Source organism: Acinonyx jubatus, chromosome B4 (genome assembly GCF_027475565.1).
Source record: "Acinonyx jubatus isolate Ajub_Pintada_27869175 chromosome B4, VMU_Ajub_asm_v1.0, whole genome shotgun sequence".
NCBI classification, from domain to species: domain Eukaryota; kingdom Metazoa; phylum Chordata; class Mammalia; order Carnivora; family Felidae; genus Acinonyx; species Acinonyx jubatus.
This window is the reverse complement of record NC_069387.1, coordinates 121,576,016-121,719,571: the sequence shown is the minus strand read 5'-3', so window position 1 is coordinate 121,719,571 and position 143,556 is coordinate 121,576,016. Positions and strand designations below refer to the sequence as shown.

At 42.6% G+C, this 143,556-nt stretch overlaps 5 protein-coding genes and 1 non-coding gene across 8 annotated transcripts in view; 4 read left to right on the top strand and 2 right to left on the bottom strand.

The window, feature by feature from the left end:
• GLT8D2 (glycosyltransferase 8 domain containing 2) overlaps positions 1-12,778 on the top strand; it is a 44,695-nt gene extending 31,917 nt beyond the window's left edge. For all 3 annotated transcript variants that reach the window (XM_027070970.2, XM_053226671.1, XM_015068807.3), the window contains 6 exons: positions 3,216-3,333; positions 4,556-4,640; positions 5,274-5,386; positions 7,508-7,674; positions 8,723-8,835; positions 12,172-12,778. In XM_027070970.2, the coding sequence (XP_026926771.1) occupies positions 3,216-3,333; positions 4,556-4,640; positions 5,274-5,386; positions 7,508-7,674; positions 8,723-8,835; positions 12,172-12,344 (769 nt within the window). In that variant the 3' untranslated portion in view covers positions 12,345-12,778. The remainder of the gene's footprint in view (positions 1-3,215; positions 3,334-4,555; positions 4,641-5,273; positions 5,387-7,507; positions 7,675-8,722; positions 8,836-12,171) is intronic.
• Positions 12,779-12,890: 112 nt separating this feature from the next.
• Positions 12,891-32,678, bottom strand: TDG (thymine DNA glycosylase). The gene is made up of 10 exons (XM_027070969.2): positions 32,415-32,678; positions 23,858-24,000; positions 21,211-21,452; positions 20,018-20,087; positions 18,321-18,456; positions 18,044-18,126; positions 17,870-17,964; positions 15,964-16,135; positions 15,407-15,532; positions 12,891-14,818 (listed from the first exon to the last, which is right to left on the bottom strand). Exons 1-10 carry the CDS (start codon positions 32,435-32,437, stop codon positions 14,688-14,690), a joined length of 1,221 nt encoding a protein of 406 aa, XP_026926770.1. The 5' UTR covers positions 32,438-32,678; the 3' UTR covers positions 12,891-14,687.
• Positions 32,679-36,728: 4,050 nt separating this feature from the next.
• Positions 36,729-46,271, top strand: LOC106971911 (protein BRAWNIN). The gene is made up of 4 exons (XM_015068806.3): positions 36,729-38,808; positions 39,135-39,252; positions 45,347-45,487; positions 45,918-46,271. Exons 2-3 carry the CDS (start codon positions 39,145-39,147, stop codon positions 45,440-45,442), a joined length of 204 nt encoding a protein of 67 aa, XP_014924292.1. The 5' UTR covers positions 36,729-38,808; positions 39,135-39,144; the 3' UTR covers positions 45,443-45,487; positions 45,918-46,271.
• Positions 46,272-48,912: 2,641 nt separating this feature from the next.
• Positions 48,913-66,874, bottom strand: HSP90B1 (heat shock protein 90 beta family member 1). The gene is made up of 18 exons (XM_027070971.2): positions 66,687-66,874; positions 65,566-65,668; positions 64,621-64,762; positions 63,989-64,105; positions 62,616-62,947; positions 58,062-58,173; positions 57,732-57,851; positions 56,838-56,954; positions 54,736-54,873; positions 54,575-54,652; positions 54,188-54,253; positions 53,320-53,589; positions 52,825-53,070; positions 51,843-51,979; positions 50,412-50,490; positions 50,165-50,320; positions 49,773-49,895; positions 48,913-49,211 (listed from the first exon to the last, which is right to left on the bottom strand). Exons 1-18 carry the CDS (start codon positions 66,733-66,735, stop codon positions 49,182-49,184), a joined length of 2,415 nt encoding a protein of 804 aa, XP_026926772.1. The 5' UTR covers positions 66,736-66,874; the 3' UTR covers positions 48,913-49,181.
• A 9,562-nt stretch (positions 66,875-76,436) lies between these two features.
• On the top strand, positions 76,437-76,521 carry TRNAR-UCG (transfer RNA arginine (anticodon UCG)). The gene has a single exon. It is a non-coding gene; the product is annotated as a tRNA-Arg (tRNA).
• Positions 76,522-82,740: 6,219 nt separating this feature from the next.
• Positions 82,741-143,235, top strand: LOC106971877 (putative tetratricopeptide repeat protein 41). Its single transcript, XM_053199637.1, is given in 19 exon segments — positions 82,741-83,671; positions 87,547-87,603; positions 87,606-87,723; positions 91,359-91,573; positions 100,137-100,295; positions 103,134-103,577; positions 106,030-106,061; positions 106,063-106,270; positions 112,591-112,760; positions 112,762-112,790; positions 113,635-113,813; positions 123,047-123,186; positions 127,580-127,643; positions 128,443-128,590; positions 129,348-129,500; positions 134,285-134,418; positions 142,337-142,466; positions 142,558-143,195; positions 143,198-143,235. Coding segments are annotated over 19 exon segments (3,858 nt in total). The 5' UTR covers positions 82,741-82,869.
• The last annotated feature ends 321 nt before the right edge of the window (positions 143,236-143,556 follow it).

Sequence of the window (143,556 nt, the reverse complement as noted above, 5' to 3'; positions counted from 1 at the left end):
AATCACCTTCTGAAGGCCACACCTCCAAATGCCATCACACTGGGGATTAGGTTTCAACAAATGAATTTGGGGGGAGGGGGCCATAAACATTCACCTTGTAGCTTTAAACAATAAAAAAACTGGGGGTGCCTGGGTGCCTCAGTCGATTGAGCACCCGACTTCGGCTCAGGTCATGATCTCACAGTTTGTGGGTTCAAGCCCTGCATCAGGCTGGCTGCTGTCAGCACAGAGCCCACTTCAGGTCTTCTGTTCGCCTCTATCTGTCCCTTTCCTGCTCATGCTCTCTCTCTGTCTCAAAAATAAATAAATAAATAGATGGATAAATAAATAAAATATTTTTAAAGAATCAAAAAACCAAGGGCACCAGGCTAGCTCAGTCAGTAGAGCACGTGACTCTTGATCTCGGGGTTGTGATTTTGAGCCCCATGTTGGGTGTAGAGATTACTTAAAAACAAAATTAAAAAAAAAAAAAAACCAAACCATAAATGTGTACATGTACATATATGTGTTTCTGCAAAGAAAAAGACTCGAAAGATCTCCATCTGCCAGCAGTGACTGTCTCTGGGGAGGATGGATGGATTGGGGAGAGCAGTGATGACGGGAAGTTCAAGGTATTTCTAGTGTTATTTCCATTATTCAGAAGGAGAATGTATTTATTTTTTAAGTTTATTTATTTTTAGTAACCTCTTCACCCAACATGGGGCTTGAACTCATGACCCCAAGATCAAGAGTCACATGCTCTTCCGACCGTGCCAGGCAGGCCCCTGAAGATGTTATTTATGCATGACTTTTACAATGCGATTTTTAGGTCTTGGCACCATTAGGAGATACTGAGATGTGGCTGACACTCACTCCTAATCTAAATGGTCTTTGGCTCCTGTGGGTTTTGAGGGCTTATGTACACGTTCTAGATTTTCTGTCTCATTTCTCACTCTTCTTCTCATTTATTTTGCAGATTGTTCACTTAGCCTGCTGTTAACAGCTCTGTAGTTATCTATGGGTATGAAAAGCAGATAACCAAGCCCCAAAGGGTGGCTTGTGTCATATGGTCTGAGCAAGGGTTTGTACTCGAACAGAAGGGCATTGGTTCCAGGGCTTGATGACATCTGAGCAGGGACTGTTTCCCAGCTCTTGGTTGTCTAGTCCACTAGACCGTTTTAAATTATTCAAAACAAAACAAAACAAAACAAAACAAAACAAAACAAAACAAAACTTTCTTTTCGGTGAAGTATAATACAAAAACAGAAAATTGCATAAATTCTGCGTGCAGTTTAGTGAGTCATCACAAAGTAAACATACCCATGTAACAACCACCACCCAATGTGGTATGGTCAGGTTTTTTTTTTTTTTTTTAATGTTTATTTCTTTTCTTTGAGAGAAAGAGAGAGATTTTGAGCAGGGGAGGGGCAGAGAGAGAGGGAGACACAGATTCCCAAGCAGGCTCCCTACTGTCAGCCCACATCATGACCTGAGCCGAAATCAAGAATCAGACACTTGAGGTGCCTGGGTGGCTCAGTCAGTTAAGCGTCTGACCTCACCTGAGTTTACGATCTCACGGCTTGTGAGTTCGAGCCCTGCGTTGGACTCTGTGCGGACAGCTCAGAGCCCGGAGCCTGCTTCGGGTTCTGTGTCTCCCTCTCTTTCTGCACCCTGCCCCTGCCCCATGCCTCGTGCTCTCTCAAAAATAAATAAGCATTAAAAAAAAAAAGAGTTGGGGCACCTGGGTGGCTCAGTCAGTTGAGTGTCCGACTTCAGCTCAGGTTATGATCTCATGGTCTGTGAGTTCGAGCCCTGCGTCGGGCTCTGTGCTGACAGCTCAGAGGCCGGAGCCTGCTTCGGATTCTGTGTCTCCCTTTGTCTCTGCCCCTCCCCCGCTCACATTCTATCTCTCTTTCTCTCAAAAATAAATAAACATTAAAAAAAAAAAAGAGTTGGACGGTTAACCCACCAAGCCACACAGCCGCCCCAGTATGGTCAGTCTTTTTAACTTTGCCATCCTGATAGGTGTCCAGGGCTATCTCATCATGGTTTAACTTGAGATTCCTTCATTTTAAATGAGATTGAGCACTTTTTAAAAAAAATTTTAAATGTTCTTTTTTAAATGTTTATTTTTGACAGAGAGAGAGAGAGAGAGAGAGAGAGCACAAGCAGGGGAGGGGCAGAGAGAGAGACACAGAATCTGAAGCAGATTCCAGGCTCTCAGCTGTCAGCACAGAGCCTGACAGGAGGCTTGAACCCACAAACTGCGTGATCATTACCTGAGCCTAATCAGATGCTTCACTGACTTAGCCACCCAGGGTCCCCCCACCGCCCAGCACTTTTTTTCACACATTTCTTGGCTACTTAGATTTGCGCGTTCAAGTCTCTTGCCAGTTTTTCAGTAGGGTTGTCTATCTTTTTCTTATTGACGTGACTTCTCCCCATCTCCGGATTTGAAATATAATTGACATATAACATTGTGTAAATGGCTGCTTTTTATGGTTCAAATTTTGCAGATCTAAATTTTGTTCCAAGGATTGATTTGTCAACTTTTGAGCAACAACAGATGCTACCATGTGTGGCTTTGGTCATTAACAATTGTTTTGAGATAATTTCTGCCAAGAATTGTATCATGAATTGGATAAAAGATAGTCGCAGACTGTGGGCGACTGAGCAGACATGGGGGGAGAGGGTCGGGGGGAGGGAGGAGGGGAAGGCAGGAAGCGAGGAAAGGTCAGGAACATGGAGAGACAGAGACAAAGAGGCCAGGATCACTTCAAATCGTCCTTGGAGTGGAAATAGCAGAGGAAGAAGGCAGGTAGGAGATCCAGGATGTCCTGCTTCATCCGTTGACAAAATCTGGTAACCCCGTGGCAAACAGGGACCAGGACCCGCAGATGCTTTGTAAGGAAGAAGGAACACATTTTGTTCTCCCGGTTTCCTGTGGAGATTATGTGGATCTGGGGAGCTATTTGGTTATTACTGTTTTGCTTCATTTCCTTTGCAGAGTTACGTGAATTAAAGAAAAAAGAGAGGAAAGATCGGAAGCCAGACCAGATGGGGGGAAAAAAATCAGAAGGTTTTATAGACTAAACTCTACTAAGGTTATACACATTTTATTTGTAACTTTCAAAAGAGGCCACAGATCAACTCTGAGGCAATAGGGAAATTGAGGCAAAAGGTTGGAGGTGTATATGCTAGAGGTGTTTTTTGTTTGTTTGTTGTCATCTCTTTAGAAAATGGATTGAACATTCTAAACTAAGAGAAATAAACTTTAAAATCGTGGAATTCAACCCGATAGTCCTCAAGGGGAAGGTCAGACCGGACTCATCAAGGCCAGAATTGCTCCAGCCTGTGAGTAGGCATCGCGCACGTGCTGGGGACAGTCTTCGGTGAGACCCTTGCTCAGTGGGGAGCACTGGCCACTGGGACGCAGACAGAATATTTTGGAAGCAGTGTCAGATCTCCACCAAGGTCTGCTTATTTATAATTTATAAGTCACCTGCTCCGGAAGGATTTAAGATGGCTCACATAAACAAAATGAAGCTATTCAAGCAGAAATGAAGCATGAGAAAACGCAGGATGCATTTCTGTGTGTGAATATGCCTGTAGAGGTTGGGGGTAGGGGCCAAATAGTGAGGCCAGGAAAAGTATTCCCAACCGACAGCGTGTTATGTGTGCTGTAATTGGACGTTGAATTTAGCCCAAGTATCCCGGCAGCTAAGGAAAACCAGTAGCGTGATAGATGATATACCTCATAGTATCAGCTAAGGTAATATTTTCAGGAGACACCGCTTTTTTTCCCTGGAATTGGGAATCTTAAGGTATTTTACTGCAAGAGTTCTTACTAAAGGGACTCTCTTGCATGAAGAGTAGTATTGACGGCAGGTTCACAGAAAGTGCAGCTGCTTTCTGCATATGCTTGTTACATCCGTCCTTGAAAATGTACTGAATTCTATGCCCTCTAATGACGTTATCTTTCCCCAGTTCCTTATATTTATTATCAGAGTGTGAGCTGAGCTAGAACTTTGGGTTCGATAGTGTTATGGCTAATGAAACCATATGACTCTCACCCTCAGCTCATGCTTGTCTGACTTTTTTCTGGTCCAGGGAGCTAAGAGGTTGAGCTCGTGGTTGGGATGATGCCCCTGTGCCCCTGTGTCCTGTGTGTGTGTGTGTGTGTGTGTGTGTGTGTGTGTGTAAGGCTGATTTAGTTGACGGTAATCAAATTACTAGTATAGAGGAGGGCAGGCACTTCGTGTCCTAAAAGATTGACCAGGAAGCCTCCGTGACTCCCAGTACAGTGGCTCACGGAGACCCAAGTCATGTCACAGTCTCGGCAGATGAGGGTTTGGGTCTAGAAGGGCACTGATGGGCCAGCATCAGCTGCAGCCCGGGGCCCGGATAACTTGGAATCAGGAAGCTGCAGCGAGGCATCTTTATGGACTGTTTTATTTTGCTCCACACCTGGAGTGGAACTAAGGCCATGGTCAAAGCCACCCCCATAAGAGCACTAGAAGACACTGAGCCATATGCCTCTTCCCCACCATCACTTTTTTTTCTGTTGTTTTAACAGCTGAACTTTGTCCGCTTTTATCTCCCTCTGCTTATCCATCAACATGAGAAAGTCATCTATTTGGACGATGACGTAATCGTACAAGGTATACACGCCGACTGCCAAGAACACTCGGAAAAGGAGCAGCCGATAAGTAGAATAACTGTCTATCTCCTTCAGTTTCCAAGTAGCTAGATGCCCAGCGACTGTGGCTGCGTATTCAAGATGGGAGAACAGTATTGTTATAAATTTGGGGATGTTTTGAAAACGGGGGTTGATAACTCACTTCCCTGGACAGTCCAGTTGACTGAGAGCCACTCTCTCACTGTTGAGGTCGGTAATAAATAGCTCAGTAGCCTCTCCTTTCTCTGCATCCCTAAAATGTAGAGGAATAAAGTCTCCCTCACGACATTCTTAAAAGTGAGCTACGTTTTGGTGTCTAAGTGTTGCTCTCTCTCTCTCTCTCTCTCTCTCATATGCAAATAAGCTAAGCACTGGTGTGGTCTCTACATGGCAACGCAAGTAAAGACATTTAGCCAGTGCCGATCTGAGCTTATCATCAAGTGGCCTTCTGAATTGAGACAAACTATGTTATTAAGTAAATCGCCAGGCCACTCGAAATTGAGATCACATACTTTTCCTCCATAGCAAAATCAGGGACTGTTGGACAATCTAAGGCTCTATCTAGCTCAAAACCAAATGCTATAATATTTAAGCCACTGGTGTTTTCTGAATTCAGGTGACATCCAGGAACTCTATGACACCACTTTGGCCCTGGGCCACGCGGCAGCTTTTTCGGATGACTGCGATTTGCCCTCCGCTCAGGACATGAACAGATTTGTGGGGCTGCAGGTGGGCTCGCTGGCCTGGAGGTCCTGGCTTCGCTCTGCTGTTCCCTTCCCTTCCCTTCCCCACAGCGCACAAACATCTAACCTTGGAGCGCAGCACAGGGCCCAGGCTGTCCATTCGGCCCCAGCTCCGTGTGTACCGACTCTGGGGCAAGTTAGCCCTGCAAGTCCTTCTCTGCTTGTCTGACACATGGCAACAACGGTACCTGTTTCATTTGGTTTTTGTGAGCTGTGATGAAATCACACGATGCCAGAGCTCCAGCCTGCAGTAATGCTCCAGAAGTGACAGGTGTTACCTAAGTGGCTGCAACCACCCCTGTCCGAGATGAGGTTTCCTGTAAGACAGTCCCTGGACTTTTGGTTCTGTTGTCAGAGTTTTGATCATTGCTTTTTTTGTGTTTTCCTTTCAACAGAGGAAAATACTGATTTTGCTCAAGGGTAAAGAGCAACTTACCCTGGTGGAAATGAGGGAAGTCGAACCTGTCTGTAATACTGAAACTAAAAGGATGGCTTTAAAATACAAGGTGTTATTAAGAATCACATGCTGTTCTTTAAACAAAGTTCCAGGACATCACTTTAGACATGTTGACCGTAGAGGTGTGACATACTTTGAGGCCTAGGACCTTAGTCAACAGGTTGGCTCCACCCCTTAGTAGGTTTGCAGCCCTGGGCAAGTGCGTGGCTGTGCGGGTCTCCCTCGGCTGTCAGAGGTAATAACAGTACTTCCCTTGTAGAGTTATGGTGAGAATTAAATTAGTTAATACGTGTAAAGTGACTGTGCGATTAACGAGGTAATGTGTGCAAAGTTCCTAGAACAGAGGCTGGCACATGGAAACTGCTCGAGCGTGTCCATGATTTCCGTGTTGCACTTGGGCATCGCACTGAGCTTGAGGTGGATTGTGACAGCCTGTGTGGGTGGAACAGTAATGTCCCGCCTCATATCACAGCCACTCCACAACCACCCATGTGCTTACCATGGTGCTGGCACTCTTTTAGGTACCAGCAGTACAGTAAACAAAACTGAAATGCCTGCCTTTGTGAAGTTTACGTGTTAGCGGGAAAAGACAGTAAACAAAATGTTTAACAGAGGATCAGGATGCAGGTTGGGTTGTATTTTAAATTGGGTGATCAGGGAAGGCTCCCCTGACATGGTGTCGCTGAGCCTGCACGTAAAAGAAGTCAGGGGATTAGCTCAGCAGATATTTAGGGGGAAAGCATTCCAAGAAGAGGTAACAGCAAGTGCAAAGGTCCTGAAGCAGGAGTGTGTCTTTCTTTTATTGCAGGAGCAAGGAGGTCAGGGTGGCAGAGGGAACCGGTGTGAGAATAGGGGAGAAAGGTCATGGCGCTGGGGGCAGATGGCCTAGGGCACGGCAACACATCTTAGGAACTCTGGCTTTTACTGAGACGGAAAGCCACAGGAGAGGCTTTGAGCAGATGAATAACATAGAGACAGAGTGAAGTTGACAAGGGTGGAAGCAGGAACAGTTTAGGAGGGGCTCGCGGACGTCCTGTGAGTGGGGATTACAGCCCAGACCGGGAAGGCTGCAGCATAGGCAGTGGTTGGCTTATGGATGTATTTTGGGAGATGAGACAAACAGGACTTGCTGACAGATTTGGATGCAAAGTGAGTGTGAAGGAGCCACGGAGGACGTAATGGCCCTGGGTTTTTTGCCCAAGTAACTGGAAGAATAGTGTTGCCGGTAACTGAGGTAGGCGGGTTGTGGGGAAGCGAGTTCCGGCCAGGATCAGGATCAGTTTTTGGATGTAAGTAGAGCTGCCTTGTTAAGCATCCAGAAGGAGACGCAGTATCTGCCAACAGATGTAGCAGGCTTTGGGAATCCAGAGGAGAGGTCAAGGCTGGCTGCACAGATAGTATTTTGGGCCACGAGACCGGATGAGGCTGTCTGGGGAGCTCGTACTAGAGACAGGAACAGGTGCAGGCAAGGAGACTAGGGGGCACTCAGCCTTTCGAGGTTGGGGAAACACGAAAAACAGCAAAGGATACTAGGAAATGGCTTGTGACACAGGAGGAAACCCAGAAACGCTGCCCAATGGTTTCAAGAAAATGATCGTTTTCCAGAAACAAAAGATGTGTTGGTCAAAGGCATATCCTGTTCCTTTACAGAATACATACATGGGCTATCTGGACTATAGGAAGAAGACCATAAAAGACCTTGGCATAAGCCCCAGCACGTGCTCTTTCAATCCCGGCGTGATTGTCGCCAACATGACGGAATGGAAGCATCAACGTATCACCAAACAACTGGAGAAATGGATGCAAAAAAATGTGGAGTAGGTGTAAACCCTTCTACCATTTTCCTTGCTTGGGGACAAAATTGCATAATTAATTTTCTATGCATATCTCAGGGGTTAGAAATATTTCATAGACATCTTAGGTCAGATTTGCTTACAGAGGCATGGGTGAGAAAGAATGGGGACAGCAGATGGAAATCTGTCCCCAAACGGTATGTCAGTGGAACCGAGATCCTGCACAATCTCATTATACAAACATTTTTTTCTAATGAATTAGTAATGTGACTTTAAGTCTTCTCCCAGAATCCTAGTGAACCTTTTCCACTGAAAACCATTTCTCAGTTGAGTTTCTTCCTACCTAATTTGTTTTGAAGAATTATTTTTTATAAACTCTGGGGTGCCTCGGTGGCTCACTCGGTTGGGCATCCAACTCTTGATTTCAGCTCAGGTCATGATCTCACAGTTTTGTGAGTTCGAGCCCCACATCAGGCTCTGTGCTGACAGAGTGGACCTGCTTGAGATTCCCCCTCTCTCTCTGCCCCTCCCCCACTCGCACTCTCTGTCTCTCAAAATAAATAAACTTAAAAAGAATTATTTTATAAACTCAACTTTGGTTTTGGAAGTTGAGTTTTTAAAAATGTATCATTTTTCATCATCCAAGTTTTAAAATATGGGGGGAAAAACCCCTGTAACACAACCGCAATTATCATCTCACTGTATTTCCTGTTCGTCTTTTCTATCTGGATATTTTCAATACCACCATAACTTTGAATTTGTGAGTAAAGTTATTCTAAATAATGTAGGGTCAGAATTTGATCTTCAGTATTTGCCATTAAAAAAGGATAAAAACGAAAATGGTAAGATGCTACGCTGTAAATCTAGGTGGATGGTATGGGGTTCATGGTATCCTTCTTACAATTCTGTGTTGTCTGACAATTTTCAAAATAAAAAGTTGGGGGCAAGTGAAAAACCATAGTCTTATTATACAGCGAGAGATGGTCTCACATCTTTCAAAATTAGTAGATTCTACTTTATAGGAGTCTGTGGGGCTCCAGGCCAAATGGTGCGTTTCTGTTCCATTTCTTAGGGAAAATCTCTACAGCAGCTCCCTGGGAGGAGGGGTGGCCACCTCCCCGATGCTGATCGTGTTTCATGGGAAATACTCCACCATCAACCCCCTGTGGCACATACGGCACCTGGGTAAGTATTTTAGGAAGACAACACAAATGTGCATGTTCTAGACCTGCGAGCACAAGGCGAGGAGAGTGTGCTATATATAACACCAGCTTCCTGAGATCCAGTCCTCCGGGTGATGTTGGAGGTGATCTTGGACACGTTATTTAACCTCCGCTGCTCAGTCTACAAATGCAGCTGACAAAACTGGCCTTCCTGAGAGGTGTGTTTCTAGGAATGTGTTTCTAGAAAAGCAATTAGACTCACGCTTAGCATATGGTAGGTGCTCGATAAACATTAGCTATTCTTACAACAAGCCTTTACTGTCAAAACTTTTCCACTTCGCCTTTATTGCCCTCTTGCAGTAGCCTGCAGTGGGCAAAACTGAACAAATTAACACCGTGTTTTGTGAGGAGTTTAGATAGGTGGAGGCTTATCTTTTAAAAAGAAGTTGTTTCCTGATTGTGTAGCATGTCTTGCATTCACTCTTCACCACAAGCATGCAGACTCTTGGGTATGGACTGGAATCCCAGTTCTGCTATTACCCATGTTGGGCAAATTGTTCAACCCTTCTATGCCTTAGTGTCCCCATTTGTAAACTGAAGCTAATTACCTAATACATGTGAATTGCTTAGAACACAGCTTGGCCCAGAAGACAGTCACATACATTCAAACACACGGCCACAATCCCTTAGCCAAAAGCACTGGGCCAGACCTGTTTAGAAATTGGAAAGGTTTTGAATTTCAAAAATGTAATGTAATGCATATATTTATGTTATGCAATACCCTGAGTGGGATCTAGGTTTTGCTACGAAAAAAGTTAAAAATCCTTTTGTTTTCAGACACTTGAAGATTATTTTAGAATTGGAGACAATAGACTATGGATGTGTATTTACTAAGTACCCTCTACATTGTCAAGAAATGGGCTAGGTTCTGGTGATAAAGGTGAATAGTATTTCTAATTCTCAGAACAATCTGCAAGGTGGTATATATGTCCCTTACTCTCCCTTTTAAAAGAAAGGACACATAAAGCCATTGAAGCTGGGCTCCAGTCTCCTTTTAAGGATTCTGTATAGATTTGCTTCTGCCTTACTACCAGAATCCTCCTCGATTTTCTGTATGCACACAGGAGCAACACAGGCAAGTTACGGATTCTAGTGTCCCATCTGATTTATAATGTTAGGTTCCCTATTAGGTCAAATATCAACATTTCCCTGTAATCAATGTGCAGAAAAGCTCATCAAAGTTGTAGGTCTACAAAAAATGTGTAGGAACAGCTATGCGGAGCTTAAACGGATAAGGTTAGAGCATTCTATGATCTTGGAACAGAGACTCACTCACATTTCATGAAATATCTAGCTGGTAAGTAGGGAGGGGCAGAATCTTCCCAAGAGAAAGAAGTCATTTCTCTTTGTAGAACAGAGACTACATCTGTGCGGAAGGTTTTGGAATCTGGGAAGTCTGCAAAGTAAATCTACACAGAACTCATTTGAAAAATGATTTGGCTTTAGAGTGTTTTGGAAGCAGGAAGCAATGTAACACTAATGGGTATTAAGTCTGGGTCTAAGCTGGTAGGCTTAAGACATAAAAAATTTATGAAACGTATTTAGCTAAAGCAAACTGCAAGCCCATATAGAATCCTCCAATCATGGAGCAGAGAGATGATGTCTCACTCAGTGAAGACTCTAAGTTGCTTCCTCCTGGGGTGCCTGGGCGGCTCAGTCAGTTAAGCATCCAGCTTATCACCTCAGGTCATGATCTCATGGTTCACGGGATTGAGCCCTTGTGTGGGGCTCGTGCTGAAAGCAGAGTCTGCTTGAGATTCCCCCTCTCCCTCTCTCTCTGCCCCTCCCCTGCTTGTGTTCTCTCTTACAACAAATAAACATTAAAAAAAATAGAGGCGCCTGGGTGGCTCGGTCGGTTAAGCGTCCGACTTTGGCTCAGGTCATGATCTCCCAGTTTGTGAGTTCGAGGTCCGTGTTGGACTCTGTGCTGACAGCTCGGGGCCTGGATCCTGCTTCAGATTCAGTGTCTCCTTCTCTCTGCCCCTCCCCCACTTGTGTTTTTTCTCTCTCAAAAATAAACATTAAAGAAAAAAATTAAGGTGCTTCTTCCCAAATGAACATTTCCTTTGTATAGATTCTCTGAAAGTTGATAATTATTCCAGTTACATAACCACAGCCCGAAACACCCAGCTTCTCTTCTGTAACTGCCTTCACAGCTACGTTTATGAATAACGGAAGATGGATTTTTATTTTTATTTTTCTTGTATCATATGTTAAGCTAGAATAACACAACTCCAGCTATTCACCACCTTCTCTTCCCTTAATGGATTTTTAAAAAACATGTCAAATTCCTTTCATAGGAAGAAAACTTAACATCATAGAGGATATTAAAAAAATTATGTTCTCAAGATCTTAAAGCACTTCTGGAAGAGAGGTTCTAAAAATACTCTGGCAATTTTGGGATAAACACACCCTAAGTGACTCCTTATGAGTGGAATAATATTCAAATGGAGATAGTTTTGTGTTAAAAAGTGAATATTATTCTTTGTCACGCTTCATAAGGTAAAAACACGACTGTTACAGGAAAATGTCGTACACACTAAGGAGGGAAAATGCAGAGAAACAAGAACTCCTATAAACTCTATGTGGGAGGGAAACTGATCCAACTTCTTTTGGGAACAGTCTGGCAACCTCTTATCAAAATGTAAAGGCACATGCGCCCTTCAGTCTAGCAAGTCCATCTGCAAAGGCTTTACCCCACAAATGTATCTGTAGACACGCACAAACCTGCACAGGAGCCTGTTCACTGTGCCACTGCTTATGTTAGTGAGGGGACAGGAACAACCTAAATGTCCTTAATAAGGAACTCACTAAATAAATGATTATATATGCATTCCATGTAGCCATTAAAAATAATTCAGTAACTTTGGGGCGACTGGGTGGCTCAGTCGGTTAAACATCTGACTCTTGATTTTGGCTCAGGTCATGCTCTCACAGTCCGTGGGTTCGAGTTCCGCATTAGGTTCTGCGCTGACAGCACGGAGCCTGCTTTGGATTCTGTCTCCCTCCCTCTCTCTCAAAAATGAACATTTAAAAACAATTCAGTAACTCCACATGTGCTATATTACACACACACACACACACACACACACACACACAGGCATACAGGTAGAATATTTGTAGGAGGATTTCATGAGAAACTCTAACAGTGGTTATTTTGGAGATTTAGGGGAGGTGGTAAATTCTTCCATGTATACTCTTTGATTCGCTTAATTTTTTAAATAATGAACTTGTACTCATTCAATATAAAAAGTTTGCTTTCTAACAAGCCTATTATTTTCTTCTGAACACAATGAAGGCTGGAATCCAGATACCAGATATTCGGAGCATTTTCTGCAGGAAGCAAAATTACTCCACTGGAATGGAAGACATAAACCCTGGGACTTCCCTAGTGTTCACAACGACTTATGGGAAAGCTGGTTTGTTCCTGACCCCGCAGGGATATTTAAACTCAATCACCACAGCAGCTGATGTAACGACTTTTTATATATTCCCTGTATAAAAATGTGGAATTGTCCATTTATAGCCCTCCTATATCATTGTTCTTTATGAACAGTACCTTTGGTACAAATGATCCACAATGTAAAACACAAAGACTACTGTGGGCAAATAGTACCCTGGATTACGTAGGTACTGATTCCTTAAGTGTAAGTGGTAATTATGGAAATCAAGATGATGTGAGTGAGATATATTGTTGGAAGGAAATAAACCCACCTAGGTTTCAGCAATCAATTTGCTTAACTCTCAATGACAACCTGTACCCACAAGTTTTTAAAATTTCTCAATGTGTTTTTCACACATAGGTATTTTTTCACAGGTTGCCAGTCTTGTCTTTTGTAAAACAACAAACTACATTTAAACCATGAATGTATGTAAAAATAAAAGATATGCAGATTTTTAAATGATTTGCAGTACATATATTATTCAATACCTTAAACATAACACAAGGTAGACGGATCTGAGGCGTAAAGGGGGAAAGAATACCAGTCACTTTTGCGGCAGAAAAACCTGCAACTTAGGATAATCGTTCTTGGTATTTTTATTGTAAAAACCATCAGACTTCCAAATGAATTTAAAAACCTTTCCAATATTATTTAATGAAAAAGTCTCATATTGTCACATAGGGGATATATCAACGTTTACTACTCATCTGTCAAATGTAATGAAAAACACCATTGTTGTATGCTTGGAAAATCCTCAAACCCATTCTCTAATGAGGGTCCATTATAATTTTAAGGGTATTTTCTCCAGTCAGATTAAAAAAAAAATCTATTGTAAAGCTACAATCATTATATATACCAAAGCAATTCCTACTTCCATGCTTTACATAGTCCCATGAAAAAATAATTCAATTGTTCCTAATCCCTGATGCAAGGCACTTCAAAGCACCCGCATGAAACATCCATGTAAACAGCAGTACAGTACATGAGTTAAATAACATGAATGACTTTTACACAGCTTGACCTAGACTAAAAGAAATATAAAATCCATCATAGCCACAGCTAAAAAGTATGTTAAGATTCACAAGAATTTGTTTCTCTTATCATATAGAGAAGAACAAGCCATATAATCTCTTAGGAAAAAAAAACACCTCATAAATATTTTCATATTGAAAAACAGCATGCTTCCTGGGTATGTATGAAATCAGGATATTCAGAAGTGACCAGGAGTTAATTGCAAATGGCATTTCTGAATACCCAGCTTTACTATCCACCAGGCCTAGTAGTCTGGACTATCTGTAGCACCATGGAAAAGGCATTAGAAAATCACACAAGTACGTTACTTCAAACTAACCCTGCCACGAGGCTCACTTAAGTCCACAGTAACAGACAGCAATGACGCAGAGAAAATTTTTTAAGTGACAGCTTATTAGATTCACATAGCAAGAAAAATTCTGTTATTTTAATACATCTCACGTACATAAAGCACCAGCTTAAATAAGATTATCAAACACCCCAGCTTCTTGTTGCTCAGCCTGAGTTCATTTCTCACCACTTTCCATGTTACGCCCTTAAAGCCAAGGAGGTGCCAGATACCGTAAGAAAAATTCAGTTCCTTCCCTATCAAATGTATGTCTCTCAAGTAAAACACAGAAGAAATAACAAACTTTAAAAGGTCTACTGCATTCTCTGGAATTTACCATTCCAGCAGGGCAGTTTCTGCCTATACTAGAGGATTAACACGCAGGGGTGAGGAGGCCAAAGGCAGGGCTCAGCGCCCTGTCAGAGAAGGCTGGGTGAGGCCACACTTGACACTTCTACGGCTGAGCAACTCTCCCAAACCCTCCCTGCTGGTGAGGCCAAGGGGTCTGAGGGTGAGTACGCCTCAGGGAGCCCGTCAAACACCGCTAGACAGCACCACATGGGACTCCCCTGGGGGTTAGCTTCACATATAGAATTCAACACATCTGCCTCTTGACCGGTGCTAATTATTATTAGCATGCCCTTCTTAGGCATAAAAGGAATAATGGTATATCTGGGTTTATGCACAGTTCATAATCAAGTATAAATATTCGGACAGTTACATTTTAAAATTACAGATTAAAAGTGACTCCCAAAAGAAAATCAATTTCTTCATAATGAAATATACTTTATAAAAAGCTGGAATGGTGGTTAATTCAAATACAAAAACTCATACACAAAAAACCGTGCTTTTTTCTTCCAAGCTTACTCAGGTTCATACAGTTGATTCTACCACACAACCATACTATGATTATATCACCAGAATAAAATACTAATAAACTGCTTCAGTTAGCCCCTTCTTGACTACTGCATTAAAACTGCAGCATTTAGGTAGAGCTGAGAAACACCAGTCTTAAGCATGGTTTCCTTCTTCCTGTTCTTGAGTCCCGCAGTGATTATTAAAGGAAGGAATCTGGTCTGTAAACGACTGGGTCATCCACTGCCCATTTGGAATGTCACTGAAAGTTGATTCTCCACTGTCAGCTGCCAGGGTGGGGAGAAGAAGGTTAGTTCATTCTATCTAAAAAGCTTTACACGATTCATCAAGAGATGTTAGCAGTCCAGCCGTTAAAACAGCAAGCTTCTTCAATACAATAATAAATTTCTGTTCTCTTGGCAGATACAGGACTAAGAAACCCTTAATGGTCATTCAGGGAGGGAATGTGATTAGAATGACGTAATGACTTAATGAAAATGAGCTGGTGAAACCTCAGATAACCATCACATTTCACTGTCACTAAAAAGATTTTCATAGTACCATTCCCACACTTCAATAATTCATTCTCTTTTAAAAAAATAAAGTGCATTTCCCGAGTCCTGACAAAACCAAGTGTTTGAAAGAAACAAACAGGGGTTCCTGGGTGGCTCAGTTGGTTGAGCATTCGACTCTTGATTTCAGCTCAGGTCAGGACCCCAGGGCCGTGAGATCGAGTCCTGGTGTAGGCTCTGCACTGGGTACGGAACCTGCTTGAGATTCGTTCTCCTTCTCCTTCTGCCCCTCCCCTGCTAGTGCGCGTGAGCAAGAAAGAAGGAGAGGAAGAGAGAAAGACAGACACGTACGGAGGAACATACTTAGCCCATTGGAAGAGAAGCTGCAAGGGTCACTATTGCACGGATTTTCAGTATAAGCACCGCCATACGCTGCTTCATAACCTGGATCGTATTTTTCTTCCTTAACAGCCATCTTCTTTGCATCCTCTGTGGAGAGGGTAAAAGGGATTTACAGCTGTTTTTGTACAACGGTTCTGAAAACAGCTTTATTCAGAAATCCTCATGAACAAATCTTTTTCCTGAATGTTCAAGTGTGCTGAGACCTATCTTTTGTTGCCATCTTTTAAACTCTTTATAACATTTATTAAATTAACTCATCGGAACTGTAAAAGCCTATCAGATTTAATTTCTGGTAGGCTATGTTGCTTCTTCTATCTTCGACATCTGTAGGAGCACCCACGACAGATGGGTAACTTTGGTAAAAGGAGATTTTAACAGTGACTAACATCCGTTGTCAGAACACTCTGGCTGACGATGTAACTGTTCCCCTTTCTCTTGCTTTTAAACTCACAATGTGCGTGCGTTCAGTAGTGTATATATCCATGACACCCAAAAACAGGGCGAAAATGGAAACATACCTTGGGCCAGCTGTAGATCAAATGTATACTGCACCTCTTGAACGTCTGTATTTCGTTCAATGCCTTTCAATTGATCTCGTAAGTCTTTCAGCTTAATGTAGTAATGAACTTTGTCCTGGGCTCGAGGAAACTGAGCACATCTCGCACTGGATGATGGCATAACATAGCAGAGCTAAAATCGTAAAATTTTACAGTTACATAAATGTTACAAATCTATTGAGTCCACTCACATTGAGATTTAAAAATTTATCTTTGGGGGGATTAATTATGATGCCTATCACATATTAATATATGTAAAATCAGTAACAGTAGTTTTGTCTCGAGTTAAAATTTGTAAAATTTACTTATTGCAAAGTCAATAAATCAAAATAATGAGGCTTTCCCCCCATGTTCATTTACCAATTAACAGTAAGACCAGGGCTACCACCTACTCTGTCAATGACATATTTGTAACAAGTTAAAGACAGAAGAAATTTAAAAAGGAAAAGTGCAAATGTACGGCGGTGGCAGAAACTGTATTCTGAGGTCTCCACAAAAACCTGTTGACACACTGGCTCCTCCATCATTTAAAATGTCATCAGGGTGCCTGAGTGGCTCAGTTGGTTGAGCAGCTGCCTTCGGCTCAGGTCATGATCTCACGGTTTGTGGGTTCGAGCCCTGCATCAGGTTCTCTGCTGTCTGCAGGGAGGCCGCTTCAGATCCTCTATCTTCCTTCCCCTCTGCACCTCCCCCACTTGTTCCCTCTCTCTCTCAAAAATAAATAAATAAAAACTTATTAAAACAAAAAACAAAAAAAGGGGCGGCTGGTGGTTCAGTCGGTTAAGCATCTGACTTCGGCTCCGCTTGTGGGTTCCAGCCCCTCCTTGGGCTCTGTGCTGACAGATCAGAGCCCGGAGCCTGCTTTGGATTCTGTGTCTCCCTCTCTCTCTGCCCGTCCCCCGGCTGCCCTCTGGCTCTCTCTCTCTCTCAAAAATAAATAAACATAAAAGAAAAGAATAAAAAGAAAAAACAAAAATAAATAAAATGTTGTCTATAACATATGTGCCTGTGTTTGTACGTTGTTTTTCAAAAAGTTGTAAACAAGGGGAGCCTGGGTGGCTCAGTTGGTTGGGCGTCCGACTTCAGCTCAGGTCATGGTCTCGCGGCTTGTGAGTTCAAGCCCCACGTTGGGCTCTGTGCTGACAGCTCAGAGCCTGGAGCCTGTTTCTGATTCTGTCTCCTTATCTCTCTGCTCCTCCCCTGTTCATTCTCTCTCTCAAAAATTAAGAAACATTAAAAAAAAAAATTTTTTTAAGTTGTAAACAAAACTTAAAACTAGATTTAAGAAGCAAAATCTGAACTAAGTGTCTGCAGAAGCGATACAGAAATAACAGAGTTTGAAAACCACTGTTACTTCGTGATGCCTTTATGTATAAGACAGTAAATACACCAAGGGCCAAGCAGGTTGTCTGGATGTCTGTCTGCAACCGGGCTGCACACTATTTAGATGGCTCCACAATGACACTGGGCTAAGATACACAAACAGGGGGCACTGAGCAGTGTTACTAATTGGGAACATGTCTGTATTTATATGTTTGTTTCATACTGAGTAAGGGCTAATCTACTTGAATTTGGTAAGAATATGCCATTAAATATATTTTGAATGTAGTATGTTAGCCAGCTCCTCTCAATATTTTAGCCAAATAACATAAGACATTTTATCTGACAAATGTTTCTTTCTTTAATAACAGTATCTGAATTAATCTGCAACTATTAGTTTGAGTTGATAGATAACTATTACTCAACAAAATCCAGTGCTTTGTTTTCATGGCACAAGTTACAATGGAAAGGACAAATAAAAAAGGAAAACTAGCTAGAAAAAAAATTCATATTTAGCTGATATACAAATATAATTTTAAGGACTTACAGTTTCTGTGTCTGGGATCTTATGGGGTTGAAGTCCAAATTCTAAGTTTTTAACCTTAACTCCAAAAACTTCTTTACTAAAAATTTCATAAATACCTAAAATGAAATACAAACATATTTACGTTGTCCATAATGTTAGCAAAGAAAAAAGACAAAATTTAAAAGTAAATCTTACATTTTCCATTAAACACTGCTATTCGTGGCTGATATTTCTGTAATTTCTGCACTAGAATACGTCCTCCTTCACGGAATTCTTTACTAAAATTGAATTAAAAAGTAGTCAAAATATAAGTGCGGTAATATTTATAATATGCTGAATTCAGAGAGCTTTCAATACAACATCAATTCATATACTTGTTAAGCTCAGCTCGCACTAGATACATACAGCGTTCCTAGAGTATATGAGACACCAGCATGGTCAGGTTCCAACCTATAAAAATGAATGAAATTACCTGGATAGATCTTTGCTGCCTGGTGTTGTCCTTTCCACCATATTGGTAAATCCAATACCATACTTTCCTGGTAAAGTGTGATCATCCATATGGTTCAGTTGGACCTCACTCAGGCCTGACATAAACAGACACTTCCCTGTGAAAGAGAGTTCAGTTTATTTGCATGTAGGTCAAAGGTTTTTGCCCCATGAATCACTATGGTAGTCTACATTTATCCTGAAATTAAAAAAAAAAAATAAAACATTTAGGATATTTAGGAAATTATAGGTCAAATACCGTATCAAGCAATCACTATGTGTTAATAAACCCTTTGCATGGATTATCTCATTTAATCACAATGATCTTATGAAATATTAATTACTATTTTTATCTCCTTTTCCCAGGGCAGTTAAGGTAAATGGCTGTTGAGAATACACAGCTAGTCAGTGCAGAAGACTTCAAAACTGGTTTTCTTTCTAGGAACTAGTCATACCACTGCTTGCCCCTGGAATACCTCAAAGAGACAAACATACACCAACAGACCCAGAACATTCCAACACTTTGACAATGGAAAAATTAAAAATTCAAACGTCTCTTAGACATTGTTTTAAATAATGGAGACAATATGTCCTTAGTTCCAAAACACATTATTGTATCTTCTGCCCTAAATGTTTTTAATGTAACTCTTAGATAACCAACTAGTATTTTCTGAGGGCCTACTGCATGCCTTTTTCTATCAGGTGGTGTTAGGTAAGTCGACTTACACATTAAGACAATACAATAGTAGTTACAATTGGGTTTAAAATTCACTCTACAAGTATGAGGGTCTTTAATACAGATACGAAGTAAGGGCACCTAAAACGGGGCTCAGGCGGTTGAGTGTCTGACTTTGGCTCAGGTCATGATCTAGCGGTTTGTGGGTTCGAGTCCCGCATCGGGCTCTGTGCTTGATAGCTCAGAGGCTGGAGCCTGCTTCAGATTCCGTGTCTCCCTCTCTCTCTGCCCCCACCGCCACTCACACTCTGTCTCTCTCTCCTTCAAAAATAAATAAACATTAAAAAAAAATTAGAAAAACAGAATGTCTCTAATCACAGAATTTCTTAACTGTTACAGCTTGATTCCCAATGATCAATGCATTTCATCTCTCCTAGGAAATAAGATCAGCAGAAATCTGGAAAGGTCAGTGTTCTGTCTATACTGGCACAATGATGTACTATTGTTACTATGACTGTAGGTAACAACTAAAAAAGAAAATTCATTTTAAAAAGTAGTAAAACTCATTTAAAACAATTAGCAAAACAAAAGAGAAAGTGCTACTATTCTTGCCCTTCTGTTCTCTTACACCAAAACATGAACAGTGACATATCTTTTTCAAGCCTTTTATTTTTGTGCACGCATGCACAGAAAACACGTTTGTATCTGGGGGGTCTGGGTGGCTCAGCTGGTTGAGCGTCCTCTAGATTTCCACTCAGGTCACGATCTCACAGTTTGTGGGGTCGAGCCCTTGGTTAGGGGCTCAATGCTCAGCACAGAGCCTGCTTAGGATTCTGTCTCTCTCTGCCCCTCCCCCGCTTGTGCTCTTCCCCCTCCCCTCAAAATAAATAAACTTAAAAACAAAAAAACCCACACAGTTTGGCTAAAAAGGAAAAAAAACACCCCAAACTATTAACAAAGATATCTAGTTTAAAAGTAAAAAAATAAAGGCAAGAACTACTTACAAAAATGGTTTCCAGGTCCAGGGTAATGATGCCCTTTGTAAGCTGCCATTAGTCCCGGGTTTATGCCAATCTGCAAAAAATGTTTATACACTTAAGTCTTGAAAAGTAGGGTTTACGCCTGAGGGCTTCTGTGGAATAGTGATGGACAAAACTAAATTTATTAAAATAAAAATTTAATCCAGCATCATCGGCAATCCCGTTTATCAAGTACCTATTTTTGATCTGAATAAAGTATTTCATTTTGAGGGAAAAAAAAAATCCCTTTATATCAAAAGTGTTGCTGCTGTTTTGAAAAACCAGTTAAAAAAAAAAAAAAGGCAGAAACAGACCATCAATACAGAGAACTGGTGGTGGCCAGAGGCAGGGGAGACCGGCAAAACGGGTGAAGGAGAGTGGGAGGCACAGCACGGGGACCAGGGTCAATGGCATGGCAACGGCGTATGGTGAGGGATGGCGGCTACACTTGCCGTCAGCACAGCATAATGAATAAACTTGTTAAATCACCATGTTGTACACCTGAAACTAATGGAAGTGTGTCAACTATACTTCAATGCCAAAAAAAAAAAAGTAAAACAAAAATAAGTTTTAAAAATAAAAAACAGCGTGACTCCCTCATGTCCCCAAGCCCCCACCTCCACCCAACCGGACTGGAAAGAGAGAGGTCCTAGAGCAACCGATCAACTGAGCCCAGGTCCAGCCACAGCCTGTTTCTCCACTCCCACCAAGCCGCTCACTCCATGTCATTTACAGTTGTTTGCATGCTGAGGTTTCTTACAGTTACTGACAAAAATCAGAGCTCAAAATCAGTACTATCACTTATGGAGAACTCACACGTAATGTGCAATCTAAGTGATTCATGTGGATTATTTTACCTAACTGCAATCCTATGAGGAAGGTACTATTATCACCCCTGCTTCACCAATAAGGAAACTTGGTGATTAGGAAGGTTAAGGCTTGTTCAAGGTCATACCCACATGGCAAGACCTGAAACCAGACAGCCATACTCTGGAGCCCATCCTCTTAAACACATCCATATGTGTCCACAACCTTATGAAGGTGACAAAATGACACCATTTACTACCAAAAGGATTCTTAGAAATGGTTCAACAAAATGCTATTTGCAAGAACAGAGGTTATGTAAATTTAATTCACCAATACTATTTATAAAACCAAATGAGGACAAAAATTCTTACAATCACAATGTCCAGATTGAAAGTCAAAATGTCCGGGAGGGTCTTGGTTAGAAGTTCAGCTTCTGAGACACCATTAAAACGGTCTACCTTTCTTTTCACTTTAAATGTGTCCGTAATTTTTTCTTGCTTTTCTTTTGATTTTGTGGACTTGCCAGATTTTTTGGCCTCAACAGGCTTTTTGGGTTCTACCGGTTTTTTTGGTGCCGTTGCTCTGGGCTTTCTTTTCCTTCCTTTTGGAGTCTCTAAAACACAGTAATTTCAATGAAGTAGATGCAGAAAAACATAACTTAAGAACATCAGGCAGCTTTCCCAGTAGAGTCACCCCATCGACGCCCTTGCTACCTTCTCCTATCTCCCAGCCTCACCATCCTCTGCAGTACCCTCCCCCTCCCTCTTCCTTCATCTTAGGACAGGGTTCTCGAGGCCCTATACCCTGCCCTCCTTCCTCTGCTAGCTGTTCTCGGGATGAAACGTACATAATGATCATAGATTGATTTCCCATGGACTCTTCCCTGTCATCTTGATCTCCCCAGGGATTTAAAGCATTCAGGTCCTATTTTATAGAAATTCTAAATGTAAATACATAAACAGCGCAATAAACGAGAAAATAAATAGAGCAAAAAATAGGGAGGAAGGGAACCTTTTAACTCGATTTTCCCATAATTTCCAGCAATAGAAAACCTCAAATGGCTTGTGGGCTTGTTTTAGAGATGAGTGTATTCTGTTCCACACACAGCCAAAGAGGTGAATTTAGAGATGCTGAAGATGAAACCTCTGGGCGGGAAAGTAGTCTTCAAAAGGCAAGACCAGGGGGGCACCTGGGTGTCTCAGTTGATTAAGCATCTGACTTTGGCTCAGGTCATGATCTCACAGTTCGTGGGTTCAAGCCCCATATGGAGCTTTGTGCTAACAGCTCAAGGCCTGGAGCCTGCTTTGGATTCTGTGTTTCCCTCTCTCTGCCCCCCTTTGGCTTGTGCTCTCTCTCAAAAATAAATAAATGTTAAAAAATTAATTAATTAATTAATTAAAAAAAAAAAAAAAAAGGCAACACCAGGGGGGCACGTGGGTGGCTCAGTCAATTAAGTGTCCGGACTCTTGGTTTCGGCTCAGGTCATGATCTCACAGTTCGTGAGAGTTTGAGGCCCAAGTTGGGCTCTGTGCTGACAGTGTGGAGCCTGCTTGGAATTCTCTCACCCTCTCTCTGCCCCTCCCTCGCTCTCTCTTGCACGTTCAAAATAAATGAATAAACTTCAAAAAACAGAAAAGAAAAAAGAAAAAATATGCAAGACCAGGGATGTCTTAGGACCTAAACCAGAGCTTCTCAATCTCAGCACTACTAACATTTTAGGTTGAATGATTTTGGTAGAATGCTACTCTGTTTAAGTAATATACAGGGTTGTCCTGTATATTACTGAATGTTTAACAGCAACCTTGACCTCTACTCAATAGATGCCAGTAGCACCCTGCCAATCATGACAATCAAAGTTGTCTCCAGATATTGCCCAATGTCCCTTGGGGGGGGTGGGGGTGGGAAACACGCCCAGTCAAGAACAACTGACCTAGAGTTACCCAATAGGAAGGTGTGCTTTTCTTACCCTTGTTTAACATCTCTCTTAATCTCTTAGGCCCCTCCTCCATTCTACTACCATTAGGCAGTTCCCTAACCCAGCATCTTGTCCTTCCTCTCTTCTACCCCACACTGATTTAGCCACTCTCTACGCGAAGGGATCCACCTCCACTGGCCTGTAGCTGGGAAGTCCCAGTGCTGCCAGCCCAGAAAAATAGGAGAGTCATCGGCAGGGGTATCTCCAATGCAGTGGAGTCAGATGTGTTTCTGGAATCATAAGATGAAACTCTTGAACACATTTCTCATACAATACTGCTACACTGGAGAAAACCATTACCTTCTTCTCTCCATCCCCTCAGGTCTCCCTCATTTCACCCTCAGATTATTCAGTCTCAAATCCACTTTTTGCCTCCAAATTCTGCCTTACTCCCTACCATCCATTCTATCCTCTATAATTTTTCCCAGGCTGACTTTCAGAATGTGACTCTGTTTAAGTCACCCTCTGCTTCCATTCTCTCAAAAGCTCCCTACCACCTTCAGGAGAGAACATACATTCTTCGAGTTACAAGGCACTTTCCAGCCTCATTGATCACTATTTTTTTGCTGTACACCAGACTCCCAAAGACACAGAATAACTACTTTTTAACTGTCATGATTCTTCACATCTGTCTTTTGCCCATGCTATTCCCTAGGCCAGGAATGTTCCCCACCCCATTCTTCATGGGGATATAGTCTCCTCACCCTTGACTTCCAGAGCTCTGGGAAGCTGCTTCTGAACCTCGGTCCAAGTTAGTGTCAACCCTATGAGCTTTCACAGCACCCTGTGCCCCTCTTCACCACTGTGTGCTTAAAGCATACTATGTGTTTACTTACTATTTTCTCCTACTAGATTATGAGCTATTTGAGGGCAGGATCCATGTTCTTTTATTCCCCCAAATGTACCACAGTGCCTGGCACATACTTAAAAAGTGGTTAACGTTTTAAATACTAAAATAAAATAAAAATTCTTCATTAAACCCTTTCTTACATAAGCTGGCCAATCCAATAGCTACTTTTCTCAACTATCCTGATGAAAACTACCTTGTACAGGTTCCTGAGCAGGCACTGGTTCTGGAACTTCCGCTGGCATTTGCTGTTCGTCCATAACATTCATATCAGGAGCTTCAGCCATCATTTGTTGAAATGGGAATGTATAAAAAGCTTGAGCTTGCTGAAGGGAGTAGCTGAAAGAACAATTAAGTACAAGACATGTCAATAAAATTACCCGACTAGAAGTTTAACATTTATTTATTTTTGAGACAGAGAGAGACACAGCATGAATGGGGGAGGGGCAGAGAGAGAGGGAGACACAGAATCGGAAACAGGCTCCAGGCTCTGAGCCATCAGCCCAGAGCCCGACGCGGGGCTCGAACTCGCGGACTGCGAGATCGTGACCTGAGCTGAAGTCGGACGCTCAACCGACTGAGCCACCCAGGCGCCCGATACCCGACTAGAAGTTTAAACGATGAGCTTTAAAAACCTTTAGGATCCAAACACTGCGTGGTCAGACTGTAATATATAGAGTTGATAATAGGGGCAAAGGGAGGAGGAAGGTCTATTCCTAAATGTGTGTATTCACCCAATTTTTACTTTGTGCCTATTAACCAATATTAAGGAACTCTCCCACTGATTAATGACAAGATGTGTCAGCAATAAAACTTACCAGTCCTGTCAAGTCAGCCTGTGCTTTCTCTGAAATGAGATCATGGGAATTTGCTAACAGACTTAAAAGGCACAGCAGCTCATACAGGGTTAAAGTGTCCATACAAACAGTTTGTCTCTATCTTCACATTTAATTCTTTGGTCATAAGATCTTCTCCAACCTAACCCCACCCAGCTTTACTGAGATACAATGGACATGAAGTTAAAGTTAAAAGTGTAAGTTAAAGTATATGTAAGTTAAAAGTATATGATGTTTTGATTTGATACATATTTTGCAAAATGACTACTAAGTCTTGGCTAATACCTCCATCACGTCACATAATTACCATTTCTTTTTTGTAATGAGCACATTTAAAATCTACTCTCTTATCAACTTTCAAGTACATAGCAAGGTATTATTAGCTCTAATCACCACCATGTACATTAGATCCCTAAAACGTGGTCATCTTATAACTGGAAGTTTTTCTCCTTCGACCAACAACTCCCCATTCCTGCCTTCCCTCCAATCTACTTAAGGTGCTCTTTTGGTTTATTTGCCTATTTAATGATTTATGCATTGGATCTGGTTTTAAATTGTTGCTGGGTTTTTACCACTAGATGAGGGCTAGAAATGGACATTTTGCACATATCTGTGAATTTATGGGGAAAAAAACACTTTAAATCTCTTCTCTGAACATCTTTCAGACTTTGTTACAAGTACTCAGTTCAATATAAGGAACACAAAAAACAATGAACAAAAACCAATTTCTCATGACTACCCATCACTGTCTCACACTGCTGCCTACAGCACAAAAGCTACGGAGGCAAACATGTATTTTCTGAAACTCAAGTTACATCTAATGCCAAACGATGCCATTACATACACAACGGGAAGGAAAACACTAGGAAACAAAATGGGTCAGTGTCATTTACCATTTGGAGAGAAAAGTCGTTTTCTGTGGCAAGCTACTCACTTATTAGTTATGGAGAAAGAAAAGGGGAAGCTCAGAAAGTAGAGATTAAAAAGAAAAGCTAGGGACGCCTAGGGGTGCAGTTGGTTATGTGTCCAACTTTGGCTCAGGTCTTGATCTAGAGGCTTGTGAGTTTGAGCCCCAAGTTGGGGTCTGTGCTGGCAGCTCAGAGCCTGGAGCCTGCTTCAGATTCTGTGTCTCCCTCTTTCTTTGCCCCTCTCCCGCTTGCTCGTTCAAATGAATAAATAAATAAACAAATAAGATAAACGAGTACATTTTATTTGAATGAATCTTATTATGCATAAATCATATCTTAATAAAATGGTTGGGATGGCGGGGGAGGCAAACTAAAGCAGAAGCTTAAATGGCCAAAGCAGACACAGGGTAAGAGACTATCTGTGGGTGCCCAGGCTGAAATCCCGGACGCTCAAAGACAGGGGCCAAATCCTAATGGACAAACCACTGGAGAGGAATTTTAGCTTCAAGCTATCTTCAAGGGTAAGCTGTTAAAGAAAAGGTTAAGAATTAGAAAGGTATTACACTATATCTTAAGACTTTTACTTCTTTAAATATATTGTTTCCAGTTACATAAAAAATAGGTACGACAATCCAGTAAACTTTAGTCTAGTAACATGAAAAGACTATGCAGCAAAATTAATGTACTGATATTTTTTAAAGCAGCAAAATTAATGTACTGATATTTTTTAAAGCACAGAAAATGTTTAAAGTAGAAAGGAACACGAAACAGTATTGTAACCTAAGGCTGCATGTTGGGAAAATATGTAGACAAGTCCTAGAATCTCAAATGTAAAAGTTGAAGAAAAGCGCTTAAATCATGCTTGGCACAAAGTAAAATGTCCTCTTTTTCCACCACACTTTTCTTTAATAATAATCATAGCTCCTTTTGATGAACTGTAAAATCATTGGTTGTTCAGTGTTTATTACTCAAATACTCTAAGGAGGGGTCAGATATTGCTAGGTTACATTGAGAGATCTTGCATTGTTACCCTTCGGATATTCCAGCACAATGAACTCTAACCTTTGATTGAGGCCAGCCGCAGTTAAGTCACAATAAGCGAGCGGCCAAAGAATGCAGGACATCTCTTAGTCTAGTCACACTGTCAAGAAGACAACCTTCCACCCTCACCCATGTTTCTGGCCACCACTCTCAAGAGTTTCACAGATGTGTCCCATTTCAAGCACTTCACAAAGTCCAAACTTAAAGTATTTAATTTAGGAAGATTTTACATGGCAAAAGGATTCTGAACTTTAAAAAACAAATTTCCAAAATGTGGCTTTCGCATATTTCAGGGTCATACTTAGATGTGAAGTGCAGAACCTGAAAATTAAGTTTAGAAATCAGTTGGCTGAGGAAAAAAATGAAAAGGAAGAAAAAAACCCAGAAGTGTTATTTTAGAGATATATATCAATTTTGAAAGAAATTGAGAAACTTATCTATAATATCAGCATGTCCCTAATGTTTCTAAAAATGACCTCTGGTACTTTACAGGAAGTTAAAATAGAACAGAAATAGAAAAATAAAGAAATGAGAAATACGATGTGTAAGTTCTAAGGTAATATACTATCTTGAGTATTAAATTCAGTCTTATCATCTCAATGGCTTCCTAACAGAACAAAAGGAAAGAGAGTGCGACACAACATTCTTATTATTTGGCAGAAGCAAGCAAAAAACCTTCAAGGACTTCAAAGCTAGGAAACTAGAGTTCTAGATAACTCAATTTCCTATTATCCAGCGATAATTACAACTGTAAGCAGCATAAACCTGTTCAACCTTAATTAGAAGATATTTAATACATTTGTTGTATTTATATACACTTGCCCCTTTGTAATTCAGAATCACGCCAACTTTACAAGGCTTGTTTTCTCTGTGCGAGGGACAGCGACACAAGAGCACTTGGTCATCACTCCTCCTCTCGGACTCCTTCTCTCACCATGAAAATGATTTTTACATATGTGGACGATGTACAGGAAATGGGACCAAATCTGTCCAGATCCCAGAGTTTTTATTTTCTGTAACTCAAATTTAGTATCAAATTTCCAAGCATGAGGGATGACCTTATTTCCCCTTGCTCACTTTTCTTCCCTATCATTGGTTTGTCCCCACACTGTTCTGTGCCTCTCCTTTGCCTGAAGCTCACCCCTTCCTCTCTCCTAGGCTCCATTCACACCCCCCTTTTTGGAGGGCGGGAGGACATCTACTCATTTTTCACTCCTCTAAAAAGCATCACAGGCCAACCACACCCTTGACTAGCCCTCCATGGTTACCCACCCCGATGAATACAGGTCTCTTCATTATCCAGAAATGTGTGAAACTCAGCTAAGGTAGTAAGATTGTCTCTTCCGCTCGGGTTCTTTGGTGCCTGTTCTGCTTCTGGCAAAGGCAGTGCCAGGACCTAGCACACATTTCCTTGAATTCTGGCCTTGGTGGGTCTTTCAGTCTGGAAGTATGATGTAGTCACACCCCAGGGCAGCCAGCAATTAGTTCCCTAGCGAGTCTTAGTCTTTCTGCTTGGATGCTACTAGAGACAGAAGCCTCACTAGCAACCTTATGCCTCCCATCAAGTCATAACTTAAGAGACAACCGCCCCCAAAATTAGATATGACATCCATGTCGATATACAACGATATAAACACAATCAGTATTACCCAACAGAGACACAGGCAAACAAAACTGGGTCTTGCTTTCTCAGATATGATCTCTGGCATGATCCCCAGTGGCATGAGGGTAGAGGGCATCTGAGCAGGGAAGCACATGGCAGAGATATCAGACAAGACCAAATCAGAGATGCACACCCTTTCCCTTGAACATCAGTGCCCAAAGCACTGGTTTTTACAGCCGTCTGAAATTGATATACTGTGTATTTTCCTAATGAATTGTGTATTTCCTAACAGTCTTACTTAAAACACACACACACACACACACAGCTGACTGAGGAGTCCAATTAATTCAGATTTTGCTGTACTTCAAAAACTAACTCTTTAAGGTTTTCTCTAAAATGAACACCTCCAGCTTCTTTAATACTCAGGTATTTTCCACTATTTTAAAGATTTAAGTTGCTCTTTTCTATATACATTTGTCTTAGTCCTCTTGGGCTGCTACAACAAAACACCATTTAGTGTCCGCTGAGAGCCTACTTCCTGGTTCATAGGGGTGGCCTTCTTGCTGTATCTTCACAAAATGGAAGAGGTGAGGGACCTCTTCTAGGACCTCTTTTAAAAGGGCGCTAATCCCATTCATGAGGGCCCCACCTCCAAATACCATTACATTGGGGATTAGGTTTCAACACAGGCATTTTAGAAGAACACAATTCATAGCAATATTTTATTATTTTCACTTAATATTAATATTATTAATAATATTCATATTATTATTCACTTAATATTCCTATTAATATGATTATACAACACTGAATAATTACAAAATAATAATCAATGGGGTGCCTGGGTGGCTCAGTCGGTTGAGCATCTGACTCTTGATTTCAGCTCAGGTCATGACCAGAGGGTTGCGGATCAAGCTCTGCCTCAAGTTCCGTGCTGAGTGTGGAGCCTGCCTAAGATTCATTCTCTCTCTCTCTCTCTCTCTCTCTCTCTCCCTCCCTCCCTCCCTCCCTCCCTCTCTCTCTCCCCCCCCAACAAAACAAAACACTCACACACACACAAAATCAGTGCTAAATAATCTAAATTCTCAACTAAAGAGAATTAGGTATATAAACTACAATGGAATACCGTCATAACTATTTAAAGACTACATTTAATACTGCAAAGTGGAGCTGTGTGTATTCACCACACATTACTGGGTATTTACTGTACATAGTCTACTAGGAACTATAAATACAAAGATTTAGAACAAGCCAGAGTCCCCAATTCATTCAACTCTTCTTCATATAGTATGACTTCAAGTTTCTACACTACTTTGTCATTTTTCGGTGCTTAAAAGAAAACAAAATAAAAATTCTCCAGATACAGCTTCATCATCCTGAAACCGAGCAGGGCTCAGCTTCCTCATCCTGGAGTCCTACTGCAGAATCCATTACATTAACTTTACTAGAACCCACATTATACTGTTGATTCAAACTGAGTTTAACGTCAATGAAAACTGCCCTTTTATTACCTCTCCCTCATATCACTGATACTTCTGCACCTCAGCACAGAACTGTGCCTCTTTTGGTAAAAGATGATTCAACACTCCAGCTGTTAGGATATGGATTCTGATTTAAACTACCAATTCCACAAACTTCTTCCAGAGTTGGGTCATTCACAAATCTTATCAGCATTCCAACAGCACCCGGAAGTTGTTAAATTGCTGAAAAGAACAAGTTGGGGTAGAACGACAAGGCACATCAATATAGACCTCTCTTCAGCCTGCCCTCGATTCTTTCGGCAGTAAACCAGCTTTGATTCCACCTAACTGGACTGCCATCAGTCCGTCTTTGTCTTGCCCACAGAGAAGTGATATGTGGCACAGTTGTCAGGGAGGCAGACTTTGGGCCACATTGCCTGCGTTCAAATTTCAGCTCTGCTCAAGTTCCTAACTCTGTGTCCCAGTTTCCACATCTGCAAAATGGAAATAGTTGTACCTAATTTGTTGGTTATGAGGATGAAATTAGTCAACATATGTAAAACACTTAAAACTGCCTGGTATATAATAATTTTGCTATAATAATAATAATAATAATAAGGACAGCAGGACAGGATTAAATTTTTAGATACCTCCTGTCAACATCATCCTGATGCTGTCTAGTCCAGTATCATTATCCGAAAGGGAATGAACCTAGCTTGATACATCTTGCTTTTTTCCCAAATTATACTGTAACCTAGTGGCCACTGGTTCCTTTTAAATATGCTCAATAACCACTGAAAAGTAAAAATTTTGTTTAGGATCAAAGTCAATAAATTAGAAGACAGACTCCACCTAGGAAGAAACAGGAACTCATGTGTTTATTTTCAGGCTTCAGGTCTCTCTCCTGTTATCTGCAAGTTCTTAAAGATTGCTGTAATCTAGCTTCTCATTTGACATATAATTTATCCAGGCCAGGAAACTGGATTTCTCTTAGAGCAGCTGTAAGTTCTCTTAAATGCCCTCATTGATCTTGTCTCTTAAAGACATTCATTCTGCCATTTCTTGTCTCTAATCATTTTTCTTAACATAGAGATAAGAAAAATTAGAACCAAACGTTTGTTTCCTGTTATCTACTAACACCATGCCGGTGGACTAGGCAGAAAATCCAACCCTTTCTTGCCCTCGATGTCAACACCTAACTAAAAAAGTTCTTTTTGGTCCCTAACATTTCCAGAAAGGCTGATTTCATTTAAGGGTTAACCTTTCCAGTCTGTATTTTCAGTAGCCCATGTCACACTTTTACAAAGTCATTTTTGATTTGGCATCCTACTTTCCATTTTTGATAAATGTCCTTTCCATGCCAAAGCTCATTAGATACATACTGATCCTCTCCTTCCTTTTTTCCTCTCTGGGTAGACATTATTTGTTATGATACTTGAACTATCTTCTCTTTTAAAAAAAGAGTCCATATTAATGGAATTTTTTCCTTTGAATTTTTTGAAACTACTCTTCCAAAATAAAAAGTAAATTCATTATATCCGGCATTCCATTCTACTCCTTGATTAGCATGAAGTCAAGAGTGACAGAGAACCACTTTCTCAGGATTATCTGGGGCCTCAGTCATCTCAGAATCCCCAAGGATAAAGCCCTTACTCTACTAACACAAAATTCTCTATTTCCTGAGGTTAAAACTTTGTGAGTCAAATTAAAAATGATCTATAACCCTGTGGACGGGTTAAGACAGCATATAAGCCAAATTTTAGGTAAACATCGTACAGAGACCTATTACTTTGCTCTGAAGCACTGAGCAAGGTCTTCTAATGTGTAATTCATTTGATGGTAGACTTCACCCAGGTTTCAGTACTGATCTGAAGTAAGATCGCAAAGGTGGGAGTGAATTTCATAAGTTCTGGTGAATTCTTTTAAATGTAAAGTTCTTTTGGGAAGGAAGTGCAGTACTTTATTTCAGGACTTGACCAGAAAAGCCAGGATAAAGACCACACTTTATATACCTCCTTTCCTAACCCCTAAAGACTGTTTTGGTGATCTAATCCCTTCCACATAACACAGATTCACAGCATGTCAGAACTGGATTCCAGAGATGTCCTATTTTACAGACATGAACAGGCCCAGAGAAGTGAAGTGTCTTGCCTAAGTTCAGGGCCCCGGAGAGTCCGGAAAATTATTAGATCTTACAGAATTTTATTCCAATGTAAATCATTAGTTTTTCTTAAGGATCCTGCTACCCTATCTAATGATTTTTTTCATTTAGTTTTCTGCGAGGAGTTCGAATCTCGCAATCTCTGCGTTTGCCAAACGTTCTCTCCACGAATCTAACACTCCTCAAAGGACATACTGAAAAGTTGATTAAATTCACCCCCCAAGATCACCAGAAAGCATTTTTAGATGACTACTTGGGAGTATTAGTCATAATACAGAATTCAAGAGACTTTGTACGGCAATGTTATCCACCTTGTGGCCCCTGACGTTGATCTTCCTAAACCTACGGGAAAGGAAACCACAATAAAACTAATTTTAAAATTAGAGCTCCAGAAGTGATACGCGTGATATTCCATCTTTACAGCTCTTCGCATAATAACGGAGGGTGAAGGCAAACGTAGCCAAGAATGACAACCGGAAGGAGATATTAACCGGACCCTGTGGGTCGCTTATTAACGCCTGTTAAAGCCGGCTGGATGCCGGGAAGGCCGGAAGAAGGGCACAGGTACAGGTGGCGCCGCTTCCGAGCGGCCCGAGGAGGGTGGCAGTGCGCACGCGCAGGCTAGGTCTTTGTACTCCGGCCGCGGCCTTTAAAGACCCCTGCGTGCGTGCGTGCGCGCGCCCGCCGGCCAACCCCGCCGCGAGGGGCGCTGGGGGGAAGGGCGGCGCTCCGCCCCGGGCTTACCTGCCCGCGTTCTCCGCTTCCATTCCCCGCTGCCGCTCTAGTCAGCGGCTACTCCTGCTGGGCAGGCGAACGAGTGGTCTCCGTAGTACCGCGGCGTACCAACGGCGGTACAACAATAATCAGAGACTGGACACGATTGCTGGCAGAACTGGGACAGCGGCGGACGCTCAAGGCTCCTCCCCGGAGCTTCCAGTTCCCCCCTCCCAGTCTTGACCCCCCCCCCCCCCGATGCGCGGCGCTTCCGTCTGCTCCGTGCCAAATCCTACGCCCCGTGGTCGTCACGTGACGCAGGCAGCCCAATCACGTTCGCTCCCCTCTCGTTGGTTCTTCTGCTCGCCGCTTGGCCTTTCGGGAAGGGTGGAGGACAAAAACGGTGGGATGAGGAGTGCTGTGCTGACGTAAGCTTTTTGTCCGATCAGATTCGTCGCTGGTGGGCGGTTGGGGGTGACGAGTGGGAGATGCCCTTTGGGGACGATGTGTAGGTGAGATGGTTATGCTTATTAGGGTTATCCAGGCCTTTCCACCCCAAGTTTTATACCGATTAAAAAAACAGTGTTTTGCATTATCAAGTATCAATTATCAAGTGTGATGTGGGGCAAATAAGAGACTTTGGAGACAGCAAACCTGGGAGTTGAGGTCACCATACCATCAGTTTACTATTGCGCATCAGTTCACTAGTCTGTAAAATGAGTGTAACTCTAATAAAACTGTTTCGTAAATTGTAAAGTTTTACGGGAACGATGTCTGCTTTAATTTGCATATGCAAAAATATTGACGTTTTAAGTGTACGATAGATGTCATTTAAGCACCATGCCCCTTTATTACGTTACAGACTAGCCCTTCTGCTTTGTTTCTCAATGGCTCTTCCAGCTCATTTTTGTTTCATTAGTATTCAAATTGTCACCGGTGTTTGTATGAGGACTTCACTAAATAACTCTTAACGGGGAGAGGCTTTTCTGTGTCTCTAGTTTGCGTGATGAAAAACATGGCTGCTGTATTAGTTAGCTTTACATAGACTGTGGTAACAAATGACTCCAAAATCTTGTAATCTGGGCCCTACGGTGCGAGAGCACCCAGCTCCAGGGTCCCAAACGGTCTAGATTTGTCCACTTACCGCTGACAAAATCCAAAGGTAGAGATAGGAATGGTGGTGAAACAAGAATTTACTTCCCCGAGGCCCACACCGGGAAGACAGTGGGCTAGCGTCTCAAAGGGCTGAAAATACTTCCAGGTTTATATAAGGGGTGGGAAAGGGACAGGCTGATCATTGTCCTCAGGTCAATCACACAAGGTCTTGTTGGCATCAGGGCAGTCCTTATTTCTTGAGGGGTAGTTTTGGTTCTCAGCATGGGATGCATTGCCTTGTGAGTATTTTGCTGAGTTTAGAGATAAACTGGAAAGAAACACTTAGAGAATACCGACTGTGGTCAAAATGGAGGTAGTTGAAGTCCTCTTTGAATCTCAGCAACCAAAGTTTATTTCTCACTAATGTAACATGGACTGGGAAGGGACTATGATCTGTGCTTCATGTATCCTCATCACTCTGGGATCCACCAAGGGGCTTTCATGAGTAAATACAGAATTTATTTATGATTAATATGTATCATAGCAATTGCTTCAAGGAAACTTTTAATATTTTTAAATTTTTCGGATCTTTTACAGATGCTCTGTCCATTAGTAGGTACTACTCAGAACCTGACTTACAGTAGATATCCAGTGAAGACTTGTTGAATGAACAACAGCCCATTCTCTCTCTCTCTCTCTTTTTCTCTCTCTTTCTGGTTTTTCTAACCACTCAGGACCACAGTCCAGAAAAGTTTTAAAGCAGATAGTTTACCTCAGTTATTTCAGAGACAGAATTCTAGTGACTAAAAATGTGTGTAAAGGGGTGGCTGGGTGGCTCAGTCAGTTGAGTGTTCGACCCTTGATTTCAGCTCAGGCCATGATCCCGGGGTCCTGGGATTGAGCCCATGTTGGGCTCCACGCTGAACATGGAGCCTGCTTCAGATTCTCTCTCCCTCTGCCCCTCTCCCACGGTCTCTGTCTCTCAAATTAAAAATAAATAAAAATGTGTATAAAGAGCTGCAACCTTTACTCAACGTTTCACTCATGTAGAGTTTCTGTGGAGTGCTGTGCGTCCTCGGTCTGCCAGCTCCAGTCATGACCTCCGCAGACCAGGGGCCTCTGCTCAGTTCTGCCTTGCAAAAGGAAGAGTTTCCTGGTAGAGATGCTGGGGAGCAGGACATCAAACCAGGAAATGGTGAAGCAACTGCAACAAAGTGGTTCCTGTCCTGTCTTTCTCTAACCCTCTGAATCTGGAAGACAAACTTGTGCTTGTGAGCCTTGCCCACCAGAGTTTGTGGAAGCCTAGGAGAAAGGTCCTTCTCCAATCTTTCTCAAATACGTCTCTACTTCAAAGAAACCTTGTATGATGGGACAACAGCAAAAGAAGAGCCAATTGCTTCACTTTGTTTCCACCTTCCTCCCAATGCCTCCTCTCCCTGTGAGGAACCTGGTAAACTTGCTTCCTTCTTAGCTGTTGTTCTGTCAGTCAGTTGCATCTTACTGTCAACAGGGTTTACTATGGGGGAGGGTTTTCCAAACTGCAGATTTTCAAGTGGGTCCTGAGACTAATTAAGCATTAGGAGAAATGCAACAGAATAACAAGTGTTAAAGGGTTTATAATAAACGTAAGTATTTTGTTTACACATAGAAACATACATACATACCATGATCCTATAAATGTATTTCTTACTGTGAATCACAATCAAAAAAAAGCTTGAAAAGCCATTATAATGGAGTTTATTCTACCAAGTGAGAGGGAGCAAACGAGGAGACCTGTGGTTCACACACTCTGTTGTATCTACTCAGCCTTTTATTACAGCTCTTTAATACTTAAGCTTTATTTTGTAAAATGGGGTATTGGTGGTGTTGCCCTGGGGGAATCGCTACATGTTCCAAGCAAATGATTTAGAAAAAAATCTGTGTGTCAGGGGGCTTTAACGAACATTCATTTTAGGGGAGAATACAAGATTTTCTAGGCTTCAAAAGAGTTGACTTTTTTTTTTAAACGTTTTATTTATTTTTGAGACAGGGAGAGACAGAGCATGAATAGGGGAGGGTCAGAGAGAGGGAGACACAGAATCCGAAACAGGCTCCAGGCTCTGAGCTGTCAGCACAGAGCCCGACGCAGGGCTCGAACTCCCGGACCACGAAATCATGATCTGAGCTGAAGTCGGCCACCTAACCAGCTGAGCCACCCAGGCGCCCCTGACTTTTCTTCTTCTTAAAATTTATGAGCCTTTGAACATTTTTTTCCAGTTAATGTTTAAACTTTCACTTATGTATTTAAGTTTTTGAGTAGGTGATAGGAGCTTGTGCTGAATTGAATACTGTCTCCCTCACATTTGTGTGCTTGGTATCTGTGAATGTGGGCTTATTTAGCAGATGTAATCAAGTCAAGATAAAGTCATACTGGATTAAGGTGGGCCCTAAATCTAATGACTGGTGTCCTTCTAAGAGGAGAGACACAAGATACACATACATAGGACTTGTTACTGATAGACTACAATATGAATGGGAATTGGGCACTGCATAAAATGATTTTGGATTCATGGCAGAAAACTCAAAAGATAGAGGAACTTGGGTTGCTCAGTTGGTTAAGCGTTCAACTTTTGACTTCAGCCCAGGTCATGATCTCAGTGTTGTGAGTTAAAGCCAAGTTGGCCCCCAATGTGGGGCTAGAACTCATGAACCAGGAGGTCGTAACCTGAGCCGAAGTCGGACGCTCAACGGACTGAGCCACCCAGGTGCCCCCCAAATCAGTTTTAGCAGTGCTAAGCCGGTATTTATCTTGCCTTAAAGATCTTGTCCTGAAACTTCTTATTACATGTTCTATCTCAAGAATTTTTAAAGTATATACTTTCTTAGTTTATAAGAATGTATAATTTAAAATTTTTAAACATTTTACTTATTTTTTTATAGAGACAGAGCACAAGTGGGGGAGGGGCAGAGAGAGAAGGAGACACAGAGTCCGAAGCAGGCTCCGGGCTCCAAGCTGTCCGCACAGAGCCCGACGCGGGGCTCAAACTCATAGACTGTGAGATCGTGACCCGAGCTGAAGTTGTACGCTCAACCAACTGAGCCACCCAGGCGCCTCCAGAATGTATACTTTAAAAAAATTTTTTTAGAAAGAGTGTAATTATCCTAATAGAAGTTAACTTATTTTCTGCACTGTTTTTAGAAAATAACCTCTGACCTTTAATATGGAATTTAATCAGTATCCGCCATTTTCAACAGGTATGTCAGGAATTTGATTAATGTTTGAAATCTGATGTAGCTTTCACTTCTCAGAGACAGGAATGTGAGATACAGAGCAAGATCCCAAATAAACAAAAATTACTTGTCGTTTTCTGAGGCATCTATTTAAATCAGTTAACCTGAGAGTTCCTTTCTAACATGAAACCCATGTTAACTAAGTAACATGAATAAATGTGTAGCCCCTATGTACTTTTAAGTGAATGAATTAGGGGAGAATATTGCAGAAATTAAGGCGAAGTGAAGGTTTCTGAGTGGTGAGCTCAAGAAGTAAGAAGCTAGGCTCCTGGATAGGAAATCATTGCTGCTGCTGGTAGGCAGGGCCAGTCTCCTGGGTGTTTGCCCTGTGCACACAAGAAGCATGATCCATAAAAGAGAAAATTGAAAATTGGACTTCATTAAAGTCAGAAGCTTCTGCTCTTCAAAAGATTATTAAGGAAAAGTAAAGACAAGCTATAGACGGGGAGAAAATATTTACAGGTCAAATCTATCTGATACAAGATTTATATCCATAATAAAGATGACTAAACTCATAATAAAAAACCAAACACAATAAAAAAGGGATAAAAGATTTGAACAGATATGTCACCAAAGAAAATATAAGCATACAACAGGATTCTTAGCATCATTAGTCATGAGACACCATTACCAACTTATTAGAGTCCCTAAAAATTAAAAAGGTTAACCAGAGCAGGTGTTGGAAGAGGATGGAGAAGAACTGGAGCTGTCAACACGGCTGGTGAGAGTGTGAAACTGGATACCTACTTTGGAAAACAGCTTGACAATTTCTTAAAAAGTTGACTATACTCCTACCTGCTATATGCTGCAGCCATTCTACTACGAAAGTATTCAACAGAAATGGAGCATGTGTTCACAGGCCTGTATATTAGTCTTTCTGATATATTTTACTGTTCATAAAAGCTTTATTCCTATAAGCCCCAAACTGGAAACAACCAAAATGTCCACCAAAGGTGAATGGATAAACCAATTGTGGTAGAATTATACTCAGCAGTAAAACGAAGTGAACTAGTGATGATACATGCAGCAATGTGGATGAATCTCAAAATAATGGTGCTGCATGAAATAAGCTAGACCAAGACCGTATGTCAGGATTCCATTTACACAGCATTCTAGAAAATGCATTTATCTGTTGTGACAGGAAGCAGATCAGTGGTTGATCCAGAGGAGACTGTGGGAGGAATTAGAGGCACGGAGAAACTTTGCGTGTGATGGATATGTTAATTATTTTGATTGTGGTAATGGTCACACAGGTGTACAAATGCCAGACCTCACAATTTGCATATTTAAAATACGTGGTTTATGTCAAATATACCTCCATAAGTGTTTAAAAGCTGAGTGTATCATGATTCATGTTATATATACAACCAAAAGCCTTCAGAATATAGTCTTGAGTTACCTTTTTCTCAACAAAAATCAATTCATAGTCATAGCACAATCTAAATATGAACAGATTAAACTATGTCGACTTCAGTTTTCTTTTTTTCCAGTAGCACCGCAGCCTAAGGAAACAGTGTGAGTGTGCCTTTGCTTCAGGTCAAAGGACGCCGGGCACAAGAACAGAGAGAGCTTTTAACTTCACTCACTAGAGGGTGACCTCATCTGAGCACGTCCTGGTCAGCATGCCAACCTCCACCCCCTCCTAAAAAGGTGGTAAACGCAAGCAACTTTCTTGGGCGTGTGAAAGGACAAACCGGGGACAATAATCCTGCCAGCTCCGAGCCCGAAATTCGACAGCCGACTATACGGCAGATCTTACTGTAGGGAGGGTCATGAGCCCGAATTAAGTTGAAAGAAAAGAAAAAGGAAGGGAAAGGAAGAAAAGAAAAGGAAAGAGAAGAGAAGAGAAAACAGAAAAAAAAAAAAAAAGACAAAGAATAGGCAACGGCTCCGGCCCAGAGTCCCAACTCTGCCTGGTCACGTGCCCGCGCCCCCAACTTTCTGGTCCGATGCGGCTCCCAGGCCCTGTACTTTTGGTTCCGCCCGCTGGCTGTCGGCTACTACCCCGGCGCATTTCCGGCCGTGGTGGGACAGTCTGCGGAAAGTAGGGCGCTTCGCGGTAAGGTCTCCCCGGGCGCGCCGTTAGGGCCAGTAGGGAGTGCGGTGTGCAGTTTCCCTTCTGTTAGGGTTGATAGGGTCGCGGGGAAGCCACCAGGTGTCGGCCTTCCGCTTGATGTGCAAGATCTGCCTTTAAGTTCCAAAGGCCCAGCCCCCACACTAAGAGCCCCTGGGAGGCTGCTCTCGGGCGTGGAGGGGTCGTTCGGACCCTCAGCGCGCTCGTTTCGTAACTGGGGACACGGGGCGCGGGGTGGGAGAGAACGCGGTGGCCTGTTTCGTCTTGAGCTGGGAGCGTTCTAACACCTTCCGCCTTTCCTCCCCGTCTAGCCCACCGACCATGCCCGCGGGCGTGTCCTGGGCCACCTACTTGAAAATGTTCACCGCCAGCCTCCTGGCCATGTGCGCCGGGGCCGAAGTGGTGCACAGGTACTACCTGCCGGACCTGGTGAGTGCAGGAGGGGCTGTGGTCCTGGCTCCTGGACCACTCCATTCTCCTCCCAGCAACGCAGACCATCTTAAAACGAAATTAGAAGCACCTCTGCTTTGGACCTGAAGCCTTATGATGGCATTCCCTTGCATTAAGAGCAATGCATGACCCGTTCTTGTGTCTTAACAAGGCCTTACAGGGGTCAGCCTGTCACGTGCCTACCACTGGCCTTAATCTGCCATTTACCTCTTGTTCCCACTGTTGCAGCCACACTGGCTTCTTTGCGGTTTCTCAAACTCATAAAGCCTGTCGCCATCTCGAGGCCATGCTTTTTCTCATCCCGGAATGCTTTCCTCCCAGATCTTGGGGTTGGTTTCCTACTTCAAAACGTCAGGTCTCTGCTCAAATATCTCCTCCAGCAATGAAGGTCCTTTGGACAGCTCCTAAAGGATTGCTTCTGTGCTATTATGTCTCTGTTCTTTGTTTCCAGAAAGGACTTGTCACAGTCTGCAAGTATTTTATTCCTTTGTCTATTGACTTGTTCTTTGTTTCCTCCACCAGAATGTAACCTCCATGAAGGGACTGGACCTGCGTCGTTCACCCTTGTATCTCAGTCACCTAGGAAAGAGCTTAGAATGTAGTAAATGTTCAATAAATATTGATGATTGAAGAATGAGGGAATATAGGCATTCAAAAGAGGGAGAAACTTACATTAATTTTAATAAGCCTTCATTGAGTTAGAACTGGGAATTACAGGTGCTTTTGAAGACTTCTGGTCTGGTGGAGGTGGAGGCAAGGAAGCACAGCGAAAGAATGACAAATGTGTGCTAGGTATTATGCTACAGGTGTGAATAGAGTGGTTTGGAGCACCGCATAGGGAACGGTCATTTCTGCCCGGACTCTGGACAGGTAACACAGAGAACCAACCGTTTGTGTTTCTAGTTTTAGTGAATTGACAACGACGGTTTTGGAGGTATTCTTGTTTTCAGAGGAGGAAACAGGTTCAGAAGAGTGAACATGATTTCCCAAGATCACATAGCTTACTGAGGATTTGAAGCCCAAGCTTTCTGTTTAGTGTTTCTCTTTTTGGATCCTGTTAATAAAGTAGTATAACACCCACGTACAACATTCAGCTTGAATTCAGGCAGGTAGATGAGAATGTGCAAATCCCTCCTTCCCATTTACTAAAACCCCCTTTCCCCAGTCTGCTCCCCACATGTCTACCATTTTTTGATTAGTGTCTACTTGCAGACTTTTACTGTTGTTGAAATAAGCACACACACAGAGTTTATATGTAAACAGGCATTCATATACACAATTCTCTGTAACTTGCTTGTTTCGGTTAAAATCTATATGAATAGACACATGTTTATATCAATAGCCTTTTTTCTTTCTGACCATAGAATAGCATTTCCTTATATGGTTGTTCCATATATTATTTAATCAATCCCCTAGTGACATTTTGGTGGTACCTAGTTTTTGTACAAACAATGCTGACGTAGCTCTTTCTTACCACCATAGACTTCTCCTTTGAGTTCTGGGGATGCATCAAGGATACTTAGTGGAGACCAAAAGGTGTAAGAACCTTCCACAGAAATGCAATTGAGTCATTAATTCATGAGGAATTGACATGAGGCAGGCATCACAGAGGAAGGATTGCCTGTTATTTGACCCTGGGGAATTGACCAAAAAATTGCCCTTTGATTCACTCTTCTCGTTATAAGTGGGAGTATGCAAGGTTGCTGCTCAGACCTTGAGAAGAGGCAGCATGAAACCAGAATCTGTAGAAGGACCATACTGAAGCGTCTCAGGCCACTTCATCCTGATTGGGTGATGACATCAGCAGTAGGGTACCTCTCTAGGGACTTGACAACGGCTAGGGCTGGCCAGCTATGTGTAGGATGCTGGATGCTTTACTAACATTTAAAGGATTTGTGTTCTTTACCTGCGTCTGTTGGTGCTGTTCTGGCAATGACTCACTGTTGTAATAACCTCTGGCCTTTGTAGGGGTCTTTCAGTCTTTACAGCTGGAAGGTCTGGGTGGAGCCCAGAGCAGAAGACACCTTGATGGCTGCCTAGAGCGGGTGCTCAGTACTGTCTTAAGCGAGCAGCATCAAGGATGCTTTTTCGAGTTGTGCAGCTCAGCTCCTCAGAATAGGAATGGAGGCAAGGATGCAAGGCGGACACTCTGTCCTGGGATACAAAGTGTGCTTTTGCTTGAGCTTTTCTTTGCAGTTTCATTTACTTTTGCATTACTTTTACTGGTTCTGTTTTCCTTAATTTATAATCTATTTTTTATCAAAACAATGGGTGGTCAAAAAAATGCAGTCTCAGGACTCATGTTAAAGTGTTCATTTTTGGTTGTCTCCAGACACAACCATATACACACAAACTGCTATTTAGAACCTCTGCTGACATTGTTTTTTTTTAATTAAAAAAGAAATTTTTTTTAACGTTTATTCATTTTTTGAGAGAGAGAGAGAGAGCGAGCGAGCATGAGTAGGGAAGGGGCAGAGAGAGGGAGACACAGAATCCTAAGCAGGCTCCAGGCTCTGAGCTATCAGCACAGAGCCCGACGCAGGGCTCGAACCCATGAACTGCGAGATCATGACCTGAGCGGAAGTTGGATGCTCAACCAACTGAGCCACCCAGGCGCCCCAACATTGTTAAATTTTGATGTCAGTAAACTTTTTAGTCTTTTAAAAGTTATATACTATGTATATATATAAATATATAATATATAAAACTCTATATTATATATATTACATATTTTGTAAAGAAAAGTGCTTTCTTTTAATAAAAGTTGAATTGTCATTTTAGTTTTGTAATGTATTGGCAACTGAAATTACTCCACATGTGTGCCTGTGTGTGTAAGTGGGTGGTTGTATATACTTTGTAGAAATTTGAAACCTGCTGTTACTGTACTTCATTATTTTTTAAGGTTTTTCTTTTAATTCCAGTTAACATGCAGTGTTATATTAGTTTCAGATATACAGTATAGTATATTATATTTTGTAGGGCTTTGTGATTTCATATAATTTCCTTTTTGTCCTTTTTTTTTGGTTTTTTTATTTTAGAGAGAGAAAGCATGTGTGAGCGGGGGAGAGGAGCAGTGGGAATGAGAGGGAGGGAGAGAGGGAGAGAGAGAGAGAGAGAGAGAGAGGAAGAATCCCAGGCAAGCTCCATGATCAGTGTGGAGCTGGATACTGGGCTCGATCCCACAACCCTGGGATCATTACCTGAGCCAAAATCAAGAGTCGGACACTCAGCTGACTGAGCCACCCAGGGGCCCCCATATAATTTCCTTTTGTGACCTGGGGGAAAAAAGAGCCCTTCTAAATTAATTCTTTTTCACAGTTTAATGAACAGGAAACAAACTATATTCTTTGCTTGTATTAAAGGGATTAGAATGTCAACATCCTAGGACTAGTTTAAGATAGGAAATTGTCAGACAAGTTACTCTAGCTTTTATTCCAGTTCTCATCACTGATTTTTGTGGAAAGTCATTTTCACTTCAAAATGAGAATTTTGCCGTGAAGCACGTCTCTTAGGTCCCTACGTCTCCTCTGACTATGACCCCGACCCCAAACCCCAAACCCCATATTCTTTCCTAAACTATTTTATTTCGTTAGGATTAATTAGTTGTTAGGAGACAAAGAGTAAAATTAACCAGATCACGGTGTTTGGACTTCAGGCATTGAAAGGCTATTGAGATTTTTGATGTGATTTAAATTATACCAGAATAATCTTGCAGTTTTGTATAAAATAATTAGAGTAAAGATTTTATTTCTCTATAATCTTATGAGCTTATAAGGGTCCTGAGCAATGATTTATTCATGGAGCACAGTTTTTGCCTGCTTTTTATAACCTCATAGGGTTGTAAGAAATGAGATTACGATGTGGTCCCTTTCCTCAGGACCTTACAGTGGAAGTTGATAGCTGATAGAAAGAGACATGCCTCTGAATCATTCTGGACAGTTCCACTTGGATGTGCAGTGAGCATGTTCAAAACTGAGCTCCTGGCCTTCCTCCAACAGACCTGCCCTTGAAGTCTTGCCTATCACAGTGGATGGTGACTCCATTGTTCTCGTTGTTCAGGCCCAAACCTAGCAGTCCTCTTTAACGCCTGTCTCATACTGTGCATGACCTCAAATCCCATTGGCTTTACCTGAAGAATATATCCAGAATCTCACTGCTTTTCACCACCTCCTTTGCTGCCACTTAGTTCGAGCCACTGTCAGTCACCTCCCACCTCAGGGACTGTGTTAGCTCCCTGGTCTGGCTTCTGCCTTCCACCCCTGCTCCCCTCCAGTCTTTCCTCAGTAAAAGCCATTGTCCTCTTTTTACGCTTGGCTTGAGTCAGGTCATGTCACTCCTCTGCTCAGAACTCTCCACTGGTTTTGCATCTCTGCACCCACTTTTCCCCTCTGTCCTCGTCTCTTCCTAACTTCTAGTCGAATACTTTATGCCAGCTGTGCTGACCACCTGGATTTTCCTTGTGCGTAAAGGTACGTTCCTGCCATAGATCCTCTGCATTTGTGGTTCCTTCTGCCCGAAACACTCCTAGATATCTGCATGGCCGCTTTCCTCACCCTCCTTCATGTCTTTGTTCGGAAGTCACCTTTTCAGACAAAATAAGCCCATGGAAAGATGCTCGGCATCTTTAGCCATCAGGGAAATGCAGATGACAACCATAGTAAGATACCACTTCATGTGGTAAGAGCCACTAGCATGGCTATAATTAAAAAAACCAGACTGGGGGCGCCTGGGTGGCTCAGTCGGTTGGGCGACCGACTTCGGCTCGGGTCATGATCTCGCAGTCTGTGAGTTCGAGCCCCATACTGGGCTCTGTGCTGACAGCTCAGGGCCTGGAGCCTGTTTCAGATTGTGTCTCTCTCTCTGACCTTCCCCCATTCATGCTCTGTCTCTCTGTCTCTAAAATGAATAAACGTTAAAAAAAAATTTTTTAATAAAAAAAAAACAAAACCAGACTGCTCATGAGAAGTGTTGGTGAGCATGTAGAGTAAAGGGAACCCCCTTACAGTGCTGATAGGAATGTAAAATGGTGCAGCTGCTTTGGAAAAGTCTGGCAATTCCTGACCCAGTTCAACATAGAGTCATAGGACTTAGCAATTCCACATCTAGGTTTATACCCAAGAGAAATGAAAACATACGTTCACACAAAAACTTGTACACACAGACAGATGTTCACAGAAGTATTATTCATAAGAGTAAAAAAGTGGGAACAATCCAAATGTCCATCATCTGGTGAATGGATAAGTAAAACGTGGTCTATCCTTTTAATGGAATATTATTCTGTCCTCAAAGGAAATGAAGTACAGATATATTTGACAGCACGGATCAGACCTTGAAAACATGCCAAGTGAAAGAAACTACTCACAAAAGACCACGTTATATGATTCCATTTATGTGAAATGTCCAGAATAGGCAAATCTGTGGAGACAAAAAGATTAATGGTTGCCCAGGGCAGTGGCTTGGTGTGGGGCAGGATTGTGCGGAAATAGTAGTGACAGCTGATGGGCACAGGGTTTCTTTTTGGAGTGATGAAAAAGTTCTAGAATTTATTGTAGTGAGGGATGCACACCTTTGTGAATATACCAAAAGCCACCGAATTGGAATCGTATACTTTAAACAGGTGAATGGTATAGTATATGAATTATATCTCACTGTGTCACTAAAGCTGTCACGTCAAGCTTTTCCTGACCACTTTTCTTGAAGTCGGTTCTGTTTTTTTTTTTTCTCTTTATAATTTGCACATAATAGGCACTTACTGTTTTTGAATAAATCAGTTGATTTCTAATACCTGTTTTCTGTGCCAGGCACATGGTGGAGAGTGAGTAAGTGGTGTGGGAATGAGTTTCAAAATGTGGAAAGCTTTATTAAAATTGTGATCTGTCATTTAATGTTGATGGAAACTCTCCCTCTGTGAGTCCTGTAATACTGAAGACACAGGTTCTTATAATTAGGATTTATGACTGAGTGCACAGGGACTTTTTGTTCTACTTTTTACGTTCTTTGATGCCTTTCAGGTCACAGTTAATTACAGTCTAAGAAAGCACCGGCATCTGTGTTTTTTTGTTTTGTTTGATAGACAATACCTGAAATTCCACCAAAGCCTGGAGAACTCAAAACGGAGCTCTTGGGACTGAAAAAGAGACAACATGAACCTCAAGTTTCTCAGCAATAGAAACTTCAAAATACAACTCTGTCAAGAACTCCGTGAATATTTTAAGTATTAAACACATCTTTTTAAAGTCTGTTGAGTCAACTGCTTGTCTTTAAACACCTAATGCAGTGCTAACTGCAAGAGGAGGTGCTCAGGTATTAGCTGATGCGTTGAGATTTTATTATAGATTGACCACTATTTCTTGAAAACTGCCAAAATATGTATCATCAGCTTTTTGAATGTGAATAGATACTTAGTCTTGAATATTATGTGAGAAAGAATGTCTGCAGTGTTCCCTGCCCTTATAATTCTGGGTTATTTCTCTGAATAAGCTTGACTATCATGGCATAATCGGAATTCTGAATTAACTATAATAAAAGTGCCATTGACACTGAAAGCTTATGGTATGAAGTTAATATTTCTCCAAAACTGGAAATTGCTACTAAACTGAATTAAGTTGAAATATTTAAAGTTTGAAGTTCTTTTTTTTTTTTAATTTATTTTTCAGAGAGAGAACGTGTGCACATGCAATCGTGCAATCGGGGTCCTCGAGGGGCAGAAGGAGAGAGAGAATCCCAAGGCTCCGTGCTGTCAGCACAGACCCCAATGCAGGACTCGATTCCCCAAACCAAGAGCTCATGACCTGAGCATAAATCAAAAGTCAGATGCTTAAGTGACTCAGCCACCCAGGCGCTCCAAAGTTTGAAGTTCTTTAATTGTGTACTTGACAAAATTATGAAAGATGTCACTTGGACTGTCGCAAGTTCTTTACCCCCAAATTTGAGAAACCATGTTACTATGTAATCATTCTTACAAAATAAATTTTAAAATAACTGAAAAGCTTAAATGAGCTTTGTAATTGGGTGAATTGTGTCCTCTTTCAAAAGATGTTGAAGTCTTAACCCCCAGTACCTGTGAAGGTGACCTTATTTGGAAATAGGGTCTTTGCAAATGTAACCAAGATAAGATGGGGTCATCAGGGTGGGTCCTAATCCAACATGACTGGTGTCTTTACAAGAAGAGGAGAACACAGACACACTAGGAGAATGCTAGGTGACAACAGAGACCGGAGGGATGCAACTACGATCCCAGGAGCACCAAGGATGGCGGACCACCACCAGAAGCCAGGAAGAAGCAAGGAGGGATTCTAGCCAGAGTCTCAGCGCGTGGCCTGGCTGACACCTGGAGTTTAAGACCTCTGGCCTCCGGAACTGTGAGGGAATCCATTTCCGTTGGTTTAAGCCACCCAGTTGGTGGTACTTTGTTATGGCAGCCCTAGGAAAGCAATATACAGATTTCAAATCTTCCTCTGAGTTTATAAAGGACAAAAGTAATTGATAGAGCAGTTGGCTCTCTATTTAGGGCTATTTTTCCAAGAAAGATTTTCAGAATTTTTTTTTCTTCATGTTTGTTTATTTTTGAGAGATTAAGCAAGTGGAGGAGGGGCAGAGAGAATCCCAAGCAGGCTCTGCCGGGTCAGCACAGAGCCCAATGCAGGGCTTGAACTCACAAACTTGAGATCATGACCTGAGGTGAAACCAAGAGTCAGATGCTTAACTGACTGAGCACCCCAGTAAAGTGCTAATTCTAAGGATTCTAAGTGACTTTCACCAAAGTATGTATGTATTCCTGTTCTGAAGTTAACCCGTTATGAAAAATATACATTATGGTGGCCATAGAAATGCGGGAATAGACTCCCTGAGGAAAGACAGTAAATAAGGCCGTAAATGCCGATCACGGAGCAGCGTTCGGTTGTCTTGGCCTCTGCAGGGATTTGACCAGCTAGAGTGGCCTTGCTCAGAGCCACATGCCTCCTGCCATTCGGCACAACTCTGAGGGGCCCCTTGTGGCTCAGTTCCCTGTGGGCTGGCTGGGGCCATCTTTGGACACGCGTTGCTTCTCCCCTTCTCCCTCTGCTCCATCCCATTTCCTTTCCTTCCACAGGTGCTGATTTAAGCGCACTCCTTAACGAACATCCTGTATACTAAAAACTCCATTCTAGTGCTTCCTGGAGAACCAAATCGGTGACCTACAAACCAAAAATCAAAAGTAGTACTAGATTCTTCCTTAATAAAGCTGTGGGAGAAAACAACTCAAGATGGACCAGTTGCAAGTTATTTGGTAATTAAATTAGGTCAAACAGTTGTGCAAGGTGTCTTGGACGTAGCTGCTCGCTTTTCCAAAAACTGAGGGAGTACGATGCTTTCTAAGCTTCCTGCTGGAAACAATGGAAACTCAGAATTTGCAATTGGAAGACTCTGAAGAGCAAGTTTCAGATGTTATTAATTTAATGCAATGCGATGGCTTTAATTTCTTTATAACAATCTTTATTAAAAATGGTAATCTATAGTGGCCAAAAAATTGGAAACTAGTACAACTAATAGCTAATAATATAACATCGTATCACAAAAAGAAGCCACATCTTAACTATAGCATGTTTCCCGATGACAATGACTGATGGAGCTTCCGTTTTATTTCTTAAAAGAAACAGATTTTTAAAAAGATACACATTCAAGTAAGGTAGCCATTGAAGTGATTATTGCAAATTAACCCTAGAAAAATAGCTTGGAGGGAGGAGTAGGAAGCATACAACCAACAGAAATACAAGCCCAGAAAGCGTCCTAGATTATCAGGAAAATTCAGTCCCTAACAAAACAGTAAAGTTGTATTATAGTTAATATTAAAGTTATCATAGTAAAGTTAGTTTCCACAGAATTTCCTCTCACACATATGATCTCTGAATATACAACTCAGATTTTCTCTCCCTAGCCACAGTTAGACTACCATTTCAGATGGCTACACAACTAGTCAAAGTACAGAAACCAGTTTCTCATAAATAATACACTTCAAAAGAAATTAAATGATCACTTGCTGAGGACCAGCACTCATCATCTAGTTATCTCTGTTGTAGGATTATGGGTGTTTTAAGAGACAGTCTTATTTTGGAGTAACTCTAGATTTACAGGAAAACTGCAAAGATAGTAGAATCCCCACGTGCCTTCTCCCTGTTTCCATGGATGCCATCCTCTTACATCACCATGGTGTAGGTGTCAAAGCCAAGGAACCATGAACTATATTATACACCAGACTTACCCTTACTGTATCCTGTCAAGGATACAGGAAATCACTATTAACCTTGATCACTAGGTTAAGGTAGCTTCTGCCAGGTTTCTCTGCTACAAAGAAATGATTTTCCCTTTCTGTCTGCTACAGGACAGCTACTAAGTCTAGCCATCTTTCAGAAAGGAAAGGAGTTTAAGCTCCACCTCCTGCAAGGGGGAGCATCTATCTACCGGTTTTTTTGGAATTCTTCTGTAAGGAACATTATCTTTTCTCTATATAGGTGACTTTTTAAAATACTAGTTTTAAAAAAGACTTTTTGGTATGTATGAATTACTAAGAGAAAAAAACCCCCAAACACAGGATTTAAAAACAAAAAATCAACCAAGTATACATAGTTCTACATAATCATTATGAAGACAGGCAAGACATAGTATTTGGGATCTTTTTTATTTTTATACACATGACAAGATTTTACACCAAGAATAGTCAGTTAAATAGTACAAATTTACATTCATGAGGAATGTTAAAAAAAATTCAACTAAAAAACCCACTTCTTTCTGTGACCCACAATCCCAACATTTTACAGTGCAGGGGTGAAGGGGGCTGGGGGGAGCATCCAAAACAAGTCTCTCCCAAAAGAAATGACTTAAATTTCACATTCCCTCTCCACACAGGATCCAAATGGTGAGAGTATAATTTATAATTCATCTTTTTCAGCTGTAGATTTCTGTGAAAATAAAAAAAAAACTTAGAAGACATTAAAAACTAGCAAAAAAAAAAAACCAAAAAAACCCTTAGCTCACAGAAGGTTCGTGTATGAAGAAACAATTGAAATGGGCCCAGCGTATTTCCATTATTTCAGCTGTAGGCTAGAATGACATTTGTCAATCTGCGGGATCATTTCGAACCTAACAATAAGATAAATGACTCCTGAACAGAAATAATCAAAAATTTCCATCGGCCTCATGCTGCCATAGAGGAAGGCAGAAGCCAGCGGCAGAGAATACAGAAGCCATGTGGGCTAAGGGAAAATCTGTTTAACAATGTCTCAGGACTGGATGGCTAAAATAAAGGAACAAAAGGAGCGGGCAGCTGAAAGTATACACTTGAACAGAAAAAAAGGAGCTGCTCCAGCTTTTGAATTTCATCATTAGATGCCTATTTTGGAGATTTCCTGAAGTCTGACTTCTAGAAGCTATGCAGTCCTAATGACAGAACTGAAAATAAAAGTTTGCCTAGTTTTGCAAGAACTAAAATGCAAGTCCCATTCTTGACTTGCTATGTATACCTTTACTGTTTCCTGTTCTTCTTCATCTGCTCCTGCATCCATTTCTTCTTCTTCGTCCTGCTCTGTGTCTTCTGTGGTGTCCTCTGTTGTTTCTTCAGGTTCTTCTTCGGGTTCTTCTTCCACCTAAGGGCACCATTTATAAGCTCATTAATGGATCCAATACCTTGGATCTATTTCCACTTTGTTCATTCAAACGTACTAACATCGGAATTAACTTCACTCCTGTTTTATCCAGAACTGCACAGTAAATCCGCTAATTAGACTCAACAGTCAAGCTAGCAAAGGGAGACAGATAAAGAAAAAAAAAAAAAGATATAAAAGGGAATTTCTTATTAATTCTAGCACTGCGTGTGGCACTGGGGAGTCAAACATTTCAATAAATTATTTCAAACCTTTGCATCAGGGTCAATGTTTAAACTGAGGCGAAGCATTCTTTCTATTCGATCTCCATATGCTTTAGTGTCTGGTAACAGATAACCTGACCGTAGTGTTGCCGTTTCAAACAAAACCACAGCAAGATCTGAAACGGTCTTATCATCTTCATCTTCCTGAGATGAAAGAAGTGACATCTGATTAATATTAAAAGGTACAAAGTATCCCAACGAAAAGATGAAGGAGTATGGCTACAGTATTAATCACCTTCACTCGTCGAAGCATGTCTTTGATCAGGGGATGTCTGGGATTAATTTCAAATGTTTTCTTCTGGCTGGCATAGTAACTGGTAAGGGGTAAAAACGAACATTAACGTCAAACTTCAGGCTCCATACATTTCCCACATTCTATAAATTTTTAAAATTATACATAGCTCTTGGAAAATTTATATCGCTACATGACACCGTGTTCTGCCTTTTAGTACCTTCTCCACGATGCCTTCACCAATATGGTTCCAAGACACATTAGTTCTTTATCTGAGCAGAGTTCCCAATGCATTCTAAATATACCTTCATACCGTTAGTTTTCTGCTGTTAGCTGTGACTGGTCTCCCTCCTAGAGAGGAGGACAGGGAGGAACTGCATCTACCCCTCTCGGGGTAAACCCATTACAGATGCAGAATTTAGAAGATTAAGACTTGGTTTGTTATCCTGACTGGTCTGAATGGCAAAAAGAGAGCAGTGATATCTATTCACTGTGGACAGACACAGCAGGTGTTTGCTCACTGAATGGAAGGGAACTTCCTGTTCATAAATGACTGAAATAAATGGACATTTATTTAATGGCTACTATACTGTTACAACGGAATACAGACAGAAACCTATTTTCCACCTTAACTTTATAATCTGTAAAGTCTTCAGGGGGATAAGACACAGAAGCAAGACACCATTTTTGCACTTTACTGTGGAAACATATGTTAGGGAGTCTCACTAGATATGAAATATACTTCATATATACAGAGTTTTGAAATTGTGATCATGGAGACTACACTTGTGAGAAGAATCCTTAAGCTAGGCCTTGGGGAAAACATGAGCAGAGAGCAAACAGACATTCCAGATGGGAGACAGGAAAATAAAAGCAGGGAAGAAATCATTTTCAAGACCACCGCTGTGACATTACAATATAAATGTGACATATATATATTCCCTGAAAATAAAGGGCACCTGAAGGCCCAGTGTACGTCCAGCACTCAGCCCTTGAGTTCATAAACTTGTTCACCCATGGGTCTTTTACCCTTTATTTTGCAGGGCATACTATTTGGGGAAGGAGGGATGGCAGTTAAAAAGCATGTAACTCATTTGACAAATGACAAGGTCATTACCTCATCTCTTAGCTATTAATATCTAAAAATGAAGAAGTACACATACCAGGCCAAGGATATGCAAAAGCAATGGACAATATACGTAACAGATTACATTTCCATTTGTAAATAAAAATACCTTAAAATAAATCATGAGTTCAACACCTTTCCTTTATCAATCTAATGTCAGAGGAATCCCTCTGTAAACTTGTCTCCTCTTTTATCTAACAGATAGTGGTGGCCACTTAAAAACACATCAGTTCTTCGCTGGCATTATCTACAAAAGGAAGGCTGGCTAAGAACGAATACCTTGCAGGGACCTTCCCAAGGATGCTTACTTTGTAGAGATGTCCTTGCCCGTCTGGTAGGCTTGAGCTTTCATGATTCTCTCCATGTTGCCAGACCACCCATACTGGCTGGCCACAAGAGCACAAGGAGACTCTGTCAGACGTTGAGATACCACGGCCTTTTCAATCTTAAGATAAGAAATCAAAAGTTAGATACATGTAAATACCAATAGTTAAGGTCATTCAGTAACTGCATTTCAATTCCTTAAGGATTCATCACTTAAGATCAAATACAAGCATAAAAATACCTCTTATTCAGATTCTTAGGAAACTCTTGACATTTAATAATAGGATTTTTTTTTGGTCAAAAATAAACACCAACTTTTAAACACACAGAAGACTTAAATTCAACCAATAAAAATTTAAGTTACCACAAAGGCAGTATTAAACTACAGAAAACATTGTTACAAAAAAAAAAAATAACAGAACTGTACACGATAGCCATTATTATCTTTTTAATTCTTTGTAGTTTATAAACCTTTTTTTAAAGTAGGCTCTATTGGGGTGCCTGCGTGGCTCAGTCAGTTGAGCGTCCGACTTCGGCTGAGGTCATGATCTCACAGCTCGTGAGTTCGAGCCCCACGTCAGGCTCTGTGCTGACAGCCTGGAGCCTACTTCAGATTCTGTGCCTCCCTCTCTCTCTGCCCCAACCCACTCACATTCTGTCTCTGTCTCTCTCAAAAATATACGTACATACATGCATACATAAAGTAGGCTCTATACCCAATGTGGGACTCAAACTCAGGACACCGAGATCAAGAGCTGTAAGCTCTACAGACTGCTCTAACCAGGTGTCCCTGTAGTTTATAATTTTAAGCTCCTCCTCCCCAAAATTTAACCACTATATTAAATGTTGTTCTGTGCAACTTTTCCCGCTCTCCCAGCTTGAGCTTTCTCTCAAAATAAACGTTAAAAAAAATAAAATAAAATGCAGATGCTAAAATTTCACAGGTTTTAACTCCCAGAAGAATACCTTGTCCTTGAGAGCTTTATCTTTCATCCAAGTGAGCAGAGGCTCAAATTCTTTCTCAATTGCTTCACGACTCTCCTTAGTTTTCTCACTTTCATCAAATTTCACTCCTTCCTTGGCAACATTCTGGAACCTTTTCCCATCAAACTCCGGAAGAGCCTGAATGCAGTATTCGTCCACAGGTTCTGTGAGATAAATCACTTCATAGCCCTTTTTCAGAAGTCGCTCAACAAATGGAGAAGATTCAGCCTATAAAATTAAGAAAAAGATAAAGTTTCCAAGTCTATCCCTGGTATATACCCCAGTAGCTACATTTATCTAGAACTAACAACCCCATTTTACAGGTGGGGAAATAAGAGGTGCAGAGAGTATAAATGACTTTCCTGTCAGTGGCTGAGCAGGCCTTGTAATGACCCCAGGCCACCATCACAATTAAGTTCTTTTTTTCTCAGGAGTTGGCTACATACCAGGATGCCTGACAGCTGGAGTTCAACTTACCTCTTTCCTGCTGGACCCAGCCATGAAGTAGATTTTGTCTTGTTTCTCCTTCATTCTTTCCACATACTGATCTAGACTCGTAATGTCACTTGGATGATGAGAAGACTGGAACCTAAGGAGTTTTGCAAGACGTGTTCGATTTGAGTGGTCTTCAATCACACCGAGCTTGATGTTGGTACCGAATTCTTTCCAAAAAGTATCATTGTACTTCTCATCAGCAATCTTCTTGATCATGTCCAGAGTTTTACGGACAAGCTTCTTTCTAATCACCTAAATAAAATTAAAGAATAATTCATTAGTGAATGTGGTCTCAAACTTTTGAGAACCTTCCCTATGTGAGAGCATTGGGTAGCAGTGGTGAAAGAAAGACACGGCCTCGTCACTGCCATTTCTCAAGTGGCAGGGAACGGTAAGCAATCTAAGTGAGACTGAGCAGAAACGGGTTGTCAGTGGAAATAGTCCCAAGATTGTTTTAATGTTTATAAATGTTTAGAGAGCATGCAAGCAGGGGAGAGGGGTAGGGTGGGAGAATCTAGAGCAGTCTCTGTGCTCAGTGTGGAGCCTGACGCAGGGCTTGATCCCAGAACCCTGGAATGACCCCCTAATGTTTATATTCTGGGTAGTGGGTCTGTGTGGGTGTTTACTACACAATTCACTCAACTTTTCTGTATGTTTGAAACTTTTATAAAATATTGGGTGAAAAACAATCAGATTCTTAGGATTTAATAATTCTAGAGTAAAATTAAGCTCTTCAGCTAAAGAGCTAAGGACTGGTCTCAAAATCTGGGGACTCTGTTAATGCTGCCTGTCCTTCACAGCCCAATCAAAGAGGAAAGAAACCAGCCAGTCTCTTCCCAGAGACACTCACCTTAAGCAGTTTATGTTGCTGAAGAGTTTCCCGGGAAACATTCAAGGGGAGATCATCTGAGTCCACCTTCAGATGGCAAAAGAAAGTTCAGTGAGCAACAGAAACACTGGGAAAAAATCCAAACCAACAAACCAAAAAAATACTTCTGTTCCCTGCCTTTTTAAGTTTATTTATTTATTTAGAGAGGGTGGGAGGAAGTGGGGGAGAGAGGAAGAATCCCAAACAGGCTCTGCAAGGTCAGCATGGAGCCTGACTTGGGGCTCAAACTCACAAACTATGAGATCATGACCTGAGCCAAAGCCAAGAGTCAGACGCTTAGCTGACTGAGCCACCCAGGCGCCCTCCCGTGTTTAACGACCCCTTTCCTCATAGTCTTCAGATACTTACAACACCCTTGACAAAATTAAGGTACTTGGGCATCATGTCATGGAAGTCGTCTGTGATGAATACTCGGCGCACATAGAGCTAAGCAGAGACCAAGAAAAGGTCACTTTCTGGAAATTATACCTTCAAATTTTAAACTCAGTCTTTACAACTTAAAAACTCACCTTAATGTAATCACTCTTCTTCGATCCATATTCATCAAACAGACCACGAGGAGCAGATGTAGGCACGAATAAAATGGATTTGAAGGTAACTTCCCCTTCAGCAGTAAAGTGGATGTAGGCCATGGGGTCATCACTTTCCTATGGAAAGTTGGCATTTAGTCATTCAAAGGCACCGGAAAAAGGCATTGCAAAGGCTAAGTGATTATGTGGTAGACATTTAGTTTAGCATTTAACTAACAAGAGTCCCCTTACCAAACAAATGGGGGTGGAGAGAGGAATGTAGGGAAGAAACGGCTAGGACTGCTCTCCTATGAACTGGCTAGACATGGTGGTTTTGCTGATGACCGTCCAGAGTACCACTCAATCTCTTAAACTGGGGGAAAGATGCATGGGTCTAGGTTTCACATGTGTCAGAGAACAGGGTATGAAAGCCCTGATCCTATCTAAATGACAATATACAATGCTTCATGAGTGTACTGCTCAACCAGAAAGAAGTACTCGGGAACACATTTCTTCCACTGGGATATGGACTAGAGCAGTGGATGTAAAGAGGTATGTAAATAAATCCTAAAGACGAATTCCCTAGATCTGCATTATCCACTACAGTACCTACATGTGGGTACTAACACTTGAAATGTGGCTAATCCGAATTGAGATACGTGTTAAGTATGAAATCTACAACCAGACTTTGAAGATCCAGTACAAAACAAAACAAAGTAAAATGTGTTTAAGTTTTTAAATAATGATTACTATTTTGGGTATGTTAGGTTAAATCAAACTTATCATTAAAAATTAACTATGCCTGTTTCAACTTTAAAAAAAAAACATACTTCTAAGAAGTTAAGAATCACAGATGTGGCTCACATTAGGTTTTTTTTTTTTTTAAAGCTTATTTAAGAGAGATCACGTGTGTGCAAGTGGGGAAGAGGCATAGAGAGAGGTAGAGCAAGAGAATCCCAAGCACTTAGAGTGCAGAGCCAGATGTGGGGCTCAAACCCAGATATGGCGAAGTCAGACGTGCCACCCAGGCGCCCCAGTAGTTCACATTTTATTTCTAATACAGCTGTCCTTGACGAAAGTACGTTATGTTTGTATACACCAGGACTAACTATGGTTCAAGAGAATAAAAGTGGAGTTCTAGTAGAACCAAGGGGAGTTTTTAAGAGGTGAAACTTAAAAGATGGTTGGATGTTAACACGAGGAGAGCAGGGAAGGGATGGAATAAAGATTAAAGAACAAACATAACCGCAGAATATTAAGTTTTATCTAGCCATGCTAAGATTAAACTATTCTGTTTAGTACAAAATGCTGTATGGGGAAATATGAACTTCAAACAATCCTAATCCATGCTAGCTTTAGATTCTTCACTTAAAAGATGGGATCAGTAAAAGGAAATAGGCAAAGAAACAGATTTAGTAATTATTCCTAAGAATATGACCTCACAATAAAGGTCTGAGGTTGTAAACAGGCTCTTTAAAGGTGATGTTAAAAGCCAAATGAATAAACCAACAAACAGCAAAATTAGACCTACAGACACAGAGAGCAAATGGATGGTTGCCAGAGAGGAGGAGTGGGGGATGGGCAAAATGGGTGAAGGGGAGCGGGAGGCACAGGCTTCCAGGTCTGGAACGACTAAGTCACAGGAGTAAAAGGTACCGCAGAAGGAATAGTCAATGGTACTGTAACAGCACTGTATGGGGACAGACGCTGGCGACATTCGTGGTGAGCAGAGCATACTGTGGAGACACAAGGACTCGGTGTTGTACACCTGAAACTAATGTAACATTTTGTCTCAACTATAATCAGATAAAAAGTATTCATTCTTGGAAATAGAAGACCCAATGACGCTAAAAGCCATTCAATACAAGATATTATGTTCTATGGAAGTCATCTGCCTACACACGTAGGCAGTTGTTAATCCTTTTGGTAACACAGACCTGTTGGCAATGTGGTGAAGCCTAGAGACTCCTTCTTAAATTTTTAAGATGCATAATATAAAACAAACAAGATTAAACAGAAACCAACTGTGTTGAAAGAGTTATAACACCATTTAAAAATGCTTTGACTTAGTAATGTTCATCACGTTCTAAAGTAATATTTACCTTTGAAAATGATTTGTAGAAAGCTTTGTATTCATCATCTTCTACTTCTTTTGATGGTCTCTGCCAGATCGGTTTGATGTCATTCATAAGTTCCCAATCCCAGACAGTCTTTTCAACCTGAAGTTACAGGACATGATTAGCAGCCCCAGCACTCAGCAGCAGTTGTACAGTACAAGTGCTACCTAGAACTTCAGGACATTGCAAACGAATGTGGGAAACACCAAAGGACACTCCTAATCTACTACGGCTCCTGACAGTGGGATCAAAAATCTCTCAAAAAAAAAAAAAAAAGCCATTTTTCTCAACATTTAAGATTGATTTTTTTTTTAATTTTTTTTTTTTTAACGTTTATTTATTTTTGAGACAGGGAGAGACACAGCATGAACAGGGGAGGGTCAGAGAGAAGGAGACACAGAATCCGAAACAGGCTCCAGGCTCTGAGCCGTCAGCACAGAGCCCGACACGAGGCTAGAACCCACGGACCGCGAGATCATGACCTAAGCCGAAGTCGGCCGCTTAACCGACTGAGCCACCCAGGAGCCCCAAGATTGATCTTTAACACAAAGAAGGCAATTGGTTATCATTACTATTGATAAAAAGCAAATTACAGTTTTTCCTCATTTTTAACTAAAATGTCATTTCTTTTTAAACTATTCATAAAAACGATCGGTGTTTGCTACTTAAAACTTTCTAGAGGCAGAAAACACAAACACTAACAAATAAACTTAGTCCTTGTTCTTAAAAGTTGGGTCTATGGACTTACCATTTGGAGAAAAAAAGCCCTTTAAGAATTAATGAAAACTGAACCCAGATCAGTCTGTGCATACTTAGATTTTTGTATTTTCTTGAACATACCTTAAACAGCATTTTAGTGTGGAGATTAACCAGACTTACTTTTTTGGTTTTTGGTTTTTTTTCCTCTTCTTCTTCTTCCACTGCAGCTTCATCATCAGAATCTTCCTTTTCTTCTTTCGCTGCTTCTTCTTCTTCCATGGGTTCCTCAACAGTTTCAGTCTAGTGAAGTAGAATTATGGTGAAATTCATTTATTTAATAATCCTGATTTCATCGAGGATATGAAACAAAATTACAGCTCCAACAAACAGGTCTTCCAGAAGAAAACCCTGAGTATCCCCATACCGAAAGAGCAAACGTGGCTCTTAAGGGTTAAAGATTTAAATATGTGCCAACGCAGCACATATGAATTTGTATCAATGTAGATTTACCTTGCTGCTCCACACATAAATAGGGAAGTTTATAAACTGTGAATATTTCTTGACGAGATTTTTAATTGTATCTAATTCAAGGTAATCAGATGCTTCTTCTTTTAAAACAAGGCTGTAAAGAAAATAAGACAGGTTTAGAAAGACATCCTTGGTTTAAAAGATTTGATTATAAATTAATCTAAATACCTTCCTGACAATGCTAACAGTTTGGCATAATCCAAGATGGCCCGTTTTTCACGTTAAAAACTCTCATCACCAATGATGGTTTATGAGTCATATATGGCTCCATATACCAGATATGAGTACAACACAGGGAAGAATCTTCCTTGCATTCCTTGTGTGAAAAATATCCTTAGTCCCAAATAAAAAGTGCCAATGTCCCAACCTTCTCAACATGTTAGTTTTTTTGTTTTTCATTTGAAGAACCAACACGTTAAGCTAGCTCAAGGTGAGAAGGCACTGAAACATTCTGGAGAAAAAAATGGAATTACAAGCACTCTGATAGTTGCTCTCAAAACCAAATGATCATTATAGATAAGCAAATGCAGGGGTGCCTGGCTGGCTCAGCCAGAAGAGCAGGAGACGCTTGACATCAGGGTTGTGAGTTCGAGCACTGGGTGTAGACATTACCCAAAAATAAAATCTTAAAAAAAAAAAGAAGCCTCTCCTATAGACAGTGAACCCTTAATAAAAACATGTTCCTTAAAAAAGCTAGAAAACTAATCCAAAATAGTGTTCATATCTCCACTGACCAAAACAGTCAACCAGCCACATTTTATTTAAACAAAACTTAAGGTTAGTTCTTTAGTTGCACGGTCATACTGGACAGTGCAGGGGTGGAGTATTTCCAGAGTTCTACTGAACAGCACTGGCTTCGATAACTCTAACACTGAAAGCTGCAGTTGTTTCCTCTTCTTCCTCACTTACTGTCCTTTCTGCAGGAACCTTCCTCCACTCACCAAACACCTCAGAACATACCTTCAGACCCAGTGGGGAGCCCATGTACGGGAGTGTCCCTAATAAATATGGGCAATGTTGTATCATGGGTCTCTTCTTGCTTCAAAAAGCTTACAATGTAGTAGGATCACCAACAGGTAGACAGTTCATGATGACAAAGCCTAGAGAGTGGCCAAGTCTCTGGTTTCAGAGCAATATCTGGGTGATGAGGGGCTGAAGGAGAGTGCAGTTGTGGATCCAAGTTGAAGCTGATGGTTACATCTCAGTTAGACGTATTTAAAAGGCAATTAGATATATGAGTGCAGAGCCCAGTAGGGACATATAGACCAAGGGTTTGCCAACTATGGCTGGCACCTGTAAGAAATTTTACTGGGACACACCCTTATCATATATTGTCTATGGTCGCTTTCCAGCAAGAACATCAGAGTTGTGTGACATGTGACAGATCCTACCATCCAAATGCTTAAAAACATTTACAAGCTGGTCCTTTAGGAAAAAGTCAGCTGACCTCTGATCCAGACTAAGAATATAGATTTGAGGACCCTGAGCGAGAACTGGAAGCCGAATCCATGATGGTAGGAAGGCTGCATAAGGAACACAAAGGTAAGGAGAAAGGGCTGAAGAGTTACCTTTGAGAGATACTGTCAACATTTAAGCAACAGGGAAAGGAAACGAAAAGATACCCAGGGTCATGGAAACTATGCGATTGTCTTAAGGGGTATGCAGTAGACACCAAAACACAAGAGGAAAACTAAGAACAAAAGGACTCTATTGCTGGGACCAATGTGAATTAAAACTCCCCTGAATCCAATGGATTTAGCAACAAGATTAGAGGACTTATTTCAATGGAAACGTGGTGGATACAGTCATGATATGCCTGACAGTAGACGGGGGTGTGGCACTACCTGCCTCTCTTCCTTCCCCACGGAGACTTGAACATGTTTAGGTTTTGATGGTAAAGAGGGAGCATGTGGGAAAGGCTGCCTTTAAACAATGGGGCTGGAATTAATTCATGCTTAGCCTCTGAGGAGGGAGGAGGAGAGAAGCAGCAGATTGGACGTAGTGACCAGCTTTAGGGAACAATGCAGAATACCTCCCTTGCAGTAGCAAGGACAGAAGCACATGTACTAGTTAGTACTTACTGGATGCTCCTTTCATGATCTCATTCAATCCTCACAAAATTTCTCATAAGGGTATGTGGGGGCCTAATTTAGGGCTAGGAATAGAAAGAGTGGGTAGCAACTGAATTGTTTGAGGGCTTCTATTTCATTGGTCAAATAGAAGATGAAGTCATACATATAAGGTGGAACCTTGACCTCATCACTTTGTCTTCTCTTTAGTTTGTCCAGTCTAGACTTTCAGTTCCTTAAATGGGCCTCTTGCCTTTGGAACTTCCAACATATACTGTGCTTGCTTCCTAGAATATCTGAATCTAACTTACCCTTATTTCAGCAAGCTCCCCCCAACTTTAAAAAAAGACGATTACCTTTTAATGTTTATTTCGAGAGCGAGAGAATCCGAAGCAGGCTCCACACTGTCAGCACAGTCAGTTAGATTGTGAGATAACGATCTCGGTCAAACCCAAAAGTTGGACACTTAACCGACTGAGCCCTTCAGGTGCCCCTCAAGATTTTATTCTTGTTTTTTAAATAAAGTTTATTTATTTATTTTGAGAGAGGGAAAGAGAGAGAGAACACAAGCAGGGGAGGGGTAGAGAGAAAGAATTTCTGACTGTCAGCGCAGAGCCTGATATGGGGCTCGAACTCACGAACTGTGAGATCATGAGCTGTGCCAAAATCAAAAGTCAGACGCTTGACCAACTGAGCGACCCAAGGGCCCCGAGACTTTAAGTCATCTCTACATTCAATGTGGGGCTCGAACTTACAATCCCGAGGTCACGAGTTGCACGTTCTACTGACTGAGTCAGTCAGGCGCCCCCAGAAGGTCCTCCTGATAAAGGAAGTGTGCTCTAGCTTCCTTTCTGGCATTTGTGAAATTATTTCACATTCTTCTTCTTTACTCGAGCCTCATGGAAGCATGGATTGCACTGGTCTTACTCTCCACTGAGTTCTAAACCCTAGCAGGTAATAGGCACTCAAATGGTTATCTGCAGAATAAATGCTGGGTAAAGGACTTGAAGAAAAATGGCAGTTTCACGCAGAGAAAGCACTCGTCAAGTTTCACTCACTGATCAGCCATCCATGTTACCTGCAGGAGACTGTCCTCATTACCCTTACTTATTCACCCCTATAAATATCTGCAAGTGTTAGGCTCTGGGAATGGAACGTTCAACCAAATGTGTGCTTTTGTGGAACTTCCATCTAGATAATCTCACCCGTGGCTCAGCACTCTACGACATTAGCGCCTCTTGGGACATTGTTTTTCTATCTCTTTGTAGTTAAGACAGGATATTTACCTCTGTTCCTCTAACACCTAACAGAGGGCATTGGGGCATGACTATTAGCGACGTGTCCTAAGGAGAGCCGGAGCTAGGACTAACAAAGGCAGAGTAAGGTAAATTGGGAGCAATAGATCAGTAGACGTATTAAAATGCCCTCATGTAATTAATCTCAATTAAATGAGCACTTATGAAAACGAAGACAGAACTATTCGCTTCCTCAGTGAAGAACACTGGTCAGAATGATAGATACATGCTTTTCTACATTCTGAATACTTAAAAATTCTTATGTTGAAAAACTTAAAACTGAATTATGAAAAAAAAGTGGAGACTGTAGGCACATTTTCACCTGGCAGGAAGAAAAAAGTCAAATGACCTCGAGATACGATTTCTCTGATGTGGCCCAAAGCTGGCAGCTTCATACGGACATCCCAGGAGTATTAAGCAAGTAGAAGTACCCTGTTGTATTTGTTGGGGGGCAGGGGAGAGGCAGGAAACCGTTCTTCACAGGCTATAAACACCAAGAGATGCTGGGCAGAAGGTCTGCCTCATCTATACAGACAACAGTTAAGGGCTTAAACCAAACTCCGATTTGGGTTCAATAATTTACAACCATCCTCAAACGAGACATTCTCTTCAGAAGAACTTTCATTCACTCTCTTCAAGCTCTGTATTTGCACCTGGTCTCTCCAACCTGTCCCCAACACCAGTTACTCCCATAGTTGAGAACTTTCAGTGGTCACCCAGAGAGTCTCCTCTCATCCAGTCCTGCCACCCTCCATATCTTCAGAAAACCTTAAAAAGCTGATCAGAAATTCTATGATTAACCACTACCAACTGCGAGAAATTTCTTTAATCCCTTGAACAGCTGTGCCTCTATGCCTTTACATCCACTGACGCTTCTTTCCCAAGACTTGCTTCCCTGGAAATCCTCAATCAACCCATTGCTGTGAGACGTCCAATCTGCCTTCTCCCCTAGAAGAATTAACCCTTTGGACTTTTTGCCCTCTGTGTACAGCAGCTATCTAACTCTTTGTGTCTGGGCCTCAGGTGGGCCTCCAAAGATTTCCTCCAGTGATGAGAACAGGTCAATTTCCTCATGGTACAGGCAAGGAATGAAGGCCCAGAATAAGCTGTTTGCTCAGAGTCAAGATCCTCACCAGGACTGTTAATTCTCATTAGGAATTAGTAACACTCACGTAATTGTTGTTCCCCGTCCCAGGGTGTCTCCTCTTGGGTCAGCAATCACAGAAAATTCATTGGAGTCAGATTCCCAGATGTGCTGGGTATCGTTGTTGTGTTTCGACGTGACAATAACCTTGTCAGCCACGAGGAAGGCAGAATAGAAGCCAACACCAAACTGGCCGATCAACTCAGAAGTCGACTGGCCATCTTCTTGTGCCTCAGTCATTTTGTTTAAGAACTCGCTGGTTCCAGATTTGGCTATGGTGCCAAGGTTTTTAACCAACTCTTCCCGGGTCATCCCTACACCGGTGTCTGTCACATGCAGCAGGTTCTTCTCCTTGTCACACTGAAAGGCAAGAACGGGATAGTTAGATATGCTTAATACTCACTGTACGACAAGTAAACGGTAAGCTATACATTCAGAAACTACCCGCTTTTGGCCACATCAATTCCCATACAGAAAACTAAACTGGGTTATTTTTCCTTATACTATTTTATGGCCTACTGTCTCTTACACATGAGCATCTTGATAGAGAAAATCTTAAGTTCCAGTGTATTTGAGAAAGCAGCAATATAAAGAAGGCAGAGACTAGTCTAAACGTCAAAGGGCAGAGACAGACCTAAATAAAACAAGTTATTTCTGAAGAAAAACTTTCAAGAAAAATAAAATTCTATATTTTGCCTATTTCTTTCATAGAAAATAAAAGGATTCAAAACTTCTCTATTTGCAATTTGTGGTGATAAATGTCCTTCACTAAATATTCCCAGCTCTCTGCCTTCTGGAAACATAGTAGGAATATACTTCATTCTTGGTTATTAAGGCCATGTGACTGGTTCTGGCCAATGAGCTGCCAAGTGGGAGGGAGTCAGGAATGCAGCTTTCAGGCTAGAGCCTTTAAAGGATGGGAGACCCTCCAAGTGCTCTCTCTGCACCATGGCAACCAGCTACACTCCAGATGGTGGCTACTCAATTGGCCTGTGTCCGGGAATGAGAATAATACAAAGCAAAGGCCACAGTGGCCTTGATGGAGGATTTAAGCCAGGGGTTAGCAAACTTCTTCGGAAAAAGGGCCAGAGAGGAAGTATTTTAGGCTTGTGAGCCATATGGTCTCTGTCACAACCACTCAAACCTAATGTGTAGTGCAAAGGCAGTCATAGATAACACACAAATAGGCATGGCTGTGTTTCGATAAAACTTTATTTATAAAAAGAAACAGCAGGTTGGATTTGGCCCACAGCCATATTTTGTTAAACTCCAATTTAAGCCCCTAGGCTTGGTGATTATTTACCACTGCAGCATAACCTGGCCTATCCTGATTGATAGAGATTGCCTATCGCTAAGGATTCTTTAAGGATTCTTTTTGCTTTAAATCTGTTTTAAGCTTACCTTAATTTTGACAGTTAGTTCCTCATTTCCAGCAAGAGCATTTTCATCAGTCAGTGATATTAACCTTATCTTATCTAAAGCGTCAGAAGCATTTGAAATCAGTTCTCTCAAGAAAATCTAAATGGAAGCCAGGAGTTAACACACACTTAGATTAGCCTCAAGATACACAAAACATCAGATTTAATGTCAAATCCATTTTATTTCTCCTCTGTACTCTAAAAAGCACTCTATGAAATAAGACTCCTTATGGTACACAAGTGGCTTTACTCTCTTGGTAAAAGGAGGTACACAGCTCTTTACACAAAGAACTGTAGCAACCATAAAGGATACCTAAACAGGTAAGAGCAGTAACACCTTTCTGTATGCAACACACAGGGCTGTCTGTGTGACTGCCCTCAGGACTATTTGGCAGGCTATGACCATATTTGGAGGGGAAAGGAAAAAGGTAAAAATGTCTAACAACCCCCCCCCCCCGCCCCCACCATAGGGAGCATTTTTATATATACATACTGGGTATTTAAACTTTGCTAATAACTACTCACCTGAAATTCCTATGTAAGTACATTTATTATGAGGGTAAATGAGTATGCTTTTGTACAGAGACAAAATAATATTACCCACATGTTGCTTACCTCTTTATTTTTATACAATGAATTAATAATAAGTTTCATCATTCGATTAACTTCAGCTTGGAAGGCAAATTTTTCTGATTTCTCTCTAAGTTCTCTTATTTGGGATGCATTTAATCCATCCAACTGAATAGCTTCTTCCTCTCTAAGGAAATAAATTTGACAAACAAATAACTGCATTGCTTATTTAGTTCTCTCCAAAACATAGATCTATGAGAGCCCAGTGGTCTTGTAAGTTTGCCCTAAGGGTTAAAGGCGTAAAATGGAAACCTTTATAAAATATTACTAACCCGCTATTTCTATCTTTTTGCCACAATAAAATTTTACCACCTTAACAACTGAGCTAGAATACTTGGCTCTTAAAATTGTCAGGAAAATAAACCCAACTTTACTAAAAATAAAAAGCAAAACCATTTATATGTTCCCTCACATGTGGGACCGCCTCTTTGCCTGGGAAGCTTTGGCCTCTAATGGCCTACAAAATTGCCAATTAAGTCCTAAGGGGCCAACTTTGAAAACACTGCTCATTTGAGAGCAATCTTTTTTAAAGTTACTACATTCAGGGGTTCCTGGCTCGCTCAGTAGGTAGAGCATGCGACTTGTGATATGTGGGTCCACACTGGGGGCAAAAGGTTAGTTAAAAATTACTAAGTTTATACACTTACCGAATATAAAGCCAACTGGTCTGGGAAAAGTCACAGAGCTAGTGTCCCACAATCTAGTTACCAGAACAGTTTTCAAAAGAAATTCATCCCCTTTTGACCCGTCATTCCTAGGGGCAAGTTAGGACCTACTCAGGGATGAACATGCTCACTGCGCTGACCTTTTAGGTATTTAAATTTGGGGTGTTACAGGTCATCTGGACCTTTGAAGAAAAGACAACAAAAGAAGCGACTATATTCCAGTATTCACAAGGGCCCAACCATACAGTTTCAAAAGAACACAAACCTCTGTACAACTTCATCATCTGTCCTTGAGCCTTCTCTACTTTTGCCCAGATCCTCTTCCACTGTACCATCCACGTCCACTTCATCATCAGCCTGGACTGACCCTGAAGGAAGATTTAACACCAGAAAACTCGTAACCATTTTGCTTCGGGTACTTCTCAGAAGGGAGTATGACCAGACAGGGCAAGGGTAAGGTTGCAAAATTCAGGGGTAAGTATGGGAGGTGGGCACGGGAGAACGGATCCACTAGTTTTCAACACCCAATGTAAACCCCACTTGGCATACTTTTTACATTTAAATTTAAGTTCAGACACGGGGCCCTCCAGTAGATTCTGAAATGCGGAGGCTGGGGCGGGCATCACGTCTCTACAGCAGCCCTGGGAAGCTTTATAAATAAAGTTTAGCAGATTTGATACCAGGTCCCTTCTACGTTCACACGTGTTGCGCAGGCCAAGGCATGGCCTCCCAAGTGACCACGCCAAAACTTAGGCCTTCAGTATCACGGATCAGAATACAAATAGAATTGGCGCAACCTCTGGCGAGAGGAACTGAAATCCGGCCCAACTGAGCGGGGGGGAGAGAGGTGATGAGATTCTGACATGGTAAGAAGCTCGCAAAAGTGAAGCAAACACGCTGACACCGCCTTTCTTCTGACTCAGAGCCCCACGCTCCCCAGACCAGCCCCTAAGAAAGGAAACGCGGGGTCAAAGACTCGGAAGACTGGGTGGCGGGGCGCGGTGGGGGGGGGGGGGGTCCTCAAGCTCAGATGGCCGAAGGCTCCTGCGTCTGACAAAAGTCCTCCGGAATGGGCACCCGCAATGCTCCCGGGGGACCAAGAGCCCGAGAGGCGCCCCACCCCAAGTTGGCTGAGACCTCTAGACGCGATTAGGAGATCTGCAAGGGATTTAAATGTTCTCGGTTCTCGTTCTTCTTTCCACAGGAAGAGGAGAGTGCGCGAACTCCCTCGAGCCGAGCCTCTTTCGAGGAAAGGCGATGGATCCCTCTAGGCCCAACGGAGGCCCCGCTATCCCCCTCCCGGGCTCAACGCCCCCAGAACCTTCGAGAAGAGGCCGCGCTGGAAGGGGGGCGTCCGGGGGTGCCCGCTCCTCCGAGATAACTCACCGAAGGTCAGTAGGACGCAGCAGAGGCCCAGCACCCACAGGGCCCTCATGGCGCGCGGCCGGTGAGAGTCTCAAGTCCCTTTTGATCGCAGGAGCCGCCTCCACCTCCCACCACGGGGCTCAAATGCTCACACCGCAAGCCGCGCGGTCCGCCCACTACCCCCCAAACAGGTCGGGCCGCTTTTCACCCCAGGCTCTCGCGGGCGGGGGACGGGAAACACGAACCCACCAATGGTGCCGCACCACGCACCCTCTGTACCCAATGGGGACTCGTGGGGGGGACCGCAGTGAACCAATCGGAGCTGTCCAGGTGCGGTGCCCGATGCCCGAAGCGTGGCTCCCTCCGATTGGTCAACCTTAGCATCTCTTTTCCAATCAAATGGCTCCGCGGGCCCCTCTCACACAGGACCGCCCCTTTGCCTGGGAAGCTTTGGCCTCCAAGTGAAACGACCCAATGAACGTCAGCACTGAACACATCCTCCTTTTTGGAGAGGTCGCAGAGGAACCACTTCCGGATCCTCGAGCGCGTTTATTCCGTGACCAGGGGAAACGGTAGTCATGGCAACGGTTCTTCACTCTTTCCGGGTCTACCGTGGGGTCACGGTGGGAATGATTCCAGCGCGACTTTTCGCCGTCAGCTTTCTCTTTGGCAGTGCTTCTGGGGAAAGAGAAACACGTGAGAGGTTGAAAATCACCCGAGCACTTTTTAGATGGGAGTGGTGAGAAACTACAATTACCGGCATGCAACGCATAGGGGTGGGGGAGGTACACTGTATTGAATGCTGGGAATCGTAGTCTTTGGACTTCGGGCCAGCTGCGTAGCTTGGCTCTTCCGCATTTCCCAACGTGTCTTTGCGGGAATTCGGTGCTGCGTGGTTTAGAATTTACGTCTCGTTCTGTTTGTAGTCGATGTCCGTACTTATTTCCAGGACTCTCCGCTGTATCACAGCCTGTAGAAACAGGCCCCGAGAGCCCCGACACCCTGGCCAAAGCCGCCCGGTGTTCGGGGGTCGGACTTTCCGAGTCGGGGTTCCACTTCTGGTCGGTAAATACGAATCTGGCTCCTCCGGCATCGTTTGAGCCGCCGGAGCCTTCACTGCATCTCTGCGTTCCGTGGCCGGAGCCTGTGGCCTCCCTGGTTCGGTTTGTAGAAGAGGAGAGTGGGGCTTCTTTTTTTCCTTTGAGGAAAATTTAGAACAACTTCGATGCCCTCAACTCACTCCTAAAGCTCAAAGGCGGTGACCAGCGGCCCTAGAATCCCTACCATAAGCCAGGTGGAGCGCGTGTTCGTAAAATTCCGTCTAGCACAGAAAGAAAAAAAAGTACTCGTTTACTCGGTTTAGGAGGATACACCTGCAGATATTTGAAAGCAAAACCTGTGGGGCTGCAAATGAGAGGGTGTGCAGCCTGGTCACTTCATAGAAATACCCAGTCAGCGTTTAGAAAGACACAAAGCACCAGGTGGCTTTCCGGCGAGGGAAGTCCCTCACCCTAAGCTTGCGCCTTCGGAAATATTTTCTGTGTCTCTTTAACCTAGTCTTTCCATACGCCCCCGAAGCCGACCTCGTTTCCAATAAAAACCAGTCCCTTCTCGCTTCCTCCAGAAAAAATGGAACTTTGAATTTGTTTTTAGATAATTATCCGAATTCCTAAAGACAAGCTTTTCAGTTGAAAGTCTATCATAATCTTTTGTAACTTCCCCTGTTTAGGTTGGCCAATCTTAACTCTTGTGGTTGGTGTTTACACATTGTGGTGGTGAATTATTTACATCTGCCCAGATTGTCAACGTTTGTTATTAGTAAGCAAAGGGTACCTTGCAAAGTTTTTTTTAAATGCTTCTATTTAAATGCTTGTATTAAATGCTTCTATTTTAAATGCTTGTATTTTTTTTTTTTTTTTGAGTATGCTAGGGTGGAAATTACATTCGGAAGTCTCAAATAATTGCATTTTTGTATATTTTAGCTCCTGTTTATTATTATTATTATTTTTGCTTTTAGAAAAGGGGGGGTTCTTTCACTTTTCTGCATTTCACAGCTCAACTTCTTCACTTTTTTCTCTAGTTCTGGACAAGTAAGCAACCAGTTCTGAAACTGCAAATTCCATCTGAACTGGTCAGTGGTGGCTAGTTCAGTGCTGCACCTGGAGGGAACTGAGAATGATACATGACTTCCAAAATAGATCCATTGCTTGTGGGTAGAGGCTTCATCAGATGCTGGTGGGGATCTATGAGGCAGGCAAGACCTGAGACATGGTCTGGCAGAAGATGGCTGGCTATTGTCTGGCTCAGCTCTGCCCCTTTAAGATGGGATCCCTGGCTGTGTACCTTGTACAAGGAAAGAATCCAGCCTTGCTGTTTCTCCCCTGGGGTCTCCACCTCTTCTGATTTTTGACCCATTATTGATTCTCACTTCCCATCTTGGTCTAATTCCTCCAGAACTTATACCCCAGGCTGTTATTAAACTCCCTAGCTTTGTATCGGATTCTTTTGCTTTCTAGTTTTAGTTTTTCCTTTTGACACCGTATGTCCATGGACACTACGGGAAAAAGCTGCCTTTGTTGTTGTTGCTGTTGGTAAGCTTCTTCTTGGAAGAGAAAACCATATAGGCAAAGGGGTGCCCTCAGGGGCATTGGACAGCTCACCTGGTGACAGGTGTAGTCCCACAGTGAGGAGTCAGGGAGAATGCAGACCAGGGAGATGACGGCAGGAAAGCAGTTGCAATCAGGGAGCGTTAAGGAATGAGGGTGAGCATCATGGTGAATCTGTTGGTTGGGGCATTCATCCATTCATTCAGGAAGTGTTGATCTGGTATGTGCCCGGTGTCATGCAAGGTGCCGGCAGTATACGGGTGAACAATGTAGATATGGTCTCTGTGCAGAGCTTGAGCAAATATTAATGGTGGGCTTGCATAAGTACATGTATCTTATTTAAACTGAAGCAAAGATATAAGAGAATGACTGCAGAAGAGTATGAGGGGAATTTTTGGAGTGATGGAAGTGCTTTTGATCTTGATTTTGGAGGTGGTTAGTGGATTAAAAAAAACCTCTACACTTAAAAAAGTGGATTTTGTGTGTAAATTATACCTTGATAAAAAAAAATCATAGCAACCATCATTCTAAATTTTTAAAAATGTTTATTTATTTTTGAGAGACAGAGTGTGAGCAGGGGAAGGGGAGAGAGAAAGGGAGGCATAGAATCCAAAGCAGGCTCCAGGCTCTGAACTGTCAGCACAGAGTCCGATGCAGGGCTCGAACTCACAGACTGCTAGATCATGACCTGAGCTGAAGTCAGATGCTTAACTGACTAAGCCACCCAAGTGCCCCTATAGCAAATATCATTCTAAACAGCAAAACACTAAAACCCGTTTCAGTAGGAATCAGGAATCAGACAGACATGCCTTTTATTGTCAGAATTGTCCCACACTCTTTAGGAGGGTCTAAGACAAGAACATAAAGTAATTGGCATTAACCTTAAGAAAGTTGAAGTCTTTTATTTTGGAATCGCTTCTTACTGTTGAAATGACTGTATACCCTGGAAACCCAAGAGATTCTAGTTAGGGAGGAAAAAAAAAAAATATATATATATATGTATACACACACACACACACACACATACACACACACACATATACACAATGTTTGGTAAATTATTGACTATGAGATAAATATATAAACACCAATAGACTTGCTCTAATCTTGCAAAAAACACATAGAAATGGAAATTTAAGGGGCACCTGGATGGCTCAGTTGGTTAAGCGTCCAACTCTTGGTTTCAGCTCAGGTCATGATCTCATGGTTTGTGAGTTTGAGCCCTGCATTGGGCTGTGCGCTGACAGCATGGAGCCTGCTTGGGATTCTCTCTCTCCCTTTCTCTCTGCCCCTCGCTTGCACTCTCTCTCTCAAAATAAAGAAAAACATTTTTTAAAAAAAGGAAAAAAAAAAAGAAATGGAAATTTAAAAGACTTCATGTATATTAGAGGCAAAACCCATCAAATATTTAGGAGTAATTTGACAAGAAAGAGCTCCAACGTGGAAAAAACAGAAGATGTTACTGAAGAATATAAAACAAATAGAGAACTTGGGTCAGGTGCCAGACCCTAAGTATTATCTATTGCCATGTAATAAATTATCCCCAAACTATACAACTTAAAACAGTAAACATTTATTGTCTCATCCTATCTGTAGGTCAGGAATCCAGAAGCGCTGAACTGGGTGGTTCTGGTTCACGGTCTCTCATGAGGCTGCGGTCAGGATGTCAGTGTGCGATGCTGTCATCTAAGGTTTGACAGGCTGCGGGGTTTGCTTCTGTGATGGCTCACTCATATAGCTCTTGGTGGGAGATCTCAGTTCTTCACCTCATGGACCTTCATAGGGCTGTTTGAGTGTGCTCATTGCATGGCAGGTTTCTCCAGAGTGAGTGAAAAGCCGGGGAGTAGCCGTAATAAGTCCTGACCAACCTCAGAAATCACACCATCACTTCTGCAATAACCCTATTCAGTGAGAGGGGATTACCCAAAGATGTAAATACCAGGAGTCAGACATCACTGGGGCCATTTTAGAAGCTAGCTGCTACTGCATCTTAGCTGCAAGGGAAGCTGAGAAAGGGTTTATCTGGCATTTTCAGCTTTTTTTGTGAGGGTTGGGCTCATAAGGTGAGGATAAGAATCTTAAGATGGAGATTCCCCCAAATACAGGAATGGGTTCAGATGATGAACAGTCAAAAGGACTGATAAATGTCCACTGCATGTTTGAATATACAAACAGATCAGTGTAACAACAGAGAGAATCCAGAAATAGATTGCCTCAATTTAATACGTGACAAAAGCAATTTTTCTGTTTAGAGGGGAATGGCTAGTTTACTTCATAAATGATGCTGGCCTTGACTGGCTACCCATCTCCAGCAAAGTGAAGTGGGCTCCTATCTCACACTACATAAAACATATCCCAGCTTAGAAGAAAATGAGAGCACCTGTGAGCGCACGCCAGGGATGTGGGAAATCTTGGCTTGAGCATCCAGAAAATACAATGCAAAGCCTATGGTGTTTCCCAGGCGGCCTCCTCAGTCGTTCCTGAATTCCAATTTTTGTATTTCTAGCAGTGGCCCTGTCAAGTGCAGCAAATTAATACTGTGGTTTCCTCCAAGAATGCAGGTTCCTGTGGTATAGGAATCAGCAAGTACTTGGAGGGGAAAAGCAAGAGAGAATGTGGGGCTCACTTCTCAACACTTCCTTTCTTTATGGAGTCGTCTCCTCAAATCCTGGTTGCCTGGGTAGCCATCTGATGCCTTTAAGTAAGTTCTCAAGTGTCTGATCCAGCTTCTCTAGTGTCCATCATAGTAAATTGTAAAAGTAGATGTGGCTCAAAAAAAAAAAAGTAGATGTGGCTCTACCTAGCAGATAGAGAATTCCTTGGTCCTATTTTAATGTGTAAAAAAAAAAAAAGATTTTAGGTAAGACAATAAACAGCCATTATTAGGGGTGCCTGGGTGACTTGCTTGGTTCGGCATCCAACTTTGGCAGGTCATGATCTCATGTTTCTTGAGTTCAAGCCCCATGTCGGGCTCTGTGTTGACAGCTCGGAGCCTGAAGCCTGCTTTGGATTCTGTGTCTCCCTCTCTCTGTGCCTCCCCCATTCACACTATGATTCTCTCTCTCTCTCAAAAATAAATTAACATTAAAAAGAATAGCCATAATTATCTTCTTATGTTAACTTTTTGGTGGTTTTTCATCAAGCAATTTATGTAATGTTTAATGTTTCCAAGCTGTAGAACTTGCATTATTTTGGCTATAGAACAATAAATGTGTTTCTAAATATATAATGTAATTGCAACTGTAGTTTACATTATATCTTCTTTTTGACCAGTTTTAACTGTGATTTTGGATTATTTGTGATCTTTTCCCTATACCCTGCCCAAAGTGACACCAGATATCTTGCTTGAGAATTGACTTTGGATTTGTAAAATGGTTACCTGCATTTGCTGATAAAATCTCTGGGTGCTGTAACTTTTATTTATGCAGTTAGAAAGTTTAAATCTATTTTTTTGTTTGTTTGTTTTTAACATGAGGCTTGAACCCATGCCCAACATGAGGCTTGAACTCACAACCCTGAGATCAAGAGCCACAGGCTCTACCCATTGAGTCAGCCAGGAACTCCAAGTTTAAAGTTTTTTTTTTTTAAATGTTTTTTTTGAGAGAGAGACAGTGACAGAGCAGGGGAGTGGCAGAGAGAGAGAGAGGGAGATACGGAATCCAAAGCAGGCTCCAGGGTCTGAGCTGTCAGCACAGAGACCAACGCAAGGCTTGAACTTATGGACTGTGAGATCATGACCTGAGCTGAAGTTGGACACTTAACCGACTGAGCCACCCAGGCACCCCTAAACCTGTTTTAAATTAAATTCACCCATAATCTTGTAGTTCATATTTTCTTTTCTTTTTTTTTTTTTGGAGAGAGAAAATATGAATGGGAGAAGGGCAGAAGGACAGAGAGAGAGAGAGAGAGAGAGAGAGAATCTTAAGCAGGTTCCGTGCTCTGCACAGAGCCCAACACAGGCTCGATCCCACGACCCTGGGATCATGACCTGAGCCGAAATCAAGAGTCAGATGCTCAACTGACTGAGCTACCCAGGTACCCCTTTTCTATTAATTAAAAACAAACATCTCCCTAGAGTTTGCTTAATAAAAATAGGTCAGTTAAAAAATATCCACCCAATGTCTTTTATTGACTTTGGACACTAGCAGAAAATAAGAGGAATTGAATTTCAAATAATATTTGTTAAATTTTAATTTGTGGTAAGTTGATATTTTGCATGATCCAATCATACATGTTGATAATTTACGTTAGGACTAAATAGAGTTTTAGAGCTGAAAGGAATCTTGGAAATCATGTTATTCTACAACTCTCCCTTTCAGTTTTATTTATTTAAAAAAATTTTTTTTCCTTAATGTTTTTATTTATTTTTGAGACAGAGAGAGACAGAGCATGAGCAGGGAAGGGGCAGAGAGAAAGGGAGACACAGAATCGGAAGCAGGCTCCAGGCTCTGAGCCATCAGCACAGAGCCTGATGCGGGGCTTGAACTCACAGACTGTGAGGTCATGACCTGAGCGGAAGTCGGACGCTCAACCGCCTGGGCCACCCAGGCGCCCCTCCCTTTCAGTTTTAAATGATAAAACTATTATATTCTCATGGTGTAAAAAAATGCCCAGTTGGTACAGAAAAGTATAAGGTCAAAGGTAAAAGTTCTAGATTCTTCCCACCTCCTCATTCCCATTCTCTAGAAGTCATTACTGATAGAGGTTCCTTATGCATCCTGCCAAAAATTTGTGTGTATTTGTGCAAAAGTATGTGTGTGGTTAAATTAAAGATGAAATTTTTGATTTTTTAAAAAACAAAGGGAACAATACACGTTAGCTTATTCTATTTAATACATCTCAGATATCTCATTCCTTTTTAAATCTGCTGTCCTGTTTTTTTTTTTCATTTTCTTTTTAAATTTTTTTTAAACATTTATTTATTTTTGAGACAGAGAGAGACAAAGCATGAACAGGGGAGGGTCAGAGAGAGAGGGAGACACAGAATCTGAAACAGGCTCCAGGCTCTGAGCTGTCAGCACAGAGCCCAACGCGGGGCTCGAACTCACAGACCGCAAGATCATGACCTGAGCTGAAGTCGGCCGCTTTACCGACTGAGCCACCCAGGTGCCCCAATCTGCTGTCCTGTTTGATAGGCATTGGTATTGTTTCCAGCTTTTGTTGTTACCACGATTAGTGCTGCAGAGAATGCTTTAACATGCACAAGGTTTTGTGTTCGTGCGTGTTTGTCTGGAGGATAAATATATAGTTTGGAATAGTTAGATCAAAGTGTATATACATTCAAAATTCTATGAGTATTTACTAATTCCTCTGAGAAAAGGCTATACGAATTTATGCTCCCATATCAAACCTCCCCCCTGCACATTCCCTTTAAAAATAAAAAATAAAAAAAAAAAGCTTAGGAAATTTGTGGTTCTGAGAACTTAGATGAAGTCCCAGAGTTCGGTATTGGCAGAACAAAGTAGAACTCATATTTTAAACATTTATTTTTTTAAAAAAATTTTAATGTTTCTTTATTTTTGAGAGGCGGTGGAGGGGGGAGGAGCAGAGAGAGAGGGAGACACAGAATCTGAAGCAGGCTCCAGATTCTGAGCCGTCAGCACAGAGCCCGACCCGGGGCTCTAGTCCACAAGCCCTGAGATCATGACCTGAGCTGAACTTGGATGCTTAACCAACTGAGCCACTCAGGCGCCCTTTAAACATTTCTTACATTGTTCTAGCCACCTCTTGACTACTGGGAAGAGTTTGAGGGCTTTTTTTAAAAAAGGAAATTTTATTGTGTTAAGATTTCAACAGCCATGAATGTGCGTTATAAAAAAGATTGAAAATTAAAAGAAAGGTCAAGGAAGAAAATTGAAATAATCTGTATGCATTAATGAGCTAGATCACTACTAGCATGTTGGTGTCTGTGTTGAAATTTGACATGTATTTTTATTTATTTATTTTTTTGAGAAAGGAGGAGAGAGAGAGAGAGAGAATGTATAAGGGAGGGGAGAGAGGGAGAGGGAAAGGGAGAGATAGAGAATCTTGAGAGAATCAGTTGTGAGATCATGACCTGAGTGAAATCAAAAGTCATATGCTTAACTGACTGAGCCACTCAGGTACCCCAAAATCTAACATATATATATATATTTTTTTAACGTTTATTTAGTTTTGAGACAGAGAGAGACAGAGCATGAATGGGGGAGGGTCAGAGAGAGAGGGAGACACAGAATCTGAAACAGGCTCCAGGCTCCGAGCTGTCAGCACAGAGCCCGACGCGGGGCTCGAACTCACGGACCGCGAGATCGTGACCTGAGCCGAAGTCAGCCTCTTAACCGACTGAGCCACCCAGGCGCCCCTAACATATATTTTTAAATTAAATGGGGATCACCCAATAATACTATTTTTGGAAATTTCTTTTTCACTTGTCAATATGTGGTAAACAGTTTCCCATGTAAATATTTTTACAAGGTGTCTTTTAATGGATTAACATTGTCTCGTGTCATGACTGTGCTGTAATTGTTTGATTTATTGTTGTTAGACCTTTAGTTTTTTACCAATTTTAAACCATCATAAATATTGCTGCAATGAAAATCCTTATAGATAAATCTTTATATACAAAATGAATTTTTAAAATTGGAAATGCTTGGGGCGTCTTGCATTTTCTATCTCTCTAAAAAAAAAAATTGGAATGCTTGGTAAAAAATATGACATGTTTTAAAAGGATTTTGATACTAAAAATTGCCCCCTAGAATAGTTGTACCAATTTACATTCCCACCAATGGACATTTTAAGCATAAGAAGCTTAAAAAAATCTGGGGCTGTCAAGGGTAAAATTACCAAAGTTAGGTAATTTGAATATAGAAATTTCTAAGCCTTAAAATATTGAGAGAAATTTCTGTAAAAGGTCAGAGGAATTTCTGACCAGTTAATAGATATTCTCATAACTTTTAGTTATAAAGTGCAGTGATCCATGGAGTAATACTGTTGAGGCTGCTGTATCACAAAATATGAAGGCAAACATGTTATAAAGGTAATATTAACTTTGACAACAATAGGAATAGCAAACATTGAGGGCTTAGTATGTACCTTGTAGATTACAAAATATAAAACAGTGATAACTTGCTTAAGAAATCTTAAGTAAGGATATTATGAGAGGTCCATTTTAGAAGTGCTAAGGGGCGCCTGGGTGGCTCAGTCGGTTGAGCGTCTGACTTCGGCTCAGGTCATGATCTCACAGTTTGTGGGTTCGAGCCCCACGTCAGGCTCTATGCTGGCAGCTCAGAGCCTGGAGCCTGCTTCAGATTCTGTGTCTCCTTCTCTCTCTGCCCCTCCCCCACTTGTGCTCTGTCTGTCTCAAGAATAAATAAATAAACATAAACAAATTTTTTTAAAGAAGTGGTAAAACAAATTTTTATTAAAAAAAAAAGCTTATCAGGTGCTTATTATGCAAAGTCTCATTTAACCCTGTCACATGGGTGTGGTCATCATTTCCAGATTTACAGGTGCAGGTCCTGGTGACAGAGTCAGTTTGAGGCAGGGTTTATATGACTCCAAAATTCATGCTCAACTTCTAGGAGTGTATCCACCATGATGCCCCTTGCTGCTGTCAGATGGGCCAGGGACAGATATTAAATAACTTTCATTTCCTGGTGTAGATGTTGGACCTTTTCAATTCTGCTTCAATCTTTTTGATTCTGCCAAGAGAAAGTTAATTTGGTACAAGTTTGTCTTAAATGTCTCTCTAATAAGTACATGTTAATCTACCTTTTCAATAAAAAGAGAAGTGTATCTAACTAGAATTTTTTCACACTGTTTTTTAATGCATTTATTTTTATGGCTACTATCTATTTGTGGCATATGATAAGGGTTTTCCACTTATGGTAATAATGAAGTTTCTAGTTAAAAGTTTTTTGACTTAAATTGCCTTAAAGTAAAATTAAAAGTCACATCTTACTTTTCTATATCTTCTTTCCACTCAAAAATGACTCCTTCCATTTAGGTCTCCTCTACTCCCCCTCCCCGCTCCATTAATCCCCTATTTTGGCAAAAACTGGGAAGGCTCTTTATTAGCAGTTCTGGAGCAAGATGTGGAGATGATTATTATTATTATTTTAATGTTTATTTATTTTTGAGAGAGACACAAGATGCAAAGGAGGGACAGAGAGAGGGAGACAGGATGTGAAGTGGCTCCATGCTGACAGCAGAGAACCTGATGTAGGGCTCAAACTCAAGAACCACAAGATGATGACCTAAGCTGAAGTCCCCAAGTCCAGTGCTAAATGGACTGAGCCACCCAGGCGCCCCTGGAGATTGTTATTTTTATTTTCTTTTATTTTAGGATTTTATTTTTAAGCAATCTTTACACCTAAGGTGGGGCTTGAACCCATAACCTCAAGACCAAGAGTCACACGCTCCACCAAATGAGCCAGCCCAGGGGTCTCTAGAGATTTTTTTTAATTTAAAAATTTAATTATAAAATAATCTAGCTATAATTCACAGCCTTTTTTTTTTTTTTTTGAAAAGCACTTGTTAGCATTGAATGAACCTCCCCCCATGGTGCCTTCAAGATGGCAGGCACCATGTTTTGGGAGCTTGCCTTTCCCCAAAACTTTGTAGTAGCGCCATCGCATCACATCAATGATAGGAGCAGCTCCTGTCTTGTTTTCTTTTTGGCAGCATTTACCCATGTCTGCTCACTGCCCGAGGTCCACAGTTTGTCAAGGTTGACAGTTGGGCAGAAGCTCTTTAAGTGGTGATGCCTCATGCCAACTTTCCCAAAGTAACCTGGGTGATATTTGTCAAAGTTGGTCCCGTGGTGATGCATGCCACCAGCATTACCCTGGCCTCCTGGGTGCTTCTGGTGCTGTGAGGCTGCCGTGGCCGTGGCTCACGTGCCCCTGGCTCATGTGGCCCTGGCTCACGTGGCCCCGACGTTTCTGGGTCTTCCTTCGTCTGGATGGCATGTCCCTGGATGGCAGCCCAGAGGTAAGAGTACAGTCATTTTGATTAGAGAAATAGATATGCTGCAATCTGCCATAATTAGCCATTCTAACACAGCTACCATATCATTTTTCTTTTCTGTTTTTCCCTCATGTGCATTTCTTCTGATAATAATAGTTAACATTCATTGGATATTTGTTACAGACACTGTTCGTAGCATTTTGCATCTAATAACTTGTTTGATCTTCTCTAGTATTTTATGATATGGATCCTGTCATTCCTATTTTGCAGATGAGGACACTGAAGCATGGTGAAATTGAGAAACTTACTATAAGAACCTGAATCCAGGGAATCAGTCTTCTGAGCTTAGAGCTTTCGTTCCTCTGTAGTGTGCTGTTTCCCATACTTAGCTGCATTTTGTTGACACTGTTGTTATTATGGCCTACGCTTTTTTTCTTGCCTTTTCACCCAACCATTATAAATATTTTCCTCTTGCTAGTTCTCAGATTTTTTTAAGAATTAAACTTATTTCAGTATAAATTACATAAAATTTAGATGCACCCATTTTTAAAAAATGTTTTTATTTTTGAGAGAGAATGAGCGCGCACGTGAGTGGGGGTGGGGCAGAGAGGGGGACAGAGGATGAGAAGCAGGCTCTGCGCTGACAGCAGAGAGCCCAATGAGGGGCTCATATTCACGAAGCAGGAGATCATGACCTGAGCCAAAACCAAGAGCCATGAGATCATGACCTGAACTGAAGTCAGACGCTCAACCGACTGAGCCACCCAGGCACCACTAAACGCACCCATTTTAAATGTTCAGTTGGTGAATTTTGATGAATGCCTCTACCTAATCACCACTATAATTAAGATATAGAACATTCCCATTGCCCTAAAGAGTTCCCTTGTGACTCTTCCAAGTTATTTCCGTCCCCTGCCCCTCCACTAGGCAAGCGATGCCTTCTTACTGATTTCTATCACTGCTCTAATTTTCTTCTCTTCCACCCATGAGTTTACAATTAGAAATGTAGTGTGTAATTCCCAAAACTTGTGAATTTTTTAGGTATCTTTCTGTTATTAGTTTCTAATTCAATTCCATGGTGGTTAAAGAGTGTACTTATATGATTTCAGTTCTTTCAGATTTGTTGAGTTTTGGTTTATGGCATAGAATGGAGGTTGGCAAACATCGTTTAAAGGGCCAGAAAGAGGGGTGCCTGCATGGCTCATTCGGTTGAGCATCCAACTTTGGCTCAGGTCATGATCTCACAGTTCGTGGGTTAGAGGCCTATGCTGGGCTTTGCACTGACAGTGTGGAGCCTGCTTCGGATTCTCTGTCTCCCTGTCTCTCTGTGCCTCTCCTGCTTGCTTTCTCTATTTATCTCCCAAAAATAAATAAACAATAAAATAAAATAAAAATAGAGGGCCAGATAGAAAATATTTCAGACTTTATACTCAAAACCTCCTCACAGGCTCAACTTCTCAACTCTGCTGTTATAGCATGAAATATATAATATATGAATGGGAATGGCTGTGTTCCAATAGAATGTTCTCTATAAAAACAGGTTAACAGATGGGCTTTAACTTCCGGTCTGTAGTTTGCTGACCCCTGGCCTAGCATATGATCTATCTTGGTGCTTGTTCTACGTGCACTTGAGAAGAATCAGTATTCTGCTGTTGTTGGGGGAAATATTAAAAAAAAAAAAGTCAGGTTGTTTGATGGTGTTTTTCAGATCTTTTGTATCCTTACAGATTATTTGTCTTCTTGAACTATCGATTAGTGAGAGAAGAATGTTGAATCTCTGACTATATTAAGGGTTTGTCTGTTTCTTCTTTCTGCCAGTTTTTGCTTTGTGTATTTTGGAGCTGTGTCGTTAAGTGCATACACTCTTAAGATTGTTAGGTCTTTTTGGTGGACTCCTTTATCATCATGTAACGTCACTCTCTATTCTTAGTAATACTCTTTGTTCTGAAGTCTACTTTTTCTTTTTTGTGTATTTTTGAGAGAGAGAGAGAGTTTATGTGCAAGCAAGGGAGGGGCAGAGAGGGAGACAGATAATCAGAAGCAGGCTCCACACTGTCAGTGCAAAGCCCAACTCAGGGGCTCAAATCCATGAACCATGAGATTTGAGCCATCCAGGTACCCCGGACTTTTTCTGATATACTCTAGTTCGCTTAGGCTTTACGCTCCCATACTGCCTGAAGTCTAATAACTGAAAAAAGCTATTTAATGTGTTTTGTCAGTTTTCTAATTTTCTGAAGAAGATAGATAAGTCTAGTCCCTCTCGTTCTATTATGGCTACAAGCAGAAGTCCATAACTGTCTTTTTAACAGACGCACAACCTGCCACCCATGGTCGTACTTTTATCCTCTTAGCTAGTCCCTTGGCAAAGACCATTTAGTTTGCTTTCTTTCTTTTACCATTTTTCCTGTCAGAAACAATATAATGAACATCTTTTTTTTTTTTTTTTTTTTTTTTTTTTTTTAATCGGAAGCAGGCTCCAGGCTCTGAGCCATCAGCCCAGAGCCCGACGCGGGGCTCGAACTCACCAACCGTGAGATCGTGACCTGAGCCAAAGTGGGCCGCGTAACCGACTGAGCCACCCAGGCGCCCCTATAATGAACATCTTAATGGCTATAGTTTTTCACTATTTCGATTAGTTCCTTGGAATGATTCCCAGAAAGTGGAATCATTGAGTCAAACATTATAAACGCTTTAATATATTTTGAAATATATTGTCACTTGTCTTCTAAATATACCTTCCAATCGCTTTCTGAAATTACCAGTTTACAGTTCCATAGCTATATGTGAGGTAAAAGTTTCACCAATGTATATATACCTATACTTAAAAATCTGTATCATTGCTTTAAACATAAAAAAAAAAATTCTAGCAAGGTTGCATATGCGTTTATATGTATTCTTGCATTGTTTTTCTTTTTATCTATTTGTGTCTTTTGCTTATATGTCTACTAGGATGTCAGTATTTTTTTTAGAGTAAAGATAAATTTATTTGTGGAAAATATTTTTTACAGCCCATTGATTACCTTTTATGTCTTTTCAAAATGTAACTATATCTGTTTATTTTTTTGGTGATTTCTTCTATAGCTTGTAAGTTTTAGAAGTCCTCTCCCGGTTTGACAAATATTCAATAATGTTTTCTTTTAATTTGAAAATTATGTTAAATTCTATCATTCGACAAATATTTACCTATCACCCACTCTGGACCAATTATTATGCTAGGTGTTGGGGACATGGTAGAGACCAAAATAGAAATGACCTCTGATTGCACGGACCTAGGAGAAGGTGGATATTTGCAAGGGCTGACAATTTAATTTTAGCCTCCTACATGGCAAGAGAGAAGTCTGTTAATAAAGCACTTATGACGCCTATTCTGTCATTTTGGATAACTTTTTTTTTTTTTTTGGTACAGTAGTGTGAGAGTATGGCTTAAATTAATTTTTCTTTTCAAATTGCCACTTGTTATTACAATATCATTTATTGCATAGGTATTTCCCACCCATTGATTTAAGGTATTTCATGATCTCTATAATATGGAGGCACTATAATATATGTGTTCTGGAGTCAGGCTAACCTGTGTTTAGATCCTGGCTATCCACACACTAGCCAAGTGACTTTGGACATGGTTATCCTATTTGAACTTCCGTTTCTTCATCTGTAAAGTATGGTGGCAATATTATCTATTATTGAGCTATTATAACAATTAAAAGCAAAAGGGTTAACACTTTTTAAAAAAGCACTGCATTATTCTTGTCAGATGATCCTGATGAAAAATTGGCCTATACATGATTACACGATGTTTTTCCACAGGTGAAGGCAAAAAACATAACCCAAAAAGCAAAGTTTCATATGGAAATGAGTTTGCATTAAGAGAATGCTCATGAAACGAGGTTGTTTTTATTTAACTTTTTGCTTCTCAGCAGGGTGCACGCATATCTACATCGTTGTTGGAGGGCGTGTGTTTTATCATTGGCTCAGTGGAATTGAATTCCCAGCTCACGTAGGTGGTTGGAGTTCATGTGAGCCTGCTCAACTTAAGATAAAAACAAAAAAAATCACAGAACTCTGTCAAGGCCTTTGATCCTGACTTCCTTGTCTCTCAGATGCCGGGTGCACTACTGGTGTTGGGCCTTGTGACACTTTGATTTCTTCCTCTTGTCCTGACCTCAACTTCATAACCTATTTGCATTCTTGCTTCTGGTCTTGGTCAGTGGTCTTGAGTAAGTCTGCTCCTAGATGCATTAGGCTCATTTTCTGCATTTGTCTTCCTTTTCACCCTCTCAGAAAGTCCCCTTGCATAATCTGCAAATTCACAGGGGGCAGAAGTGGCAGTGGGTGGGGCCTCGTGTCCAGGGCCTGCTCACCTCTGGGCTCTCAGCTCTTCAGCAAAAGCTTTGGGGGAGAACAGGGGAAATGTGAACTTCCTTTAATCCTAACATGAACATTCTTGTTTTTTTTCTTTTTCAGTCCTAACTTAAACTGGACTTTCAACTCTGATCTGTCCTTTGGTTGGCACCTGTCAACGTCGCATGTCAGTAAGAAAGAAACCCTTTGGGAGAAAGTTTTCAGAGTGTTTGTAGCAAACACAATTAGGAGGAATTCTTAGAAGCAGCGGAGGTCGGCAACTGTGCCAGGATAATTGTTACATTTTAAACACGATGTCATCCCCTGAGCAAAGTGAAATGAGCCAGAAGGCACATGTAGACAGGTATGCCCAATTTGTTTTAAAGCCCCAGAAACCCATTCAGCCGTACATCTGCTCGACTCTGAGTGATTTTCAAGAAGAGAGAGACTTTCTGGCCGACTACATCTTTCCTCAGCTTAACGAACTCTGCAATTCCCGGGGCACGTATTTCAAAGCCGTGGACCTGAGGTGGTCAGCGTTGAAGGCCCCGCCACCCTCACCCTCCAACCTGTTCAGACAGCATTCTTGTCTCCACTCCCAGTATCTGAAGCTCTGTCTCGACTATGTGAACAGCTGTTTTCCTTTCTTCATCTGCATGCTGGGTCAGACGTACGGGGACTTCCTCCCTGGCCATGTGCCTCTAATGCTCTCCAGAGTGACTGACTTGTTCAGTTTATCCACGGTAGAACAGAACCTCTACGTTGCTGCAAAAAATGGTTATCCTTGGGTCCTGGAGAATCCCAACTACAGTTTGACGGAGTTTGAGGTCATCCAAGCAGCATTTCTGAATGAGTCTCCATTTCAGTATTTTTACTTTAGGACTGGAACCATGCTGCTGAAGACTTTAGATGAGGAAAAGGAGGGGCTGTCCTTGGGATCTCTGCTGACTGATGAGGAAAAATTAAAGATTGGAAAGCTTAAGGCCAAGATTATTATCAAAGGGCTCCGTGTCCGATTTTATAAAGATCTCCACGAGTTGGGGGACCTGGTTTTCAAGGACTGGTCAGTTGTGATAGAACAACTTTACCCAGCCACTTTAATGATCAGAAATATAGGTTAGTAACTACTGAGAGAGCTAAGTCTATTATCAACATAAGGCTAATATGTTTTGTTATGTCTTCTTTGTAAGAGGAACCTTTAAACAACTGAACATATTCCTTAAACCTTTAAAATCGTTACCATATTCCTGTAACATGCATTTCTCCATTTGGAGATTTTTGAAATGGAAAATAAGAGCAAATGAGGGGTCATGGAAGACTGTTGAGGAAGTTCAGGAGCTCTGAGACGACCTAAAATATTTGGCAGTTAATGTGGTAGATCTGGAGCAGAGTGTCTCGATCAGGGCTCGTTGTTCCCTGCGGGGCATTTGGGCCAAATCTGAAGACATTCTGGCATCAGAGCCAGGGGATGGTCCCGGTGTCCTAATGGGTGGAGGTCAGGGAAACTGCCACACATCTTACAGCAGACATAACAGCCCCCCATAAGAAAGTGTTTTCCAACCTGAAATGTCAATAATGTCAAGGCTGAGAAACCCCTATTTAAAGGGAAGAGAGCTTTTATTAATTTTTGGGTGCCTTTTGTATGTTTTCACATTTAATCTTCAAGATTTAGCCCTGCAAGGTAGGCACTATAAATCCTGTTTTACAGATGAGCAAATGAAAGCTGCTGTATGGCAGTTAAGTGACTTCCCTGATATCACATCATTAGCGAGGGATCATTCTGGGATTTGAACCCAGGGCATTTTGACTCCGAAATCCTCCCTCATTTTCTTTCAACCTTACCACTCAGTAATCCATGGACCGGCACTGAGCATCACCTAGGAGCTTTTTAGAAATGCATTCTAGGTCTACTAAGAGTCTGCCTTTTAATAAGATGACCAGGTAAGTTGCATACCCATTAAAGTTTGATAAGCACAGCTTGCCATTCTGCCTCTAAATGAAGTGATTACATTTATTTTTGAAAGTAGTGACTCATGGACACATACAGAATAAAAGGGGAAGAGCAATATTAGAGAATGGCAGAGGTCTTTCACCTAGACAGACTTTGGGAGGGATCTGTGCTGCCCTTAAAATTATATTTAAAAAAATTAGAATGTTTACACGTATATGTGTGTTTTGCAGGAGGTGGGGGTACGGAGATGGCCTGTGTCTTTGATCAGATTCTCAGAAGGTTCAATGACCCAATGATCCAGAAAAGGTTATGAAGTACTGTTGTAAAGGCCCAATTAATGTGGGCTTGCAACGTGATGGCAGGTGGTACATTCCCAAATGCTTTTGGGGGGCCAGGCAGGCCGTAGTCCTTATGGTAGGGAGCAGGTGGATTTGTGGTAAACTGAAGGGACAGAGTTGACTCACCTAAAGTCATTCAAATGCAGCGTTGGTGGGGAGGAAGGGGGTGGTGAAATCCCACCTGTGCCCATCAACTCTGCCTACAAGCCAAATCATTTTGGAGTCCTAGAAAAGAATGCTGTGTCAGTCATAACTCTTTGGGTTGCGGGTGACTCAAACTGACTTTAACGAAAAAGGGATTTATTAGGTTATATAAGTTTAAAGCCCAGGATTAGGTCTGGTTCAGCTCAGGCTTCAACCAGTGGCTCCAATGATGTTACCAAGCCCTGGTGTTTTATTATTTCTCAGCATGGCTCTGCTGTCTGATGCTGCTTCAGTTCCTCGGCTCCTCCACCATGGAAGGAAGGTGGCTGTATCAGCTCTAAATTCAAGTCCAGCAGAAATGGTTGAGAGACCTATCACTGAGTCTTTCTGTCCCTGATTAGCCTGAGACCATATGCTTGTATCTGACTTAATCACTGGTGCCACGAGAGTGTGACGCTCTGATTGGCTAATCCTGGGTCATATGTCACCTTGGAGCTGGAGGTAGAGTCAGACCCACTGGAATAACATGAATGGAGAGTTGGGACAGGATGGGATACCAAATGATAATCTGGGGCTGTTACTGAAACTAGAGTAGGTGAATGCGTGTTGAGTATCAAAAACTATCCTGAATGTTTACTACAAGGTTGGGGTTTTAGAATGTCTAAGGACAGACATGTTCTCAGATCTCAGATTTTTCAGTTCCTAGCTGTGTGTGACCTTGAGCAAATGGCAATATTGGTAAGCCTTAGTCTCTTCTTGTGTATAATGGGTTAACATTAGCCACCTTGAGAGTAATAATGTGTGTAAAATACCTAAAAACAGTGCCTAATGCATATTAGGCACAGAGCAAATAAAGCTAATAAAAACGAATAACCACACACGAGTGCTGGAAGGATATATGCTTTTGGCCAAAGCTTGAAATATGGTTAATGGTGGTATTCTTTATGTCACTATTAGTGACTAATCTCAATCTGAACTGAATTGTGTAGATTAATATTTACTAATGTGTTTAAGAATCAAGCCTGTCTGTGTATTTGGGTTAGAGACAGGTCGGGTCTCCATAGTATTCTCCTTTGCCTTTGATTTTAGTCATTACTGAAAAATTAGCTTGCTTTAGACTTTAGTTTTGAATGTATGATATATGGACTAAATGTGTGAATTAGAAGTTACAGAATGGATGAATTATTTTAAAAAAGGCTTTAGAAAGAATCGCTACATTATTTTTCTTTTGTATCTTTGATACCCTTTAATCACCCAGGTAGTTCCAAAATCTGATGGGAGTGGGTGGTGGGTAGCAAAAGGCCACTTGGGAAGCTGGTGGTTATTATAAGACAATATAGAGCTATTTGGTTCATACTCTTCACTCTTAGAAACACTTCTGAGGTCCTTGGAAGTACTTGAGATTAGTGGGTGAGGTTTAAGTTCACCTCAAGAGACCCATTAGACTGTGGGATCGTTCCCAATTCTGTCTAAGATCTTGAAATTTGAAGCTGACTTTGGCCAGACTGTAGGATTTCCAGGTCTGTTTGGCTCTAACCTGAACCAAAGGGCAGCCCAGTTAAGTATGGAGGTCCAAGGTAAGGTGAGTATCTTCAGAACCTACCATGTCAGCCTACCTGGTGTTCGTTTTCCTGCATAACAGCCTCCCTCCATTAAAACAAAAGCAAAAACAAACTTTGGGGGATCTAAATGTCTCCAGAGACAGAAGGGCATTTTGGCAGTCCAGAACACCTTGACTTTAATTAAACTGTGAGTTTAGAATTACGGTAAATTGAAACTGGAAGGAATCTCTGAGAGATCCAAGTGTCTGGCCCTGCCCGTTATTTTACCAGAAAGTTTAACAGGCTTGCCCAATGGCAGAGTTACACTTCTACCCATGGTTGTCATTGGATCAGGGCATCTTGTCCTAAAAATACACCCTGCTCTCCCAGCCCCTGCCATGGTTAGACATATAAACGTTTGCCACAAGATTGAATTAGGTAACTTCATGCTTAGTTAACAATCTAAAAAGATGAGGGGATGTATGTAGCAAATCTAGTTTTTGTTTTTGTTTTTTTTTAAGTTTACTTATTTTGAGGGGAGAGAGCATACACAGGTAGGGGAGGGGCAGAGAGAGAGAGGCAGAGAGAGAGGGAGAATCCCAAGCAGGCTCCATGCTGTCAGTGCAGAGCCCAACTCAGGGCTCTATCTCACGAACCATGAGATCGTGACCTGAGTGAAAAGCAAGAGTCAGACACTTAACTGACTGAGCCACCCAGGCGCCTTGCAAATACAGTTTTTATTTTTTATTTTTTTGCCCTTGTTATTCTGAGGTCATGAAATAACTTGAAATCCTAATAGGATTCCATATATGAATAGCTTTAGGAAGATTAAATTGCTTGCCTATTGTTTGCTTTCACTAGAATATGTGATGGGCTGTGAAACATGGTACCAACACAGACAGAAGGTGATACGGATGCAGAAGGGGAGACATCTTCCTGGGCATTTATCATAACCACATGTAATGGAAAATGTGAAACATATCTAAGACATTAAAACTTATCTTTTTGTCCCTAAAGACTACAAACACAACTGTGAACGTTTCTATCATGAAGAGTTCGTGGAGAGGTGCAAAGAAGTGTTATTTCCAAGGAATCAAACAGAACCTTTGAAATCTCGGAAAGATTTGCCTTACAGGATGTGGGATCTGATCGTAACAGTGCTGCAGCAGGCTCTGGGTTAGATGCTGTCCTCAGGTAAGATGGCAAGAAATCTCAAGCCTTTTCCTTAGGCTTAAGCAAAACAGCCTGACTTTAGTGACTATGATCCCTCAAATTTTGGCCGTCCTCCCCTACCTCCCCTTTTCTATGCCCACCCTTTCCTGCATGAGAGGCCTCCTAAAAGCCACCCTTGGGTTAGAATTTCCTTGTCAGAGATCACTCTGCATTTGCAAAGTTTTCCTGGCTATTTCAGTTTCTTCCAGTCTCCTCAAGAAGATTCTTAACTCTGGAGGGTAGAGCTTGCCTCCTTTTCCCCCCATAGATCTAAGTTGCTGGAAGTAATTCCTGACAACGATGGAAAGACTTTAAGGAGAAGAAATTGGATTAGGAAATATGAACAATGCATCTGTATAGAGTCGTGTATTTTACAAAGAGCTTCCACATACATCATCAGCTCATTATTCCATGAAGATTTTCAGCTAAGACTTATTTTAAATTTTTAAAAATGTTTTTATTTATTTTTGAGACAGAGAGAGACAGAGCATGAGCACAGGAGGGGCAGAGAGAGGGGGAGACACAGAATCCGAAGCAGGCTCCAGGCTCTGAGCTGTCAGCACAGAGCCCGACACGGGGCTCGAACTCACGGACTGCGAGATCGTGACCTGAGCCGAAGCCAGATACTTAACCGACTGAGTCACCCAGGCGCCCCATTCAGCTAAGACTTATTAAGTGCCTACTGTGGGCCACATTATTATTTGTGTTTGTGCACAGAATTGAGTTCTCTTACCCAGTGTGTGCACTCCTTCATTGTTTTGTCCAGCGTCGTCCACATTAAAACCCCCATATCTTTCCCCACCCGGGAGGCATGGGTTCACCCCCTACAGGCATGAGGAGGCTGGGGCGTGAAGTCAGAGTCCCCCTCTGTCTCATCAGTAGAAATAGGGAGATTCTTGAGACAGTTTTATTTCTCCATCCTCCGCCTCCACTTCTTACCACAGATCGCATTTATTCTGTCAGTTTTGTAGTTTGAAATAAACCCACAATGGCTGGGATGGCTCGGCCACTCACCCCACCTCTCCCTCTCCACCATCCCCCTCCGCCGCCTCTGCCCCTGTCTCTGCACCCACCATTTCAGCTCACCGAGGTGTAGAGCTACCACCATTTTTGTGGTTCCGGGAACTCCTGCCAAGAGGAAGACAAGTTATTTGGTTAATACGACATGGAGCTCAGTCAAGGCTTTTAAAACTTACAGGAGTTTGGATCTATAGGTCACGTGTTTAAAAAATCTTAGCTTTGAGGGGCACCTTGGTGGCTCAGTCTGTTGAGCATGCGACTTCGGCTCAAGTCATGATCTCAGGGTTTGTGAGTTCGAGCCCCGCATCAGGCTCTCTGCTGTCAGTCTAGTCTGTCAGCAAGTGCAGAGCCCGCTTCAGATCCTTTGTCCCCCTCTCTCTGTCCCCTCCCCCAATAAAAAAAACCCTTAGGTTTGAATGGGCAAATCAATAGAGATAGAAAGTAGGTTAGTGGCAGCCATAGGATGAAAGAAGAGGGGAAATGGGAAATGGCCCCTAGAGGGTCTGGAGGTTCTTTGTGGGGGGCTGAAAATGGTCTGGAATTAGTAGCGATATTCGTACAACTGTGTGAATATAGTGAAAGCCGCTGAAGTATACACTGGACAATGATGAGTTTTTGGTACGTGAGTTGTATCTCACACAGGTTATAACTTTAAGCGTTTCAGAGTAGATGAAAAATTTGATAAATTGTACTGCAGTGACAAGTCTGACTGTGCCCAAACAAAAACAACAATGAAATAAGTCCTTCGAAATTAGCTGTGTGGAAACAGGATTTTGCCATTTGGAAACAATGCTTTGGACTGTAAGTTCCCAAATTATATGTGTAGGTAGTGGAAAGGGGCGTTCTTTTGAGGTTTCCAGGCATTGTCTTAGTAACTGACCGTCTAGAGCAATGGCCACAGATTGCTTTGCAATGTTTTCATTTTCCATTTGTTACTGAGAAGAAATTATTCAGAGCCTAGCCTAATTATGTGGATGTATTCTATTTGTATTTTTCCTTCATTGGTTTTACCTGCTAAGTGCCAAGGAGTGTTCTAGACACGGGACACAGCAGTGAACAAAGAGACAAAAACCCCTGCCTCCACGGAGCTTAGATTATGGAGCTAGGTAACAAACATGATAAATATGGAAAATATGTAATAGGTTCGATGTCTTTCGTGCTGCGGAGTGAAGTATAAAATTTTGAAAGGGAATAGGCCATCTGGTAGAAGGTGGCATTGGGCTGACTACTGGAAACAGGTGAGAGAGCAAGCTATGCAAATATGGATTGGACAAGCATTCCAGACAGAGGGAACAGCAAACACAGAGGTGCTGAGGCAGGAGGAATGGCAGGGAGGCCAGAGGCTGGAAGGAAGTCAGGGCTGTAGGGAGGGTGGTGGGGGACGAGGGTGGACATGTAATGGATGGGGGGAGGGGGAGGGTCTTATCTGGTCTCACAGGTCATCGTAAGGACTTGAGCTTTTACCATTTTTGGACAGAGAAATGACATATGTGACATAGTTTGACAAGCTCACTGTGGCTGCTTGGCTGAGGATAGACCTAAAGAGGGCAAGGGTGGAAATAGGTCACAAAATCAGATTCTGCCATTCACGTTTCATGGAGACATAATTAAAGCAATAACACATTGACTCCTAACTCATAATAATGGTGATGGAATTCTTAGGGAGTGACTTCTATTTAATGATCCTAACCTGCTTTAGGTTTCTATTTTAATGGCTCTTCACACTGATCTTCTTGCTCTGCTGAACCCGAATGTCAGGCTGGCTTATTTTATGCCATTCACTCATTCAGCAGCGTGCGATTAGTACTGTCCCAGCCACAAGCTATCCAACAGTGAGTACGAGAAGCCTGGTAACTGCCTCCTTGGAACTTAACTCCGTGAAAAATCACTAGGCACATATTTATGAAATCACGGGCATGTAAGGAATAGGATTGAAGTCTGCATGTAGTGACACTGGTGATACCTGGGAATCCTCTGCATATCTGGACGTACTTCACTACGGAAGTTAAGCAATGAGTTATCTTGTGCCCACGCCAGTGCAGAGGAATCTTCTTTCTGCCGTTCTACAGGCCAAGTCACCCTGGTAGAGGAGCAGACTACCTCTTAGTGAGTTACTAACAATCATGGTCATTTGCAGTGTCATGGTAGTCAGGATCGATGGGGATCCTTGGCATATGAGTGCTTCTATTTTGTATTGTCTCCTGATATGGTGTTCTGTGGACGATCAGTTTGGTGATGGTGGCTGTGTCCCTGGGAGGATGCAAGCAGCACAGATACAAGGACGGTGGGCTGGTGTGATAGGGTCTCCTGGGCGTTTGGGCAGGTTGGGCCCTTGATGTAAGCCCAGGTTTTTACTGGACAACCCTAGGATCTGTGTAGCTGGAAGGGCCTTCCACGGTTACCATCTCTCCTCTGTCCTAATTTTACACAGGGCAGAGCTAAAGCCCAGAGGGCAGATTACTTACTTAGAGCCCATTGAGGCTAAAGTTGAGACTAGCTAGAATTTCCTATCTCTTAGAGAGAGATGCAGAACAATCTTTTCTCCCTCCCTTCCTTTGTAAATATTCTTGACTACATTTTACCCCTTTATTTTTCAGAATAAATCCTCTTCCAGTTGACAAGTCTGTTTTGCTCTTGTCTGGAGAATGTGGTTGTGGGAAGTCCACTCTGATCGCCAACTGGGTGAATTATTTCAAAAAGAAATATCCGAGCATGTTGGTGATCCCTCATTTTGTGGGCACCACCTGTGAAAGCAGTGACATCATGTCCGTGATGCATTGCTTCATCACAGAATTGCAGTTCAAAAACTATGGTAATGGAGTCAAGCTTTTAACCTCAGGAAGTTTTTGTTGGAGGGCAGATATTCTGTCTACTGCTCGTGTGGCCGTTCTCCTCTTGTTCCAGCATAAACCCCGTGTTGTCTCACCTGCAGAATCTGCCCACCTCTTCCCCTCACAGAATTAAATTTCCTTCCTTTCCTACTTCCTTCTTTCACCAAAAATGGATTGAGTACCTTTATGTGCTAGGGCACTATTCTGGGCAGTTCCTTACCCTCATGGTGTTTTTTATGTTCTTGGGGTGGCGGAGACAAAGAGTTAACCAACTCAATGTTTGATAAGTTCTATGAAGAAGAAGAAAACAGAGCAAGAAGGGAGGCTCTGTGTGTGTGTGTGTGTGTGTGTGTGTGTGTGTGTGTGTGCGCGCGTGCGTGAACTGTTAGGACTTGAAAAGTGTGGTCAGGGAAAGCCTTGCTGCAAAAGGGACATTCGAATACATACCTGAAAGAGGGAGCCACACAGATATCTCAGGGCTAGCATTCCAATCAAGGGAAACAAGTGCAAGGCTTCCAAGGTGGGACATGCCTCTGAACTACTGCTCTTCCTCTTCGATTCAGTAACTATTTATCGAGCAGGTTCATTCACTCACTTGCTCATTCATTGAATATTTATTGATCACCTGATCTGTGTCAGGCACTTCTCTGGGTTCTGGGGATGTACGCATCAGGCAAATAGGGTCACGGCTCCCATAGATACCACGTTACAGTTGAGAAAGGCAGATAACCGATAAACAGGAAACATATAATGATAAATGCCATGCAGCGTGATGTGATAAGGTGACAGGTTGCTAGTTAGTCTGAGTGGTCAGGGACTGTCTCTGTGTTAGAGTATCTCTAGCAGCTGTGACGAGTAAGTCCCATTTCAGTGGCTTCTCGAATGAAGTTTATTTCTGATTCATGGAGCAGTCCAGTAAGAGGTTCCTAGTTAGGCAACAAGTGGCTTTCCTCCATGTGGTGATTTGGGGACACAGGCCTTTTCCATCTTGAGGCTGTGTCATCCCCTAGGACCTCAGAGTCCTCTGCCTTTGGCTAGAGGAAGGGGAAAAAGGGTGGAAAAGGTGCACCTGTCCCTTTAAAGCCTTGGCCTGGCAGCGATCCACATCAATCCCACTGCCATTCTTTTGGCAAACACTTGGCCACCCTGGGCCCACATGGCTGCACTGGGAGTCAAGTGGGGACAGAACGCTAACCACGCTCTGGAAGGGGGACATGGACTTTTGCAGGACAGGTAGCCATCTATACCCTGTAGAGACCTCACGGATGAGGAGGAGCTGGCCATGTGGAGATTAGAAGAAAGAACGTTCCAGGTGAGAGAGTAGTTAAGGTAACACAGGTCCTAAGCCAGAAGCAAAGTGGAGTTAGAGAGGGCAAGCAGGCCAGTGTGGCCGGGCCATGGTGGGCAGGAGGGGGACTCATATCAGATGGAGCCGGAGGTGAAGACGGGGCCATTTCAGGGCTGGGCTTTGTTGGACAGAATGTTAGGTTCAGATTCTGTTGAGTACAGTGGGGTGACCAGTGGGAAATCTTAAGCAGGGGAGGGATATGATTTGATTGATATTTTGAAAAGATTAAAATCTGTCTGACGTAGGGAAAATGGATGTGGAGGAGCAAGTATGGAGGCAGGGACACTTGTTAGAGGCTTTTGCAATGGTCCAAGCAAGGGATGACAGTAGCAGAGGAGGAAGAAGGCTTTAGATAGGTTGAGGGTTTGCTGAGGAGTTGAATGTGGGTTTTGCAGGACAGGAGGAGTTGAGGACAGCTTTGGGAAGCTAGACAGACAGTGAGCGCTGTTTGCTGAGATGGAACATTATCAGTGGCGTGGGAGCAGCAGGTGTTGGGGGGAATCAAAAGAGCTTTGCTTTCGATGAAAGACATTTGAGATACAAGGTGTACATGGAGAATGATAACAATCACATGAGATCTGCCTCCGTTCTAGGAGCAGTTGACCTCGATGGCTACTTATTAGCTGTCTGAACTTCTGCGAGTTATTTTAACTCTATGTAGCTCTGGTTTCCCATTTGTAAAATGCAGTGATTAAAAAAATGTCTTACAGGTAGTTGAGAGGATTGACTAAGATAAAGTAGGAAAAACAAAGACACTTAGCTCAGCTCTTGGCCTATAGGAAGCGCCGATAAATATCAGCTATTATGTCATTAGGTGTCTGCCATATGTTTGCATGTCTGACTGCCTGCTTTTGGGAACTCATCCCTTCTCACCTGGGGCTTGTACACAAGTGCACATTTGGGTTTCGCCTGGGTACGTGGGACGCAGAATGGGTTTTGATGGACGTGTATTATCTCTGTATGATGGGACAGGTATTTGAGTGCCTTTCTGTGTGTGTGGTGGGTATGAGTAAATAGGGCGAACATGTGGGCGTGAGTTCTCTGACATTGCATTTCTCGTTGTAAAGTGGGTAAAACCAAAATCAGCAGCAGCAGGTGTGACTGGTTCTACACGACAACAACTGATCCTACTCAGCCACATCCCAAGGGTGTTCCGACCAGCCAGGCTGATGAGATAAACCCCACTGAGTATGCCATTAGGATTTTATTCCCAAAGGGAACTGTTAGTTTAATGAGTGTGTTTCAAGGTGCTGAAAGCTCGTAACAAAAACAGCTGCCATCTGTATTAAAAAAAACATGGCTTTTTTTTTAATGTTTGTTTTTGAGAGAGAAAGATGTGAGTGGGGGAGGGGCAGAGAGAGAGGGAGACAGAAGCGGGCTCCGCCCTGATGGCAGAGAGCCCCGTGCAGGGCTCGAACTCACGAACCGTGAGATCATGACAGGAGCCAAAATCAAGAGTTGGATGCTTAACCAGCTGAGCCACCCAGGTGCCCCATCAGCTGCTATCTTTAAAAACGAGCAGATCTTGAGGTTGACAAAGCAGACTGCATTCAGGAACAGCCTATGAGTACCTGACCCTCAGGAGACACCTTCTGTCCCGGAGAGAACAGCCCGCCTCATTAGCAGTGGGAGGCAGAGGGGAAAGGCTGTGGCTCTGGACTTGGCCCGCCTGCATTTTCCATCGTGGCTCTGCTGCTTACTAGCCGTGTGCTCTTGGGCAGTTTACTTACGCAGTGTGGGCCCCCGTTTCTCATCTGTGAAATGGGGGGTGGGATTCACAGTACCTACCCAGGGGATTACAGGTAGAGAATTTAGAAGAGTACCAGGCACTCAGTTGTCGTTAGTATTATCATTGTTGCAGCGATGATGATGATGATGGTGGTGATGATGATGATGGTGATTCCTCACTGAGCTAGAGAAAGAGGGAGCGCGGTGGGGGCTGCTAAGGGAAACAAGAAACTTATTCATTAGACTAAGGGAGGAGGTAGCACAATGCAGGAGAGTTTGTAGCCGCAGCGGGGGTGGGGGGAGGAACTTGAGGGGGAGCATCGTGTACCACCTAGCGTGTGCTCGCGCTCAGCTTGGCCGCCTGAGCCAGGAAGCTGGGTTTCACCCGGGTGAGGTGGGTGTGGGCAGAAGAGGAAGAGCTGCCACTGAGAACGCAGCTGGCCGAGAGGTCAGCTCCTCTGCGGCGTCTCCCTGTGGTGGCCTCAGCCGTGAGCAGCTCCAGCTCCTGCAGGCGCCCGGCCCTCCCCAGTGGGCCGACAGAAGGCCCCTGTGTGAAGCTCACATTTCTGCTCCTCTGTCCTCACCCCTGCTTGCCTAGACAGAGGGAGCTTGCAGACAGAACTGCTCGGAGCCAGCTCTCCCCCGGCCCGTGCCCCTCGCCTGCCTTGCAGGCCACTGATATTCCTAATGTGACATGCCTCGCGGAAGGTCGAGGAGAGCCACTGATTTTCTTACTTCCCTGTTTCTTCCCCCTGTCACCCCCCTCCCCTGGTGGCGGCCCGAATAACAATGAGTTCCATTCACTGAATTGGCGTTCTGAGTGCCCGGTTCTGTGCTAAGGGCTTTCTCAGCATCTTAGTTAATGCTCCTAGCCTCCAGCATTCTCGTCCCAGATAAAGAGCGGGGCTCACAAAGGCTGGCTCACACAGCTGTGTGTGGGCAGAACAAGGGTTCAGACTCAGGTCTTTGCTGAGCTCAGAGCCCCTTGTCCTCATTACTGCCCGGTCTTGCCTCCTTGAACAAACAGGGACATTTTGCTCCTCAGGGCCCTCTCCTCACATCACTTACCGGGGAGTCTGCCCTCAATACCAGCAGGACTGCTTGGCAGGGTTCGCCAAGCCTTGTGCCTGGGCCTGGGTGACTTCTCCAGGGGCTCTTGCTCTTGGTGCCACAGGTGTGGTCTCCCTGGAGCAGCCGGTCATTTCCGTGTCTCCTTGTCTGTCCACTTCCACTCCCATCTACTGGAATGCCCCTCCTCTTCTCAGGTCGGTGAAATCCTCTCGTCCCTTAAAGCCCTATTTAAACTTTTTTTTTTAATGTTTATTTATTTTTGAGAGAGAGAGTGAACTGGGGTGGGGCAGAGAGAGAGGGACCCAAAGGATCTGAAGCAGGCTCTGCCCTGACAGCAGAGAACCCGATGTGGGGCTTGAACTCATAAACTGTGAGATCATGACCTGAGCCAAAATCCGTTGCTTAACTGACTTGAGCCACTCAGGCATCACAAGGCCCTATTTAAAAAGCACCCTCGGGGGGCATCTGGCTATCAGTTGGTAGAGCATGAGACTCCCAATCTCGAGGTTGTGGGTTCGAGCCCCACATTGGGTATAGAGATTACTTAAAAGCAAAATCTTTAAAAAAAAAAAAAAAAAAAAAAGAGCACTCTCTCAATAAGAGGGCCAGATGGCTGCCTCTCTCCTTCATCTCCAACTTTGAGCAAGTGGCAAGGGTAGCCCCAGTCCCATTGTACTCTAGTTTATGTGGGTGTGTCCCTGCAAACACTGTGAGCTTGCCATCCTGGTCACCCACTACTTACACGTGGTCCTGACATTGTATGTTTTACTGTATCCTGTTATAGTCCTGGGAGTGCAGGAAACCATGTCTGTTTTATTGGCCATTCTCACATTCAATGCCTGACGCAGAGCCTGACCAACACAGAAGGTTCTCAATAAGTCTTTATTGAATGATAAGAGATAACACTGCCAAAAAGTGAAAAAATCAGTTAATCTCTGTCATTTTGTTACAAAGTATTTTGAAATTGTACCAATTGACTTTTTCTCTCCCCATGAATTTACCTTTTGTGACTGGGTGTTTAAAAACTTGAGCTGTTGGGGCGCCTGGGTGGCTCAGTCAGTTAAGCGTCTGACTTCGGCTCAGGTCGTGATCTCACGGTCTGTGAGGTCGAGCCCCGCGTCCGGCTCTGTGCTGACAGCTCAGAGCCCGGAGCCTGTTTCAGATTCTGTGTCTCCCTCTCTCTCTGCCCCTCCCCTGTTCATGCTCTGTCTCTCTCTGTCTCAAAAATAAATAAATGTTAAAAAAAATTTTTTTTAAATAAATAAATAAATAAAACATTAAAAAAATTTAAATTAGACAATAGGCCATTGTCATCCAGGAGAGACAGTTTGGTTCTAACAGAATAAAGAGATAGGTTTAGGATCATTTTCCAATACTAGTAATTCTGCCTATCTTCAATATTATTTTGAGGAAAAATAATTCTAATCACCCCAAATAGGATTTTAAAAAACACTGAAACGATGCTTTCCTTTGCATACTTAGATATAGATCTGTATCTTCCTTGAGGTTTTTTTTCCTTTTTTTTTTTTGCCTGGGATTATTTTTCTGCTGATTATTATGAGTGATATTATGTTTTATGATTGTCAGGGTGCGTGTATTTTCTGAGGTTCATTCACCTCCGTTTTATCACATAGCCTCTGTACCAGCTTCACACAAAAGGTCAACAGTCCGTGCCTCCCTCCCACATGTGGCTGCTGGTGAACGGAATCCACCAGCGGTGACCTTTGCGGCTTGGAAACGCAGATGGAGTAACCGTTGAGTGAGGATGTGTTGCTGGCAGGAAAACTATTAGCAAAATCAGTGTTTGTAAAGCTCCTGATGACCTGTGCTCAAGCCTTTTCACCTTGCTGGGCCTGTTTCCTCACTTACAAGATGAGGGTTTGGACTAGACGACATGATCTCCAGAACCCCTCCTTCTCTAAAATTCACTTAGTCAAGGTCTGAAATCTCAATACTTTAAAGATTTGGGGGGGGGGGGGTGCGGATAAAACCCTCCAAGGATGAAGCACCAAGATTGTTCTCTTCCTGTTCTTGAAAAATACTTTTGTGTGATCCAAGCTCAGACTATCTTGTTTTGATTCTTTCTTCTCCTTTATGTCTTGCATTCATATATAATCTTCAAGTCATTGATTTTATAGTCATTTTCTGATACCAAAATATCTTTAAAAATCAATATATCCATTTATAAAATAAGTAAGTCCTGGGGCTGCCATGTATAGCATGGTGACTATAGTTAATAATACTGTTTTGCATATTTTGAAAGTGGCTAAAAGACATGTTTTTTTGAATGTTTATTTTTGAGAGAGAGAGAGTGAGAGAGAGTGAGTGCATGCAAGTGGGGGAGGGGCAGAAAGCGAGGGAGACAGAATGCAAAGCAGGTTCCACACTGTCAGTACAGAGCCCCCTGTAGAGCTAGAACTCACAAACCACGAGATCATGACCTGAGCCGAAGTCGGAAGCTTAACCAACTGAGCCACTTAGGCACCCCCGTAAGAGTACATCTTAAAAGGTCTGGTCACAAGAAAAAAAGTGTTTTTGTATCCGTGCAGTGATAGATGGTAACTAGACTTACAGTGGTGATCATTTTATGTATACAAATATTGAATCATTATGTTGTACACCTGAAACTAATGTAGTATCATTTGTGATTTATACCTCAATAAAAAAACCCAATGTAACCCTCTAGTATAATGTAAAAGAGAAAGGTAAAGTAATTTATTGCAAAATAATATGCATTCCAATATGTAAATGCTCAGACATGATTCCAGTAGAAGCCACAGTGGAGTAGGCAGGTCATGGAAAATGACCATGCTTTCGAAAGCTGCTAGTGCAGACATCCATGGATGTGTTGTAGTCAAGGCTCCAACATCATGAGCAGTGTTCCCATCAGGGTCGTGATTTTTTGAAATCTCGGTATCATTTCAGACGAAACAACATATAATCTTCCATCACTTTCTATGGTAGTTGTATTCCTAGGAAATGCAATGTGTTTTGAATCTGTGCAAAAATTACTTTGCATTTACATGAAAATGGAGTTGGTTTCTAGGTGAGGTCATTAATAAGGTTACCCCCTCCCCCCCAAGTGACTGTCTGGCAGAACATGTGAAAGCAGGTAGACCCCAGGACACAGCTGCATTGTGTGTGACTGTCCTGTGTTCTAGGACATCTCGAATTCCTAGAGCACCCCTGTTGAGTTGCACTGCTCTAATCAGCTTCCTGTTTTTTTGAATGCTCATGTGTCTTCCTACCTCCAGACCTTTACCTTTGCTTTGTCTTGCTTGATATCCCTTTGCCCTCATCTCTACCTGTGCATTCCCCGAAGCTCGTCTCACATGTCTTCTGCATGAAGCTTGTCTTCATTGTGATGGTTCTGCATCACACTCCAGTACTCTTCAGACTCATATTCTGCCTTGAAATGTGTTTTGTGTGTGTGTGTGTACTGAACCCATTTTCACTTCCCTTAACTCCTTGACTTTATTTATAGATCATTTTTATCTCCTTTTAACATTGAGCACAGAACCTTGCACGTAACAGGCAACCAATAAGTATTGTTAAACATAGTTATTCAATATGCTTCTAACAGAATCTTAATGCACCTGAGAGATGTAAATCCATTAAAAGCTTCTTTGCATAACTCGATTTTCTAGATTCTAATGTGCCTAAATTTCTATGGGAAACATGGCCTTTGAAAAATAAAAGCAAGACCAAAGTTGTATGTAGTAAAATGCTCTTAAAGTATTAAGCAGTTGATTACAATTTTGGGTTGCTCTCTGCTGTGTCACGCAATCAGAGTTTGCAAGTTGGTCCTCTCAAATCACATCCTTTGCCCTTTCTGGTTTATAGCCTGATTTTCCCTGGTCATTTACAGATTCGAAGGTCTGGGGTCCAATATTGCGGATAGAGTAATTTAGGATTGGTTATGTCAGATTTGATGTGGGCGAGAACTGAAGAGACCAGGCAGTGGTGGGGGATGATGCATGTGTGCCCCTGCTGGACCACCCAGGTGGTAGCCGTGGCCCCTAAACAGCCACCTGATGTTACAGAGCTGCATAAACTTCGCAGACTGCATAGACTGGCTTCTCTTTCTTCCCTTCCAGCTCTTTGTAACATGAACTATTTTTGCATTTTGGAAGATGAGAGTAATGCTTTGGATCATACAAAATATTTTTTATATAAAATCCTGAAAATGTATAGGAGACATCTGGTGGTAAATATCATTATCCCTTTTGGGTTGAATATTTTTAGCCTGCTAATCACACATATACCTATATGTGTCAGCTGTACAGCTGTGAATAGCACTCATTGTTCCCAACCCCTTCCGCCTCCCCATCCCATTAACATATTCTAGCAATGATGGAAACATTTTTGCCTAATTTGAACAAATTCCTATGCTCTAGGTACTCAGCTTGAAACTGATGTTCTTAACGAAGGCTCAAATGTCTTGGTCTTTTCACTTCTTGTGGAAGTTTTCATTGCTTCCATCAATTTAAAGCCATGTATACTTGTCCTAGATGGAATTGAAGAATTGATTGGCATTTATGGGATTTTAGGACAGAAGATAATCTCTTTTTAAAATAATACCTATTTTATTACTGTTTTATAAAAAGAAAACTCCATAATTTAGAAGGTATGTAACATCTTTCTTTTTATTTAATTTTTTCAATGTTTATTTTTGAGAGAGAGAGAGTGAGAGAACGAGCACGGAGGAGGGGCAGAGAGAGAGAGAGAGAGAGAGGGAGGAAAGCAGGCTCCAGGCTCTGAGCTGTCCGTGCAGAGCCTGACACAGGGCTTGAACTCATGACCACGAGATCATGACTTGAGCCGAAGTCAGATGTCCAACTGACTGAGCCTCCCAGACGCCCCTGTAACACCTTTCCATTGCATTGCATATCTATAGCTATAGCCAGCATCGCTTATAGCTACTACTATATGTTTTATTGAACAAATACTTCTGTGACACTTACAACGGGTCAGGCACCTTTCTAGGCACTTTATAAATATTAACGCATTTAATTCTCAGAAGAACCCTATGAAAGAGACACTGTGATCATCATCCCTGTTTATACAGAGGGGACTGAGCATGGAGGTGTTAGGTGGCTTGTCCAACATCCTAAGATTGTGTTAGACTCAGAATTCAGACACGGACAGTCTGGTTCTGGAAACTGTGACCTTTACTTCTGCCTGATTCTGCACCCCCCCCCCCCCATTTTATACATTGATCAGGCATTTATTGGACTCCTAGTATTTTCTTTATGTTGTGTATTATGACCTGCCTCATCTATACTGATTATGCACATATCAAATCCCATCGATTGGTTGCTTTCCTTAGTTTTTCTTATCTTTTTTTTTTTTAACGATTATTTTTGAAGGAGAGGGAGACAGAGTGTGAATGGGGGAAGGACAGAGAGAGCGGGAGAATCCGAAGCAAGCTCCAGGCTCTGAGCTGTCAGCACAGAGCCCAACGCGGGGCTCAAACTCATGAACCATGAGATCATGACCTGAGCCGAAGTTGGACGCTTAACTGACTGAGCCACCCAGGTGCCCCTCCTTAGTTTTTCTTCTGTTTGAGCTGATACTGGATCACTGGAACCTTGTGAAGAATTTTCTCTAAAACTTAAAAACACATGTAATTATAAATTAGGTAAGTAATATATGTTTCTGATAGAAAATATGATGAAGAAAAAGAAAACAGAAAATTAGGTATACTCACAGTCTCACTGCTCTTCAGTGTTTTGGAGTATAGCCTTCCTTCTTCTATGGATGTCTATGTACACTCCTTGACACTTACGTAAATGAAATTACACACCATATTGTTTTATAATCTTTTTAATTTAGTGCATGGCAACCACCACAAATTCAGCAAATAGTTCTTGACCACTCACTATAGCAAAGCACTACAAGCAGAGTCAGACATGGTCCCTGCAGAGAAACAGAGCTTTCATTCTAACAGGGGATGGCTGATGTTAATGATGCTATTACACAAATAAGGACAAGATTGCAAACTGTGACAAGTGCTGGGCTTTGATATATAGGAGGATGACCGAGTGATGGCACGGAGATGCCAATGGCATTGAAGGAAGCGATTACTTACATTTCCTGAGAGAAGGAGATGCGCCATGCCACTCGGGGCCCCAGGGGAAGTATCAGGGTGGTCAGGAGGCAGAAGACTGGAGCCAGGAGAAGGCCAAGGCCAAAGCCTTCATTGGGGTTCCCATGGGAAAGGTAGAGGAAGCCATTCAGGATTGTCTAGTTTGTGTAATTTCAGCAGGCTTTGTGGCATCGTTGTCCCTAGTTGTCTGGTCCTAGCCCCAGGATGATGATGTGGGGCAGGGAAACATTGGCTTGGTGAATGCGAGTCAGATAAGAAGGTAGGTGGGGGTGTGTTCTTGGATCTGTGGGTCTGCACATGACAGGCATGTTCCAGGCAAGCTGCCACCACCCCCGGGACTTAGCTTGCCTCGGGAAAAACAGTCTCTCCTGAATCTCTAAGGCCCCAGAGAAATGTCACAGTATCAAAAAATAAAAAAATAAAAATAAAAATCCCTAACAGTACCTGAAGACACATTCAACTCAGTGCCTGGCCCAGAGTAAGCACTCACTGTTTGGTAGTTACTGTTGTTATTATTATTATTATTATTATTATTATTATTATTATATTTGCGATTATTAGTCAAAGAGGGGTAGGAAAGGCTGCTAAAGGAATCTAGAAAGATCTGATTAGGTGTTTATCTTATCCCCAAATAAAGCCATTTAATTTATGATAGTATTGCTGTACAAAGCAAGATTCTTCATCATAAAACAATGTTCTGTTTTTCAATTGAATGGTTCAGTTTGCACTCTAAGATTTCCCTTGATCGTCACTATAGGTCATTCTTTAGAAGCCTAAGATTTGTCAGATTACTTGCTTGTAGGAACGTTTTTTTATTTTTTATTTTAACTGTTTATCTGTTTATTTTGAGAGAGAGAGAGCAGGGAGAGGCAGAGAGAGAGAGAGAGAGAGAGAGAGAGAGAGAATCCCAAGCAGGCTCCATACTGTCAGCACAGAGCCCGATGTGGGATTCGATCCCATGAACTGTGAGTTCGTAATCTGAGCTGAAATCAAGAGTCACTTAAGTGATTGAGCCACCCAGGTGCCCCGTACAAACCTCTTTTTAGAGGTCACCTTTGTACTATCAAATTCATAACAGATGGGTAAGTCAGTGAATATAGTTCTGTAGAGTGTGAATTGGTATCATCACCATATTGCTTACTATCCACCTTATCGCTAATAACCTTCACCCCAGCCCTTAACCCTCTATTTACTCCCTATATTCTAGCTGCTCTAAGTTTAAAAACCATCAGTAAAGTAGTTTTAAAGTCTTTAAAGTTTTCAAATATCTTTGACTTTCTCCACCAGGCAAAAGATTTTTCTTGGCTGCCATGCTCGCTGCCTCCTCATTGCAAATTCATCATGAGCACTGTCTCCTCCAGCCTGTCCTACAAGTTGCTATGTGCTCGCCCAGATGTGAGGACAGTGGACTTCATTAGCATAGGAGACAAAGAAGTGAAACTAAACATCTTTAGACAGCATCTCTCCATTCCCAACAAAGACCCCCTCCAACAGAGCCAATCCACTTTGAGGAAAAAAACAAACCCGAATCCTTTAAAACTCACGATCCTAGCGAATGAACTCAGAGAATGTAGAATCTACCGAGATGAGTATCAGTGTCTGAAGGAGTACTTGGAGGTGGTGTCTGTTCAGGAGCTCTGGGAATTGATTCTGAAATGCTGGATTGAGGACTATAGCTGGACTTTTACGCCAAAAAAGGCAAATTCAGACACGGTGGCTTTAGGAGAAGGTAGGCCTTGACCAGTATTGACAACCTGCTAGAGTCCACAGGGAGAAAGATGTATGGTGGACCACCCAGAGGAGGAGGGTCCAAGGATGGGGTTGTCAGAGAAAATACAAGATGCTCAGTTAAATTGTAATTTCAGACAAAGAACAGTCCTTTAGTAAAAGTATGTCTCAATTATTGCATGGGACACACTTATACTAAAAATTAGTTGAATTACAAATAAATAATTTCATTACAAGTATATCCCAGATTATTGCATGGGACATACTTATACCCAAAATTGATTTTTTGTTTATCTAAAATTAAAATTTAACTAGTTACTCTGCGTTTTTATTTGCTAAATCCAACAACCCTGTCTAGGGAGCTCTGTGCTGACTGTAAAGGGAACCATATTAGACAATTTTTCAGGAATCTAAGAAATGGGCCTTTATTATTTCTATAACTCAACTCTTTTGAGCCTATAGTTCAAGTGATGGCAGAAACCTGATTCAGTTCATCTAGGTTAAATCCATCAATTCAGCTTTTTTTTTTTTTTTTTTGGGTACAATTCAGGGTGTTTTCAGTCAAGAGAGGATTTGTGTCCTTCCTGTGTGTGTTTCTTTGGGGTTGAGCTTAAATCTGAGGGTCTTGGTGCTGGATGTCCTTGGTTGTCATCTGTCCCTGCTGGCTTCCACTGAGGTGGTCATGGCCCCAGATGGTCCACGGATACTGACTTCCTCCAATGCTGGCATCCTCTAGGATGGCTGTGTTCCCATCTGCTCTTGGGTTGTTCGATCTATGCTGCCATCTGCTGCCATTTACCTTCACTCTAATGTGAGGAGGCCCCTCTCCTCCACTAACATCTGCACTCTCCTGGAGCCCGTAGTCTTGTGGGTACTCAACATTCCCGACAGAGAATGTTGGTTGCTCACTGCACCTTCAGAGATCTGGCTCCGTAGGTGTCCCCATAGTGGTTTCTGCTCTCTGGTTCTGGGGGCATCAGAAGATCTACAGGCACTGGCCTTGTAGGCTCCCAATGGGAGGCACAGCACAGGCTGTCTGTACTATTGGGTCCCCAGGTGCATCCAGTAGGTCCCCTGTCCCTGCTCACAGCTTGGGTTCAGGGAACAGCACAGGCCCACCTGAGCAACTCTGTTGCTCTCTTCTCGCACTGTCTCCTCCACCTTGCTTGGTTCAGTCCTCTTTAGCTCACCCTGTAACTGAGTCTGTTGTTTGTGGTTAAAAGACGTATTCCATGAGTTGGTCAGGCATTTTTGTCTTTTGATATTCCACAGTCTTTTGAGAAGCAAAGTTTGTTCTCAAAGCCATTATCTCTGCTAGGAGCTTCAAAAGGCTTTTGAAACTTCAGTTTCTACCATAATAACCTTCTCTTAAGTTTGATGAATTTGGAATGGAGCAGGAAGGGGGATGTGGGGGTGGGGAAAGAAGCAGAAAATACTTGCAATGAAAGACACGTCGGTTGGTGTGACCACATATTGTCCTGCCCCATTTTTTTTTGCTCTAGACTTTGCATTTCTGCAAATAAAATGAATTGCAAATTTAGCGTGCTCTCCCTCACCTGAAAGGAGGTGAAAGAAAGGTCTCTGTGCCCTGAGAAGAGTCACGCAGGCAAGGTGGCCCATGGCTGTGCCCAGGGATATTCCTGCTTGTCTGGGACTGTGCGGGAAAGCCCAGGCCCTCCTCTCCCCAGCTGACTTTCCTCCTCCTGCCCACTGACCCCTCCTCAGGCCCAAGGCACTCAGCCACAGGTACAGGAAGAACTTGGTAAACCTGGGGTCAACTTCAGAAGGAGCTTGTACAGCTGGGGCTGAGCAGCTCCCTCTGCGTAAAGATTATAGGTGTTTGAGGTTCATTCCCCAGTGCTGGCACAAGAAGTCCATTTAGAACGGTAGACTCTGTTCTTTCTCTCAGTGGTCTTAAGGATCTCTTTAAAGCTGGTCATAAAGCCAGCGGGAATCCAGCTCTGGCTGAAAAAGCTAAGGGTCAGGTGAGTAACATAGAGCTGGCTCCAGTGGTGTCTGTGGTAAGATAGCAATCATACCAAAAAACCATTCAGACCCGTCGATGCAAACTTGATATTTGAAAGTATTAATAGACTGCTCAGTAGTATGATAATTGGCAAGCTTTCCAGCTTATAACCATAGCTAACATAGACGTATTAGTTGGGACAAAGTGGATGATAACTTAATGCCTGAAAGTATGGGCTCCAAAGCCAGGCAGTCTATGCTCAAATCCCAGTTCTGCACTTACTCCTGTGTGACTGGCTAACTTATTTAACATCTCTGGGCTTTATTTTTCTTATTTGTAAGACAGGGGAAGTTATATAGTATCTGCCTATAGGATGATTAAAGGAAACAAGTTGTATAGTCATACACGACATTTAGCCGTTTAGAATGATGCCTGGCAGATGTGCACGGTTCTTTTTGTCATTGCTGTCATTGTGTTATCTGTACAGCACCGGATGGCTGGGTGGCCGACACTCTGTGCTTTTTTGAGCATCTCACATTGTGGATTGGCCGAGGATGAGATATTCCAGCTTTTGGACATGCTGGGCTACAGGGATCACTACAAAGTGACCATGTTGCACTGGGCTGCCCTCCGCAATGCCAGCAGACAGTGGGTCCAGGAGAAGCCCAATGGCCTCCTGTACTTCAGGCACCAGTCCCTGCAGAGTGCTGTGGAGCACAAGCTTCTTGGTTAAGGGCTTAAATCTGTGTAAGTACCTGCTAGTTCGGAAAAGGGAAGTTTGCATTCAAGGGAAAGCTTGCAGCTAACGTTTCTCAAGTAGGAATGAATCTGTAAACATGGGTATACATGGTCATATAAATTAATACTTGTACCTGGTTGTGAGTAACTGAGACCTGACTTCAACGGCTTACATCCCAGGGTTTATTCTCTCACATGAGAACTTTCTGAAAGGAGGCAGTTCAGGGCTGCCCTGTTGGCTCCACAAAGTCATCTGGGACCCTCTTCCTTCTATGTCCCTGATCCACACATTAGCTTGCATTCTCAGGGTCATCTCATGTGCATGACTGCTGGAAGCAGCATGGCTGCTGGAGCTCCAGCCATCGCATTTTGGGCAATAGGAAGGATGAAAAGAAGGGTTTGCATTTCCTTTTAAGGAGCTTTCCCAGGTTTTCACCAACATTTCCACTCTGTCTCTAAAACGTCATTTGGCCACAGTTAGATATGAGAAAAGTTGGGGAACAGAGGTTTCAATGGAGTGTGTTGCTACCCTAAACTAAGGTGGGCATCTGTTACTAACAAAGATGAGGGAGATGGTTATTGGATAGGCATTAGCAGTTTCTGCCCTAATTCTGGAATCAAATTCTTTTTTTTTTAAAGTTTATTTATTTTGAGAGAGACAGAGAGCATGCGTGCACTTGTGCAAGTGGGGAGGGGCAGAGAGAGAGAGAGTCCCAAACAACCTCTGTGCTGTCAATGCAGAGCCCAATGTGGGGCTCAGTCTCACAAACCATGAGATCATGACTTGAGACGAAAGCAAGAGCTGGATGCTTAACCAACTGAGCTACGCTGTCGCCCCTGAAATCAAATTCTTATCCCCTTCTGAAAGGATTGAGGTCTGAATCTGAGAAACAATGGCAATCACAGACTCTTGACCTAGAAGCAGAGCCCTCTAGCCACACAGAGAACTTCAGGTTCGTGGACTTCAAAAACCTTACATCACAGCCTCTGCAAAGATTCTAAGCTCTGTGCAAATTTCCTTTCGGGTTTACTATGTCCTCTTTCACTTTCTTTTTTAAAAGATTGTTTCCCTCCTACATTGTCGTCATTCCCACCACCTCTTAAGTTACATAATGTAGCGAAGGGGGGTGGGGAGTGAGGATGCTCTTAGGTGTGATGTCAGTTCTTCTGCTCACTTGGTCTCTGATGGTTTGCAACACACTTAGTCTCTCCATTTTCCTGTAGAACAGTAACACTCTTGGAGGTGCAGGGACAAGGCTATGGTGTGGCTGTTAAAATTCTGGGTATATGCTGTAGCCCTTCTCTGCACTGTGAGCCCCTAAAGAAAGCACTGCTGGCAACATTCACTATTGTCAGGAAAACAAAGACAACAACAACAACCAGGATGTGAATACATCTTTACCAGAGGCGCCAGGAATTGTAATTGCAACAATTCACTTCCAGGTAGCTTGAGCATGGGAAGTAAAGCATATCCTACAAGGAGAAAAAAGATGCCAAAGCGAAGGCTGTAGGACTTGAGTCTGCTATGATATTTTTTGGTAAAGGGCTATCTTTTGATATATTTTGTCCCAATGTCTTATCAATTATTTTGGGGCAAACTAGTCTCTTAGCCACACGTATATGTGGATGCTTCTTTCCTTTGAAATTAATACTCTGTTTACATATTGTATTCAGTTTGTAAGTATTGTATTCAATTTGTAACTTAAGTTACTCCTACCAAAAATTGGCTAGAGGCAGGCTTTGTACCCTGGGCTGTGGTCCAGCAACATCTTTTCCCTTTTTGCTACTAGAGCTGAGGATTGTTTGGCCTTATATACTCTTTGTATGTGGGTGAACATATGCGTGTACATGTGTGTGTGCATACGTGCATATCAGTGGGGCTGAAAAGGGAAAGGGCGGTTAGGGGGGAGACCCAGAAAACTGGGAAATGCTGTTTTAGTGCGGCCAGAGCATTGTCACATCTTGTTGCCCCTGGCCATCATAACCACCACTATTATTTAGCGCTTTCACTGTGCCAGCCGCTTCATATACCTTATTCCATTTATTTCTCGTGTACACAGAAAGTTCTCTGGCTAGGTTAGGTCGTATCAGTTCTGTTTCCCACCAGCCTCCTAGAAAGTCCTCACCTGCCCCAGATGCCTGCGGGAGACCCTGAGCAGTGTTACCTGTGCTCCTCTGTCTGTTGGCTGTGGCCACCACGTAGAGGCTCTTCTGGTTTGTGCTTACTGACGTGGGTACCTCCCAGCTGCCCCTGCAGGGCTCCCCCGAGGGAAACCAAGCCTCATGCTGGGGTCCCTGTCTCTTTGCCCTCTGGCAGCCAGCCCTTGAGGTGTCGGGATGGTGCTGGTGTCCAAAGGGAGAGAAGGTGTTTTCTGGGAGACCTGAACCATGCGACCTCCTCCCCCAAACCTCACCCTCTCCCGGGGTCTCAGGGAGCCCTTCCTGGAAAGAGCTCCTTCCTTTACTTCGTATAACCCGTCACTTCATAGAAGCTCCGAAAACCAAGTCTGTGAAGCCCATTTTGCAGCGATTAATTGTTGAGTAGAAGGGTCCAGCCTAGCATAATGGGTAAAAGTGGCCCCTGATGCTAAATCGGGGTGAGCCTTGGCTTTTCCACTTCCTAGCTGAAGACCAGATCCCTCTCTACCCACATCCCTCTTTTGTAAAATAATAAGTGTACCAAGCTCAGAACATTATGACTAGCAAGCATTCAATGTGTAATTCATGTAATTACAAGCACTTAGACTAGGCCTGGCCCATAGTGAATTCTTAAGAAGTGTTAGCCATTCTGAATTCTCCCTTTGTTTTACTCATCTGTCTCCCCTGTGGCCTTTTACCTACCATCCTTCCCAAAATGATCCATGCAAATCAGCTGGTAATCTTGAATTCTGTTAGCCTAAGTGTTATTCCATTTCATCAAACACCTTCAAGCAGGTCTGAGTTCCCTGGGCCCCACTCCAGTTACATTCAATAGATGTTTGCTGAATGAATGCACAGCTATTCCTGGCAGTTGGCATTTTGGGCCTGCCATTTCTAGAAGCTTCCATATCCCTTGTTTTAGGAGCCAGTACTGACCCTCAGCCTCTGGTGTTTGCCTGCAGTGGAATCAGGATCTGGAGGGATGAGCACAGGAAGGGAAGTGTGAGCTACTCACTACCTGTTCACCTGCTACCTGCAGGTGACACTGTGGTCATGGTAGAGGAGCAGCCTCATTTCACCCTGTCTTTACCTCACTCCCAGGCCCGCGTGCTGTTTGGCAAAGAGTCTACCTTCTTTCCGACTGGCGATCGCTATGGCATCTACTATAAATGATTTCTTGTTAAGAGCAAGGACTTTCAATCTGACAGAACTGGCCTGGGCTTGTGAAAGGTGCTTAACTTTCTAAGACTCAGTTTCTCACCTGCAAAATGGGGATGATGGTAGTGTTTACCTCGAGGGTATTAAAAATGCTAAGTATACCTAGCGTAAGGTGCTTATATACAGCGTCCGGCACAATGATAAGCACCGTGGTGGCTGTGACAGCTAATTGCCAATATTTCCAGCGCCTCCACCCACCATGGGAAGCACTTTCTGGTCCCTTTATTGGGGAGCATCATGTGACCCGTTCTGTGCAACGAGTTGTATGTGGCTACTGGCGATGTTCAAGATGGCGGCTGGTCTGTCAGTCCTGGCATGGGCAGACCTGGATTTGGAGATTCAGCCAGGACCCTCATTATCTGTGATGGCACGATGAGCCTTTGCTGTTTTAAGCCACTGAGATTTTGAGGTGATTTGTCCACACAGCACAATGTAGCCTGTCATGAGAGAAAAGAGCAGTACAGAAATGTCCACCAGAAAGTGTGCCCGTGAGAACTGTGCTGAACTTTGCACAGATGATGCTGTGGTCAGGCCATCCCTCCCGTCTCATGTTAAGTGGAGAAGCACTGGAATCGAGTCAGAAAGTTTGAATCCTGCTTCTCCACTCACGTGCTGGCCAGAGACCAGCCACCTGGCCCCTCTGACTTTAAGTAATTTCATTTGTCATATGGAGATTGTATTAGGGTTCTCTGGAGAAACAGGACCACTAGGATTAGTTCTCTATCTCTTTCTATCTCTGTGTATCTCTCTATGTGTGTATCTCTACATAGATATCTAGAAAAAGATTTATTGTGCAGTTTTGGCTCACGTGATTGTGGACATTGGGAGGTCCCAGGATCTTGCCGTCTGCAAGCTAGAGGTGCGGGAAAGCTGGTGGTAGTGCTAGTGGGGACCAGGGGAGTCAGTGCTGTAATTTCTAGTCTAAGTCTAAAGGTCTGAGTGCTGAGAAGACAGAGGTTCCAGCTGGAGCCGAGGGGAAGATTTGCCCTTCCTCTGCCTTTTTTTTTCTATTCCGGCCCTCAACAGATTGGATGAGGCCCGTCTGCAGTGGTGAGGGCAATCTCCTTCACTCAGTGGACTCATTCAAGTGCTAGTCTCTTCCAGAAACCCCCTCACAGGCACACTGGGAAACAGTACCTAACCAGCTCTCTGGGCATCCCTTCGCCCAGGAAAGTTGACATGAGAAATTATATGGGAAAATCACAGGGATTTTCATATCCTTTCATATCTCACAAGGGTATTTTGTACAAAGATAAACTTAGGGCACCTGGGTGGCTCAGTCGGTTAAGCATCCGACTCTTGATTTCTGCTCAGGCCATGATCTCATGGTTCATGAGTTGGAGCCTCACATCAGGCTCTGTGCTGGCAGCATGGAGCCTGCTCAGGATTCTCTCTTGCCTCTCTCTGCCCCTTCCCTGTTCACGCTCTGTGTCTCTGAAAATAAATAAATAAACTTAAAAAAAAATAAACTCAGTGTTTTTTATGACAATGTTTTGTACACATTAAGCACTGTGTTTAATACTCTAAATCTCGGATGCAGGGTAACATTTGTCCCAGTTCTCTTTCTCTCTCATTCCCCACAAAAATGCCCTTGCCATGCTCAGTGCAAGGAGGAACTTTCCTTCCTCTTCCATGGGTTTCTGAAGCAGGTGTGCCATCCAGCCCTGTGTCCCATTCATCTTGCGAGAAAAAACATCAAGCAGAACATTTTAAATACTTCTATTTTTAACTTTCAAGGATAGGTATCTTGAAGTTCTTTTTTTTTTTTTTTAAGTTTATTTATTTATTTTGAAAGAGAGAAAGGGAGAGAGAGAGAGAATCCCAAGCAGGCTCTGCACTGCCAGCACAGAGCCTGATGCAGGGCTCGAACTCATGAACCGTGAGATCATGACCTGAGCTGAAATCAAGAGTCAGATGGCTTAACCGCTTAACTAACTGAGCCACCCAGGCACCCCCCTTGAAGTTTTTAATGAAACCAAGCCCTTCTGTTTTTAAGCAGGTTGTTTCTGGGTAGTAAGATTGGTTGGAATCATTTCTCTTTGCTAGTGAAAGCATAGTAAACTTGGCTCTAACATCCAATTTGCCATTAATTTGCTTAGCTCCCCGCGGCCTAGATGAGACCCAGGTGGCAGGCGAACTTCTCCAAATTGCGTGTCCTCAAATTTTGGAAAGTGCTTATTTATGTGGTAGCCGTGGTATATGTTTAACATAGAAAAGTGGGTTACAAATATTTCTTTGGGAGAGGGGAAGACACCATGAAAAATGAGCATGCTCCGTAGCTTCTCAAAAATCTGGGTCAGTGATCACAACTGTAACTAATTCTTTGGTAAATTCAGACTGACTTATAAGAAGATGCACTTTGGGGGCACCTGGGTGGCTCAGTCAGTTAAGCATCCGACTTCAGCTCAGGTCACGATCTTGCAGTTTGTGGGTTCGAGCCCTACATTGGACTCTGTGCCGACAGGTCAGAGCTTGGAGCCTGCTTCAGATTTTGTGTCTCTCTCTTTCTCTGCCCCTCCCCACTCACTCTGTCTCTCAAAAATAAATATTAAAAAAAAAAATCAAAGAAGATATATTTTTAATATTTCAGGTTTTTTTTTCAAGCTACTATTTCATTGTGTCTAATTATGGCCACAGAGCTGTTATCTACTGTATGTTTTATTTTTTTATTTAAAAAAAATTTTTTTTTTAACGTTTATTTATTTTTGAGACAGAGACAGAGCATGAACGGGGGAGGGTCAGAGAGAGAGGGAGACACAGAATCTGAAACAGGCTCCAGGCTCTGAGCCATCAGCACAGAGCCTGACACGGGGCTTGAACTCACGGACCGCGAGATCATGACCTGAGCCGAAGTCGGACGCTTAACCGACTGAGCCACCCAGGTGCCCCACTACTGTATGTTTTCATACAGTAAGAAGGCAGACACATTCAACTGTCATTGATTTTTCAATAGGTGTGGTCACTCCTGTCAGAGAAAGCCGTCCATATACCTTTCAGAACCCAACAAATCACAAGAAGACACATTTCCACCGAATCTTAGTTCAATACTTCCAATGGCAAACCACTTTCTGGAGGGTATTTGAGGAGCTGCCGTGGCATTTGAAAATGAGTGGCTCCTGGGTGGGGGTTGTGCAGCTTTCTGTCAAGTCCTAGGTAAGACGTGTCCTCTTCATGTGGCGTTTGGGCAGATTTCGTTCCTCCTTCGCCAAACACTGTGTTTGGATACCCATGGCTCCTTTCAGCAGGGCACGTTCATTCACTTAGTCGTTTGGCAACCCATTCGTTCATTCGGATGGGCCCATCATTCGGCACCAGTTTCTGTGGCTGACGGATTCCCAGCGTTGCTCCATTGGATCGTCTGGCTCTGCAGTGTTCTCTTCCCTTCTTGAATCCACATGGATTCCTCTCAGAGAGGAGGATTCCAGAGAGAGAAGGACTTGTAGTTGGGCAAGGACAAAGGATTGGCTATATTCTCCTGCCGGACCCACCTAATCTCCTCCCTTTCCTTTCTTCTCCCTCCTCTCCACCCTTCTCCTTCTCTTCATCTCCCCTGCTTTCTTGTCCTCTTATGTACCCCTTTGGCAGATGTGTATCATTGACCCACTCTGTCTCCCATGTTCTTGGAGGCCCCGGGGATGCAGGAATGAGTGAAATCTGGCTCTATCTAGCTGGGCAGATGTGGAGCCAGAGAAGAGCTACACATGGGGAACAGTGCTTCACTAGAGCAAAGACCCAGAGCTGGGCACGCTCGGGACAGGGAGGGGCTTGCTCTGCCTGGTAGATTCGGGGAGCCTGCCTAGAGGAGGGGCCTCCTGGACAGAGACGCGGCAATGGCTTTGACTGCTTAAGAGGGACAAGTTCACATCTATCTGGTGACCTACCAAAGTCGTAGTGGTCAAGGAGTTTATGAATAGGCTAATGGGATGGGGCAAATCGAACAGCTTCCTTCAAGGCATGAAATACTAAAATGACTCACATGAATTCATTGTGTTACAAGTATCACAGATTCTGTATCGAAGATCCAAAACCTGAGCTTCTGGACATGGCTGCACCTCATCCACTACTGGAATGTGTTAGCAGAAGTCGGGTATGATGCTGCTGGGGCCTATTTACTCACAGTGGCCAAGGTTAAAGCTGAGAAGTGCCATAAAATGAGGAAGAGACATACACTGTCAGGTACAGTGAGTAGCTAGGTTTCCATAGTCCATTTCGCTGGGATGTTAAGTGGCCAAGAGTTACTGTTCTCCCGTTTCCTCATCTAATTCCAATCACTCCAACAGACCTCCCTGTGTGTTCCTACCCACAATGTAGGCCACCAATTTCTGAAGCTAGGAAATGGGGGGGAAAGTGTTAATTCTGAAATGGCTCCTCTGTATCGTCTTGCTGTGGCTGTTTCCTATGCATTTTTTTCTTTCTCTATTTTCTCATGGCTTCAACCACACTGCTAACATCTCCCTCCTTGATCTGCGTTTGCAGCCTTGATGGCCTTTTGGAAGATCGGTGTATGTGACCCCTTCCCTGAGAGCCACCAACAGTGTTGCTGCTCGATCAACAGCTTTCCTGAGTGACCAGCTGGGTAGTTCAGATGACATAGATGCAAATCCGAATTATTTTGGATACTCCCTCCCAGCTTGTTCTTTCCGTGTTCCCTCCATCTGCTCACAGTGCCCCCAGCTCCCTCCGGTGCCCCTCACTCGGCCCTGGAGACACGCCATTGCTGTTGAGGACGGCTTCGATCTGAATTGCAATGGCAGTACTTGGACTTGCTGCCTAAGGGCTTGGATCTGGACAGCACTTTGGCTCATATTTCTTCCCTTTCTCCCTTGCCTGTCTCTCTCTCTCCCCCTGTATTTCCGGGCTCACTAAACAGTAATAACATTCATTCATTCTTTCAACAGATAGTAACTGCGCACCTTCTCTGGGACATCGGACTCACTGGGTGCTACTGATATCATCAGTGAACTAGTTCAACGAATTCAACACTAGCTCAAAAATGACCCCTGCTCTCATGGTTTTGCCATCTAGTGGTCATAATAACAGATCTTGAGCATTTGTCACGGGCCAGGCTCTAAGTTCAATTCTTTATATGTCTTTTGCTTGATTCATGTCAAATCTCTGCAGTCCTGCTAATGCCTTGGTTGAAACTCAGGAAACTGAGTCTCAGAGAGGTGAAGCGAGTTGCCCAAGGTCTCCCGGGTAGTTAGGAGTGGATTTGGGCTGTGGTATTCCAGCATCCCTTTTGGTCCTTAAGCATGTAGCCTTTCCCTGTATTCTCACTGCCACGTATGAGTTATGTACCTTTGGAATTTCTCCGATCCACTAAACCCTCCGTGTGGAAGGACCCAAACGATCCTCCACAGATTCCAGTGTGTCAAATAAAGCCAGGATGCCTCTGGAATTGCATCAGTGCTTAGGGTGGTAGGGCGGAGGAAGCAGGGAGGGGGCGGGAGGTGGTGTGGGGGGAGCACTGTATGTCATAGGAAGCTGGAAGCTAGCCCCCAGAAGAGATCTTGAGGTGGGGGTGAAAGTCCTTCCTGATGATGTCACCCTGCTTGTTGGCACATGGTTGTTATGGTGATGGAAAGGCCTGGGGGCTGGGGGTTGCCAGTGGGAGGAAATCACCTAACATTTTAGCGTGTGAGAATTTTCTGGATGTAAATGAGCCTAGTTCAGAATGTGTCCCTTTGAGTTAGGCTGGAGACATGTGCAGGGCTTTCTGGTGATTCCATAAGCATGCTGCTCTGAGCTGCTGCTGGGTAGTCTCTGCTTACTCCAGGCCCCAGGGGGCTCCTTAGCAGGGGGTCCCGGCCTCCATCACTGCTGCCTTTGCCACCTTCCACCTTCCTCATCCCTTGTGTTCAGTCTTGGCCGATTCCCATAGATTTTACTTGGGAATATGGCCTCTTGCATCCTCTCTCTCATGGCAACCGGGCCCTCATTCCCTTTCTCTCATCAGTCTTCATAAAGCAAAGCAGAGTCAGTCTATGGCCATTTGTGTGTGTGTGGGGGGGGGGGGTGGTCTTCCTGAAGTCCTCCCATTTGGGTTGCTGAAAATAGAAGTCATAATGTTACAGCAAATACTCAGCGCCCAGGAAGAGACAAGCCCACGCACTCTCTGGGAATCAGAAGAGACTGTTTTATTGCCCACGGGTGCTGGCCCAGCGGAGTCACCTCCAAAGGCTGAGCCCTGAACCTTGGCATTGGCCTCCTTTTATGGCTGGGAGGGTAGGGGGTGGAGACACAAAAGAAAAAGGGGAGGGGGCCCTTATCAGTGGTGTTATCTGGGCAGTTAGTTGGTGGAGGCAGCAGGCAAACAAGATTAGGAAGCCAAAAGTATGCAAGGGAAGCCTCGGGCATCTGGCTAGCCCCTTTTATCTTGTTTTTACTAGCTTTTCTTCTCAATAAGACCAGCTACTTGTCACCAAAGTGATAGAATAGCCTTTGATTCATTGGAATGGGTTTAATGATAGCAGGAATCCTGTATAATCGTCAGAGGAGGCTTTCCAGGGGTCTGGCTGCTGTCTGGGCCTCCCCCAGACATGGCTTTTCCTACCGTGGTTATGTAGCCACACGCAGTCCTGAGACATTCTGCCCTCCTAGGGTGCTGCTGGAGGCAAGACCCTTAAGCAGGAATGTTCTTTCAGGCAGGTTTTTGAGAAATCCTGTATTATGGGCTGCGGTCTCAGGAATTGCTTGCCACTTCAGCCCTGTCCTCCCTTCTAATAAAGAGGTCTGGGCAAGCGTGCTTTGCCATGATTACAAGCTGATCCTCTGAATTAATTCAAGCGTTCACTGAGTGCCTGCGTCGTGGTGAGCCTGGTGCTAGATGCCAGGGACGCAGCAGTGGACAAGACAGACAGGGCTCCTGCCCTGATGGAGCTTATGGTAGAGTATAAAACAGACGCTACTGAGAAGTGCAGCTGAGGGAGCGGTACACGGTGGTGGTGGCCCGGCCCGGAGCCCGGAGCAGGAGGTGTGGCCTTGTCTCAGGAACTGCAGAAGACACTTTGAATAAGTGACATTTCATCTGAGGTTTGGAGGAGGAGTGAGAGCTGATGGGACAGAGGGCCGAGGGAACAGCATGTTTGAGGACCCTGAGTCAGGGGGAGAGTGATGAACCTGAAGAATTCAGCAAGGCCAGTACAGGTCCAAGAGAGGGTGGGCAGGCTCATCAACCTGATGGGGGAGCCGACGGGTGTGTGAGGTCACTCCCCGCCGGGAGTCTGTGGCTGCAGCTCTGGAAAAGAATGCGTGCCCCGCCCCCATCCTAGGGCCTGCCGCCGGACTATGTGCTTTGGCTCCCCCTGGTGGCTGTGATGAGAACCAGAACCCTAACTTGCTCGGTTGGTGGAAAAGATGCCTGGCTGTGAGTCTGGAAATCGCTTTTGCCCCTTGCTTCCTGCCTGTCCACTTGCTGCCTGGGTTTGCCCTTCCTTGCGAATTGCCTCTGGGCAAGTTACATCTCTGACGGAAGGCCGGTAGGGAGGTCTTTGAGTCTAGAGGACAATGCCATGGTCGGGTCAGGTTTTACAGATTATCTGTGTGATATGATCAGCTTGTTTTTAGCTGGAGTCCTGGGTCACAAAAAAGTGGAGAGAATCCATTTCTGGCTGCAGTTGCATTTTTAGACAAAGTCAAACACCAGAAGAGACAGACTAAAAACAGATGTGGCAGAAGGACTGGTCCCAGAATGGCTCCATGTTGGCAGATGGCTGACTACCCTCCCAGGTGGCAGATGTGGTGGGTTGGGGAGAATCATGTTGTTTTTCAGGGTCAGGCTTTCTTGTTGGAGCAAAGGGTAAATGCATCACAGTGCAGGATCTTGTCAGAAGGTTGTAGTAAATGGGACAATATCAGCTTTTCATGAGTAATGTATGATGTTTTGCCCTCTGATACTTTTGGAAACTTCTAAATATTTTAGGTGGAACAAATCATTTATTACAAATAATTTAAAAAATAGCTCAACAGAAAAATAAAAAGAACAAAAGACAATTTACAGTAGCCACAGGAAATATGAAGTATCTACAAATAAATGTAACAAGAAATGTGTGGATCTTTATTTTTATAAAACTGTTTCAGAATTATAGAAAATAAAATTTTAGTATATAGGGAGACATACCATATTCTTGGATAGAGCAACTCAATATTGTAAAGCTGTCGGTTCTTCCACAATTGATTTATGTACATTAAGACAATTCTAATTGAAATCCCAATGGGATTAAAACATTTCTAAATTTTCAAAATGATTTTAAAGTTCTTGGAGAAGAAGATATGTGAGAGTAAGAGTTTAAAATAATGAGGGCAATTTGAATGTCAACTTATTTAAACATATTATGAAGCTGTATTAACTTTAAAAATGCTACTGGGAGCAAAAATAGCTCAGTGGAACAAAATAGAAAGCTCAGGTACGGACTCAGGTATGGATATAAAAAATTAGTAAGTGATAGAAACTTTTCAAATTAGAAAGATTATGGAATAAATTGAATAAATAGTGCTGTGATAATGGTTCACTACTTGGTAAGAAGTTAAGTTACCTGAGCCATTACACCAAAATAAATCCCAAGAAGATTAGAGTTAAATGTAAATTAATGAAATTTTATGTTAAAAAAAACTATAAGAAAATGTTGGCGTCTAAGCAAGAAAGCAAAAGAGTAAATCACAAAGAAGACAGTCGATAAATGTGTCTAAATAAATGAAATTACAACATGTAAATCAAAACAAAACAACACAACTCAGAAAATTAAAAACACAATTATAAGACTAGTGATAACTGGCAAAAATATTTGTGACATACGTGGCAGGCAAAAGATTAATACTTTTAATAAGTAAAATGCTCTTAAATAAAATCATGAACCCTTCAATAAAAATAGGCAAGATCTTGAGCAGGCCATGCAAAGAACATTTTTAGTTCTTGTCTGACTTTACTTCTTATCACTGATATATATATATATATATATATATATATATATATATATATATATAGTTTTGAGAGTGAGAGAGCGAGAGAGTGCAAGTGTGTGTGCACGCATGTGAGCAAGGGAGGGGCAGATGGAGAGGGAGAGAGAGACTCCTAAGCAGGCTCCACACCCAGGGTGGAGACTGATGCAGGGCTAGATCTTACCATCATGAGAACATGACCTGAGCTAAAATCAAATGTGGGACATTTAACTGACTGAGCCACCCAGAAACTCCACCAAGTTTTGAATTTTAATAAGGTCTAACTTAATCAGTATTTTCTTTCATGGGTTATGCTTTTTGTGGTGTATTTAATAAATCATGACCAAAACCAAGGTCACATAGGTTTTTTTTCTGTTTCCTTCTAAAACTTTTGTAGTATTTCATTTTATATTTAAGGCTATGATCCATTTTGACTATGTGTTTTGCGAAAGGTGTAATATCTCTGTCTAGATTAATTTTTTTTTTATGCAGATGTTCAGTTGTTCCAGAACAACTTGTTAATTAAGACTCCTTCCATTGAATTGTCTTTGCTACTTTGTCAAAGATCAGTTAGACATCTAGAGAAGATTTATTGGTATTGTATTGAATTTATAAGTCAAGCATCTTAACAATGTTGAGTCTTCCAGTCCATCAACATAGAATCTCTCTCAGTTTATTTAGATCTTCTTTGATATCCTTTATCAGAATTTTGTGGTTCTCTGTATATAGATCAAGTACATATTCTGTTAGATTTAGGCCTAAGTTTCTCATTTATGGGGTACTATTATAAGTGGTATTGTGTTTTAAATTTCTAATTCCAATTGTTCATTGCTGGTCTATAGGAAAGCAGTTGGCTTTTGTATATTAACCTTGTATCCTGCAACCTTGTTATAATCACTTACCAGTTCTATGGGTTTTTTGTTGATTCTTTGGGATTTTCTACACAGACAGGTCTATCATTTGTGAACAAAATCAGTTTTATTTCTTCCTTCCCAACATGTATATCTTTTATTTCCTTTTCTTGTCTTATTGCACTAGCTGGGACTCCCAGTATCATTCAGTAGGAGTGGTGAGAGGGGATATCCTAACCTCAGCTTTTTACTGCCATCAGTGGCTCACCAGCCACCATCACCTCTCACCTGGCCTATCGTAATGGCCTCCTAACTAGTCCTCCTACTTTCATTTTTGTTCCAAAAAAGTTCCATTTCTGTTTAGTAGCCAGAATGAGCTTTTAAGAATATAAACCAGATCATGTCACTTTCCAGGTTAAGATCATTCCAGAGACCTGTTGCTGCACCGATACTAAAATCTGAACTCCTCAGTTTAATTTATAATCGTTTGTATAATCTACCCCCGACATGCCTAGGTAGCGTCATCTTATAAGAATCTTCCTTTTGGCCTCTAGATGCCAGCCACTCTGGCCTTCTTTCTGTCCTTCAAGTACATTCTGCCTTTTGGCCTTGGCACCAGCTGTTGCCTCTGCCAGGAATGTTCTTCCCACTCATATTTTTGTAGTACCAGTTCTTTCTGGTTATTTAGATCTCAGCCAAAGTGTCATTTTCTCAGAGTGGCCTACCCCATCTGATGTTATACCTAGTCATTCTCTATCTTGTCAGTGGGTTTTAATTCTTGGCATAGCTTTTACTGCTACCTGACTTTGTCTAGTTTCCTTTTTGTTTTTAAATTAATTAATTAATTTTTTATTGTCTGTCTCTGCTCCCTACTGCCCTCTCCTCTCTGACCCTCCCAGCTGCTGGGATGTAAGCTCCACGAAAGGAGGACTCTGCCTCTTGCGTTCACTGCTGTGTTCCTGGCATCCGCAGCAGCACCGGGCGTGGTGTGGCTACTGAATGGCCCCTTCCTATGTCTCCACCCTGATCCTGAACCAAACAGCTCGCTCTCTCTGCTCTTCAGTCCCCTAAGCACCTTGCTTTTTCCTGCCCTAGAGCCTTTGCATTGTGCTCTTCCTCTGCCCAGAATTTTTACACCCTCCCTCCCTCATTTTGCTGCAACAGCTTCTATTCTTTTTTAAACTCTCAGCTCAATTGTCATTTCTATGGAGAAACCTCCCGTAGTTCATATCACCATCTCTTTCATGGTTCTTTTCATGGTTTGAATTTATATTCATTTGTATGAAGGATAAACTGTCTGGATGTAGCCCCACTTAGCAGGATGGCTTTCTTATACTTGGTGTGTCCAGAACCATATTGAGGATGACACACATCCCACTGGCATGCCACATGTGATGGTAATGTTGATCGCATTTTACTAGAGCGAAATGGATGTGGGGCTGTCACCATTCACACAAAATTTTAAAAAGAAAACTTTACCGGGGCAGCGGGGGGCATCTTTATACTCCATTTTTAAATCTGTCTGAAACCATGGCTTGGAGCCAGCAGAGGAGGCTGTGGCTGTGGATTCCAGTGCAACCATCAACACTGCTATTCGGGCAGTTAAACTTTACGCCCATTCCAAGCTGTAAATGTTAGTCGCACCCCCCCCCCCCCCCCCGCCCCATAAAGAGACCATTAACTTAAAAAAAAAACACATAATGTATAGGATGATCTCAAGTTTATTTTTTTTTGAGAGAGTTTATAAATAAGTTTATTTATTTTGAGAGACAGAGAGAGCACAAGCAATAGAGGGGCAGAGAGAGAGAGAGAGAGAGAGAGAGAGAGAGAGAATCCCAAGCAGGCTCTGAGATCTGCTCTGAGCCCGAAACAGCGTTTGATCCCACAACTGTGAGATATGACCTGAGCTGAAATCAAGAGTTGGATGCTTAACCAACTGAGCCACCCAGGTGCCCCTCAAGTTTATTTTTAAAAAATGTGTATGGAGCATCTGGGTGGCTCAGTTCAGCTCAGGTCATGATCTCGAGGTTCATGAGTTTGAGCCTCATATCGGGCTCTCTGCTGTCAGTGCAGAGCCCTCTTTGGAGCCTTTGTCCCCCCACCTGTCTCTGCCCCTCTCCGTTCGTGTGCTCTCTCTCTCTCTCTCAAAAATAAACATTAAAAAAATGTGTTTGGATACATGCAAAAGATCAGAGGTACATACAACAATATGTTAATGCAGATTATCTTTGAATAATGCAATTATGAGTGATTTCTTCTTTGTACTTTTCTATATTTCTCAATTTTCCTATAATGTACACATACTAGTTTTATAGTGAGAAAAGTTATTTTCTTATCTATCCCAACTATATGTTTGTGCTAAGTAAATGAACATGAGGATGTGGTCAGTGGCAGGAAAGGTTCATGAATGAAGACTTGTCGGAGCACTGAGATTGTTGAATTGAGTGTGGAACATAGTGAATGAACATAGTCCATTCCCACCTCAGCCCTTGACAGGTGGGCTGGACCTGGTAATCCTCATAGAATTTGCAAGACCAAGCCGGCCCTGGGCAAGGGCCCATCCCTCAGCAATTTGTCCAGACCACCCTCGGCTGCTCTAAGCAGCTACTTACAGTTCTTAGATTCCTTTGTCACTTGGCTTGACCCACCAGTTCTCATACCCACCTTAGGTTCGTTTGCTTGGATGGCCACTGTGGCCGAGAGTCTTGTCTCTTTCCCTTGACTCTGATTTAGTTTTAGCTCTTGGACTCGAAGCACTACAGCTTTGGTTCAAAGCCTCCTGGCCTCTCTGTGGTGCTGAGGGCTGCAATGCTTTTTGTTGGGAGCCTAGGATATTGTCTGACACATAGTAGATGTTCAATAAATATTTGTACTGTGCACAATTGGTGATCCCTGGAGAAGTTGGCAGAAGGAAAACAGGAGTGCATTCATTGTCTGAGTGGCCTACGGCGTGAGCGATGGAACAGATGAAGAACAAGGAATATATTTTTGTCCAGCAGATTAGATACAATAATTTGAAATGAAACAGTCGTCAAATGTATAAGTTCATATACTGGGATGTTTGGGAAGAAAAATTATGAAAATGATGACTTTGTAGTACCATGTATTTAACTGAATCTTCAAGTTAAAAAATTCTGTGTATTTTCATTTGTATATAATAGGGTATAACACACACACACACACACACACACACACACTATGTTCCTTATTTGGTCCTTTTAACATTTTGTTCTTTCTGTCACAGCCAGTAATTCAAGATAGTTACAACAGAGGGCAGAATTGTGTAATTTAAACACCTTTTTATTCTTGCCTGACAATGCCCCCCAAGTTCAAATTGCAGCATTATATAGACTGCACTATAGAAATACTCTTTGACTCTCTGGTTTTCAAATTTTACATATCAAAAGATCATTTAAAAGCATTAGAGTTGTTGTTTATGTCATTGTTTGAAATACTTGGTAATATATGTAAACATTAATAAAAGCAAAGAGCTAATCCCTTGAGAGAGAAATACTGAAGTGTGGATAATGTGTTTAACTCCTGTGTCAAGATTAAGTATTGGATGCTCTTTGTTCCTTTCTGAATATGCTTTAGGTTTATTTACCTTTCTTTCCATTCTAGTGCTGGAATGCAGGCTTTTTGAGGTTACCACCATGGACAAATGCCGATTAATGTTCTTTATTGCGAAATTTCTGAAGCTTATGGGCAAGATCAATGAAGCAGAAGGATTATTCTTGACTGTCGAGAACATGTTAGTGCAGGTAAAGTGGGAAATGGCTTTATTTTTTTATTTTTTTAAATTTAAAAATTTTTAATTTTTCATATAATTTATTGAATTTACATCCAAGTTAGTTAGCTTATAGTGCAACAATGATTTCAGGAGTAGATTCCTTAGTGCCCCTTACCCATTTAGCCCATCCCCCCTCCCACAACCCCTCCAGTAACCCTCTGTTTGTTCTCCATATTTAAGAGTCTCTTATGTTTGGTCCCCCTCCCTGTTTTTATATTATTTTTATTTCCCTTCCCCTATGTTCATCTGTTTTGTCTCTTAAAGTCCTCATATGAGTGAAGTCATATGATATTTGTCTTTCTCTGATTGACTAATTTCGCTTAGCATAATACCCTCTAGTTCCATCCATGGAGTTGCAAATGGCAAGATTTCATTATTTTTGATTGCCGAGTAATACCCCATTGTATATATATACCACATGTTCTTTATCCATTCATCCATCGATGGGCATTTGGGCTTTTTCCATACTTTGGCCATTGTTGATAGTGCTGCTATAAACATGGGGGTGCATGTGTCCCTTCGAAACAGCACACCTGTATCCCTTGGATAAATACCTAGTAGTGAAATTTCTGGGTTGTAGGGTAGTTCTATTTTTAATTTTTTGAGGAACCTCCATACTGTTTTCCAGAGTGGCTGCACCAGCTTGCATTCCCACCAACAATGCAAAAGAGATCCTCTTTCTCCGCATCCTCGCCAACATCTGTTGTTGCCTGAGCTGTTAATGTTAGCCATTCTGACAGGGGTCAAGTGGTATCTCATTGTGGTTTTGATTTGTATTTCCCTGATGATGAGTGAAGTTGAGCATTTTTTCATGTGTCGGTTGGCCATCTGAATTTATTCTTTGGAGAAGTGTCTATTCATGTCGTTTGCCCATTTCTTCATTGGATTATTTGTTTTTTGGGTGTTGAGTTTGATAAGTTCTTTATAGGTTTTGGATACTAACCCTTTATCTGATACGTCGTTTGCAAATATCTTCTCCCATTCTGTCAGTTGCCTTTTAGTTTTGCTGATTGTTTTCCTTCGCTGTGCAGAAACTTTTTATTTTGATGAGGTCCCAGTAGTTCATTTTTGCTTTTGTTTCCCTTGCCTCTGGAGATGTGTTGAGTAAGAAGTTGCTGTGGCCAAGATCAAAGAGATTTTTTCCTGCTTTATCCTTGAGGATTTTGATGGCTTCCTGTCTTACATTGAGGTCTTTCATCCACTTTGAGTTTATTTTTGTGAATTGTGTAAGAAAGTGATCCAGATTCATTCCTCTGCATGTCGCTGTCCAGTTTTCCCAGCACCACTTGCTGAAGAGATTGTCTTTATTCCATTGGATATTCTTTACTGCTTTGTCAAAGATTAGATGGCCACTAATGTTTGTGGGTCCATTTCTGGGTTCTCTATTCTGTTCCATTGATCTGAGTGTCTGTTTTTGTACCAGTGCCATACTGTCTTGATGATTACAGCTTTGTAATACAGCTTGAAGTCTGGGATTGAGATGCCTCCTGCTTTGGTTTTCTTTTTCAAAATTGCTTTGACTATTCGGGGTCTTTTCTGGCCCATTAAGAATGATGTTAGCATTGGGTTCTTCATATATGGCTTTTATGATCTTGAGGTATGATCCTTCTATCCCTACTTTCTTGAGGGTTTTTATCAAGAAAGGATGCTATATTTTGTCAAATGCTTTCTCTGCATCTATTGAGAGGATCATATGGTTCTTGTCCTTTCTTTTATTGATGTGATGAATCACGTTAATTGTTTTGCAGATATTGAACCAGCCCTGTATCCCAGGTATAAATCCCACTTGGTCGTGGTGAATAATTTTATTAGTGTATTGTTGGATCCGGTTGGCTAATATCTTGTTGAGGATTTTTGCATCCATGTTCATCAGGGAAATTGGTCTATAGTTCACCTGTTTAGTGGGGTCTCTGTCTGGTTTTGGAATCAAGGTAATGCTGGCCTCATAGAAAGAGTTTGGAAGTTTTCCTTCCATTTGTATTTTTTGGAACAGCTTCAAGAGAGTAGGTGTTACTTCTTCCTTAAGTGTTTGGTAGAATTCCTCTGGAAAGTCATCTGGCCCTGGACTCTTGTTTTTTGGCAGATTTTTGATTACTAATTCGACTTCTTTACTGGTTATGGGTCTGTTCGAATTTTCTATTTCTTCCTGTTTCAGTTTTGGTAGTGTATATGTTTCTAGGAATTTGTCCATTTCTTCCAGATTGCCCATTTTATTGGCATATAATTGCTCATAATATTCTCTTATTATTGTTTTTATTTCTGTTGTGTTGGTTGTGATCTCTCCTCTTTCATTCTTGATTTTATTTATTTGGGTCCTTTCCTTTTTATTTTTGATCAAACTGGCTAGTGGTTTATCAATTTTGTTAATTCTTTCAAAGAACCAGCTTCTGGTTTCATTGATCTGTTCTACTGGTTTTTGTTTGTTTGTTTGGTTTTTTTCTATATCATAATTTCTGCTCTAATCTTTATTATTTCCTGTCTTCTGCTGGTTTTGGGTTTTATTTGCTGTTCTTTTTCCAGCTCCTTAAGGCATAAGGTTAGGTTGTGTATCTGAGATCTTTCTTCCTTTTTTAGGAAGGCCTGGATTCCTATATACTTTCCTCTTATGACCGCCTTTGCTGCATCCCAGAGGTTTTGGGTTGTGGTGTTATCATTTTCATTGACTTCCATATACTTCTTAATTTCCTCTTTAACTGCTTGGTTAGCCCATTCATTCTTTCATAGGATGTTCTCCAGTCTCCAAGTATTTGTTACCTTTCCAATTTTTTTCTTGTGGTTGATTTCGAGTTTCATAGTGCTGTGGTCTTAAAATATGCACGGTATGATCTCGATTTTTTGTACTTGCTGAGGGCCAAATTGTGTCCAAGTATATGGTCTATTCTGGAGAACATTCCATGTGCACTGGAGAAGAATGTATATTCTGCTGCTTTAGGATGAAGTGTTCTAAATATACCTGTTAAGTCCACCTGGTCCATTGTGTCATTCAAAGCCATTGTTTCCTTGTTGATTTTTTGATTAGATGATCTGTCCATTGCTGTGAGTGGGGGAGAGACTCCACCTCTTGGTGGAGGAGAGTGACATTGCAAAGGGGAATCAGTACGGGTTGGCATGGGGGGTTACAGCTGTTTTTGCAATCTACCACCATGGCTAGAAGATCCAAGGTCACCTTGGGCAAGCCACTTCTCCTCACTAGATCTCATCTATAAATCCACTTTGATAGTAATAGTTCTCATTTGTTGAATGCTTGTTATGTATGACACTTTATGCTCATGATCTTTTGTCTTCAAATATACCTGATGTGGTATGTATTGCTACCCCCATTTTATAGAGGAGGGAACTGAAGGTCAGAAACATAGAATAATTTAAACTACTTCAGCTCCCACAGCCAGCAGATTTGGAGCTGGGAGTTCAAGCTAGGCCTGTCTGACCCTAAAGTCTGTCTGCAATAACTCCTTACTATACAGAATCTCTTCTAGCATTGACATGTATGAAGCTATAATCCTTGATATACAGAGTATAGCTTCTGAGGCACCCTCATGCAGGCAGGACTGGTTACAGGCATGCTAGGACCTTGGTGAGCAGAGGATACCAGGGAGGGAACCAGGGGCACTTAGGTGGGTTCTGGGACTGGCCCTCCAAAGCCAGCTGGGCAGTTCAAAGTACAGAGCTCCAAGGAATTGAGCAGACCTTGGCATGGGGTAGACAAGCGTGTTTCCCCAAGGAGGTCAAACCAGCAGGAGGGGTGGGGTCCCGCTGAAAAGAGATGCTTGGGGGTAGATCATTGTCCTTATCAGCAAATTTGATGGGGACCCACCATAGCTCCAGGCTTCTGACAAGAGTCAGGCCGGGATTCAGGGCCCAAGAGAGCAGATAAAGGGAGAGGGACAAGGGTTCCAGCCTGGCCAGAGCTCATACATTCAAGAACTGTGTACTGAGCACCTGCGATGCACCCAGGGCTCTGCTGAACCCAGTACAGTGAACAGGACAGTCACCAACATTGCCCTCTAATGGAGATGACAGGTAACACACAATGATTGCAGGTTGGAATAAATACAATGGAAGACACAGAGGAGCCATAGGTAGAGAGCTTAAGCAGGGGGAGGGTCTGCCTCTGAAGGGTCAAGAGGGCATTTAAGCTGAGACATGTGGTCCTGGCAAAGGAGACAGCATGTGCAGAGCCCTGGGGTGGGAAGGGGCTTGGCCTGTGCTAGCCATGGGAAGAGCCTCCCTGAGCAAAGGGCAGGAGACAGCTGGGCCCGAATTGTGTCGGGCCTTGGGCAAGCATTTGGATTTTATTCTCAGTGAGGGGGAAGCCGTTACAGAGAGTTAGGCTGGGGATGGCATCATCCGATTTCTGTTTTGAGACCACTTTTGCTGCGGTGTGGAGAATGGACTACATGCGGGTGAGAGGGGACATTGGGAGATTGGGTACATGGCTCTATCCCTCCCTGATGCCCAAGTGAAAGACGTGAGGCACTGGGTGAGGTGGGGGTGGGGCAGTGAATGTGGTCCCACTGATGATGGGAAAGATGCCTCTTGACGGTTTCATGGTAATCCTCTATAATCACAACTGAATTCCGTAGCACAGGGAGTTAAGTCTGATTTTCTTTATTGCCACCAATGCTGGACTAATGCCTTCTGGGAACATTGTTGGGGCTTTTTCTCTTCCTAACAAAGTAGGGCTTAGAAAATCCTTTCTGCATTTTAGGACTCTGTATTAGTGTCAGAATATATAACTCTCAATAAAGGAGCAAGATGCTGGGCCTTTGCAGAAGGTACATCCCCAAGGCAGTGTGTATCTAGGGATAGCTCATGATTTCTTAGTTGGATTTATAGGGCTAATTCATGTGCTTCTTGTTGTAAGCTTTATCATTTTATTACTACTGCAAGACTGTGCTGGCTGCCTTCTGTAGGACTTGGCTACCACAGTGATGATCCATATTCTTACTTAATTTCTGATCTATTCATTTGCAAAACGGTCTCAGAATTCGGTTCCAATCTGTTGTCTTAGCTCTTCAGCCTTGTAATTGCTGTGCACACACAAATTCGTTGTATGAAAACCAAGCCCTGTGCAATGTAGGCCAGGAACTGATTTATTAAGAAAATCCTGGCCATTGGCAGTGATGAAGAAATGATGTTAAATGCTCTGCCTCTTGACATCTTAACTCTTTTGTAGAACAAAAAAACCTTAAGCATCGTCTTCTTTGCCAAAATGTATTCTCTGCAGGCAGAGTGCTGAACAACCTGGTGAAGTCAGCAAGTGAAAAGTACTTAAAAGAAAATCATATTTTGGAATGTGCTACTGAAACTTCCAGCTTTTTGGACAACAACCCCTGTGACCAGGCTACCATGAAATACACCGAAGGTGTTCTGAGGTAAACACGAATTTTTTTCTTGAAAAATTATTGTTTTCTGTACTAGTTTTTATTGTTAAGATTAATATTCTTTTTTTTTTTTTAACATTTATTTGTTTTTGAGAGAAAGAATATAGCCTGAGTGGGGGAGGGGCAGAGAGAGGAGGACAGAGGATCTGAAGCAGGCTCCACGCTGTCAGCACGGAGCCCGATGTGTGGCTTGAACTCATGAACCGTGAGATCATGACCTGAGCTGCAATCAAGAGTCAGCCTCTTAACCAACTGAACCACCCAGGTGCCCCAAGATTAAGATTTTTAAGCCACACTTGTTAATCCATTTTCCATCTAACTGGGTGAAGAAATGCTAAATGTTAGCATTTCTATCCTCTGCTTCTGTGGTTCTCAACCAGGGGTGACTTTGTTCCTCGGGGCACCTCTGGTAATGTCTGGAGGCATTTGGAGGGGTTCTTACTGACACCTAGTGGGTAGAGGCCAGGATGATGCTACACATTATACAATACACAAGACAGCAACATAGTACCTAGCCCAAGTGTCGATAGTGATCGGGTTGAGAATAGTGTCTAGTTTCTTATAAGATATTCACTTATCTCTTTATAAGTCACTGTGAAGGTCTTGAATCTCTATATTACAAACTGCTCTGCTGTTCTGTTTCTTTCTGTATAAAATAAAAGATGTTTGTAAGAATTACCTTTGATAGTACAATGAAGTAGCCAATAATATCGTACCCAGCAAAGACACACATGCATTTTATTCTCAGATTTACTGCTGGAGACACGTCTCTTGCAAAAATGAGACTTCAAGAATGCTTAAATATCAGGAGAAGTTTGTTTGGTGAGAAAAATATCCTAGTTGGAGAAATTATGGAATTTTTAGCAGATTTACTATCTTTTCTACCGGAAGAGAGTGAAAGGTAAGTTTATACCAAATGTTCCAAGTAGCGTGTCTTCTCTTCCCCCCTCCCGCCCCCCACCAAAATACCAGTGGCTGGGAGGTCTGGGGTTGACCCCTCAAGGGTGCCTCACTTCTCTGACTGCAGCCTTGTTCAGAAACCTGAGAGTTCTGTCCCTGTCTGTCAGGACACTGACTGTAATGTATTTGAAAGGACCTCTTGGCCCAGGAATTGTGTAGAAGTTTTTGCAGTAGGAAAAATACAAAGGAGTGTGATGTTGTTGTGTTTCCCTGAATCACTCCCAGGCCTTGTGAGGAAGATGTACAGCTGACCCTCAAACCACACAGGTGTGAACTGTGTGGATCCACTTATATATGGATTTAAAAAAAATAAATATGGTACAGGACTGTAAATGCATTTTTTTCTTCCTTATGATTTTCCTCATAACATTTTCTTTTCCCTAGCTTATTTCATTATAAGAGTACAGTATATACAATACGTATGATATACAAGTCTGTACTAATTGACTGCTTATGTTATCAGTAACACTTACTTAACACTGTAAGTAACACTGTAAATGTTACTATTAAAGTTTTGGGGAGTCAAAAGATATGCACATTTTCAGTTGCACAGGGGTTGGTGTCCCTCTCCACCCCCCCGCCGCCAACAGCGTGGTTCAAGGGTTAACTGTATTTATATCCTGACTCTGTGCAGGTCTCAGCTCCATTGTCTGTGGGGCCACACCCCATGGGTCTCCTCCTGGAAGACCCAGGCTTTCCCTCTGTGTTTTCCTTCTCCTCTCCTCGCTCGGGAAGTCCCGAGTTCCTCTCCTGTGATGCTTGGGGCTTTCCTTCTGCTCCCCACACAAGGCATTGTTAAGGCTGTTAGAGAAAAAACTGTTCATAATGATGTAGGGCAGGTCTGGCCCAGGGACCCAGAGCAGGGTACTGTGAGACCAGCTAAGGGGTCCTTGGCTTCAGGCAGGATGGAAATCAAACGTGAGCCAGCAGGAGGTGAAAGCATAATTTACTGAAAAAAAAAAAAAAAAATATATATATATATATATATATATATAGAGAGACAGAGAGAGAGAGAGAGAGAGACAGACAGATAGATGGGGTGTCCAGGAGACTCGGAAAGGAAAAGAGCACGAGTCTCGTTTTTGCTTGGGGTCTGGGAGTTTTTACTGAGGTTGGCGGTCTGGTGTAAGTGTCCCCTCAGGCATCCAGGAACCAGCTAGATCAAAGATGAGGGCCCAGGTGTTAGTTCTTGGAGCCAGGGGTCCTTGGCGTGGAGATGTCTAGGGCTGGTGGTCTGGAGTACCCGTGATGGCTTCTTCTGGTCATTCTCGCCCGGCCTGTCCTTAGATATTATCTATTCCTGAGAAATCATTAATTCCTTGTCCCTGGCAAGGAGGACATATGCTCTTTGCCTTCCGAGGCATGTGTAGAGTGGGTAGGGGTGCAGGTCCTAGCAAGAGTAAAAGCCAGAAAAGAAGGAAAAAAACACAACTTTTTCTCTCATGGAGTCCCTTTGCTTTTCCTGTCTCAGTAACACTTGTTAAAGAAAGATAAGGTGGACTTTTTTTCAGGTCCTGCAGTGAGGTTTTGCAGGGGGAGAGATTGGACACAACCCCCAATACAAAGAGTTGTGTGTGGGGGGGATCGGTGGATGGAAAATTGCTGAGAAGAAACATCGGGGGTGAGGAGGATTCAAGCTCAATGGACCTAAGGGGATTCCTTATTATTTTTTTAATGTTTTCTTAAATTTCTTTAATGTTTATTTATATTTGAGAGAGAGCAAAGGTGGGGGAGGGGCAGAGAGAGAGGGGGACAGAGGATCCCAAGCAGGCTGTGCACTGACAGCAATGAGCCCTGTGGGGCTTGAACTCACGAACCGTGAGATCATGACCTGAGCTGAAGTCAGACGCTCAACCGACTGAGCCACCCAGGTGCCCCCGACCTAACAGGATGCTTGCTGAAAGCAGGCTGGCATGATCAGACCTCACCTGGGGTATGATGGGGAATGAGGAACCCGGTTTTGACAGTGATCAGACATCAGGGGGCGGGGAGTCCTCTTTAAACGGACTTATCAGGATTCTTGCTAAAGTTGGACGGTGCAGAAATGAACACAGACATCCAAAAGTTAAGGCCTGTTTGAGAAAGAGTGAGAAGGCCATGAGTGGAGTTTGGTCAAGGAGAGATTCTTTGTCAGTTCCTGTGTTTGGGAGAGGGGTATAGGTGTCATCCTATGGGTGGAATCAGCGTTAGCATCTGCCGGGTTAGCATCTACCACTTCTCTCGACAGATGGGTGTGAGAGAAGGTTCTGTGTGAGTCCAGACGCTGATACACCCCACCCTTCCTTTGGCTCTGGCTCACACCCTCTCAGAGCCGAGTCAGCCAACCAGAAGGCTGGAGATGCTCTAGGTTATATTACAAAGTTGTGGAGTTTTCGTAGTTTCTGTCCCTCCGCTCTCTGTTCTCCGTCTTACCTCTCCCCAGGCAGGCAACCTCTTCCCACTTTTGCTCCCTGGAGGGATGAGAGGTTGCCAATGGGCACTTAGTCTTTTTTGGAGTATTCACCTTCAAAAGCGTAGCCCAAATGAGCACGTAGTTAGGGTTAACTTTACAGGTGCTGTCCCATTCATTTCCTCGTTGGTAAAATGAGAGTGAGGATAGTGTCTTCCTCACAGGGTGACTGTGAGGACTAAGAGATCCCGTCTGTGAAGCGCTTAGCAGAAAGCCTGGCACATTCCAAAAGGGCTCATTAAATGGGGTTCTTAGTATTGTTATTTTGCTCCGCATCAGGTAATTGTTTAGGTGCCGGATACCAGATAAGCCTCCTTTCGTTCCCCCTTAAGACCCGCACCTGTGAACAGAGACCGGCCTTTCTTTAGAGAAGCAAACAGCTTGACAGTGAAACCAATGCCTTGCAAAAGAAAAATCTAAACACTAGCATACTGACTGAGTCATCCATGCTGCTTGGGGCTGCCCCATCACAAGTCCACAGCGGGTGGGGTGTGAATCACAGACGCTTAATATTGCTAGTCCGTTCCACAGGGGGGCCTCTGCGGCGGACAGCCTGACCATACTTGGATGCCTTTTGCCCAGGTCTCATTAGCAATGATCAACCTTCTGGAATAACAGGAAGCCTTTTTCCTTGTGGAAGGTTGTCCTTAGGTGACCACATCTTTCTTAGCGTTAGTTAAGACCAGGAGATATTTTGCTGTGCGACTCGCCTCCCCTCTCACACATGTGTAGATCCTTTGTCCCGGTGGCCAGGTGCCCTCGAGACAGCGCTCATGCACTACAGAAATGATCCGTGGGATCCTGAGGGCCTTGCAGCATGGGGGTGGGGAGGGCTGGAAAAAGGAGGTTAAATTAAAAGCAACAGGACAGAGAAGAGTGAATAAGCTGTCTTAAGAGGAACAGTAAATGTTCTCAGTAAAATAAATGTCATCTACTCTTTCTTGACTTTGTATCCACTCATCAGCAGCTACCCTTTCATCAGTCACCTTTTCAAGGTCAAGTTTCTTCCTGACTTCCCATTCACTGTCTTTGAACGTCTACCTCCATCCAGCTCCATTTTCTCTACTCCAGTGAATGTCATCAGGAACATGTTACATGTGTCCCTTTGTACTTTTTGATCTTGTTGGCCTTCTCATGCTGAGGTAAGGACTGTGCTGATGACTCCCTTCTGGAAACAACTCTCTCCTGGTGCCTGAGATACCCTCCCTCCTGGATCTCTTCTCTGATGATCCCTTCTCAGTTCTTTTGTGGGTTTCCTCTTTCTCTCACTGACTCTTGTTCAAATGATGGTGCTCCCTTGGGTTCAGTTCATGGACACTGTGCTTGGACGCTGGTCTCAATTTTAGCCCCCCAACCTCACCTGTGCCTAGAGCTTCAGCCATAAGGTGCTGGCCGCCTGCCGTCATGTTCCTCTTAGACCTATCATCTATTGGGTGTCTCCACTTGAGATTCCAAAGTATTTGGGCATTTCCGAGTCCACATTCTCAAGACTGAACACGTCCACCCTCTCTTCCTGATGAAACGCGTCTTCTGTTTCACCCAGTGCAGACACCACGGGGTCATCTTGATCGTATTTATGATCAGTCACTATACTAAAGACTGCATGCGTTTTCTCGTCAAATCCTCAAAACAGTTCTGTTGAGCTCATCTTGAAGGTGAGAAAGCTGAGGTTCAGAAGATTAGGATGCTTGCCCAGCTTTAAGTGGTCGAGCCAGGATTACCACCCAGGCAGTCTGATTGCAGAGCTCTATGCCTAACTAACCTCCATGTCACTACCAGGCCTGTCTAACTTGAGAGCTCAGGTTCTAACCATGTCACTCTACTGGGCGATGCCCCAATGATCCCAGCACCAGGGCCACAACATTCACTGTAACGCCCAGGTTCAGTGGATCTCCTTTTTCGTCTGGGGGTCACTGCATCACCTCAGACCCTCATTCTTCCCTTGGAGTGACTGGCCTCCCTGACTGTAGCCTTACCTGCTGCAGTCTCTCCTCCACATTGTCCATCCAGGGGAATTTTCTACAATGCATGTTAGATCACATCATACTCTTAATGGAGATTTTGCACCACGAAAGCCCCGAACCCTTAGGTTTGCACTTAGTGCCCTTCATGAATGGCCGGTCCTTTGTTTCACTCTTCAGCCTCTGCTCCTACCTTAGGAAATTCTCTGAGACACGGATTAGTTTTACTCATCTTTGAGCCCCAGCCCTGAATGTTTGTTGAATGAATGAATGAATGAATGAATGCAAACCTTTAATTAAATTTTTCTTTTCTAGATGCCAAAGGAAGCAAGCAATTGAATATTATAAACAAGTGATACGAATAAAGGAAAATGCAGGGACTTTCACCAATTCCTCACTCGTCAGGAAGCAGCTGAGCGTTAGCCTAAGTGACACCTTGTGTAAATTAAGTAATTGCTGACATATTTCTATTAGAAGAGGGTGACCTTTCCCTTTGACCTGCATACTTGGCTTATTTTAAAAATGCCTTCATTTTGAAGCAGGTAACTCCTGTTGACTATGTAAGCGTCTTGTTTACCTTGTCTTATCAGGAAAGCATCTTTGTCTGGGCTGCTGTAACAGAATACCACAGACAGGGAGGCCTAGACAACAGATACCTGTTTTTCACAGTTCTGAAAGCTGGGAAGTCCAAGATCAGGTGGCAATAGACTTGTGAGAGAGCCTGCTTCCTGGTTCATAGACAGCTGTTTTCTCACTGTGTCCTCACATGGTGGGAGGACGGACACCCATTTTATGAGGCACCGATCCCATTCATGAGGGGGTTGCCCTCATGACCCACTTACCTCCCAACGGCCTCATCTCTGAATGCCATCCTGTTGGGGGTTAGGAGTTCAGCAAAAGAATTTGGGAGGAGGACACACTCAGTCCATAATGGAAAGAAGTCTTTCCATCTTCTAGAAGTCTTTCCATCCGTCTCTCAATCTCTTGTGGGTGGGACACCGTGCCTGGCTAGACCCTGTCTTGTCAGCATGGCTTCCCTTCCTGCCCATTCTGTTGTAAGACACTGTTTGTATAGGAATAGCCTCTTCATACTTATTCCTGTGACCCTGGAGTAACACGTGACTGAAAATCACAAATGGCTTTTCACATGGGCCTACCTTTGATTGAATGTTTTTTAACTTTTTTACCTTTATTTATTTATTTTTAGAGACAGAGCATGCATGCATGTGTGCACATGAGTGGAGGAGGGGCAGAGAGAGAGAGAGAGAGAGAGAGAGAATCCCAAGCAGGCTCCATACTATCACCACAGAGCCTGATGTGGGTCTCAAACTCCTGAACTGTGAGATCATGACCTGAGCCAAAATTAAGAGTCAGATGCTTAACCAACTGAGCCACCCAAGAGCCCCATTAAGGGCATTTTAAATGTTAATTACTTGTGTTATCATTATCATACATTTATTCATTCACTCATTCATTCATTCATTCATTCATTCAACAAGTATTTGCTGCACCTTAAAGCAGTAAGAACATTTTATTTAGGACTGTTGCAATAGGGGAAAGAGGCCTCAGTACAAAAGTACACTCAATTCTGAATACAGCATGGACAAGTGAGAATTTATAGCCAAGGAGTAGGGAGGGAGTCAATGGATAGAAAATTCACCGAGAGGAAACGTCCGATATAAGGAATTTGGGCTCAATGAACCTAACAGGGCTCTTGCTGAAGGCAGGCCTCACCTGGGCTGTGATGGGGACTGAGGAACCTGATGTCCAGGGTGATCAGTCACTGAGGATGGCTAAACTGACTTAGGAGGATTCTTGCTAAAACTGGACAACGCAGAGATGAACACAGAAGCCCAAAGTGAGGCCTGGTTGAAAAAGAGCTAAGAAGAGCCTGAACTGAGTTTGGTTAATCGGAGAATCTGAGGTGACAGTCTGTGGGGCAATAAATTCTACATTTTGTTTCCTCTTCTGGTCATGGTTTTATGAGACACTTATTCAAAAATGAAGTCTTTCTGTGTAATATATCCTGTACAGCTTGTCTCCTCTCAATTTCAATCCAGTTTCAAGACAAATCTTAACCTGATAAAACTGTTAATTCTGGAGATTTTAGTACAAATCCTGACTATGAAAAGAGGATTTTTGTGATTTATGTTCCAGGCTACCTCTGACACAGAACCGTATTACTGTTCTCCTTCTCTGATAAGTGTTTTTGTTTATGTATTTATGAGAGAGCTCGTATATGCACAAGTGGGGGAGGGGCAGAGGGGGTAGAGAGAGAGAATCCCAAGCAGGCTCCATGCTGTCAGTGCAGAGCCCAAGGCGGGGCTCTATGCCATGAACCGTGAGATCAAGACCTGAGCCGAGATCAAGAGTCGGATGCTCAACCGACTGAGCCACCCAGGCGCTCCTCTGATAAGTGTTTTAAATCCGCCTATTGAGAAATAATTTCAGTGGGAGTGTGGCTTTTCATATCCCATAATATCAAGCTGAATGTTCTGTACTGAATTGTTTATTTTGAAAGAAGTATGATAGATGAAGTTCACGTTACTTCCCTCTCTCTGGGAGTCTTTTAAAAAAAGAAATGCCAACCATCTCTGTCAAATTTAGAAGGAAGAAATTAAACAAAAGCTCTAGTGGGTGACTTTCCATACGGTGAGTCAGTCCTCTCTCCTCAGAGGAGTTTTCAATGCTCAGCTCAGCTGTGGTCCTCTATAGCACTAGGTCTCTTAATCCAAAAGATCAGGTAAGTGACATAGACAAACTGCCTTTCAATTTTATTTTATTCTTTCCTTGAGAGAGAGAGAGAGAGCACACATGTGGGGGTGGAAGAAAGAGAGACAGAGAGAATGCTCAGCATGGAGCTTGACTTGGGGCTCAATCTCTTGACCCTAGGATCATGACCTGAGCTGAAATCAAGTCGGATGCTCAACTGACTGAGCCACTCAGGCATCCTATGCATTTCAATTTTAACTTCCACATATAAATAGTTATTTCCTCAAACTCTTAAATTTAGAATCAAGACTTTTTTTTTTTTTAGAATGGGTCCTCTGATTAGAATTAGCCGTCACCTTTCTCAAAATGTATCACCCACAATTTCCAGTTTTAGTTTCTGTAGGGTGAGAACTTGGACAATTGTCATGGTTTGTGTAAGATCCTTCTAGGTTGCTATCTCTTTCTTCCCTCCACCCTTTATGGCTGTCTTGCCCTGGAATTTGAAAGAATTCCAAGGCATTCAGCCTGTTTTTCATAGAAAACAACTCTCACTTCATTTTTTAAAGTAGACATCATGCCCAGTGTGGAGCTGAATTCAGGGCTTAAACTCACGACACTGAGATCAAGACCCGAGCTGAGATCCAAGAGTCAGATGCTTAACCACTTGAGCCACCCAGGCACCCCACCAAAAATGTATTTTAGATCTAATACTCTGTGGCTGATAGAGGATGGGGCTGGTAAGAGAGGACTGGAGAGTCTCCTGTGTTAACTGAGACCAGGACAATAGAAATAGAAAGGGTTGTATTTGAGATTTCAGAGGTAAATCCAACTGTTTTCAGTGCTTGATTGGATGTGGGAGGTGAGGGAAGGGAACAAAGGTATCCCCCAGTTTATGGCCATACCAGAGGTGATTGCATCTGCGTGGATGAAGTTGTTGACGTTCTAAGACAGGAAGCATAGGTTGAGAGTTGGGGTGGGATCCATGGTGAGCTAATTTAGGGCATGTTGAGTTTGAATCTCTTATGTGAGTGGGGACATTCAGTAGGCAGTAGAGTATATGACTCTGGTGCTTAGGAGCTAGAAGACTGAGCTGGAGAAAAATATTTTGGAGTCCTTAGCAGATGCTTGGTGGGTCAACCTGGTAGAATGGTTGAAAGAGCCAAGAAGAATATAAGACAAAAAGATGGCAAGAGATAGAAGTTGGAAGAATGCCAGTATTTAAGGGCTGGGCAGAGGGAAGAGTTGTAGTGAAAGATGAGGAATGGCTCTAGAAGGAGGCCGAGAATCGGTAAAGTCATGGAAGCTGAGAAAGGACAGGGCTGACAACTGACCACCAACTTGAGAGCAGACCCTTGCGCCACAGAGGTCGCAGGGAACCTTCAGTTTTGGTGGAGTGGTAGGGGCAAAAGCCTGTGTAAGAGAGAACAATGAATTTTTTCCCTCTACTCAAAAGTGGGGTCTGCACAGGCCCCTGAATCGGTGGAATGAACTCATGCAGTACTGAGGCAGAGGGCAGAGGTTGCTGCTTGTCATGTGCAGCCGGGTCCCTGTAAGCGGACCTGCCAATGGTCTCAGTGGAGAGGGGCGGAGCGAAGGACACCCTCCATCCTTCTCCCCTCCCACATACCCTCTTTTATTGTTTCCTTTCAGGGCAGAAATGGAAAGCCCATGGAGACATCCAGTTGCAACATTTCACTTTGAGACAATGATAGCTTTCTCCCTCCCTAATATGTTTGTAGACACACATTTATTGAAAGAATGAGGAAACAAGCTTAGTTTCTCAAACTGAAGGACTTCTGAGGAAGAAACTTTGGACATGCATACTTAGCAAACAAAAAAACTTTCAACAAAGAACCTCTAGGCAATGCATAATCCTCTTTCCTCATTCACATTTGCAGGACACCTTCCGGGTAGAGAACATAGAAGGGGATTGTCTCTACTTAGCCCATTCATTCCCACACAGGTGCACAGGTAGGGGGGACTCCCTGTTGGGCAGTGTCCATAGAGTTGATTCGATTTCCTGAGGACCTCCACCAACACCTGAGATCTTCCTTGTTAGCTGGTGGCAACCACCTGCATTGCAACTATGGACTGGGGATTAAGTAAACACAGGGCTGGCATTGGAAAATCCCACATGTTAGGTGACAGCAAATATTAGAGGAAGCAGGAGGCTTAAATTGTAGTAGAATACAGACCAGAAAAGGTTGTACTTTAGAAGAATACTTAAAAGGGCAGAGGATTGTCTTTGGATAAAAGATCTTGCTTTCTTTTTCTAGAGGAGATAGTAACCGCTTTATTTTTTATTTTATTCTTTTAGTAATGTTTATTTATTTATTTGGACAGAGAGAGAGACTGAGAGTGAGTGAGTGGGAGAGGGACAGAGAGAGAGGGAGAGAGAATCCCAAACAGGCTCCACAGCACAGAGCCTGATTCGGGGCTTGATCTTACGACCCATGAGATCATGACCTGAGCCAAAATCAAGAGTTGGACACTCAACCGACTGAGCCACCCAGGCGTCCCCCACTTTATTTTTAATATAAGCAGTAAAAAAGTTGGCAGCGGGGGATGAGGAGAACTTACCATTTAAAATCTGAGAATAAGGGTGCCTGGGTGGCTCAGTCAGTTGAGCGTCCGACTCTGGCTCAGGTCATGATTTCGTGGTTGATGAATTCGAGCCCTGCATAGGGCTTTGTGCTGACAACTCAGAACCTGGAGCCTGCATTGGATTCTATGTGTGTATCTCTCTCTCTGCCCCTCCCCCACTTGTGCTGTCTGTCTCAAAAACAAAATCAACATTAAAAATTTTTTAAATCTGAGGACAGATTTTCAACGTAGTTGGTAGGCCTGTCCCCCACTTTTCTTACCTCTGATTCATATTCTGTCCCTAAGTGCAAAATGAAAAGATAGCTGATGCTTCCTCCCTATCTATGTTTTTATGGAAAATCTCCTAAGGATCCATTGCAACAGGGAGAACGGTGTTGTCTTTACCTACCTCTAGAAGTTATAGTGCTTGGATCCCAGGGACCTGGCTTTGAATCTCAGTTCTGCTGGTTTCTGGACAGAACCTCTCTGAGTCTCAATTTTCTTACTGGCCCAAAAGTGATAGTAATAATGTCCATAGGGTTATTTTGAAGATTAAATGCGATGATGTATGCAGAAAGACCCAACAGAATGCCCAATTAACGTTAGATTCCCTCTCCATTGAGAATGAGAGTTCAAGTAAGAAGAGGTTCGGTGACTTCCATCTAATTGAAACGAACCCATCCTGGTCTGTCTTCTTCCCTGGGCTGGGAGGACTGACCAGGCTAGGTCGTGCTGCCCAGCCAGTACTGATCCCAAGGGAGGATGGGATGGCCTGGGGCTGGGCCTGAGGCAAGGCTGTCCTTTCCTGAAAGCTACAACACTTGTTGCCAGAAAGAGAGGACTGGATTGTGTCTGAGGTCAGAGCTACAGATACAGGTGCAGAATGGATCCTGAGGGTACAGGGGCCTGAGGAGCCAAGATGTGTGGCCAGGAGGGAGTCTGAGGAGCAGGAGCCGGAAACTGTGTGTGTTGGGGCAGTGGTAGCTGGTCTGTGTGGCAAGTCGGAGCCTATTAAAGGGCTTTGGGCAGAATAAACATTCTGTGCGGCCTGGTTATTGGCATCCAAAAGATCTCGGGGAATGAGTTCTTGCTCAGCTGCCGCGTGAGACATTCTGGCTCTCTTCTTCTCTTTACCTTGTAAGGTTAGTTAAGACCAAGGCAACGTGGCCATCCAGAGCAGGGTCACTTGTGAAAGTGCCTTCTGCTCTGCTAGACATAACATCACAGGGAGTTATGAAAATAATTCGAAAAGAAGAAAAATAGCCACAGATTGCTAAGCAGAGCCAATAGCTACAGCTCCCTATGAGACTCTGAGACCTGGGTTATGACTCATGAGGCAGAGCTACAGAGAAGAGAACATTTCTGCAAATAGAAGCCACGGCTGGTCCTCCGAAGAAGGACAATCCAGGATGAGGGAAGCGGCAGCCTAGTGTAGCAGTCAGTGGAGGACACGGGCTTGGGGATGAAGCAGACCTTGGACTCTTCTATCATGAATGGGAGCTAGTTACTTCTTCCAGTCTTCTCCTCTTTAAAAGACAATAGACATGCACTAAAAGTTCTCTGGAAGGACGCGGGTTAGGAGAAGACTGCACAGATGAGGACCGAGATGGGAGAGACGCTTTTTACTTCATAGCTTTGTACATTTTCATTGAACCACGTGGATGTGTGTCCTAGCAAAAGGCTAAATGAGAAAACAATAGACAAATGATGATCATCTATACCTTTTAGGATTACACAGGCCCGATGGATGGCAATCACATAATTTACCGTTGTTGTTATTATTATTATTAATATGGGGCTGGTGGTTTTTACCCTTAAGATCTTGGCAGTCTCTTTGTCACACACCCAAATTGATGTCCTGTATGCACTGGCCTTACATTATGTTTATAACTAGTGGTAGAAATTCAGCTCCTTAAAATGGGTCTTGTAAATGGGTAAAATGAGTAAATGAATAAATGGGTAAAATGAGTAGATGAATAAATGAATAAATTTACCACTTGCAGTTTAGACTGTTAATATATATGTGTGTAGATGTCATATATATATGTATATATATATGTAAACACATTTTAGAGAGTTATATTACATTATTGACAGTGGCACCTGGCTTTATATAATGAAGACCTATAGACCCTTTGCCTATATTCACCAATTGTTAACGTTTTTGGCCACATTTGCATTCTTTTTCTCTTTCATACATGCATGTCCATCCGTATTTTTTTTCCAAACTATTTGAATGTCAGTTGTTGATATGACACTTCTGTTTGTAAATACTTCAGCATGTGTCTTCAAAGTACAAGGACGTTCCCCTAAATAACCACGATACACTTATCAAATCTGGGAAATTTGACCATTACATAAGGCTGTTATCTAATGTGCAGTTTATATTCAAGTGTCCCCACGTGTTCTAGGAAATATCCTTTTTTTAAACGTTTATTTTTATTTATTTTGAGAGAGTGCATGTGTGCATGCACGAGAGGGAGGGGCAGAGAGAGAGAGAGGGAGAGAGAGAATCCCAAGCAAGCTCCATGGTCAGCACAGAGCCTGACCTTCAATCCCATGACCTTGAGACCATGACCTGAGCCAAAATCAATTTGTATCTGATTGTTTCCTTATATTTAGACTTGGATTAAATGTTTTTGTCAGGAATACTATAATAGATGATGTTCTAATGCCATCTTTTTTTTTCATTTATTTATTTTGAGAGAGAAAGAAAACATGAGCAGGGAAGGGGGAAAGAGAGAGAGAGAGAGAGAGAGAGAGAGAGAGAATCACAAGCAGGCTTTGCACTGTCAGCTCAGATCCTGACATGGGGCGCGAACTCACGAACTGTGAGACCATGACCTGAGTTGAAGTTAAAAGTAGGCTGCTCAAACGACTGAGCCACCCTTTTCTTAAAAATAATGGAATGGTTCACGTAATCTTCTCTGTATCGTTCCCATTTTAGTATATGTACTGCTGAAACAAGCACCCAGTGCCATCTTTTATAATTTTTTTTATCCTTCTCTTTTAAGTATGTGAAACCAGGAGTAATTTTTAAAAATGCTAATATTCTTATTTTCAAATATCCAGCAGGTCAGTTATTCATTAATGACTCCGGTCATCACGTCATGACTGAAGCAGTGGGCTATCTGTACAGATCACTTGACTTAAGGGCGACCTACCTGGGATCTTCTCATTCGTCAATCCATGGAATCCTGCAGTGAGTGTCTGTTCTGGGTCTCAAAAAGAAACCTGCTTCTGGCTATTCACGTGACACATGTGGCCTCTTGACGATTTCTGATCTTTTGCAGACTTCTGAGGGAAATTGAGTGGATCAGGAGTAGAAGATGTTGGCCTCAAGGCATGAGTCAGCAATATTTCGAGGGTTCTAGGAATGGCACCTCATTATGGGAGTACTTGCTTAAATTAGACTACCACAGTGCTCAGAGTTCTAATACAGTGAGCTCTGCGATATGCATGAATGCACATAACCTACAGAGAGTTAAAAGCATGGACTTGGCACCTCATATAATTTCAGAGAAATCAAAATGTGCTTCTGGAAAAGGGAAAAAAGTCTCGAGACCCATCGTTTCCATTTCTGTTGAGGAGAAGACCCGACAGAAGACACAGGATAATGTGGAGCCGTGGACTGGCCCAGGAAAAGGAGGTTCAATGAAAAAGAAAGATTATTCCTCTAAGGTTTTATCTTTGGGTAAAATGGATGGTGTAGTAAAGGTTTCACGGCAAAAGGTTTTCTCAGCTAAAGGTGAGGGTGGAAAAGGCCAAATCACCACAATTTACCGGCATCCCTTGGCAGGAGGGTCTCTTAGCACAAATAATCCCTGGGAATCCATATCTGAGCTCATATCAGAAAAGTGGCTTTTTCATAGCCCAGAATACAGTTCGGTTCCCCAGAAGAGTTTTTTGCAGGGAAGATCTCAGTTTGAAACCAATTGTTGAAGACCTCAAATGATACTAATAAAGTATAAAAATGATCATGGGTGTATTTGTGTTTGAAATTTCTTAATACTTGCCTTTATTTAGAACTCTTTGATGAGATATTTTCTTTTATAACTTTTAGAAGTGATGATAATCAAAGCCTAGGTCTTGATTTGTTTAGTTCTTTAAAATATGTAACAGATTGTAGCTAAAAACAATTTTGAAGTGATTCATAGTTACATGGTAGGTAGAAGAATGTTGATCTCACAGGGTTCCATATCTAAAAATATGCTGAAGCAGTACTATTAAAGTTCTAATTGTGTTACTTTTACATTGATACAGTTTATTTTGAATTTATGAATTGATTTTCC

Coding starts and splice junctions, on each gene's coding strand:
- HSP90B1 (XM_027070971.2), bottom strand. CDS start 66,735: ATGAGGGCCCTGTGGGTGCTGGGCCTCTGCTGCGTCCTACTGACCTTC. Junction 62,948..63,988: donor AACTAACTGTCAAAATTAAG/GTAAGCTTAAAA, acceptor CTTGCCTTTCAG/TGTGACAAGGAGAAGAACCT. Junction 54,254..54,574: donor TTAATTTTGTCAAGGGTGTT/GTAAGTATCTGA, acceptor TGCCATCTGAAG/GTGGACTCAGATGATCTCCC.
- LOC106971911 (XM_015068806.3), top strand. CDS start 39,145: ATGCCCGCGGGCGTGTCCTGGGCCACCTACTTGAAAATGTTCACCGCC. Junction 39,253..45,346: donor GGTACTACCTGCCGGACCTG/GTGAGTGCAGGA, acceptor TTTGTTTGATAG/ACAATACCTGAAATTCCACC.
- TDG (XM_027070969.2), bottom strand. CDS start 32,437: ATGGAAGCGGAGAACGCGGGCAG. Junction 17,965..18,043: donor AGCAGTGTTTAATGGAAAAT/GTAAGATTTACT, acceptor ATTTCATTTTAG/GTATTTATGAAATTTTTAGT. Junction 14,819..15,406: donor CTTCTCTTCCAATGGGCTAA/GTATGTTCCTCC, acceptor CCACCCTGGCAG/CTGACAGTGGAGAATCAACT.